The 124,759-nt window shown below is 58.8% G+C and overlaps 5 protein-coding genes across 9 annotated transcripts; 1 reads left to right on the top strand and 4 right to left on the bottom strand.

The window, feature by feature from the left end:
* Window positions 1-26,816: 26,816 nt before the first annotated feature.
* On the top strand, window positions 26,817-28,882 carry IL17B (interleukin 17B). The gene is made up of 3 exons (XM_063168388.1): window positions 26,817-26,860; window positions 27,711-27,997; window positions 28,118-28,882. Exons 1-3 carry the CDS (start codon window positions 26,840-26,842, stop codon window positions 28,365-28,367), a joined length of 558 nt encoding a protein of 185 aa, XP_063024458.1. The 5' UTR covers window positions 26,817-26,839; the 3' UTR covers window positions 28,368-28,882.
* A 578-nt stretch (window positions 28,883-29,460) lies between these two features.
* On the bottom strand, window positions 29,461-32,402 carry PCYOX1L (prenylcysteine oxidase 1 like). The gene is made up of 6 exons (XM_063168387.1): window positions 32,288-32,402; window positions 31,832-32,038; window positions 31,227-31,401; window positions 30,937-31,148; window positions 30,708-30,848; window positions 29,461-30,193 (listed from the first exon to the last, which is right to left on the bottom strand). Exons 1-6 carry the CDS (start codon window positions 32,400-32,402, stop codon window positions 29,535-29,537), a joined length of 1,509 nt encoding a protein of 502 aa, XP_063024457.1. The 3' UTR covers window positions 29,461-29,534.
* A 2,213-nt stretch (window positions 32,403-34,615) lies between these two features.
* GRPEL2 (GrpE like 2, mitochondrial) lies at window positions 34,616-45,712 on the bottom strand. Its single transcript, XM_063169062.1, has 4 exons — window positions 45,641-45,712; window positions 41,540-41,708; window positions 40,390-40,471; window positions 34,616-38,459 (listed from the first exon to the last, which is right to left on the bottom strand). Exons 1-4 carry the CDS (start codon window positions 45,706-45,708, stop codon window positions 38,101-38,103), a joined length of 678 nt encoding a protein of 225 aa, XP_063025132.1. The 5' UTR covers window positions 45,709-45,712; the 3' UTR covers window positions 34,616-38,100.
* Window positions 45,713-46,824: 1,112 nt separating this feature from the next.
* AFAP1L1 (actin filament associated protein 1 like 1) lies at window positions 46,825-68,922 on the bottom strand. Of its 2 annotated transcripts, none has more exons than XM_063169060.1 (19): window positions 68,879-68,922; window positions 55,699-55,827; window positions 55,233-55,316; window positions 54,794-54,891; window positions 54,557-54,668; window positions 53,731-53,829; window positions 53,156-53,367; window positions 52,645-52,824; window positions 51,937-52,023; window positions 51,629-51,722; window positions 51,357-51,509; window positions 50,692-50,903; window positions 50,307-50,452; window positions 49,936-50,014; window positions 49,200-49,317; window positions 48,914-49,078; window positions 48,574-48,752; window positions 48,169-48,297; window positions 46,825-47,951 (listed from the first exon to the last, which is right to left on the bottom strand). In XM_063169060.1, the coding sequence occupies exons 1-19, from the start codon at window positions 68,892-68,894 to the stop codon at window positions 47,928-47,930; spliced, it is 2,316 nt and encodes a 771-aa protein (XP_063025130.1). In that variant the 5' UTR covers window positions 68,895-68,922; the 3' UTR covers window positions 46,825-47,927. The 2 variants fall into 2 exon arrangements, with proteins under 2 accessions (XP_063025130.1, XP_063025131.1); XM_063169061.1 differs by having other exon boundaries at window positions 49,200-49,314.
* A 2,657-nt stretch (window positions 68,923-71,579) lies between these two features.
* Window positions 71,580-115,872, bottom strand: ABLIM3 (actin binding LIM protein family member 3). Of its 4 annotated transcripts, XM_063169059.1 has the most exons (23): window positions 115,634-115,870; window positions 88,854-88,991; window positions 85,455-85,638; window positions 85,257-85,369; window positions 83,015-83,141; window positions 82,835-82,928; window positions 81,924-82,011; window positions 81,411-81,469; window positions 81,091-81,162; window positions 80,602-80,757; window positions 79,863-79,892; window positions 79,289-79,418; window positions 78,516-78,614; window positions 77,042-77,092; window positions 75,706-75,840; window positions 75,400-75,464; window positions 74,986-75,133; window positions 74,135-74,164; window positions 73,714-73,772; window positions 72,838-72,898; window positions 72,662-72,669; window positions 72,133-72,213; window positions 71,580-71,834 (listed from the first exon to the last, which is right to left on the bottom strand). In XM_063169059.1, exons 1-23 carry the CDS (start codon window positions 115,644-115,646, stop codon window positions 71,721-71,723), a joined length of 2,055 nt encoding a protein of 684 aa, XP_063025129.1. In that variant the 5' UTR covers window positions 115,647-115,870; the 3' UTR covers window positions 71,580-71,720. The 4 variants fall into 4 exon arrangements, 1 of the variants encoding a protein (XP_063025129.1); XR_010029499.1 differs by having other exon boundaries at window positions 72,133-72,669; window positions 75,706-75,825; XR_010029500.1 differs by lacking the exon at window positions 78,516-78,614 and having other exon boundaries at window positions 72,133-72,669; window positions 75,706-75,825; window positions 115,634-115,867.
* Between the last annotated feature and the right edge of the window lie 8,887 nt (window positions 115,873-124,759).

Here is a 124,759-nt window from a genome sequence, read left to right as displayed (position 1 = left end):
GATTGTTCATCTGCTGGAGCCCAGCTGGGCACAGAGAACAGGGATTGTTCATCTGCTGGGCACCCAGATGGGCACAGAGAGCAGGGATTGTTCATCTGCTGGAGCCCAGCTGGGCACAGAGAACAGGGATTGTTCATCTGCTGGGCACCCAGATGGGCACAGAGAGCAGGGTTTTTTCTCTCTCAGTGTGTGTCCATTGGGCAGCTGCAGGCAGGCAGAGGGGGAGGAGAGCAGAGAGGTAAAGCCAGAAACTGGTGCAAGTCCTTTGAGCTGAGAAAAATCACTTAGGCAGCAAATAGAATCATTCTCATGTGCCGACAGCTTCCCCCAGGCACAGCCCTGCCTCGTGCTGAGCTCTGCCTTCCTCCTCCTCCTCCTCCTCCTCTCAGGCTGGACTTGGGCCAGGGCTGTTTGTGCCACTGGGTCGGGGCAGAGCCTGTCAGCAGCTCCAGGGGGGTGGGCACGGTGGGTGGGGGCGTTAATGCCCCTTCAGGCTGGCATTCATGGTGCCACCAAAGCCTTGGGCAGCTCCTGCTCCATGGAACAGCAGGCAGAGCCAGAAATCCCTGCTGAGCCAGACACACCCTGGGAGCGCCTGCCTTCCTTCCCAAACCCCCTTTTTATGGGGAGGAAAGGTGAGGAACAGGCTGTGGCCGTTCTTTCCTTCCCAAACCCCCTTTTACTAGGTTGGAAAGGTGAGGAACAGGCTGTGGCTTGCTCTCTTTCACAGACCCCCTTTTTTGGGGGATGAAAGGTGAGGAACAGGCCGTGGCTGTTCTCCTGGGCTGCCCAGGAGGTGTTTGCTGCTGTTTTTTATGTGCTGTTTGTCCTGGGGAGCTGGGGGGTTGCCAGCCCTGCCAGAGCAGCATCCCTGGGAAGGTGGAGCCGCGCTGACGCCATTCCCAGGGGCCTGAAGCTGCTCACAAATCCCATAAACTGATTATGGGTGTTAAGTCCCTGCTCAGTGACCTTTCTCCCTCTCACTGACAGCTTTTAACGTGGTGCCCTCCCGAGGTGCTGGCAGGGGCTGGGGACAGCGAGGTGGGTATGAGGCTGCCTCCCGTGCCAGCCGTGCCAGGAGATGCAGCCTGGCCCTGGCAGCTTGATGCTGATGGGAAGTGATTTGTTTTTGCTTCCCAACATGCAAACAGCTCCTGGGCTCCGAGCTGGCTCTGCTCAGTGAAAAGCCGCTGGCAGGGGGTGCCAGCCAGCTGTGCCCGCTGCTGTGGCACCTCCCAAAACCCCAGCTCTGGGCAGGGCAGGGCAGGGCGGGCAGGACCCCGTGGTGGCTCTCGGGGATGGGATGGTGCCCTGGGCACACTGGCTCAGCTGTGGCTGCCAGCTCTGCCCGGCCTGGCTGCTGCCAGGAGGAGCTGCTCCTGTGTGCCAGGGAGCACCTGGGCATCCCTGAGACACGGGGTGTGTGTCCATGTGTGTTCACGTGTGTGCATGTGTGTTTCCATGTATTTCCATGTATTTCTGTGTGTGTCCGTGTATTCCATGTGTGTGCATGTGTGTTTCCGTGTATTTCCATGTGTGTTTCCATGTATTTCCATGTGTGTTTCCCTGTTTCCATGTGTGTCCATGTGTTTCCATGTATTTCCATGCGTGTCCATGTGTATATCTGTGTTTCCATGTGTGTTCATGTGTATTTACATGTATTTCCCTGTGTTTATGGCCTTCCCTGTGTGTCCATATGTATTTCCATGTGCGTCCATGTATATTTCCATGTATTTCCATGTATTTCTATATGTGTCCATGTGTTTCCATGTGTATTTCCATGTATTTCCCTGTGTCTCCCTGTGTTTATGGCCTTCCCTGTGTGTCCATGTGTATTTCCATGTGTGTCCATGTGTATATCTGTGTTTCCATGTGTGTTCATGTGTATTTACATGTATTTCCCTGTGTTTATGGCCTTCCCTGTGTGTCCATGTGTGTTTCCATGTATTTCTCTGTGTTTCCCTGTGTTTATGGCCTTCCATGTGGGTCCATATGTATTTCCATGTGTGTCCATGTATATTTCCATGTATTTCCATGTGTTTCCCTGTGTTTCCATGTGTATTTCCATGTATTTCCATGTGTGTCCATGTGAATTTCCACGTGTTTCCGTGTGTTTATGGCCTTCCTGTGAGTGTTTGGTGTGTGTGGGGAGCACTGGGGCCGCCACCCCAGCCCTGGCAGGTTGTGGGACAGGAGAGCAGCTCTGGGAGCAGCCCTGCTCTGGAAATAACCTCGCAGCTGCTGGTGTTTGTTAAGGGGCCGAGCTGAGCTCCTGCAGGAATGTGGGATGTGAGGGCAGCCCCGTGGGACGGGGAGGAATCCCAAATGCCAGGATACACTTTCCAGGAAAGAAGCGTTTGTGCCCAAATCCCAAACGTCTGGAGGGTCAGGGCAGCCTCCTCTGGGCTCTGTGGCTGCTTTTATTTTGGCAGAGCTGAGGGCTGGCCCAGCCCCACAGCAGCTCTCAAACAGCTCTCAGCTGTGTTTCCCTGTGTGTCCACGTGTGTTCACGTGTATTTTCATGTATTTCCATGTGAACATCCGTGCACTGAGCTCAGTGCCAGCTGCCCCCGCTCCCCCTGCCCTGCCTGGCTCCTCTCCTTGGTGTGGGGGAGCATCAGGGAGCCCCCAGAGTGGGGACACTGGAGCTGGTGACGGCTCTGCCCGCCGCCAGCCTGCGGGGCAGCGTGCCAGGGCCTGGGACAGCTGGGGACAGCTCACCTTGGCCCTGCAGCTGTGTGCCAGCCAGCAGCTCTGGGAAAAGCCCTGATTGTGCTAAAGCCCAGCGTGGATGAGCTCAGGGGAGCTCAGGTGATCACAAAGCACCTCGAGGTCACCCCGGGCCCGTGACGGCCCCTGAGCCCAGGGCAGCTCCTCGGGGGCTGTCAGAGCCTTTGACCCCCATCAGAAATGTTCTGGGCAGGGCTCGGGGTGCGCAGGGGTTTGGAGGGGCAGCTGTGCCAGGCTGGGCTGGTGCTGGGGCTGCTGAAGGTGCCAGGAGGGCTCTGGCAGCACTGGCAGAGTGTGGCAGGGCCAGGCAGGGCTGGCATCTCCTGGGGTGTGCCAGCTGAGCTGGGAGCCTGCCTGCACCGCCTGGGAATAGAGTTTGGGGTGCAGAATTTGGGGTGCAAGCAAGTGCCTGTGGTGCTCTGCATGTCAGCTTTAAGTGAAGTGCTGGGAGTGTTTCCCAGGTGTATTTCCCTGTGTTTGTGGCCTTCCCTGTGTGTCCATGTGTGTCCATGTGTATTTTCATCTGTATTTCCATGTGTGCTCTGTGTGTCCATATGTATTTCCATGTATTTCCCTGTATTTCCCTGTGTTTATGGCCTTCCCTGTGTCTCCATGTGTATTTCCATGTGTCCATATGTATTTCTATGTATTTCCCTGTGTTTATGGCCTTCCCTCTGTGTGTGCATGTGTGTCCATGCGTGTCTCTGTGTGTCCATATGTATCTCCACGTGTTTCCCTGTATTTCCCTGTGTTTATGGCCTTCCATGTGTGTCTCCGTGTGTCCATGTGTATTTCCATGTGTGTTCATGAGTGTCCATATGTATTTCCATGTGTTTCCCTGTATTTCCCTGTGTTTATGGCCTTCCCTGTGTATCCATGTGTGTCCCTGCGTGTCCATGTATGTCCCTGTGCGTCCATGTGTATCTCCGTGTGTTTCCATATGTTTATTTCCCTGTGTCTATGGGAAATACAAGGAAATACATGGAAGCACATGTCTGCATAGCACAGCTCGGCCTGGCTGCCCTGTGCAGCCCCCCAGCCCCACACAGAGCAGCAGGGAGGGCCCGAGCTGCCATCAGGAGGGTGTGATAAACGCCCTGAGGCTGCTCTGGCCCTGCCCGATAGCCGAGGGGCCGCTGGTGGAGAGCTGAGCTGTGAGGAAGGCTCAAGGGAGCTGGGGGTGCTCAGCCTGGAGAAGAGGAGGCTCAGAGTGCCCTCATTGCTCTCTGCACCTTCCTGAAGGGAGCTGCACACAGGTGGGGTCGGTCTCTGACAGAACCAGGGACGCAGCCCGCAGCTACGGCAGGGAAGGGATAGGTTGGATATTAGGAAAAAATTTTCACTGAAATAATAATAAAGCACTGAAATGCTCTTCCCAGGGAGGTGGTGGAATCACCATCTCTGGATGTGTTAAAAAAGACTGGACATGGCACTTGGTGCTATGGTCTGGTTGAGGTGTTGGGGCACAGGTTGGACTGGATGATCTTAGAGCTCTCTTCCAACCTCGTTATTCTGTGATTGTGTGATTGTGTGACTCTGTGATTGTGTGATTGTATGGTTGTGATTCTGTGATTCCGTGATGATTCTGTGACTCTTGTGATTGTGTGAGTCTGTGATTCTGGGATTCTGGAATTGTGTGATTCTGTGATTCCGTGATTCTGTGTGTGATCCTGTGTGATTCTGTGTGTGATCCTGTGTGATTCTGTGTGTGATCCTGTGTGATTCTGTGTGTGATTCTGTGTGTGATCCTGTGTGATTCTGTGTGTGATCCTGTGTTTCTGTGACTCTGAACTGGCGGCGTTCCCAGGGATCTGTCCCATCCCAGGGCACTTCAGGAAGTGCTGTGCCCTGGCTGCTCTGTCCCGAGTGACAATGCAGCTGCAGGGCTCAGGCTGCTTTGTGCCACCCCCAAGCAGCCAGCTCCAGCTCCTTCATCCCACTTAGCCCAGATTTCCCTCTAAATAGGTCACTCATTAATTGAGGGCAGGCACAAAGTTGTTCTGTTTCTCTTGTTCTGGACAGACCCACTTGAGGAGCTGCCAGGGCCGGGCAGGGCAGGAGCTGAGCAGGGCAGGTTGGGGCTGGCTCTGCCCTGCAGGGCCGTGTGAGAGCCCAGCCCTGGCCCGTGTGCAGGAGGAGAGGCCAGCAGAGCCGGGCTGGTGCCTGCTGGCAGGCAGGGATGGAGGGATGGAGGGGGCAGGATGGGGATTTACCCTCCGTGGTGCAGGGGAACAGCCCACAGCGTGTTCCTGCCCTCAGGCTGGCTGCTGCTGCTGGGAGGTGACACCAGGGTGACCCCAGGGCACAGGGACAGTGTGGGCTCTGCTGTCCCCCCTGTGTTTCTGGGTGTCCCTGCTGGAAGGGGATCTGTCGCAGACATCTTTTATGGAAAACCCTTTCCTTAGGATTCTTCCTCCTGAGAAGCTGAGAGGCCTCAGGAACAAAATGCAAACATTGATTATCTGCTGCTGTGGAATGCAACAGGTGCATCTGGGATTGGCCCTTGTTGGATGTTTCTAATTAATGGCCAATCACAGCTGGCTTGCACAGAGAGCTGAGCCACAAACCTTTGTTATCATTCTTTGCTATTCTATTCTTAACCAGCCTTCTGATGAAATCTTTTCTTCTATTCTTTTAGTATAATTTTAATATAATATATATAATAAAATAATAAATCAGCCTTCTGAAACATGGAGTCAGATCCTCGTCTCTCCCCTCATCCTCAGACCCCTGTGAACACCTCACAGGGATCTCCCATCCCTCTCCTGCCCCGGGCAGGGCTGGCAGTGCCCAGCTGGCCCTGCTGCTTCCAGGCACAGCACTGGGGATGGAGGGGCAGCTGCAGCCTCTGCATCCCAGCAACGTGGGCAAAGTCCAGCTGGAGCTCAGCACAGCCCAGCACAGCCAGCTGTGCCCTCCTGCTGCCCAGGGAGGGTCTGCTGGGTGCCACCCTTGGTCTGGCACTGCCCTGCTCTGGTGCTCCCGTGCTGGTTTACCCTGCCCAGGGTGGGGTTGGTGGGGTTGGGGCAGCCTCAGGACCTGCTGGGAGGACTTGGAGGAGGAGATAAGGCTGGAGCCAGGCCCGTGCAGCTGTGCCTTGGGTCAATATTGGCTGTGGCAGCCCATGGGCACCGCTGGCAGGGCAGCAGGGCCCTCAGCTGTGCCCTGGGCTGAGCTCTGGGCCTGACTGTGGGCTCAGCTCTGGCACCCTGTGGCTGTGCTGGTGGCTCCCACTGCCACCCCTGGTGCCGGGTAGGTGCTGGCAGTGCCCGAACCGCCTCCCCTGTGCCAGCCAAGCGCTGGCAGCTGCGATTGGCACCGGGCTGGGTGTGCCAGGCGTGCCAGGCTGAGACACGGCAGCGCCCTGCCCGCTGCTGAGTCAGCAGGCACTGCCTGCCAGCCCAGCCTGGTGCAGGGAGCCGGGCAGGCTGAGCCCCTGGGCAGGGACAGCCCTGGCACGGTGCCACCCCTGCCTGCTCCTGGGGCCACCCCCTTCCCTTCCCTTCCCTTCCCTTCCCTTCCCTTCCCTTCCCTTCCCTTCCCTTCCCTTCCCTTCCCTTCCCTTCCCTTCCCTTCCCTTCCCTTCCCTTCCCTTCCCTTCCCTTCCCTTCCCTTCCCTTCCCTTCCCTTCCCTTCCCTTCCCTTCCCTTCCCTTCCCTTGGAGTTTAGTTGGAATTCTCCAATTCAAGAGTTTTTTCTGGTCTAAAATGACTGATATTGTCCAAACCTAACTCTCTCTCAGGGACGTGGAAAACCTTGGCAGATATTCTGGCTGGGAAAAAAGGGCAGAGGAGAGGAGAAGAGAGAAAGCAACTCTCCAAGCTCTCTGAGCTGGCATTTCCTGCAGTCCGTGCCACATTTTTTTACTTTGGGCGTGTGAGAGCAGCCGTGGCTTTCCCTCGTGCCCCGGCATGTCCCGCAGGCCCCCACCAACCCAAACCCAAACAAATGCTTGGCAAGTGCTGAGACAGAGAGGCTGAGCCTGGCAAGGCCGCAGGGCTGGCAGGGGAGCAGCAGGGCGGCATTTCAGCTCTCCATTCCTTGTGATTCCCACTGTGCTCTCTGCTGTGGGGCACGGAGGGCTCTGCCCATCGCTGCCTTCCCCTGGCGGCGTTTGGGGGTTCTCCTGGGGCTCTCCTTGCCCATCCCAGCGCCCCAAACCTCGCTGTGGCGTTTATCCCATTAAATCTCCTCAAATGAGTCCCCAGGTCCTGCATGGGGTGTGTGGGGAGTCCTGGCCCTGTGCCACCGTCCCCTTGGACAGCTCTGCTGCTGCTGCCAGGGCTGGGGAACCCCTGTGGGACAGCCCGGGGGCTCCATGGTGGCATCTGGGCAGTGTGGGATGGGATGGGATGGGATGGGATGGGATGGGATGGGATGGGATGGGATGGGATGGGATGGGATGGGATGGGATGGGATGGGATGGGATGGGATGGGATGCGGTGGGATGGGATGGGATGGGCAGGGCTGGGCTGTCCCTGCCTGCTGCCATCGAGCCACCAGTGCCACCTGCCGGCCTGCCCAGCCTGTATCTGCACCTGCACCTGCACCTGCCTGCTGGGCCAGGGCAGCTCAGGGTGGGCACGGCAGGAATTTCCCCATGGAAAGGGGGCTCAGGGCAGGCTCAGGGTGGGCACAGCAGGAATTTCCCCATGGAAAGGGGGCTCAGGCACTGGCACTGCCCAGGGAGGGTTGGATCCCCATCCCTGGAGGTGGCACTCGGTGCTCTGGGCTGGGGACAGGGTGGGGACGGGGCAGAGGTTGGATTCCATGGGCTGGGAGGGCTTTTCCAAGTGAAAGGGTTCTGGGATTCCTCTGTGCCATCCAGCACTGGGTGCAGCAGGGATCAATGCAGGCAGGGATCAATGCAGGGCGCCCGGGGGGCTGCAGGGAGAGCCCCCAGCCCCTGCCCAGGCAGCTGCAGTGCCCTCGGTGCCCCACAGGGTCACACATCAGTGCCCATCAGTGCCGGGCAGGGCTGGGAACGGGGGACATTGGGGGACACTGGGGGACATTGGGGGACAGCAGCCCCAGGCTGTGCCCCACAGGTGGCTCCTGTCCCCCACCCCGTGCTGGCACAGCCCGTCAGCCCCCACCCTGCTCCCGCCCCAAAGGACAGCCCAGGACAGTCACTGGGGACAGGAGACCTTTATTGAGCCCGGCCGGAGCCCCTGCCCATGAGGCACAGCCCTGGCAGGGGTGGTGACCCCCGGGCACACCCAACACCCCATGGGGCTCCCCTGTACCTCCACTCCTGGCTCCGTTCCTCCATCCGGGCTCCCTGGGGGCTGCAGGGCCGTGGCCCCAAGAACAGTATTTCCAGGAATCCCCATCCGAGTGCCCAAGGGATTCCTGGGAAAACTGGACCCTGAGGACACGGCGTGCCAGGCTCTGTGCCAGCCCTGCGTCCTCGCCGCTCTCCGGGTCCGTGGGTGGCTGATGAGGGCAGTCACCATCCTGGTGTGTCCCTGCTGTGCCCCCACCCTGCCATCCCTGTGGGACCCCTCCCACCGAGCCCAGCGCCGCCTGAGGGCCCTGAGCAATCACAGGAAAAGCAAGGAAAAGCCTCCCCGCCCTCCCACCCCTGCTCGGGAGCTCTGGGATGAGCCCTTGTCCTGCAGCCAGCTGTCCTTGTGTCACTCGTCCCCGCGCCTGGGGGTCCCCAGGGCGTGCAGCTCCTCCCTTCCCGAGCTACAGTGCTTCATCTCAGACTCCCAATTGACCAGAGATGCAGCACTGCACCTTGGGCTGGGAGACATGGACGTGTCTGTGACCCCCTCGCTGCAGGGCCGGGCCTGGGGACGGCCAAACGGGGGTCCCCAACCTCCAGGGACGGCCAAACGGGGGTCCCCAACCTCCAGGGACAGGCAAAGGGGGGACCTGGATCCATCCCCTGGGATCCAACCCTGGATCCAACCCTGGGATCCAGCCCTGGGATCCAACCCTGGATCCATCCCTGGATCCATCCCTGGGATCCATCCCTGGATCCAGCCCTGGGATCCAACCCTGGGATCCAGCCCTGGATCCATCCCTGGATCCATCCCTGGGATCCATCCCTGGATCCATCCCTGGATCCATCCCTGGGATCCACACCTGGATCCATCCCTGGGTCCATCCTCTCAGATAGCACTGCAGCTGCCCAGCACCTCACTTCCCCAGCCCAAACCATGTCCTGACCCGTTCCCAGGCTGGCAGAGCCCAGCCCGGCCCTTCCCCTGGGCTGTGGGACAGGAGCTCCGTGCATCTCCTCCCCTGGGTCTGGCCGGGCTTCAGCCCACCTGGCCTGGGAGCGAAGATCCGGGGGGAAGCAGAGGCCAGGGAGGATGGAGGGAGCAGCCAAGCCCAAAAACATCCTCCCCAGGCGAACACTAACATCCTGAGCAGGCCGAGGCTGATAAACAGCCCATCCATCACGGCCCAGCAGCCTGATGAGAAGCAGATGCTGCAGCTCTGCCCCGAGCCCCTGCATCCGGCCACGCTCACCCAGCTGGGACCTGGGACAGGAACCTCAGGGCTGGGGTCCCCTGCTGCCCCTGCCTCCCTGGGGGCACAGAGAGGGGAGAGCAGCCCTGGGCAGCCCCAGAATTGCAGCCCCCGTGCAGCCCCAGCATCGCAGCCCCAGCATCGCAGCCCCCATGCAGCCCCAGCACTGCAGCCCCAGCATTGCAGCCCCAGCATTGCAGCATCCCCTGTGCAGCCCCAGCATCGCAGCCCCTGTGCAGCCCCAGCATCGCAGCCCCTGTGCAGCCCCAGCATTGCAGCATCCCCTGCTCAGGAGCGAGGCTGGAGCAGCCCTGGCCAGCACGGGCTGTGTCTGTCCCAGCCACGGCCAGCGCGGGGCCCGGGCCAAGTGTGACAGCAGGCACAGGGACACGGAGCAGGGGAGGGGCTGCAGGGACCCTCCAGCCTGTGCAGAGCCTCTGCTGGGCCCTGCTCACCCCCAGTAGGGGCTGCTGTGGGTTCTGGGATCCAAACCATGGATCCATCCCCTGGGGTCCAAACCATGGATCCATCCCCTGGGGTCCAACCCCTGAGATCCATGCCCTGGGATCCATCCTGAGATCCATCCCTGGGATCCAACAGGGGATCCAATGCCTGAGATCCAGCCCCTGGGATCCATCCCCTGGGATTCAGCCCCTGGGATTCAGCCCCTGGGATCCATTCCTGGGATCCATCCCTGGGATCCATTCCTGGGATCCAGCCCTGGGCTCCATCCCCCTGGCATGGCTGGCAGCCTGTCCCTGCCTGTGCCCAGGCCAGGGCCCATGGTGGTGGCGGCCGTGTGGCAGCGTGGTGGCACATCAGCTCTGCCCTCTCTCCTGGTGGCCGTGTCGGGGCTGTGCCATCCTCTCCTGTGTCCAGCAGCTTCCAAAGCCCAGGGGCAGCCTCAGCTGGGCCTGTAAAACACAGAGCAGGGGGGTCAGCAGGGTGTGAGGGGCTCAGTGTGCAGCCACGAGCTTTGGGTCAGGGATGGCACGGGGGCCCGGGCATGGGGCACAGGGATGGCACTGGGCCAGGCCTGGGCAGCTGCTGCTGGGCTCCTTTGGGTGCTCAGCATCCCTGGGCCTGATAACAACAGTGCCAACAGCTCCGTGCCCACAGCAATGCCAGGACAGCTCTGTGCACGCATCAAACCCTACAACAGCCGCTCAAAATCCTCCTTTTGCTGCTCCCAGCCCTGTGTGCCCAAAGCCACCGGTGTGGGACACATCTCCTCTCCTGGCAGCGACTGCCAGGTCCCCCTGCCAGGGGTGTGGGAGCCCTGTCCTGGGCCTGGCCATGGCCCTGCCCTCCCCTGCCACCATCCCTGGTGGGACAGAGCCCTGTGTGCCCCTGGAGCAGGGCTGGCACAGCTCAGCTCCGTCCCTGTCCCCAGGGAGGGGAGGAATGCTGGGCTGTGCATCCCGCAGGGACGGAGGCAAAACATCTGCACAGCTCCCCCTGCCCTGCCCCGAGGCGCTCTCAGGACAGGCAGACAGACAGACAGACACCCCAGAACTCCCTTCAGTGTCCCCAAAGCAGGACAGAACCCCAGCCCTGCAGGGCCTGCTCTGTCCCCCTTGATTCCACTCGTGGCTTTCCCCCAAAGTCCCAAGGAAAGACGACTGCCACCAGCCCAGCACCGGTGCCCACACTCCCATTGCTGCTGGCACCTCCCGTGGGGACACCAGTGTCCCCTGGGGCAGGAGAGCCCAGCCCAGGCTGCCCATCCCACTGCTGAGGGCGTGAGTGTGACACGGGGGCTGGAATGATCCGGAATGACGAACGGCTGGGTGGTGCTGCCAGCACTGGGCACCCACCCGCCATGCCCATCCTCCTGGTCAGGGTGGCTTGAGAGTGCCCAGGGCATGGTCAGGACAGTCCCTGGCACCTCCCACGGCACATCCCCCTGCTCAGGATGGCCTGAGAGCACCCAGGGCACGGCCAGGACAGTCCCTGGCACCTCCCATGGCACAGCAGCTCAGCTGGCACTGCCCATGCCCCGACCCACCGCTCACCTCCAGCCTCGCCTGTCCCTTGTGTCCCTGGGTGTCCCCGGTGTCCCTGCTGCTGCCCCAGGAGGAGCAGGAGGAGCGGGTGAGGGCTCCCCGAGCCCCGTGGCCACCCCAGGAGCTGCTCCCGGCCGTGCTGGGCTGAGTCAGAGCTCGGCCCTCCCCGCGGTTACAACACTGCGCCCTTTCCCCTCTCCAGGCTGCAGGAAATGTCCTTTTTTAACAGCACTTGGGATTTGTTCCTCCTTGAAATTCCCCAGCCCTGCCAGGCCAGGCTGGGGCTCCTCAGGGATGTCTGAGCCCCCGGGCCAGGGGAGCTCTGCTGTGAGCAGCTCGCTGCTCTCAGGAGCATTGGGTGATGCTCAGCCCCATTCGGGTCCCTTTCCCCTCCTCCTGGCCCCCAAAATCCTGATCTGGGGCCCCACCCCTGCCCCAGACAGGCTGTGATCCATCAGCTTCCCAAACAGCCCTGATGGCAGCACCAAGGCAGCACCAGGCCAGGTAAATCCTGCCCAAGAACCCCCTGGGATGCCCCTCCTGGGTGCTGAGCACTGGCACCATGTAGGAGAGCAAGTCCTGGCTGCAGGGACTCACTCAGCTCCAGAGATTGCAGGGCCCTTGAGAGCAGGGTGTGCTGGGCGCCTGCAGGCAGCGATCACACAGCATGCTGCTCCCTGGCACTCTGCAGCACGGGCTGGTGGCAGCACAGCCCCAATGCCCCGTCCATCGCTCAGCATCCCCATCCGTCCCTCAGTGTCCCCATCCATCGCTCAGCATCCCCATCCGTCCCTCAGTGTCCCCATCCATCCCTCAGCATCCCCATCCACCCCTCAGTGTCCCTATCCGTCCCTCAGTGTCCCCATCCATCCCTCAGTGTCCCTATCCGTCCCTCAGTGTCCCCTGTGTCCCCATCCATCCCTCAGCATCCCCATCCATCCCTCAATGTCCCCATCCATCCCTCAGTGTCCCCATCCATCCCTCAGTGTCCCTCAGTGTCCCCATCCGTCCCTCAGCGTCCCCATCCATCCCTCAGTGTCCCCATCCGTCCATCAGTGTTCCCTGTGTCCCCATCCATCCCTCAGTGTCCCCATCCGTCCCTCAGCGTCCCCATCCATCCCTCAGCATCCCCTGTGTCCCCATCCATCCCTCAGTGTCCCCATCCATCCCTCAGTGTCCCCTGTGTCCCCATCCCGTCCCCCCAGCCCTCGGAGGCCTCTGCAGAGGAGAGGAGCCTCCCCTCTCCCTCCCTCCCTGCCTCCCTCCCCGCGCTGGTATTAAATCAAAGCTTTATGAGAAGATGGAGGGGCCAGGGGAGATCCTAATCTGGTGGCAGGCTGATTAACCCCGGGTTCAGGCCGAGGTCCCGGTGCTGGGCTATAAATAGCTCTGCCTTCCCTTTCCCATCCCGGCGGGGCTGCGTGCCTGCCCTTTTATGGTCAAAAAGGCACATTGGGAGTCCGAGCAGCCCCATCTCCCCCATCCCCTCCGAGCTGGGCACCGGCCAAGGGGGCCCAGGGGATGCTGCTGCGGCTCCCTGGGCTCTGGGGGATGGATTGCAGCGCCAGGAACAAAGGAGCAGGTCTGGGGGGCTGCAGCGGGGGCTGGGGGCACAGGGGACGCAGCATCTGCTTTGTGGGGCCGCAGCTGGGGAGGAATCACCGAATTTGGTGTCTCTGCACAGCCGGGATCCTGCACGCGCCGCTCTGCTCCGGTGGCACGGCACGGCACGGCACGGCACGGCACTGCAGGAGGGAGCCCGGGGACAAACAAGGCCTCTGCCCCCTCTCTGTTTGTCACCCCAGGACAGGGCAGTGTCCCCACCGTCCCTGCCTGGCCACCGCTGTGCCCGGCCGTGCCCCGCAGAACCCCCGATGCCAATGCTGTGGTGAGGGGCTGGAACCCTCCAGCTGCAGGCCCTGGCCTGGGCTGAGGAGGCTCCAGCAGGGCCAGGAGGAGCAGCAGAGCAGGGACTGGTGGCTGGAAGAAGCTGTGGCAGCTGCAGGAGAGCCCGGGCACACAGGAGCCTGGGCACTGCCATTCCCATGGCGTCAGCCCTGCCCTGCTGCTGCCAGCCCTTGGATCACCACTCCCCATCATCCCTGGCTGCTCTCCTCCCACAGAGCTGCCCCCCAGCCCCAGCCCTGTGCCTGCTGCCCAGACCAGCCCTGGAGGGCGTTTTGGGGCATGGGGATGGTACTGGGGCACAGGGATGGCACAGGGATGGCCCTGGGGTACAGGGATGGCACTGGGGCACACAGGGATGGCACTGGAACACAGGGATGGCACTGGGGCACACAGGGATGGCACTGGGGTACAGGGATGGCACTGGGGCACACAGGGATGGCACTGGAACACAGGGATGGCACTGGGGCACACAGGGATGGCACTGGGGCACACAGGGATGGCACTGGGATGGCCTTGGGGCACAGGGATGGCACAGGGATTGCACTGGGGCACACAGGGATTGCACTGGGGCACAGGGATGGCTCTGGAGCACACAGGGATGGCCCTGGGTCACAGGGATGGCACTGGGGCACAGGGATGGCACAGGGATGGCACAGGGATGGCCCTGGAGCACAGGGATGGCCCCAGAGCTCACGGAGCGTGGGAGCCCAGCCTGCAGCAGCCTCCCCGCTCTGTTTACCCGTCACATTCCCGGCTGCAGGAAGTGGTGCAGGGGTGAAGTCCCAGAGGGGCCAGGCCAGCACGTCACCAGGCAGGGCTGGTGGGAACCCAGAGCTGTGCAGGGACAGCTCCCCATGGACGCTGTTCCCATGCAGAGCGGGGAGATGCTCCAGCATCCTCCTGAGCCCGGGCTCTGCTCCTCACCCCGCTCCCGCAGGGCTCCTGGTGGCACCCCTGGCACGGTGGGCATGCAGGAGCTGCCCAGACCCTGGAGCTGGAGCTGCCTCCTGGGGCAGAGCCCCAGCCGTGCTGTGCTCCTTCAGCTGCACAGCTTTGGCTGCTTCTCCAGGTTCTATGGGCTTATCTCATGGCCAGGTTGGAATTCACATCCCTCCCACAGGCTCCCAGCTGCCCAGCCATCTCAACAATAAAATGCACTAAAATAAAATAAATAAAATGCCCTAAATGGCTCCAGTTCCCAGCACTTGGGAGACGAGATGTGGAAAAACAGGGAGCACAAATTTCCACCAGGATTGGTGCAACCGGCATTGCAGAGCCTCCAGCAGGAATTGTGGGGCTGCAGGTGGGGAAGAATCAAATTAAAAAATAAGATTGAAAAGGGAAAGGGAACAAACAAAAGACAAATTTGCAATGAGGGATGCCAGTTAAAAAGGCCAAGCTGCAGAGAGATACTGTCCTGGGTACCAGTGGCCACGAGCTGGTCCCACAGTGAGAGCAGGGTGACCACGGAGCATCTGCCCCACACGGGGCACACCAAACCCCACAGCCCCATCTGCCCCACACGGGGCACGGGGCACACCAGAGCCCACAGCCCCATCTGCCCCACACAGGGCACACCAAACCCCACAGCCCCATCTGCCCTGCACGGGGCACGGGGCACACCAGAGCCCACAGACCCATCTGCCCCACACGGGGCACACCAAACCCCACAGCCCCATCTGCCCCACACGGGGCACGGGGCACACCAGAGCCCACAGCCCCATCTGCCCCACACGGGGCACAGGGCACACCAAACCCCACAGCCCCATCTGCCCCACACGGGCACACCAAACCCCACAGCCCCATCTGCCCCACACGGGGCACACCAAACCCCACAGCCCCATCTGCCCCACACGGGGCACAGGGCACACCAAACCCCACAGCCCCATCTGCCCCACACGGGCACACCAAACCCCACAGCCCCATCTGCCCCACACGGGGCACACCAGAGCCCACAGCCCCTTCGCAGGCCCTGCTGCCATCCCTTGTGCAAGGGGAGCTGCTCATCCCAGCAGGGTCCAGCCCAAAGGGGCCGAGCCCCCCCGAGATGCACTGGGGTTGGTGGCACTGGTGCCACCCTGCAGGGCTGGCAGAGCCCTGGGCAGCCCCCAGCACCTCGGGCATGCCCTGCAGCTCCAGCCCTGCACACTGCAGGTTTAGTGAGGGTGGCACAGGGACAGTGCTGCTGCTCAGGAGCCCCTGCCTGGATGTGCCACCTCCAGCAGAGCCTGGGCAGGGTGAGCACGCACACACACATCTGTCACCTGCCCAGCTGCACACTGGGCACACGCTGGGGGCACAGGGCTGGCCATGGGCCTGCCAGAGCCCCCTCCCCACAGACAGCATGGCCATCCCCAGCTTGTCCACAAAGCAGCTCCAGCCTGACCTCAGCCAGAGCTGCAGCCCTGGCACTGCCCCTGCATGGAGCTGTGTCCATGCCAATGCCAGCCTCTGTCCCTGGGCTGGGGGAGCAGCAGCACCTCCCACCCAGGGACCCTTTGGGGACCACTACAGGAGGAGGAGACCCCACTGCCCTGTGCCCTCCCAGTGCCCAGCTGTGGGTGCTGTGCTGGGCACACGCTGCCCCAGCACTCCCAGAGCGGGCAGGCAGCACGTTCCCAGCAGGCAGGCATGGAGCCAGGGCCGGGATGAGCCCCGGGAGCACACACAGTCCTGGCAGGCAGCGGGTTTGGGGTTCAGGAGCACCCCCAGCACCGCCGGCCTTGAGGCACAGGACGTGACTGCGGCTGGAGCGGCTCTGCTCCCATGGCCTGCTCTGAGCTCCCAGCCAAGGTCAGGCCGTGCTGAAACAGCCCAGAGCTCGGATTTCAGCCTCTGGCCTCACTGCTGAGCTCTGCTGCCCCTGCCCTGCTCAGGCTCAGGTGCTGCGGCTGCCCTGGGACAGTGGGATCCCCAGCCTGGCACAGCCCCTGCGCTGCCCTGTGTGTGCCACACCACTGCCCAGCACTGCCAGGGCATGGCACAGCCCCTGCGCTGCCCTGTGTGTGCCACAGCACTGCCAGGGCATGGCACAGCCCCTGCACTGGTCTGTGTGTGCCACAGCACTGCCAGGGCATGGCACAGCCCCTGCGCTGCCCTGTGTGTGCCCAGCACTGCCAGGGCATGGCACAGCCGCTGCACTGCCCTGTGTGTGCCCAGCACTGCCAGGGCATGGCACAGCCCCTGCGCTGCCCTGTGTGTGCCACAGCACTGCCAGGGCATGGCACAGCCCCTGCGCTGCCCTGTGTGTGCCACAGCACTGCCCAGCACTGCCAGGGCATGGCACAGCCCCTGCGCTGCCCTGTGTGTGCCACAGCACTGCCAGGGCATGGCACAGCACCCACCATGGGCAGAGCTGTCACTGAGCAGGGGACAGAGATGCCATGGGCTGAGGGAAAAGCTCATCCCAGCCCTGCTCTCCAGAACCCCCTGCAGGATGATCCACCAGGCACCGAGCACTGGCTGTGCCCACCCAGCCCCAGATGCCAGGGAAGAGCAAAGGCAGGTTGTGGGAAATGGATTCATAGAAAATACCCGGGCACTGCAGAGGAACAAACCTCAAAAGAGCCAGATCAGGGACAGGGGAAGTTCTCGGACAGAAAAGGAGACCAAGAAGGAAGAAAGGGATCTTAATCATGTGCAGGCTGCCTCTTGACAAGCGTGGAGGGAAATGCCACTCCGTCCAGCAGCCACCCAGAGCTGCAGCCTGTCTAGACACAGCCTTTCCCCAGCTCCTGCTGGTAACTGCTTGGGAAATCTCTGCCTGTGTTTGCTGGAGTTGACTTCTCTCCCACCAGCAGGCAGTGAAGAGGCAGCTCCATTGTCCTTGGGAGGGCTCCTGGATGGTGCCCGGGCTCTGGGCAGCCAGGCTGGGCACAGGCAGGACAGCCCCGTGCCAGGGACATTGCCATGGGGATGGGGACACATTTCACGTCCCAGCAGTGGCTCCCCAGCCCCAGGTGCAGCATGCCAGGGCCAGGATGCTGCAGCCTCCCCAGGGACAGCCAGCAACAGTGAGAAACCCCTGAGGAACAGCAGAGTGGGGACAGACTGGGGCTGTGAGTGCCCTGGTCACTGTCACTGCCCATTGCAGAGGGACACAGAGCCCATACAGAGCCTCCTGTACCCCCAGGGATGGCACCGTGCCCTGGCTGGACCCGCTGTCCTTGTACCCAAATGACACCTGGCAGTTGTCCTGCAGAGAAGGAGGCAGGAGGACGTGGCACCTTGCAGTGCCCCCAGGTGACCCAGGGAGGGGACAGCCCCTGCCAGGGCTTGGGGAGCAGGGCAGGAGCACAGAGCCAGCCCCAAAGCCCACAGAGGCAGCCCTGAGGGACGAGGCACCACCCGGGGAGCCTCTGCAAGGCCACCAGCCCTGCTGGCCACCACCTGCTGCCCTGCCCTTCCTGCTGCTCTCCCCTGCACCAGGACAGGGCTCGGCTGCTGACCCTGCAGGGTCACTCACTGTGCAGCCACCACAGCAGCTCCGGGGGCTTGAGGATGCAGCCACCATTCCCCGGGAGAGCAGCGGAGCCGGGGAAGGGCCCCCGGCTGGGAAAATGCGATTTTTGGGGCTATTCCCGGGGGATAGAGAGAGGCAGGACAGGGCTGGGCGGCCCCTTGGTCCCAAAAGCCGTGGGCAGCAGGAGGATGCTCCCAAAGCCGCGGGCAGCAGCACCAGGATGCTCCCAAAAGCTGTGGGATGCTCCAAAAGCCGCGGGCAGCAGCACCAGGATGCTCCCAAAAGCTGTGGGATGCTCCAAAAGCCGCGGGCAGCAGCACCAGGATGCTCCCAAAAGCTGTGGGATGCTCCCAAAGCCGCGGGCAGCAGCACCAGGATGCTCCCAGGCGTGAGTGTGTGGGAACGGCGGCTCCAACGCCCTGCGAGCCTTGGGCTCTGAGCCCCAGCTCCATTCCCTCCCCAGCTCGTTTCCCCAAAAGGGGCAGCAGCACAGCAGCCAGGCAGGGGCTCCATGTCCCCGCTCTGTGAGGAGCCCACCTGCCCAGGCTCACCTCCACTTTCCTGGGTTTTCCATCCCAGACATCCACAGGGCAGGCAGCGAATCCTCCCCCAGCCCCAGAGGGTCCATCCCCACATCTGAAGAGCTGGGCGAGCCCCACCAAACCCAGCACCAGGCACCAGGACGGAGATATAGGGACAGATTTTGAGGAACCCCTTTGCCCAGGATCCCCTAACCCTGAGGAGGCTTTGGCCACTCAATGCCCAGCAGATTTCCCTGCTTATGGCTGGGCTCCACTCAGCTCTGGGGTGCAGCTCCCCAAAGCTGCTTCTGAGCATCCTGAACATCCACTCATCCTGGGGTACAGCCCAGCTCCCCAAAGCTGCTGCTGAGCACCCTGGGCTGTGCTCCACTCAGCTCCTGGTGTCCATAACCCTACCCCAGCTCCCCAGAGCTCTGCTGAGCATCCCACACTGACAGAGGGCATGCAGGACGAGCTGTGTTTCAGACACTTCTCCCACACCAACCTCCCCATCCCCAGTGCCCCACACACCCACCCGTGCCCTCTCCACCCACAGCCGCTTACCTGCGAGCCCACAGCCGCCCTGTGGCACCGCGGGGACACGGCCACGTGCCCGTCACCTCCTCGTGGCCATCGCCACCCGCCAGTGCCACCCCGGGCACGCCGCTCGGGCCTTTTTGAAGCGGCCGGCACGGGAGCCCGGGGTGCAGAACTGCTCGCAGGCTCCCGAGAAGCTGGAAAAAGCTTTTTGTTTTTACCTTATATGAGCTGGCGGGGGAGGCCAGGCCGCGGCGGGCAGCGCTGTCAGGGGCGCCGGGGGGATCCATTGGCTGGGGGGCCGTCACGTGGGGCCCGGCGCTGCTTTTACCCCCTAAGGAAGGGCCGCTTGACAATTTTCATATTTCTTCTAAATTTGGAGATTTCAGACAATGCTGGGAGGCTTGGCTCGGGCCGCCAGAGGCCCATGTGGAAGTCATTAAGGCGGAGAGGGGGAGAGGAGGGAAGGAGGGATGGGGGAAGCGAGGGGGAGGAGAGCGGCCTGGGCTGTGCCTGGGAACCGGGGCCATGCCGGCCGGAGAAAGTTGTTTGGAATAACTCAACTCACTTGGAATAACTCACTTGGAATAGCTCAACTCACTTGGAAGAACTCACTTGGAAGAGCTCTTTTAGAATAGCTCACTTGGAATAACTCGTTTGGAATACCTCACTTGGAATAGCTAACTCACTTCCTCCCGGTTTCATGTATGGACCCTGGTTACTCCATTCTAGCATTAATTCTCCTGTTTCAATACAGGTTAGCCTGTTCATGGGTAGGGAATCATAAAGTTCTTATAGGAATCATAAAGTTCTTATATTTTTGTAGTGTAGAGCTTTAACACACTCTTTGTTGATGGCTGCTTGAGGGCCCACAGCATAATTGGGAAATCAATGTTTATCCACTTGTAGAGATTGCGTTCTTTTTTAAATGAGCTGTACCCCCTTTAAATAGCCCTTAATTCACTTCATTTGGGTTCGTGGGTTTTCCTTGGAGGAGAATTGATTCAGAAGAATCCCCCAGCCCATGGGGAGGATGGCCATGGGGAGCTGGGGTGGTGTGCAGGCCAGCAGAGGAGGAGGAGACGCTCCCTGGCCTGCCTGGAGGCTCCCATGACTGCCCTGACTTTGAAAAGCTCCATCTGGCCTGGGAAAAGGCCGTGCAGCAGCCCTGGGAGGGCAGGGTGAGGCCCCTGGTTTCCCCAAAAGGGGCAGCAGCACAGCAGCCAGGCAGGGGCTCCATGTCCCCGCTCTGTGAGGAGCCCACCCGCCCGGGCTCACCTCCACCTTCCCGGATTTTCCACCCCAGACATCCACAGGGCAGGCAGCGAATCCTCCCCCAGCCCCAGAGGGTCCATCCCCACATCTGAAGAGCTGGGTGAGCCCACCAGGCCCAGCACCAGGACGGAGTTACAGGGACGGATTTTGGGGAACCCCTTTGCCCAGGATCCCACACCCCAGGGCTGGGACACTCATGAGGTGGTGGTGGTGAGGCTGGGGCTGCAGGGCTGCTGCCCATCCTGGTTCCAGGGTGTGGGAGCCTGGGTGGGAGCTCCATCACCAGCCCAGCCCCTCCTGGCCCGTGTGAGTCCATGTATGGCCTCCAGCCCCACCATGAGCAGAGGCTGGCGGCTGGGCAGGGAACAGCCAGCGCTGAGAGCCTTCATCCCCTGCTCCATCAGCCCCAGCAGGGCAGGATGGGGTTTGTGCCTGCTGCTCTGCTGGGTGACACTGGCAGCGAATCCAGCGCAGGGCTCAGCTCTGGAGCAGCAGGAGCAGCCTCTGCCCCGTGAAATTACTGAGGGAGACACTGCCAGCTTCAGCTCTGGTTCTCAAGGTGGTGACATTCCCTGAGCCGGGGTCTGTGTCCATCAGAGCATCCTGGCTGTGGGAAGGAGGCTGACCCTGAGCCATGCACAGGCACAGTGGTTGCTGTAACCTGGATGGGGACAAATGTGGAGTAGGAGTCAGGCAGGGCAGGACTTCCACCAGAAACACATCCCAGAGAGGCTCCCACCACCCTCAGACCCCTGAGCTGGTGGGGACAGCCCCAAAGGCAGGGCCAAGGCCTCTGAGCCATCATGCCAGGCTTTGCACAGGGATGGTGTGGAGTCCTTGCCATCCCTGAGGTTCTCCCCAGACTTAGGCACCAGCTCAGCACCAGAGCCAGTGCTGCAGGAGCTGGACATGCCCTCAGCACTTTGGGGAAATCCCTGATCCCAGAGGGAGCTGCAGGACAGGAGAAGCAGGGAACCAGCCTGTGCTGGACGAGGCACCAGGGAGCTGCCAGGAGAGCAGGGATGGAGCAGCAGGGCCTGGGTCTGCCAGCAGCATGCCCACACCTGGTGGCCTCTGAGGAGCCAGAGTCACCTGTGATGTACCTGCAATATGAAGCACTTCCCACGGGCTGCTTGGGGGGAAAAAAAAACAATTGTTTTTTGAATTGCTGCACACACAGAGGTGCGGTGGCCCTGGCAGCACAAGCCTTGGCTTTGCCAGGGCCCAGCCTGTTGTTAGCAGGGCAGAGATGGGCCCAGGCTGACTGGAATGCAATGGGAATTGCACCGAGCACAGCCACAGCAGCACACCCAGCACCCCCTGCCCCTGCTGCATGGCACTGAGCAGGGACAGCACCTGTGGGGTGTCCCCAGGGGCTCTCCCTGGGCACTGACCCTCCCTCACTGCCTCCAAGCCCCAAGCCCCTCTCTGTCCCCAGTTCAGTCCCCTGGGGGCCAGCAGGGAGATGTCCCAGCCCTCCCACTGCCCTCTCCCTGTGCTCTGGGCGGGCTGGCTAGCAGTGAGGCACAGCCATTAAACAAGCACTATAATTAGAAACCAGGTTCCCTAAATGAAGTGAAAAATGTAACGTTAGCCTCTGTTTGTTCGCTGGATGCTGCGCTCTTGTTCCATGACCCAGAGGGGTCGTGCCCTGCGGTTTCTGAGAAGCCTTAATAAGGTAATGTTTAGGAGGTTACTATCTTTACAGCTCTTGTCTTATTACAACTCCATAAGAAAAACATTTGGGGCAAAGCAGGATTCCTTGGCGCGGGTTTGTTTTTGTTACTCCTTCACTCAGATGCTGCCCAGCCATCCCTGCTCAGCACGGGCTCGGTTTCAGTATCTCCACTAAAGTGACATTTTTTCCTGACCTCCAGCCTCTCTGGGTGGGTGTAGGGGCAGGGTCAAGTGGCAGCTCTGTCCCAGGCAGGTGGGGAGGGGATCATTGCTGTGATGCTCCAGGACAGGGATGGAAAGGGAGCCCTGGGCTGCTCCCACCTTCCCAAGAGCCTGGGGCGTGCAAAGAGGAACCCTTCTCCTACAAGCCCTGCTAACATCCAAACACACCGAATTTAGAACCTTTTCATCTTCTGCCTGACACCAGAGGGGGCTGCTGGAGGGCAGGAGGGCATTTCTGAGCCCGTGTGGGCTCAGCCCCTGCTCCCTCAGCCCCTGCGGGGCCAGGGCAGTGATGAACGGGGAGCTGGGCTGCAGCAGCTCTCAAGGTGACCTTCAGGAGGGGCCAGGGCTGCCCTGCAAATCCCTTCCCTCCCTGACCGCAGCACACAGGAGCAGGGCATGGGGAGCAGGGCAGGGAACTGCCTGCTCTGACTCCAAGCCACCAATTCCCACCTGGGGATGATTCCCCTGCAGTTTGGGGGTCCCTGCATGGGATCCCTTGCCCAGGAGCACGGAGAGAAGTTTGGCTTGGTCACAGCCCTCCAGGACAGACGTCAGTGCCACTGCTGAGCTTTGCATTTACCTCCTCCTTCGCCTTGCCCTGGGAACTGGCAGCTTGGACTCCTGCCCGCCAGAAAAAGCCACCAAAGCCCTTCAAGCAAGAGGCTTGCTCCTCACAGACCCGGAGGGCACTGCTGCCCTGGCAGCGCGTCCCTGGGAGCATCCCCCAGCCCCTGGCCTGGCAGGGAAGGTGGTGGGGATGGCTCCAGGCTGCTCCATGTGTCCCACACGGGGCTGAAGGACCGGCCCTTCCCTCAGCCAGGAGCTGGGATGCACAGGGATCCCCTGGCCTGGCAGGGCTGTCTCACCTTTGCAATCCAGCACAAAATGAAGCCACCCTTCCAAAGCACTTGGGGTTTGGTGTCTGACTGCCTGGGGCTGCAGGGGGAAGGAAAACTGAATTATTTGAAAGCCAGCACTGCCCAGCCCATGCTCTGGGCTGGTGGGCAGGGGGCACAGCCGGGACAGGAGCTCAGAGGGCTGGAAAAGGTCAGAGAGAAAGCACGGGGGGATGGAGGGAGCAGGGCCAGGCTGGATGAGGGGACCCATGGCCAGGTCCTGGAGGACACCGTGGTTGTGCCCCATCGGTCCTACAGGAGCCTGAGACTGTCCCACACTGAGAGCGGGGTCTGTCCGTGCCCTGCAGAGCCAGCAGCGGGGCCGGGGCCGGCAGGGACGGAAGGAAGCGGCCCTTTCCAGAACAGGCTGTTTCCATCAGCTGCGCTGTCTCCAGCAGCAGGAGGCGAAAGCAAACAAAGGGCGCTGGAGGAGCGGGACAGGAGGAACCTGCGCGTCTGGATCGTGTAAAAGCAGCGACGTGCTGTAAACGCGGGCGGGTGATGGATGCGCCGGAGGGGCCGCGCAGGATGTGCCGGACAGACAGACGGACGGACAGACGGACGGACGCGCATCTTCCCCGGCCCCGGGCCCCCCAGGAGCCTCCTGTCCGGGTGCTGCTGTCCCCCCAGCTCAGCTCTGCCTCCCGACACCCGAATCTGCTGCTCGGGGATGTGAAGGGCGTGATTTACAGCAGCCCCGAGCACGGCCAGCTGCCCGCCCGGGGAGCTGGATCGGGGCTGTATAAATAATATTTATTAATAATATTGTGCAGCGATGCCGAGCCAGAGCTCGGGCTGCCAGCGTGCTCACCCCTCCTGCCCGCAGCGCTGGCACCACGGTGGGGCAATGCCCCTTCCCTCCCTCCTGCCAGCATGAGGGATTTTGGGGCACTGGGGGCACAGAAGAGGAGGGGTCCCTGTCCCACAGCCCATCCTGCTCGATGCCGGCAATAAATTCCTGTCCCCCCTGCCCAGCCGTGCCTGCCTCTGTGTTTATGCAATGGCAGGAGCCGGCAGAATGAAGCACTTTTTGTTTTTGCCTTTTTTGAGAACGGGGAGTTTAAATTCCCACCAAACAATGTTCTTTTTCCAGCAAGCTTAAAATAAGCTTTTTTGGCTCGGCTGTCTCTGGAGCCGTTGTGCAAATAAGGATGTGAGCTCCGTGCTGTGGCGGGGCCAGCAGCACCTGCCAGGGGGGTTCTGGGGGGCTGACCCCCCTCCCAGCACGGCACAGGGCTGCCTCTGGCCACGACAGCTGCCTGCAGCTTTGCTTTGATGAGTGGAAAATGTTGCTCACGCAGAGATAGGGATGAGGCCGTGCTGGAGCCTCCTGCCAGAGCCGCCTGTCTGGCTGGGCTGGTGTGTGCTGAGCTCAGGTGTGCACAAACCCCACGAGGAGCTCTGGGGCAGCCTGGTGCCCAGAGAAGTGGCCGTGCCCTGCAGAGTGGCACCAGCCATTGCCCAGTGCAGATGGAGGGGACGCAGCCCCCACTCCAGCAGCTCCCACCCCTGCAGGGACATTCCTGATGTGGGAAACTGCACAGAGCTGTTTTCTGCCAGCCTGGAGCTGTGGCCTGACCTCCCCCCGTTCCCTTACCTGCAGTCCCTGTGGTGTGCTCTGCCACACGATCCCTGCCAGCACATCCCTGCTGCCAAGCACGAGCACCACACAGATGCCCTGCATCTCTGGGGCTGGGGTGGGTTCCACGAGGCTTATCTGGCAAGTAAACACCTGGGTTTACTCAGGGCAGGTGGAGCTTGTCTTCACATCCACCCCTGCCCCATTTGGATCCCTGTTCCCCATCTCCAGGCCTTGCTCTCCACCCAAATTTCCCGTGGCAGTGTGGCAAAGTGGTGACAGCAGCAGAGATGAGCACAAACCAAACCTGAGAACACCTCTCCTGTCCCCTGTGGGTAACCCCAGCCCTGCTCTCTCAGGGAGGGCGCTGCAGCCAGGATGGGCACACGGAGCCCCCACACTGGCCATGGCCCAGCCTCCCCATCCCAGCCCCTTCCCTGGGCCAGGCCAGGGGGAAAAGCCTCCCACAGCCGCCCCCGCCTCCCCCAGCTTATCAAATTTGGCCATGTCTGACAAGGCCTGGTTTCCTTTTCACCAAAAAAGATCAAAACTGGGTAATTGGCTGCCGGCACAGATGCCTCTGCGCCTCTCTCATGTGTAAACAGCATTGCCGAGCGCTGACACAACGCTCGCCTGGCTCGGCACACGCAGGCGCCCGGGGCTGCCCCCGGCCCTGCCACAACCGGGTGAAGGCTCCGGGTGCAGCCAGGGGCTGGCTCTGCACCCCAGAATTGCTGCTGGCCAAAGGCCGGGTGCTGTCCTACCCCTAAGCACAGGAGGGTGGGTGCAGGGCTCCCCTGGCAGGGCCTGAGGTGACAAACGGGACCCTGTGCTCAGATCCCAGCCCAGGTGCTGAGGTGACAGTGGGACACTCCATGCTGAGATCCCAGCCCAGATCCTGAGGTGACAATGGGACACTCCATGCTGAGATCTCAGCCCAGGTGCTGAGGTGACAAACGGGACACTCCATGCTGAGATCCCAGCCCAGATCCTGAGGTGACAAACGGGACACTCCATGCTCAGATGCCAGTCCAGCGCACAGCAAAGCCTCTGGAGCTGTTCTGGGCTGTCCTTGGGGGTGCTAATGTGGGCTGGGCAGGGGGAGCAGCCAGGCGGGTCCCTGCTGCACCCCAGGGCTGCCAGGAGGAGGGGACAGCGTCAGCTGGGGGTGCAGAGACCTTTACCCATTTATGGGGTTTCCCAGAGGCACAGTCCATGGATGGGAAAAGGAGGTGGAAATTTCCCTCTGCCCTACAAAGCTCGGGGGCCTTGGGATCCCTGGGGATGCACAGGGAGGCGGGAGGAGGAGGAAACATCCCAGGGAGCAGGGCAGAGCGTGGGGAACTGCGGCGGCATCCGCCTGAGGCTGGGGCTGCAGGGGAGGAGACGGGAGGGAGGGAGAGGAGGGATGGAGAGGAGGAGGAGGGATGGAGGGCAGGATGGAGGGAGGGATGGAGGGCGGGATGGAGAGGAGGAGGAGGGATGGAGGGCAGGATGGAGGGCGGGATGGAGGGCGGGATGGAGGTGGAGGGATGTACCAAGGGATGGAGAGGAGGGACGGAGAGGAGGAGGAGGGATGCAGGGAGGGATGGAGGGCGGGACGGAGGGGCGGAGGGGCGGGATGCAGAGGCGGAGGGATGCACGGAGGGATGGAGGGCGGGACGGAGGGCGGAGGGATGTACGAAGGGATGGAGAGGAGGAGGAGGGATGCAGACGGGAAGGACTGGCAGCGGTTGGGTGGCGGACAGCACCATCGCGTGGCTCTTGACCGCACGGACAGCGACAGAGCAGGGAGAGCAATGCCAGCCCTTGTCCTCTGGACGGGGAGTTACAGCCAGCACCCCCGTGCCTCAGTTTCCCCCGCCGCAGCACCCTGCACGGCGGTGCCCGGCCCAGCAGAGCCAGCCCGCCGCAGCCCCAGGGCCAGCCGTGGCACAGCTGCTGTGTCCCCATGCAGGAGCTGCAGGACAGCACAAGGGAAGGGTTTGGGGACAGACGGACCGGGGCTGCAGGGAGGGATCAGTGCCACCACCTCACTGCTGGGCAGAGGGGCCCGGGGGCTCCTGGGGACATAGAGCTGTGCTGGGGTGGCTCACAGATGGCAGCAGGCCCTCAGCCCCAGGTTACCCACTCACCTTGCTGCCAGCACAGGGCACAGCCACCACGCTCCTGCCGTGAGCCCCTGCTCCGCCACCCAGCAGCCGTGTCCCTCCGGTCTGTCAGGGCTGTGACCGTGCTGGTGACACCGAGAGAGCCCAAACGCCCTCCCCAGAGCGTGTTACTGCCAGGAGAGCCCCTGGGGCTGCCTGCTCCACAGGGAACCCACCACTGACCACACTGACCGCGGGCAGCACGGCCAGCGCCGGGGCGGGCACGGGTGGCCGAGCCCCAGACCACGCTGGCCCCCTGCCCTGGCTGCTCCCAGGCTCCCTGGCACCTTGGGCGCCGGACACACCTCTGGCAGGGCACAGCCCGGGGCTGGGGCTTTCCCTTTTTAGCTGCCCGGCTGGCAGGGAGCGGCCACAGCGCAGAGAGCGGCCATGGAGCGGGCTCCGAACCTGGTAGGTGCCTCCCCAAATCTCGGGGCTTGCTCCTTGCTTTCCTTCCCTAACAGAATGGTTTGCATGCTTGTTTACCTGGGGTTGTTTGCTTTGGAGGTGCTGCTGTGGCCTGCCAGAGCCATTGCAGGGTGAGGATGCAGCAGCCTGGGAGAGCAGAGCCATGGACAGACAGACAGACAGACAGACAGGCGGACAGTGCGGCTCCGGCCACCGAGCCTCCCTGCCCCTGCACTGCACACCCACGGGCAGGGTGTGGGGCAGCCTGGGCCGCTGCAGGGACACGAGCAGCAGTGAGCAGGATTACAGAAAGGAACCTTGTTCCCTGCTGGGCAGCCTGCCGGCCAGTGGCAGCACACGGCTGCGAGGCTGGAGGGAGAAGGGAAGGAAAAAAGCATCTTTCCTCTCTCACCGTCCTCAGAGCACAGAGGGAGGGCTCGGATAAAGATCTCGTTATTGGCTGTGTCGTCTCTGTGAGGCTCCTTTCAAAGGTACAGCCTGAGCTGGGTCACTCCCCACTCAGCTGCCTCAGGGTGGGCAGGGAGGGGACAGGGCACGGCTCGGGCAGGACAGGCAGGGGCACTTTGGGGAACACCAATTGCCAGCTGCGAGCGGGGTGAGGGGCAGCCACACACATCAGCTCATCATGAGCGTGCCCACCACTCCTGCAAACTGCCCTCAGGTGCTTCTCACCTGCAGGCCAGCACTGCCTTTGGGCACTGAATGCGCCACCTCAAAGCCAATGTGGTCCTGCCATCACCCGGTGACCCCTGGGAGGAGGGAGGGCTCCCCTTCCATGCCAGTCCTGCAGCACAAGCAGCCTCTCACCATCCTCATCCTCCTTCTTCCTCAGCTTCTCCTCTGCATCTTCACCTTTGCCATGGTCCTGGTTCCCGCAGCCAAGGACCAGAGCAAGGCAGCCAGGGGCAGCAGAAGGGGCCTGGCACGGGCGCCCACAGCCCCCCCTGGCCTGGCCTGGGCCCCGGAGGAGCCCTACAGCAGCATGGCACAGTACGAGCACGGCATCCAGGACATGGTGCGCCAGCTGAGGAACGGCTCCGAGCCGGGGGACACCGAGTGCCAGGTGAACCTGAGGCTCTGGAGGTCCAACCGCAGGAGCCTGTCCCCCTGGGCCTACAGGTGAGCTGGGCACAGCCAAGTGGCTCTGTGCCAGCACGGGGGCTGTGGCAGGCTGTGATGCAAAACCCATTTCACCCCAGCACCATCTCTGCAGCCTCGTCCTGTCTCCCTCTCCTCCAGGATAAACCACGACGCCTCACGGATCCCAGCCGACATCCCCGAGGCGCGGTGCCTGTGCAGCGGCTGCATTAACCCCTTCAGCCGGCAGGAGGACCGCAGCATGGCCAGCGTCCCCATCTTCAGCCGCCTGCCCGTGCGCCGCCTGCTCTGCCCGGCCCCGCCGGGGCACGGGGCACGGGGCAAGAAGTGCCACAAGAAGTACCAGATGGTGATGGAGACCATCGCCGTGGGCTGCACCTGCATCTTCTGAGGCTGCAAAGCTCACACCCTGCAGCTCCCCCAGTGCTGGCCGTTCTACCCAGCTTGCTCTTGCTTCCCCAGCTTGCCCGGCCCTTTGGGAGAGGCAGCAGGGTGAGGGGAGCTCCCTGTGCAAGAACTCCTCAAAATCCCCCTGCAGAATCTGTCAGCCCCAGCCCCAGCCCCAGCAGCTGCTCTGGGGACACCCAGGGCAGAGACAGCCCCAGGATCAGGATCAGCATCAGGATCAGCATCAGGATCAGCATCAGGATCAGGCCTCCTCCCTTCCCAAAGTCCCCACTTCCCTTTGTTTGCTCCATTGCTGCAACAGCTCCTGGCAACACCCAGCCCTCCCGTCCTTCCCAGCCCTCCCGTCCTTCCCAGCCCTCCCCAGCCCTCCTGTCCATCCCAGTCCTCCCATTCCTTCCCAGACCTCTCCTGTCCTCTCCAGTCCTCCCACAGGTTCCTCTGTGCCAGGCTGGGCAGCCCAAGGAGCTGGGCAAGCTGCTGGTGCTTTGGGCAGCTTCTGAGGTCTCAATAAAGCGCATTGCTGGCCCTGGTCTGAGCTGCCCCTGCCCTGGCCCCTCACGCTGCCCCTCTGTCCTGCCCAGCTTCTCCCACAGAGGCTCTTCTGCCCCCCAAACACAAGCCTGGACACCCCCAGAAGCACAGAGCACTTGGCAGGAGCTGTGAGAGCCCTCCCTGCATCCCTGGGGCACAGGAGCAGGGTTGGTTGGGCTCCAGGCATGGGAGAGGCCCTGGCATCTCCAGCCCTCCCTGTGAGGCTCCCAAGGGCAAAGCCAGGAAGGCAGCAGAGACTGGTGGGAGCTGGGAAGCTCGGGGGGACCCATCTGCTGCCAATGCCAGACAGCCTCAACCCTGAAAGCCCCCCAAGATCTCTCCCAAAGCCCCCCAAGATCCCTCCCAAACACTGTGGCCCTTTCTCAGGAGAAGGCACAGGCTCCTTTCCAGCAGAGCCTGGGGTGAGGGAACAGGGAAACTGAGGCACACAGCACAGACACAGCAACACTGGGCAGGAACTGTATTCCTGAAGGCCTTCAAGTCATTGGGACACAGCCTGTCCCTTGTCCCCCAGCCCCCCCCGGCCTCCCCAAGGCAATAAATACTCCCCAAACTACCACACGCCCCAAAGCTCCCGCCCCAGCACCCCTCAGCGGCCTCACAGCTCCGTCTTCACCTTGTGCATCAAGTCCTTCTGGTCGATCTTGTCCAGCTGCTGGTGCCAGCGGTTGTAGGCCAGCAGGGCCACGTTCTTGGCGGCCACGGCCGTCATCTCCATGGAGCTGGCCACCCACTCCACGCCGCTGAGGTAGAAGAGGCTCTCGTGGAGCGCGACGGGCGGCAGCGCCTTGGCGGCGTCGTAGCGCGGGTACGTCGGCCACTCGGCCACCTGCACCGAGTAGTAGGACCTGAAGAGCGTCTTCAGCTGGGGCTTGTCCAGCGGCCGCGGGGACAGCACGCGCCACACGGCCGCCTCCTGCGGCTGCTTGCGCCGGAACGCCGCCGACACGTTGACGGGGCAGATGTTGTCCATGGCGTGGAAGAAGAGCTCGGGGGTGTCGGTGGTGAGGATGCTGGTGAAAGGGAACAGCTTGGGGTCGGGGAAGCCGAAGTAGGAGGAGTTGAGGTAGCCGTGCACCACGGAGGTGACGGAGGGCTGGAAGGATCCGGGCAGGTCGGCGATGGGCGGGTCGAAGTTGTCGAAGGTGAAGTTGCTCCTGCTGGGGTGCAGCGGAGTCGTCAGCACCACCAGGTCGTAGAAAGCCGAGCCCTGGCCTTCGGGGCTCTCGTAGTGGACCTGGTACAGGGCTCTCCCCTCTGAAGAGAGACAGGGGACAGTCAGGAGCAGCCCTGAGCCCCGGTGGTGCTGCCCTGACCCTCTTTTTCCCAGCCTGACCTCCATCCCCTGGTTTCCAGCACATACCACAGCACCTGATGGTTATGGATGAGTTTCTGATGCCTTAGGGTGGCAGAAAGGCTTCATTAAGACATAAAATGTTTCCAGAGAGGCCCAGCCTAGTGGGGCAAAGAGGACTGGGGGAACACAGGCCACATCCCAAGCCCCAGATATTTTTCTGCTGTGGTGGAAGGGGGAGCGAGCCTGCAACAAGGATGGTGCCACAAGAGAACCTGATGGACCTCAGGAGGGAGGGAGGGCAACCTCAGGGCTGAGGTTGGAGCTGCAGGGTCCCCACTGCAGAATCAGACAAAGGGAGAAGGACAGACCCTGAGGCCCTCTCCCAAATGCCTCACCAGGACCAGGATGCCCTCCAGTCACAGCACTCCCATGCTGCCACCACCAGCCTCCCACCACAGCCGTGCCCAGGCTCACCCGAGCCGTGCAGGGAGATGCCTGTCACCCTGGCTGAGATGACATTGGCTTTGGTCAGCTTCAGCAGCCCTGAACACACCAGCTTGTTCCCTCCTTCCACGGCCCAGGTGCTGCCCTGGGCTCCCGCCAGCGACATGGCCCCTGCAGAGAGGAAGACGAGGGTGACTCCACAGCGTGGCCGCAGAGGGGACACTGAGCAGTGTCACACAGCGAGGGGAGGTGGCTTCACCTGCAAAGGCGGGCACCAGCACGGACTGGCCGTAGCTGGAGCGCAGGACGGCGGCGATGACATCGTCCACGAAGCGCTGGGTGACACCGACCTCCAGCAGGGACTCGGCCACCGAGCGCTGGGTCATGTTCACAAAGGCCTCCCCGCCCAGCGAGCGCAGCAGCTCCTCCAGGCTGGAGAAGGCGTAGCCGTGGGCCTGGTACTTGTAGATCCTGGAGGGGACAGTAGCAGGGGGCACCGGTGATGCCCTGGTGCCAGGGACACCCCCCCAGCCCCATGGGCTGTCCTACCTCATGAACTTCTCCATCACCTCCTCCACCCACATCTGCAGGCGCAGGAAGCTGATGCCATAGTGCCACCAGAGGCGGAAGAGGTTGAGCAGGTACCAGTCGGTCTCCTCCAGGACGAAGTGCTCCCCGCTGAAGATGGCGCTTTTCCCGGCCACCTCCCGCCGGTGCTTGAGGCCTGCGGGAGCACAGGGAGCGTGTGGCTGGGTCCCACCCTGGGAAAGACCACCACTGGACACATCCCAGCAGGGATAGGGGCAAGGATGCTCTTGGAGGATCATCAGGAATGAGGGACCCCAAGGCACGGGTTCCCAGCCACATCATGTTGGGGCGTCCCATGGAGCTGCTGCTGCCAACTGGGACAGACTGGCAGGAGTTTGTGAACAACCACCCAACACTAATGCCAGCAGACCCCTGATGGTGACCACCCTGTCCCCTTCTCTCTCCTGGGCACAACAGGAGAGACAGCAAGGGGATCACCACATTCCCGGCTGCCAAGGGGGACTGGCACAAACCCTCCCCACTACCCCAAGCCCAGAGCCCGGGGGTGTCCAAACACCCCAGCCCAGCGAGGCAGGCCATGCAAGCGCTGGGATGCCCAATCTCACCCAGGATCTTGACGAAGTCCTGCATGTGGAGGCTGAGGGCGTGGATGGAGGCTCCGCGGCTCTCATACTGCTGCTTGTTGACGGTGACGGTGGCCAGGCGCCCTCCCACGCCCGCCTGCTCGTACACGTCCAGCTGCACCTGCGGCCCGAAGTGCTGCTGCAGGAAGTACGCGGAGGCCGAGCCCCCCAGCCCGGCGCCCACCACGGCTGCGGGCGAGAGCGGCCAGAGGCCGGGTCAGCAGCGCCCCGGGGCCGAGGGGGTCCCGCCGCTCCCCCGGCCGCGGCGGGGATGGGGATGGGGATGCGGGGATGCGCGGGGACGGGGATGCAGGCTGCGGAGGGGTACGGAAGGATGGGGATGCAGGAGGGGTACGGAACGCTCGGTGCCGGCCCCGGCGGGGCGGGGAGGCGGCCCGGTGCTGCCGGATGCCCACCCCACCCGGGCATCCCCCGTACCGATGGAGCGCGGCGCGGCGCGGGCGGCGGGCGCGGCCGGGAGCGCGGCCAGGAGCGCGGCCAGGGCCGGCAGCAGCGGCAGCGGCAGCGGCAGCGCGGCGGGCGGCGGGGCCATGGCGCGGAGAGCGGCGCCGGCAGCGCCCGCCCCGGCCCGCCCCTCTCGAGGCTCGGCCCCCGCGCCCCCCGCGCCCGCCCCGCCCCGAGCCCGGCACGGCCCGGGAGGCGGCACCGGGCAGGGCAGGGCGGGGAGTGGCGCTGGGGGGACACGGGGCACGGTGACACCCTGCGACAGCCCCTGCCGGCATCCCCCTGCCGGCATCCCCCTGCGAGGGTCCGGCCTGAGCTGCCCCGGCAGCACCGCGCTCCTGCGAGGGCCCCGGTGTTGCCTGAACACCCTAAGCACGTTTTCCATGAGCTCCATGTACTCCGGGTGATGCTCACACAGCTCGGGCCCTGGTGCTGCCAGGGGAGGTTTTCCATGAGCTCCATGTGCTCCGGGTGATGCTCACACAGCTCGGGCCCTGGTGCTGCCAGGGGAGGTTTTCCATGGCTCCATGTGCTCCGGGTGATGCTCACACAGCTCGGGTCCCGGCAGAGCAGAGCAGGCTGGGTCCTGCCCGCCTCATGCAGCAGCAAAGGCGTTTCCAGCTTTCGCTCGGACTTTCTGCCCTGGGCAAAACAAGGAGCCTGACAGCGAGCGGTTTGTGCCAAGGGCATCCCACGGGAGCCCTCTGCTCCTCGGATTACAAAGGATAGCAAAGGCTGAGTAAAAACTCTCGAACAGGTTGGACATGTAATTACAGACCCAGAGCCTGCTCCAGCCCAGGGCTGGCTCCTTACCAAGGGACAGAATTTTGTTGGAGAATTCATGACTTTGTCTCCAGGAAACACAACACGAGCACAGGCCCCTTCCTTTCCCCAGCCAGGAGCCACTCCAGACTTTCTGCATGGGGAGCACGTACAACCCTGAACCTCAAGGCTGAATATTGGGGTGGGCACAGACAAAAATTACTCCTGCTCAGCTTCCCCTCACAATGGGCAGGATCACACTGGGATGGAGACATGATGATTCCAAGCAGCTCAAAACACAGCACACAAATATCTTTGCAGCACATCTCGGGTTTTAACAAGCTCTTACTTAACCAGCCTCATTTCCCCAGGGCTGTGGGCGACAAGAAACGCGCTGTGCACACAGCAGGGCTCCCAGGCAGGTCAGCACTGCTCCCAGTCCCCACCCTGCTCGCAGGAGTTTGGATATTTTATCATGCCATAAGCAAAATGCTCTGCCCCAAGCCGTGAGGCTTTGCTGCACATGGTGGTTTGAGAGCTCCCAACTCTCACTGTTGCTGCAGAGAAGAACCAGCAGAGCCAGAAATTGCCTAATGGCAGCAGCAGGATTTCCTGGGCTGGATGAGGAAAAGCCCTGTAATGGGCCATCCCCTTTGCTGGCAGACCTTTAGCACGGAAATATTGATCTCACCCCCGTAAAGGCTATTTGTAAATGGTCTTTTGCAAATGCTTTTTATTGCAGGGAGAAGTGCCCGGGGGCATCCGGAGCTGTGGCAGAACAAGGCCCACCCACACCAAGTGCCACGGTGAAAGCAGGAATGGAGGCCCAGCTATTTTTGCAGAGAAGGAAATCTGTTACAAACACACCCTCACAGAGAAAGCCTCATCTTTCCTCCCACAAATCCCTGAAATCACAGCCTGCCTGTGGGTACCAGTGTGAAGGTACGCTGTAAATTAACCCACCCTTAACTGCAGTGCTGCACAATCCCTGGATTGCTGCAGCACAGCACACACAGGGGCAGTGCCAAGCAAAGATAAACCCAGAGATCCAGATTTCAGCTGCTGGCAGAGCTCTGCTGAACCAACCACCACCAGAGGCTGGCAGAAAACATTTCTCTCCACTCTCGTCCAGGAGCAGACACAGCAGAAGGTGTGGAAATGCCTGGGCAGGTTATCAGTGCAGGAATCACTGACACCATCCCTGGGTGTGTTATCAGTGCAGGAATCACTGTCACCATCCCTGGGTGTGTTATCAGTGCAGGAATCACTGACACCATCCCTGGGTGTGTTATCAGTGCAGGAATCACTGATACCATCCCTGTGTGTGTTATCAGTGCAGGAATCACTGACACCATCCCTGTGTGTGTGCATTTCTGGGAGTCCTCCTAAAACACCATTAATAAAATGCTCAGCCAAATGCTGCTGTGGCCCTGTCACAGACAATGGGACCAGAACAGCCCCAAACCTTCCCATGTGCAGCCCCAGCTGGCTGGAGTTGGAATGAGCAGCAGTTTGGGGCAGGGAAAAAGGCAAGAGAAGTCACTGCAATTCTTCTGTTTTATTAGCAAATTGACAGGATCTGGACAGCTAAAGGAAGTCAGACCTTTCCAACATCAACTCAAATGTTGTTGTCAATTTCTTGCACTGCTCCCACACATCTCTGTCTTTCATACAGCCAGAACCTTTGGGTAAACAAAGAGCACAGAAACACACAAAAATTACAATATATACACCTTTTCCTCCCACCTCAATGGCCTTGGGTTTTTGGACATTTTAGCAACGCTTTGCGCTTTGTTCGTTTGACTTTGCAAATAATAACAAAACACCTCAAGTTTTAAAATAAAAAAATACTACAATATTCACAAAATAAAACTTAAATACTTTTTTTTTTTTTTTTTTTTTTTAATTAAGGTACTGCTAGGAGCTATTGAGTGATCACAGCTCTCCCAACAGAAGCGCTGCTGCTGAAGCACTGGAAGTTCATGTTCACAAAGCAACATCCATTTCATTCTGCACTGCTCCTGGTCAGAGTTCAGATCTTGCCATGCTCATGACAGTGCCACTGGAGACTTGTCCAGGTGTGGAAATGACTAAAAGGTACATGACACTTCTCTCCTCTGCTGTTCCTGCCCTGTTCATGTATTCCTGTGTTTTACAGAACAGGCAGTGGATAAAGTGACTGCAGAGGAGCAGCTCAGTGCCCTCCCTGCAGGAGTTACAGAAACAGAGCAGAAAAGGCAGCAAGAACCAAGGAGAAATTCAACCCACCCTTCCACAATCTCATCCAGGACAAAAAAGCATCATTAAGTGTGCTTGAAAGGCAAAAGAATCAAATTTTACCTGTGAAATCTAGATTCTGTGATGGAATCCAGGTTTGGTTATTTCATTTTCACTTCACCTTTCAGAGGAAGCAGAAACTGGGACAAACAACAGCTAGAGGATTTATCTCTTTGGTAACATCTGTGAATGTCTCAGCGTTGCCTCAGTTTCACAGGAACCATAAAACCTGACAGGATCCTGGAGAAGTTTTGGAGGTTTCACTGGGAGAAGAACTTGCCCCAAATTAAACAGGGCCTCTGTGAGGGTGGGGAAGATTGCAGAGGAGCTGGATCCCTCAGAGCCCAGCTGCATGCAGCCACACTGCAGTGCCCCCAGACAGACAAACTGATAAATCATCTCTCAGTACAGACAGGAGGTCTGGAGTGCATTTGAGGGTATTTCCTTAAGGCAGAAGTGGGTGAACACTGGCTGAGGAGACAGGCAGAGTTGGCAAACCCAGGTTGGAGTGGCTGTAACATTTTTTTCACAGTCCAGTGGCTCCATGGGTGAGTTTAAAGAGGATTTGGATCCCATCACTCTTGGTCACACTCAGCTGCAGCCTCTCTGTGACAGAAAACTGTCTGTAGTGTAAAATGCCTGTGCTTCTGTTTGGGTCTTTACAACTAAAGTTTCACTTTCAAAGTTGGTTTCCAGCTCTCCCCTCATACTGCAAGACTCAGCTGATACAGCAGGGGCTGAAGAGGCAGCAGAGACCCCACTGTTCCAGCTGAGGACATGGGCTCCTCACTTTTGAGGAAGAACAGCCACATTTGTAGTGTCACATTTCATACTTTACCATTCTTCTCTGGAGAAACAGCGTACCCTGGTGACCTGCTCAGCACAACAATGGATAGGAAGTCCTGTTTATCTCTGAAACTTCCAAAAACATGGCAATAATACAAGACACTGAACAAGGTCTGCCCATGAGCTAAAGCTGCCAGAAGTGCTGTTTCAGGGCTGAAATCTCCAGAACCTGCTGCACACAGGCAGAAACCCACACTCCAAAAAGGATCCACTGCAGACTCACATCACATCTGCCACTAAAAAAGGTTGCACAGAGCAGGTTAGAAATGTGCAAGTTACTTAAATTTCTGGGGTGCCAACCCACTAAACTGCACACAGCCTCCCCAGGTGAAAGACTGGCAGTATTAAAGGCCGTGACAATCCTGAAGTCCACCACAAAAGGGTTTTTCAGCTGAAGCGCCTAAAGGAATAAAAGAATAACAAATTTTTTTCCAAATCAGGGATGGCATCCACTCTAAAAGTAAAGCACTTTTGGAAGTGCATTTGTCAGGTTATGGAACCAATTCCAGAAAGTAAAAAGGAAGGAATGAACAAATCAGTAAAAAAAGCTGAAAACCAACCACTCCTGGTTTTGTGGCTTAACTGTTCTTCTGTCATTTGACTGCTTGCTGCTCTGCAAAGGGTTAAATTCTGATCCTCCTCATGACTGCATCCTTTCAGCTGAGATAAATGAACTCCCAGGCAATAGGGCCAGTGGGAAATACATATGTGCTGTGACAACAACATGCCTCCAACCAGGAGGACAGCTCGAGGTCAGCTTTCACTTCCTCAGCCTTCTGCTTCTCTTGCTTTCTTGTCACTGCTGCTAAAATTGGTTCAAGGGCACTTGAGACTTTGGAGCAAAGAAGGTTTTTCTCCTTGCATCAAAACCCAAAAGGTTTCATATTTACTAGGATCGTTGAAAGTAGAATCAGAATATGGACTGGAAGTTGGTGTAATCTGAGGATCTCTACTGGAGAGCTGAGAAAATAGAACAGTGCAGATTTCCTGCTTAAGGGCACAGCTCCATTTTGCCAGCAGCTGCAACAAGAGCACATAGTTTATCATGCTTGAAAGCTGCACAAATACCCACCAGGGAAGAGAAATTACTCTCCTCTAAAACATACATTTGGGTTGGAGATTAAGAGATGTGAGGACAGTTTTCTGGCTCCACCACAAATCACCGTTCCCTGTTTTACCTTTGGGAACAAAGAGTCAAGCTGGAATTTTACCTGGAGAAGGAATATTAACATTAGTCTGACCTAACAAGTGAATTCTTTTTAAACCCTCATCTCTATTCAATTCTAGTACAACAGAGATGCCATGAATTCCAGATTGTTTTCCTGAAGCAACATAAGAAAAAGCTGCCCCTAAATGTTATTTCAAGTGATCATCTTCACCCCATCTGAGGGGTGTGGGGACAAGGGAAGACATCAAATCCAGGTGACAATAATACTCATCCCTCTGGACTTTTCCCAGTGCTTTGCACATGAAAAGCCTCACCACATCCCTGTGAGGTAGGTCAGTATTATTAACAGTCCCTTAATACAGCTGTGGAAAGTGAGGCAGAGAAGTTCCTTTCCTGGAGGCCACTGCAGGAGATGGAACAGGGAGACAAGAAGAGAATTTCCCTTTCTCTCCACATCTCCTGAAGAGAATTTCCCTTTCTCTCCACATCTCCCCTTTCCCCATACAAACCATGGAGAAATAAGCAGAGAAGGAGGAGGCTACAGCGCCCCAAATTTCTGACAAACAGCAGGACAAGCTTCAAGGAGGATCATTAAATACGCGAGTACCTCAGAAGGAACGGCGGCGACCCCGAAGCCATCCCACAACGCAAACGCAGGTCAATAAATAAGTAAATACACAATCTGCGACTGTCCCCAGCCCAGCAAGGTCCCAGTGGAGCAGCCGGAGCCCTGTCACTCGTGTGCCTCCACGGCCACGCCGACCAGAGCGTGGCGGATGGTGCGGCCGTGCAGTTTGTAGCCGTCCTGCGTGACCAGCGCCACGGTGCCCGGCCGCATGCCCTCGGCTGGCACGTGGCAGATGATCTCGTGCTCGTAGGGGTCGTACCTGCCCCCCACGGGGTTCATCTTCTGCAGGCCGTGCTTGGCAAAGACGCTCTGCAGCTTGGCCTCCAGGAGGGACAGCCCCTCGTAGATTTTCTGCAGGGCGGGGCTGGGGTCGCTGCGCTGCTCGGCGTGGCCCGCGGCGCTCTCGGCCGTCTTCTCCAGGATGTCTGCCACCTCCACCAGGTCCCTGCAGAAACTCTGGATGCCTGCAGGAAGGAAGTGAAGGACACCTTACAGAACATCCAGAGCTCCAGCACCAAGGGCACACAAAGGCACTGTGGTTTGAACGCAGCTTTACAGCTGCTCATTGATCTGAAGTTAATTTAGCAAGACCAGGAAGTGTCTTTTGATTGCTGGAACCAAAGCTTCAGCATTAAAAGTAATCTAAAGATTCCCCAAACCAAGGTATATGCAGGAAATACACATCTATCTATGACCATATATATATATTTGGTATTCCTGACAAAACAGAGCATTAATGTCTCACTCCAAACAGTATTTTGCAACTCAGATTTGTCATTTAGGACTCTGCTCCACATCCCCTGCTCCAGTCCCACTGACATAATTTTGTCACACAAATGCCCATTCCACAGGGAATAAACACAATGGGGGGAAGCAAAAACAATGCATGGCTATTCAGAAGTACAAAATCCCCAATTTATTCATAGCTTAAAACCATTGTGGAAGGACTGAACCAAAATGGTCCTTGGGTTGGTCATGAAAAGCCAGGCAGGTTCTGTCATTTGAAAATACTGACAAAAGGGTTAGACTGGCTGCATTTCCAGCAGTGGTTTCTTGCACAGTGCAGAAATTCCAGGAAAAGCTGCCTCCCTCAGTTACATAAATGTCATAACTCCCTGACTGGAATGACACATTAGGGAAACAGAGAAAATGAGGCAATAGTCAGGTGCTGTCTGCAGCTGTACATGTGAACAAAGGAGAGGAAGGAGATGCAGCAAAGCAGCAGACAGAAGCCCAGCAATTACCACTCACTTCATGGAATCAGAGTCATTCAGGCTGCTCAAGACCTTTAAGATCATCAAGTCAGCACTGCCAAGGCCACCACTAAACCTTTCACAGCCTTCCCAACACCTCCAGGGATGATGTCCCAACCTCTTCCCTGGGCAGCCTGTGCCAGTGCTTGGCAACACTCTCAGTGAAGAAATTTCTCCTAAAATCCAATCTAAACCTCCCCTGGCACAACTTGAGGCTGCTTCCTCTTGTCTTACCTCTCATCAATTGGGAAAAGAGACTAACCCCACCTTGCTATGATCTCCTTTCAGATTTTCCTCTTATCTATATATCTCCAAGTCTCACTCTGTGAGCAATTTCTAATAAAGAACTTATTTCTTCTTCATGCTACATATCAAATCCCAAAAGCTAAAAAAACCCTCTCAAAATCAATCATCCTGTTGTTGATTATCTCCAAACTCAGCAGCCATTTTATAGCACCATGGGTGGAAAGTAAGAAAATACAGCAGCTCTAATTTCAAGGCTGCTAGAATTAGCTAACAATAAACCTCTTGAGATTCATGCATTATGGAGAAAAACAGTTTTTCATTCTCAGAGATGGCTCTGGCACAGTGCAATGCCTGAACAGCACTTTCTTCCTCCCTCACCTGCTTCTGCTGCCAAAGCTACAAATCCAGCTCGTTTCACTGATGCTAAAATATTTCTCTTAAGACATTTTAAACATCTAATCTAGAGATTGACAACTACTGCCCCAGGCTGCATTTACCTCCAATGAACTGAAGCACAGGAGGCTGTTAATACAGAAAAGGAGATCACAACCTGATGACACAGCTGAGTATAAAATGCACCCTGCCAGAGCCAATCCTCAGCACACAGCAGAGCCTGCATTTTCAACCAAGTCAGCAGAACTAAACTCAGCTGCAATGGGACTATTTTAAAAAAATAGTCCCAATTCTGTGATTCTGTGGGTAAACCTGACAGGACAGGACGCAGCTGGACACAGAGAAAAAAACAGCGATTACGCCCAGATATCAAGAGTCCAGGCCAAGCATCACAGCAGGCTTTGAAATAAACGTGGGAGGGCAGGACAGGGGGACAGAAAGCTGCTGATCAGCATTTTCTGCTCAGGCAGGCCAGTGCAGTAAACACAGCTCTTCTGCTTACCAAAGAGTTTGGCATCTTCCACAAACTTCTGTGTTCTCCTCCGGACGTTTTCAGAATCTGCCAAAGCTCTGCGGTATCGCTCCTGTAAGCAGAGGGGACACATCAAACCTGCAGGTGAAACCCTCTCTGACACTGCAAATCCCTCAGGAAGGCTTTAAAGAGAGAAGATTGTACTGGGCTGCTGCGTTTTCATACAAAGACAAGTCTTTCCACTGATTAACCAAAAACTGCAACTCTTTCACAAGACTCAAGGCCAAAAAATATTCTGGGCACTGAATGGCTGAATTCAGCTGAACAGCCATGGTCAGGCTGCTGCTGAGATCCTGCTCTCTCCAGCAGGCAGCTCTGTGACAGCTGATTTCTCACTCAGGGCAGCATTCTCAGGGTGATTATCTCCAGAACAGCCCAGTGCTGTGGCATTTAATCCTCCCTCTGTCACGTGTGCTCTTCAATATAGAACCTGATTTCCATCACACACAGGCACTTAAAAGGGCTTCCCTTCTCGGATAATCTGGATCCAGTGTGACATAAAGCTGTTAAGGAGTGTCCAAAGGAGGGACACGGGGATGGGGAAGGGTCTGGAGAGGCCATGGAGGAGCAGCTGAGGGCACTGGGATTGTGCAGCTGGAGGAGGCTGAGGGGAGACTCCTCGGGGTCTGCAGCTCCGATCTCTGGGACAGCACCCAGGGAAGGGCTGGGGCTGGGCCAGGGCAGGGTCAGGGTGGATTTTGGGAAAGGTTCTTCCCCAGGGACGGGCACAGCCTGAGGCTGCCAGAGCTCCAGCAGGGCTTGGACACCACTCCAGGGATCCCAGGCTGGGATTCTGGGTCTGTGCAGGGCCAGGATGATCCTGTGGGAACTCAGGATATTCCATGATTCTATGCCAACATGTGACACTAATCAGCACGAAGCTACTGCCACAAGGCTGTGGAAGAAGTGACCAGCTCCAAGACACAGCTTTTCCTGCCAGGACCACATCATCAGTGCCCTGCTGACAGATGGTGTTTTGGGTGGAATTTCACCCTCTCACACGCAGGGCACAGCTGCTCTGCAGCTCTGTGTGTGTGTGTCACAGCATTTAGGGAAAAATCCAGGGCTGAAAAACAGACCAAGCCAAGGGGACTGAAGCAAAGGCACCCAGCACACTCACAGTTAAATCCCGGACTTGCTCTTCCAATTTGATGGCTTTGTGCTCCAAGGCACAGTCAGAGAGGGGGTGCTTGGGCTCCTCACTGGGCTCCTCTGGGCCACACTCGTCTCCTGTGCTCCTCTGCTGAGCTGCAGTGCTGAAAGCACAGGGGCACCCTCTGAAATACAAGCTAGGGACACAGAAACAAAGTTGAGTAACTTCAGGGTCCATGAGAATTCAAGATTAGTGTCAGCATTAAAAGCAGGCTCTCTTAAAAGAGGTACACAGGATTCTACACACAATTTTAGTTGTTGGAAAACACAGACAATCAGCAAAGAAACACAAAGAGGTGGTTTTAATTTCTTTTATTTTAGACTAACACGGCACACAGAGGCTTTACTCCACTTCTTTGGCATACCTTCAAAAGAGTCAGATTTTCACAGAAACACAGAATGAAGTTGGAAAACACCTTCAAGGCCACCAAGTCCAACCTGTACCCAATCCCCACCTTGTCACCTGCCCAGAGCTGTGTGTGTCACATCCAGTCATTCCTTGGACACTTCCACCACCTCCCTGGTCTGTTCCAACATAAATAATTCTGTGATTCCCTGACTGTGTTTCACTCCCCTCTTACTACACTTGCTTTTACAAACCAACCTAGACAGGGCTCATTCCTGCCAGTGTGAGCCTCAGCTCCACCTCCCTCACACCAGGAAGAATCTGCAGAACAAAAGAGAATTTACTTCAAACCAGCTCCACCCAGGAAACATTTCAGTGCACACCTAACAAGGGAGGGTGTATTCTCCTTTTTTGGGAATACCTGGGCTCTTCCTCTGAGCAAAGCTTTCAACACCCCCATCGTGCAATGTTTTATATCCCCTCTGTGCAATATTTTCCATTTATTAAGTGCATATCTACCTCGTGAAAGGGAGCAGAGCCCAGAAATCCCTGCGCTGGCAGCAGCTCCACTGCCTGTGCTTGTACAGAACAATTCCACTCTGCACAGAGACGCTAATTTAGACCCCAGAATCGATTGAGCTGAGTTCACATTACCAGGCCTGCACCACGAAGCATTCTTCCTCTCTAGCAAGGCTGCAGTGCCCAGGTTCAATGTCACACAAGTGCACAGAGTTTGTTCTGGGGTCTATCATGAAGCCTCAGTGCTCTTCAGCTGTTTTGCCCCCTTTACTCCAGTACTGGAGCTGACCAGAATTGAGTCTCAAGGAGTTAAATCAGCTGAAAAAAACCCTATAAAACAAGAGGACTTTTCTCTCAGTGTCCCTGAATTGGTCTGCTGATAGATCAGATCAGATCAGTGCAAGTGCCAGTACCAAAGAGAAGCCAAACATGTGAGGTGTGGGGCAGGAAGGAGGTGTCCCTGAGGGTTTAGACTGGCTCAACCCTCAAAGCCCAGCTCGAGAGATCTGTATCTGCCCCAAGACCACCAGGCATCTCCTCCCAGCCCTGTTTAACAGCCCAGATGTTTCCTCATTTAAATCCTTAATAGCAGGGTGCTAAATGTCCCACAGCACTAATGACAAACTTCCTCTCCCCACCTGAGGACATTTGCATGTACAGTTTTTATTAAGTGGGGACTTAAAGCATCACCTGTATGTCAAACCACTCATTTTCAACAAATTATGTGCCAGATACAAACCTCAAAGTGCTTTCTCTACTTACACTTGCTCTAGAGGAGGATGTTCCTCAGACTAATCTTTAAAGGGTTCCAGGAATGCCAATACAGGAGAAAAACCCCACATTTCATTCCTGGCCGCTGTTTGGGGCACAAGACCCCATCTTGAATGATTTATTTTGAATGATTTTTAAGATTCCTGTCATGTTCATTTTATTGACTGATTAACAGCACTTTTTCAAAGTTAGAGAAAGTACATTAAACTAGAGGGGAGGACAGAGCAGGACCCCTTCACCAAACCTTCAAAAATCAATCTGAGGCTTTGTTTGCACATAAAAACGTCCATGGGAGGCAGCAGCTCCAAGCTTTATCCTTTATCATCTCACATTTCATTTCAAAGAGCTGCAGGGATGCAAATCAGCCATGCTACAGCTGAACCAAAGAACCTGAACCGCAGCTGAGAAATCTCGCTGGGCCCCTCAGAGGTGAAACTCCAGCGTTTTAAAAATAGGCTGTGCAGCTCAGTTAACTCCTCTGCCCCCCAGATGCCAAAGCTGGGGAGGCTTTTCCCTCTGCCGGTGGTTGCTGGCAGGGATGGGTGTGTTCTGCGTGGGAGAGGGGCATGGAGCAGCCGGTCCCTGCTGCCTACGTGGAGCAGGGAGCTGCCTGCATGGACTCCTCTGTGCAGCCTCTGAACCCAAATCCCAAATCCCCGAGCAGGGACATGCCCCGGCAGTCACATGCTGCCTGCAAAAATCATGGCCAAGAAATCCCAGCCTGACTCCAAAGGGAATTCTTCAGGTTTGTTATGCGGGGTTGAAAATGCCGCTCGATTGACTCCTTGCTGCAGGATGAAAGGAATTCTCCCCAACAAGTGGCAGGAGCTATTTACAGGCTGTCCAGTGACTGGGCTCCATCTTCCAAAGTCTGATCACAGCTGCCCTAAGAATAGGCATGGATCCCACGGGAGGAAGCTGACACATCCCGAAGTGACAGACACGTGGAAGTCGCGGGGCGTGTGAAGGGAGTTACACAAGTTGGTGTTACAGAAAGATTTACAAAGCGATGTCACAGAAAGCCAAAGAGATAAAAGAGAGGAGAGAAGTTGATTGCAGCCATATGGCTTAAGCCAATTGTCCTTCAAGATTAATATTTCAGTGATGAGAGAGGGTTTCTGGTCGGAGCTACAATGGTATCATCACCCCTTTCTGGAGCACCCGACCATTCCGAAGTGACAATCAGCTCTCTCTAACTCAAGGGTCCTTCCCCACCCTCCTGGAACACTCCCTCCTCCTCCTCCCAAATCAGCATGACAAAGCTCTCGAGTGCCGAGACACACGGGAACATCTGCACTGGATTCAGCTCTGATGAGGCTGCTTTGGAAGGAAATGTAATTACTGCCAATTCCTCCGCGCTGTTTCATCAGGGAGTGCCTGCAGAGATAATGCAGCGCAAGGAGGGGACGGTCCCGCTCTGGGGTGGCCGCACCTCGAGAACCGGGGCAGTTTTGGGTGCCAGGATGTGAGAAAGACCTACAGCTCCTAGAGAAGGACACACAGGAGGGTGAAAGACGCATTGCACATTTTTCAGGGGGGCAAAGCAGTTTTCACTCACGTAAGAGGGAGAATTTCCTGACACGCATCTACATTTAATCCCAAACACAGCTGCCTTTACTATGTGCTGCAGATTTATTATATTACATTTAAACAGTATTTTAGTGATGCTTCTAGACAACAACAACAAAAAAATTAACAGGCATTTTGGCTTTTTTTCTTTTCACCTGCCCACACTTTACCCAAATAACCAAAGTATCTTTATGGATTTTTCTTTTCTAAGCTATATTCCATGATGTAAAAAAAAACCATGAGTGGACATTGTTCCTGTCTAAATATTGACACAATTAAATGGATTCTCTTTCCGCGACCCCCCAAAACACACTGATAGCACATGGGCTGCCTCACCACCTGAAACAAAACCCGAGGAGCACATTAAACCTGAATAATTAATGAATAAATTAAAGAATAAATGGTTCCGCCGGGCGAGACACAGAACCCACCCACAGCGGCAGGAAACCACCTCCCAACGTGACTTATCGCGCGCGGAAACGCTTTGCCTTAAGAATGAACATTAATTTCCAAAAAAATCACTATTTCGGGAAAAGAGCTCGATTGTGGGGGGTTATTTCTGCTCCAGGGCGTTCTGAGGAGCGCAGAACGGCAGCGCGGGGTTTCGGGGGTGAGATGGGGAGCGGCGGGGGATGATGGAGCCCGGCGGGGTCTGGCTGCGGGTTGGGGTCGGGGTCCAGATCGGGCCCGGGTCGTGCTTGGGCTCCGGGTGTGGATCCGCTCCCGCTGCCGCCCCCGGCGCGGCGCCCGCCCGGGCCCGGCCCCGCGGCGCTGCCACGTCTGTCCCCGACACCCCGCGGCTCCGGGCCACCCCTGTATCCCCATCCCATCCCGGCCCGGCCGGTCCCAGCCCGCCCGACGTACCTGCCGGTGCCGGCCTTGCCGGCCGCGGGCAGCAGGGCCCCGAGGCGCCGCAGGGAGCGGGCGGCCATGGCCCCGCACGGAGCGGCGGAGCAGGCGGCGGCGGTGCGCCCGCGGCAGCGCCGAACTACAGCTCCCACACGGCCCTGCGAGCGCGGGCGGGCCGGCCGAGGGGGGCGGTGTGAGGGGAAGGCGGGCATGAGAGGAAGGCAGGCGGGCATTAGGGGAAGGCGGGCGGGCATGAGAGGAAGGCGGGCATGAGGGAATGGGGGGCGGAGAGCGCTCCGCCCGCTGCCGCACATGCGGCTCCGGGAACCCGGGACTCTGCTCCGGGCACAGCGGGCCGGGACCTGGGGTTTGGCTCCGGACACGGCCGTTCTGCCCCTATACTCGGCTCTGGCACCGGCTCTGAGACCCAGACAGAGCTCCGGTGTGCCAAGGATCAGACCTGGACACGAAACACCGGGTCCCTGGAGCTCGGCCCCGGTCACCTCTCCATCCCCCGGTACTCTGATTCAGACCCGGCCCGAGGTCCTTCTCCCGGTGGAGTTCGGACCTGGATACGGGTACACAGCTCCGGGTCCCTGGGCTCGGACATGGGTACATGGCTCTGTCCCTTGGGGCTCGGACGTGGTCCCCATAGGGCTCAGACCTGAACACAGCTCCCGCTGCTGGCTGGACAAGTTTAAGGTGATAACAGGACCGGTTTCACCTCTAGTTCAGGAAAGGACTGGAAGAGACCGCGAGTGTTCCTTAACCGTGATGAATAAACGTTAACCAAAGCCCAAAGCCTTGGTCAAAGTTGCGAATAACTGCGTGGTGAAGGATGAGGGGAATGGCTTCAAACTGCCAAGAGTTAGATGGGATATTGGGAAGGAATTCTTCCCTGTGGAGATGCTGAGGCCATGACACAGGGTGCCCAGAGAAGCTGTGGCTGTCCCAGCTCTGGAAGTGTCCAAGGCCAGGGTGGATGGAGTAGATAGGAACCTGGGATAGTGGAAGGTGTCCCTGACCCTTGGAACAAGATGAGCTTTAAGGTCCCTTCCAACCCACTCCAGTCTGGGATTCTCAGGGAGCTGCTTGTCCCAGCAGCTGCTGCCACAGCGGTGCTGAGCCCAGCCCAGCCCCTTTCCCTGGGAGCAGGAGCAGCATTCCCACCCTGTTCCCTCAGCCACAGGACCGGGCAGGCCAGTGCCAGTGTTTTTATTAAAAGCTGCTTACCTAGGTGCTAACACAGGGCTGTGGAAGAGTGAGCCCCAGAGGTTAATTGTGGCAGTCCATAGCATGAGAGGCTGATGGTGACTCCCTTGTTCCCAGCACAAAAGCTGGGGCCTTTCCATTTCTGTCCTTTGTTTCTGCCTATGCTGAATGACCTTACTCTATTTCACTTTTCTGCTCCAACAGCCCTGCTGATTTTTTTTTTTTTTAATTTTTAGACTTCCCTTCACTCCATTTTGATCACATGCCTTACCAACCTGTGTCTGAGTGCAGCAGCCAGTGTGAATGTGTTGTTGGCCAGGAGACAGCCCTGTCCCCTTCCCTGCTCCCCCCAAAACCAGCATGGGACCAGGGCAGGAAGCTGGCCTGCCTCCATCCCCAGCCCTCTGCAGCACTTCTAAGCTGTTTAGCAAAGGTAAAAGGTGCCCACTGTTAATGCTGACACTTGAGCTTCCTTCATTCCAAGGGAAGGCAGCATGCCCTCACCCTTACTGCCTGGAGGATAAGAAGGAAATATTGGATAAAGGCACTTGGTTGAGGCACAGCAAGCTCGAGCCGTGAGGAACCCTGAGATGAGACCCTGCAGAGCTGGGAGCAGTGAGCAGGGTGAACAACTGGCATCTCCGAAGTGGCCGGTCCTGAGCAGCTCCTGAATCCCAGAACCGAAGGGGCCAAAAACCCCAACGAGTCCATGGTTGCTTTGGCAGATGTTAGCTGATCCCCAAAACTGGAACACCTGCTGGGCAGTGCTACCTGCCAGCCCAGGCTCTCCCCTCCTTGCTCCTGCACCCACAGTTTGTGTCACACTCCTGGCTCCGGGGCAGGCTCCCCCAAAGCTGGGTTTCCCAGTAGTTTGTGACCCTGATCCACAAGGAACTCCCTTCCCCACCCGCCTCCCCAGTCCCCTCCCATCCCCTTCCCCTGGTTTATGGTGGTGGTGGTGCCATGGTGGTGGGGCTGGCAGAGCGGCTCTCCCACCACGCCTTCCCAGCACCCTCCCAGTGTCTCGGAGAAAGGGGGCTGGCAGCTCCTCCGTGATCCCCACTGTGAGTTCAGGGCTTGGCAGGCTGACTTAAGTCTGCTTCTTTTCCCATTCCTGCAAAGAAAGGAAGAAAAAAAAAAAAAAGATGAGGGGACATCACTGGAAAAGGAACACTTTAAGGCATCCCTCCCTGCTGGGGGCTTTGGACCCAGCATCTTCCAAGCACTTCCCTCTCCCACCCAGCCCCGCACTGCCATGATTCCATGGTTAAACAAGGGGCAAAACCAGATTTCTCATGGGGCCAGGGAGGAGAGGGAGAGCTGAGCAGGACCTTGGCTTTCCGCAGCACGCTGCCTGTGTTGGCAGGGATGATGGAGGGGCTCCTCTTCCTCAGCTCTGCTGCACAGTTCACAGGGACCAAGTGCTCAGGGGGGCTCCCATTTGGCTTGTTTGTAGTTTCCTGTGGAAAAGGGGGAGAAAAGAAAAAGCTCAGGAAAGAAAGGCAAAGCTCAGGAAAGCCAGGAAGCATTGATAACCAGATTAAAAAAAAAAAAAAAAAAAGCGTGAACTGCAATGAGATAGAAGTTGAGGTGACCAAATTCAACTCACACACCTCTGACCTCAAAGGGACAAAGCCACAGGGATGTCCCCTCTCCCCTGTGCCGTTCCCCACAATACCCCAACCACTGCTTCTTGCAGAAGTTGGACTTCTGAGTAAGGAAAAAGGGATGCATACCCCATTCTCAGCCTTGCTGGTCACGGCCAGCCCCAGGGCCGGCCCTCCTGCCAGCGACTGCTTCAGCTGCTCCTTCACTTCGGTCAGCTTGAGCTCCAGATCCACCCGCGACTGCTCCTTCTGCCGGCAGCGCTCCTCCAGCTCCGCCACCCGCTGCTCCAGCTCCTGCAGCCGCGGCCCTGCTCGCACAACAGCCCGGCTCAGCGCTGGGGAACGCACCCATCCTCGCACAGCGACACTAGATGGGGCTGCCAGAGCGCCGCAGCCAGCCCAGCTCCCGGCCACCGTGTCCCTGTGCTCGGTACCCGAGCTCCTGGCAGCTCCCATGGCCCCAGCCTACCCGTGCTGCCCTTCAAGGCTTCCCGCAGCTCCCGCTTCTCCTTCCGCAGCAACATCAGCTCGCTGCGGATCGATGCCTTCTCCTTCTCCAGCTTCTCCTTCTCCGTCAGGAACCGCCTGGCGTCCTCCTCGGCCCGGTTCTTGCCGTACCTGTACTGGTTGGCACCTGCAGGCACGGGGAGAGCCTATGAAGGGCTGCGCTAATGGTACCCCCACATCCCTGTGGGGAGCAGCCCCTTCCAGCTCTGGCCAGGAGCCCTGGGGAGGTTTGTGGCCCGGGGACTCACTGGACGCGTGTCTCTTCACTTTGACTTGCGGGTCCACCCGCCGCGACTTCTCGCTGCAGGACGAGGCGTGGCGCTTCACCTGAGCAGCCCCCGGCCGCGCCGGCTCCTCCTCCGCCTGCTGGGAGGGGAGAGAGAGGGCTGAGACACCTGCAGGGCATCTCCCTGCTGGGACACCTGCAGGGCATCTCCCTGCTGAGACACCTGCAGGGCCATCTCCCTGCTGAGACACCTGCAGGGCATCTCCCTGATGGGACACCTGCAGGGCATCTCCCTGATGGGACACCTGCAGGGCCATCTCCCTGCTGAGACACCTGCAGGGCATCTCCCTGATGGGACACCTGCAGGGCCATCTCCCTGATGGGACACCTGCAGGGCCATCTCCCTGCTGAGACACCTGCAGGGCCATCTCCCTGCTGGGACACCTGCAGGGCATCTCCCTGCTGGGACACCTGCAGGGCATCTCCCTGATGGGACACCTGCAGGGCCATCTCCCTGCTGAGACACCTGCAGGGCATCTCCCTGATGGGACACCTGCAGGGCCATCTCCCTGCTGAGACACCTGCAGGGCCATCTCCCTGCTGGGATACCTGCAGGGCCATCTCCCTGCTGGGACACCTGCAGGGCATCTCCCTGCTGGGACACCTGCAGGGCCATCTCCCTGCTGGGACACCTGCAGGGCCATGCCAGCCCCCGGGCCACTGTGGTGGGAGAGGATGAGCCACAAAGTCGTGCTCACCTGAACCTTCTCATAGGGGACGTCATCGTAGACCACCCGAGAGGAGTCTGCTCGCTGATCCTGGGAGGAGCTGGCCCATCTGCAGAAGGAGGGGTGGGGTCTTCCTTTCCAGAACATCACTGCCAGCCCCTCAGGGAACCCTTCCAGCTCAGAAAGATTCCTGCATCTCACAACCCCATCCTAACACACCCTCCATCAGCACTGATGAAACTCTTTCAGTTTCCCATGCTGCCCTAGGGAACAACCCTGTCCCTGAGATCCCACCAACCACAGCCCAGCCTGCGCCCGTTCTAGGGACTCCACAGGGCCAAGGATCACCATGCCCAGCCCAGCAGCCAGCCCCTGGCACTGCAGGTGGCACACAGCCTTACAGGTAGGAGTGTCTCACGGCCGTCACGATATTGGCAATGGTCTCCACATCCACGTAGTCATAGTGCAAGGCCTCTGGGGCTGTCTGGGAGCCTGTTTCCACCAAGAGGAGACCCAGCCAGCGGCCCAGGTCTTCAGAGCAGCTTGCCTGGAGGACAGAGGAAGAGTTGGGGCACACACCCAGGTCCCAGCCCTCATGCTTGCTGCCTGCTGTGCACAATCCCCCTCTGTGCACCAAGTCCCCGTGCAGCTCCCCCAGCTCACCCAAGAGGTGCCCCGAGCTTTCCAGGGGAGGGCAAAACAAGGCACTGCTTACGTGCGGGTGCTGATCACCCCAAGGGCTGCTCCCCCAGCCTGGCAATGCTGTCCTGAGAGCCCCCTGCTCACCTCGAGCGCCGTCACCTCGTGGCCGTGGCGCAGGATGCGGAAGGCGAAGGGGTGCTTGGGGCCCAGGCCGGGCAGCACCTCGCAGCCCCGCAGCACGATGGCGTTGACGTGCGTGCGCAGGTCCCAGCGGTCCTTGTGGAAGTACAGCGTGTTCCCCTTGAGGCGGCACCAGCGCTCCTTCCAGCACTGGTTCACCAGCACGCTCAGGTAGCCTGGGGGTGCCAGGGCAGGGAAGGGCATCAGCGCCTGCCCGGCTGTGCCTCGGGCAGGCTTTGACAGGACACAGCTGACAGCATGGCTTCCTGCTCATCCAGCCCTTCTGGGCCTCAGTTTCCCCCCAGACAACCAGCTGGGCCCAGGGGAGCTGCCAGCTCCGTACCATTAAGTCCCTTCAAGCCTGTTTTTGGGGACATGGGTGATTCCTTGCCCACTCATCACTGGAATTTGCAGAGCCAGGCCTGGGCAGCATTTCCCCTCCAGTGAGCTCATCCCCACCCCAGACCCCTGCAGCCATGCTGGGGGAAGGATGTCACTCCCCACTGATCTCACTCCACTGCCAGCCCCATCTCTGCCCCCAGCTCTGACCCCTGCAGCAGCACTGGGGGATGTCACCCCACGGATCCCATCCACTCCCAGCCCCATCTCTGCCCCCAGCCCACACGAACCGCAGCAGGGGATCTCCTCCTCGGTGGAGGAGGTCTGGGTGTCCTCAGGGCACGGCTTCTTCTTGGAGAAGCTGATGATCCTGGTGATTTTCTTCCCCGCCGCCCGGCTCATCGAGCCCTTCAGGTCAGCCAGGCCGCTCTTTTTGCCTTTCCCTGGAAGGACAGGGTGGCTGTGTGACCCTGGTGCGTGTCCTGCCATCCCCCTTGGCTGCAGAGCATGCTGCCCAGCTGGGGGCACACAGCTGGGTGGGCAGTGGGGACAGGGATTGTACCGTGCTCGCCGTGCTCCCTGCGGCTGGCTGGGGACCCGGTGTCCCCCACGGCCACACTGTCTGAGTCTGAGGTGTGCTTCTCCTGAGACAGCCGCTGTGGGAGAGCAGAATCCCATCAGCACCACCCCAGCCCTTCATCCCCCTGCACAGGGTTGGGATTTCCAGCTCCCGTTCCCCTTCCCAGCCCTGCAGAGCTGCTGTGAGAACGGGAAAGGCTCCTTGTGCAGCCCCAGGAATTTGGGGTCCCCCGGCCCCATGTTCCCCAGTTTTGTCCACAGCCCCTGGAGAGGGACCCCAGAAACCATCACCTTGTCCAGCTCCATCTTGCACGGCATCACTGGGGAGGTGGGGGCTTCCATCCCGCCTGCTGCTGGACTGCTGGCTTCCTTTATCACCTGCACAGACAGCCCCAGCTGTCACCTCAAAATGCCCCGAGGGCCAGGGCTGCCCTCCTGGCTCAGCTCCTTCACTACCAGAGCCAGGCTGAGCCAGGGGGACACGTCCTGGTCCCCACAGCTCAGGGCAGCACACCCACATTGGGACTGCTCACACCTTGGCCCCTTCAAAACTTCAACCACTTCTGTGGATTTTGTCAGGGAGTTTGGACATCTCAGAACGGACAGACTTAGGTGCCAAGCATCACCCTGCCGGCACAGGACACCTTGTGACCCCCGTTTTAAGGCGTGGTGTGCCCTGGGTGTGTAAAACCCCCATTCTCCCACATTTGGGGTGACAGCTGTGTCAGAGCTGTGCTCAGAGGCTCCTTTCCCACCCGCCACCCCTTCCCCGCAGCCCCCACTTCCCGGCCCTGAACAAAGGCAGGAAAGGGCCCTGGGGAAGAGGAAGGGGAGAGCAAACATCCCCCAGCCGGGGCTATCAGCGCCGGAGCCGCCCAGCCCTGGGAAGCGGCCGATAAGGGACAGGAGCAAAGCCCCCTTCCCTTCCAGCAGGGCAAAGCCCCCTCCCCAGCCCGGGCAGGGAGGATGCCAAGGGGGCTCTGTGGATGCCCCTGGTACCTTGAGCCACTCCTCAGCCTGCTCCTTGCTCTGCACTGCCAGCACCAGCGCCTCGGCGCCCGGCAGCGAGAACCGCAGCTCGTGCTTCTTGCGCCGCCCGTCCTTGGGGACATAAATGACGTTGCAGGTGGGCAGGGGCACCTCCACGTGCGGCTGCCGGTCCTTGGAGCTTTTGTAGCACTGAGGGAAGCGGAGAGAACTGCTCAGGGCTCAGCCAAACCCGCCTGGCTGGCTGCTGTGCTGGGGGGTCCCACAGGTGACACGGGGTCTCAGGGTCCCTCGCTGGTGGCACAGATGGAGATGGCTCATCTGAGGGTTCCCTCTCATTCTGTGGTGTCCCAAAAACAGGGGAGCTGTCCGTTCCCTTGCAAGGTAAGCAAGGCCAGCTGCCGCTTGTGCGGCAGCCTTGGGGCACGGGTTTGTTTGGATGGTGCTGTTTTTCCCTCCAGCTTGGGCACAGCCACCCTCCTGACCCCCCAGGAGGTGTCTGTGCCCCCCAGGGCAGGCTCACCAGCAGTTTGCCATCCCGGATGATGGTGAGCTGCTTGGCCCACTGCCCAAAGCGCTTCTTGCGCAAGAGGAAGGCGCAGATCCGGCAATCCTTCACCAGGTTCATGGAGGCCTCCTCCGAGGGCCACTGGTGTGTCAGCTGCTGGCCCTTGCCCTCCTCCTCCTCCTCGTCGTAGGACTCGTAAGAGCTGCTCATGGCATCCGAGTCATTGTCTGCAAGGAAGCAGGGGAGTCACCCCAAAAGGTGCCACACGCCCTGCCAGGGTTCCCCGTGCCCAGCAGGCTCCAGACAGAGCTGGATGCCAGGAAAGGTGGATTCCCTGGCATCCTCTGCAAACAGCAGCGTTGGGCAGCAGCCACCTCCGCTTCCCTTGGAATGCCAGCAGGATGCCCGTGGGCTGAGTGCCAGCCCCAGGTGCCTCTACCCAGAGCCCTGGGCTGGTTTGTTTCTCTGCAAGGCTCACACATTGAAACCCTGGCTCTCCAGCCTCAACCCCAGCAGCCCCCAGCCCACTGCTCAAGCCCCAAACCTTGCCAAAGCTCTCCCCTCCCTGCTGAGGACACCCAGATACCTACAGGAACTTTTCTGCTCGCCATTTATCCTGGTGACAGGGTAGCTGCTGTCTGCATCCTCGTAATAGCCGTCCTCGATGGAGTTGGGGGGGCTGGAGCTGTCTGCAGGGGAAGCACAGGGGCTGGGGCTGGTACACCCTGCTTTCCCTCATGGGGCACAGCCAAGCACACCCTCCCAGGGCATCCCATGGCTCTGATCCCTCCCATCACCTCATTCCCAGTCTGTCTGGAGCAAACGACTCCTTGCAGCACCAAGTGGGATGGGAGGGAGTGGGACAGGAGTGCTGCTGGTGGGAGCAGCGACCATTCCTTCCCAGAAATATTTATTTCTGAGAGGTGCTGCTGGAAAGATCAAAGCAAGACCCTGATTTTGGTGGGTGGTGGGGGTGGCTGTGATGACACGTGGAAGATTTGTCCTTCCCTGGCATCTCCTGGGATGCAATCCCAGCTCAGTCCGGCTGGAATTCTCCCCTGGCAGGGTGGGCAGGCCCTGGAATGGATTTCCCAGAGCAGCTGTGGCTGCCCCTGGATCCCTGGAAGCGTCCAAGGCCAGGCTGGATGGGGCTTGGAGCAACCTGGCATGGTGGAAGGTGGCAGGGCTGGAACTGGATGATCTTTAAGGTCCCTTCCAACCCAAACCATTCCATAATTCTATGAGCCTGTGACCTCAGTGACAGCAATCATTTGGAATCCAGGCATCCAATGGATTGTATTTGCAGGGATGGCCCAACAGAGGCAGGGATGATGCATCTGACTGGATGAAGGGATGCGTGGGCAGCCCCTGGGGCTCCCCCCAGCCCGCTGCTGGCCCAGCTGGAGCAGGACTCACTGCGGGAGGTGATGTACTCGGGGGCCTTGCCAGGGCCCAGGGGCAGAGCTTCCTCGTAGTAATCCTCAGGAGGGGGAGTGGTGGGCAGAGGAGGAGCAGCATCCACGGGAACCTAGGGCAGAAACACCTCCAGCTTTAACCATGGCAGCAGCAGGGCAGGAGCCCCAGCAGGGCACAGGAAGGGTCCCACTGTCACCTCCCCATGCAGAGCTGGCTCGGGGACAGCCAGGCACTCACAGGTTTGGCTGTCTGGGCCCCTGCCAGCTCCAAGCCAGCAGTGTCACTGGTGTCCCCCTCCTCCTCCTGCATGTCCTGCAGGTCCCGCAGGTCACAGTCTGCACGGGGTGAACAGAGGGTGAGGGGAGCAGGAGAGCAGAGCTGGGCATCCCAGCTGTGCCCGGCAGGGATCTCCCTCCACGGCCTGCCCTGGGAGATGGGAATCACTGCTAAACACAGCTGGAGCGTGGCAGGGCAAAACAACAACTCAATGAATGATTTAGTGCAATACAACAGGTTCCCTCACGGCCAGCCCCCACTCAGCTCCAAGGCAGCAGGAACGAGCACCCAGAGCGATGATGCCCACTCTGGACACAAGGATGGAGCTGTCACCCTTCTTCCAAAGGACCCCAGGACCAGCACGACCCCCAGGGCACCCCTCCAGCTCAGCCACACGTACCAAACTCCTCAAAGAGGGACTCCACAAAGCTGGTGCCATTGCCCAGGGACGCCGTGTTGACGTACATGTAGTCCACATCCTTCCCTGCAATTGAGGGGGACACTCTGAGCCTGGGGCAGGCACTGCCTCCCTTTTCCCCACAACCCCAGGGACACGGAGCAGGGATGGAGGAGCCCCCAGGGCTGCTGTGGCTCCCCAGGAGGGCAGGAATGGGGGCTCTGTGAAGGCCCAGGTGCTCAGGGCTGGAGGAAACCCCTGTGCTCAGCACAAATCGGGCAGGAAGGGCTCTGGAAGCGGCGTTTCCTCCCTCCTGGCCCCGGGGCACCGCTGACGCCAGCCCTGCTCCGGGGCAGGGAGGGGCTCACAAGGGAAAGCAAAGTGCCCTGAGGGGGCTGAGCAGGTGCTGGGCTCATCCCTGCCCTGCTGGGGACACCCGGTGCCTTTGGGAACAGAGAGGGACACAGACCTGCAGGTGGCTGCAGCTTCTGCACGATGGTGGACACAGCCAGCTTCTTCTCCTGCGTGGTGGCACTCAGGTACTCGTGGTCCAGCAGCTTGAGCAGAACGCTGAGCTCGGGCAGGAGCTGGTCCAGCACTGAGGGGAGCAGGAAAAGTCCCATCAGCCAGGGAGTGTGGGGATGCTGGGGTTAAACAAGGCAAAACGGGCTGGAGCTCCAGCAAACTTGGAGCTCTGGATGGGGCAGAAAGAAAGAGCTGCAGTGCAGGATCCTCCCCTTGGCAGGCACCAAACACCCTCTGAGCACAGCTGGGGTGGCACACAGCTGGCTTTGGGTCCCCAGGGACAGCAACACAGGCCAAGGGTCACTGCAGAGGCAGCTCAGACGTGCTGACTGATGGGGATGGCTGCAAGGAGGGGACAGTGTGTGCCCAGAGCATGGGGACACCCTGGCTGGGCTGCAGCTGTCCCCACACTGCTCCTGGGCACAGCAGGGCAGCAGCAAGGGCTGGCACAGGGGATCTCCCAGAGGAAGGGCAGGATCCTGAGGCACTGATGGGATCCTCCTTCCTCGTGTAAGGAACGTGGGGCCAAAAGCAGCACAATGAAAGCAGCTGGTGTTTAAAGGTGAAGGGGAGCCCAGCAGGAGCAGGGCCAGCCAAGATGAGCCCCTGGGCACACAGACAACGTGCCAGCCCAAACTGCCACTGTCCCAGGACACAGGGCAGGATGTGGCTCACAGGGCTCTTCCTGCCTCCCTGCACTGCACAGAGCTCCTGCTTCCTCCTCCTCCCTGCCCAGTGCCAAGCTGAGCCCCAGATCAGCCCTTCTGGCCACAGCACCGGCAGTGCCCATCTCCCACGGGCAGCGCCCATCTCGCACGGGCAGTGCCCATCTCCCATCTCCCACAGGCAGCGCCCATCTCCCACGGGCAGTGCCCATCTCCCACGGGCAGCGCCCATCTCCCACAGGCAGCGCCCATCTCCCATCTCCCACGGGCAGTGCCCATCTCCCACGGGCAGTGCCCATCTCCCACAGGCAGCGCCCATCTCCCATCTCCCACGGGCAGCGCCCATCTCCCATGGGCAGTGCCCATCTCCCACAGGCAGTGCCCATCTCCCACAGGCAGCCAAGCCAGGTCAGGCAGCCCCAGCAGCAGCAGAAGCCTCAGCACTGCTCCAGCAGAACAGCCAAGCACCCCTCGGACCTTGGGGAAGGAGAAGGCAAGCACAGGAATGGATTCCTGCTCCTGGAGCTGCAGTGACACCCCAGAGCCAGCACACAGGACAGGCCCTGGCCATGCTCAGCTCGCTGGCCCTGCCAGCACACACCTGCCATGGTGGCACTGCTCAGCCTCGTGCGTGGGGTGAGCACCAGCCCCAAGGTCTCTCTGCCTTACAGGGAGGGAGGGAAGAGAGGGAAATGCTCCCTGGGATGTGTCAGAGTGCACAGGCAGGACAGGATCAGGCTCCTGCTGCTGATCTCCAGCAAGGTGAGACACCCTCCCTGCAGGGCTGGGCAGGCCAGGGGACTGCAAGGAAGCAGCTGGGACCAAAAGCCAGATTTCCCCTGTCCAGCGAGCAGCTGCAAACATCTGGGGAGTCATCTGGGGACTGTAGGGAGTCATCTAGCTCTCACAAGGGGGACAGGGACTGTGCAGGTTCACCAAACCCCACCCCATGGCGTCACCAGCATCCCCACTCTCCTACAACAGCCCAAACCCCAGGCCATGGGGTCACCAGCACTCCCCCACTCCCAGGTCACCCCAAACCCCAGGCTGAGGGGTCAGCAGCATCCTCACCACTCCTAGAACACCCCAAACCCCACCCCATGGGGTTAGCAGCATCACCCCACTCTCAGGAAACCCCAAAACCCGGGCTGAGGTGTCACCAGCATTCCCCCACTCCCAGGACACCCCAAACCACAGACCATGGGGTCAGGAGCATCCTCCACACTCAGGACACCCCAAACTGCACCCCATGGGGTCACCAGCATTCCCCCACTCCCAGGTCACCCCAAAGCCCAGGCCATGGTGTCACCACCATCCCCATCCCCTGCCATGTGCAGGACACGTCCCAGCTCGGTGCCAGGGCTCTGGGCCAGCCAGGGCCCAAAGGACAGCCTGGTTTCCATGAGCAGAGCCACAGCAGGCAGGGAGGGGGCACGGGGACCCCCCTGGGGTGCCCGATGTGCCAGGGCTGCTGGCAGGGCCGGGCTCAGCAGCAGTGCCCCGAGCTGGGCACACTCAGCACGGACACACGGCTCTGAAGGCGCCTTTGTTCCCCCAGCTGAGCTGTCCCCTCCGTCTCCCTTGTTAAACATCCTCCAAAATACAACGGGGGAGGGAGGGAGGGCAGTGAAAGGGGCCTGTGATCCCAGGAGGGCACGCTGAGCACAGCCTGGGGCAGCACAGCGAGGCAAGGACTCATTTCCTATGCTCGTTAGGCTGCCAGGCTGAAGGAAATTAATGGGGGGGCTGCAGGAAGTGAGGGGAGATTGCTGCAGGGGGGCAGCAGGGATGGGGGGACACCCAAGGTCACCTGGCAGGCAGGGACCAGCACAGACACCTCTGCAAGAGCTGGTGGGAATGAGCACAGAGCGCCAGGGCTGGCCCAGGGGACAGGGACACACCCCTGGTGCCACCCCTGGGGCTCTGAGCCCGGGCACAGGGACAGCAGGACAGCAAAGGGCTCTGGGGAGGAGGGCTGGGCTGTCACAGTGACCACAGGTGACACACAGACCCTGCGTCCCCTGCTCCGGACACCTCCAGATGGTGACACCTCCAGGACATGGGGACAGTGCTGCCACATCCTGCCCTGGCAGCAGCAGCAGGCACGGAGCTGCCAGGGAGCTGCATCCCCTGCATCCCCTGCAGCCCCCCACACCAGCCCAGCTCTATTTTTAGAGCCCACAAGTGCTCAGGGAGCCTCTTCCCAGCACACAGATAAGGGCTGGACACGGGCTGCAGCTGCACAGCCTCCCTGGCTCTGCCCCAGCACAGCAGCACAAACCGGCTCCTGCTCCAGCAGCCCGCAGGGAGGAGGAAGAGGAGGAGGAGGAGGAGGAGGAAGAGTCTCTGGCCAAGCCAAGGCAGGAGTTTCCTGGTGTAGAGAGACCCAGCTTTAGCGAGGGCAGAGATAAGACGAGCCCATGGAGGTCTCACCCCAAGAAAAGCTCAGCCTGAAGCTTGAGAGAGCTCCGGGGAGGGGAGAGGCTGAATCAGAGCCCTGAAACGTGGGGGGAGCTGCTCAGGGACCCCCATCCTGTGTCACCTGTCCCCTGGGGAGGGGAGAGGTTCAATCACAGCTCTGAGATGCGGTGGGAGCTGCTCAGGGACCCCAATCCCGTGTTCACAGCTCCCTGGGGAGGGGAGAGGCTGAATCACAGCTCTGAAATGCAGTGGGAGGTGTTCAGGGACCCCCATCCTGTGTTCACAGCTCTGAAATATGGTGGGAACTGCTCAGGGACCCCCATGCTGTGTTCACCTGTACCCTGGGGAGGGGAGAGGTTCAGTCACAGCCCTGAAATGCAGTGGGAGGTGCTCAGGGACCCCATCCTGTGTCACAGCTCCCCTGCCTCCGGCCACGCTTCCTCCCGCGCCAGGTGATGCCTGGGGCCGGGGGAAATCGGATGCTGGGAGTAACAGCCATTGTTTGTAGCTAAAATAAAACCCAGGCACAAATAAATCCTTCCTGTGGGCAGGGCAGGGCCCTCGGCTGCTGTGCCTGCCAGCTCAGGGCTCCTCACAGCTGCCAGCCCAGCACAAACCAACCTGGAGAGCTCCTGGGGTGCCCCAAACAGGAGGGGACAGCACCAGGGACACCCCAGCACAGGGACACCCCTGCAGGGAGGGGCCTGTGGGACAAACAGCCCCAGGGCTCTCTCTGCAGCACACCAGCCCTGCTCACCTGGGCACAGGTGGGTGTGGAGCCACCTGCAGGAGCCCTGCAGTGCTGGGACGTGTCCCCAAGCCTGGCTGGGTGCCCCAGGATGGCATCACCAGAGGGGTGAGATGCTGGCACCCCCTCCAGCCCCAGCAGTGCTGCTCTCTGAGGAAGCCCACGGCCTCTTTGCTCTGCTCCCAGGGCAGCTCCTGCTCCCATCCCCATCCCAAGGAGGTTTCTTCCCACCAGGGAGGAGGAAGTGCCTCTTGGTGCTCCCAGAATTGTTCCTTTGTGCAGGGGACAGCAGGACAGAGCTGCCTGCGCCCTGCCCACGGCCACTGCCCTGCCAAGGGGCAGGAGAGGGGCAGCACTGGGCCCTGGAGGGGGCAGGAGCCAGCCAGGCTCTGCTGCCATCCCTCAGCACCTGCTGGTGTGGGGCAAACTGGGATGGGCTGGGAGGGCCAGGAACAGCAGCCTGGAAAACACATCATCATCCTCCTCCTCCTCTTCCTCCTCCTGTCCTGCTCCAGGCCCCGGGGGTTCCAGGAAGAGCAAACCATCAATGCTCACCCTTGAGCCCTGGCAGCGTCCCCCGAGAGTGGAAGATTTGCTGAGGGGGTGCACATGAATCATCTCCTCCCTGCAAACAAGGGCCCCTTGAGAGGGGAGGATGGGGCAGCTCTGCCTCTGCACCCAGCAATTCCAGCAGCACTGAGCACCCAGGGCTGGCTCCTGCCACCCACCCAGCCGCCCCTCACTGGGGTAAATCCAGGATCTCACTCCCACTTTGGGGCTGCAGCAGCCCTGGGCGCTGGGGAGCACGAGGCAAGCTCAGATCTCCAATCTCAGCCCTGCCAGCATGCAGCAGAGCAGCCACGCACAGCCCCGGGGGCCTCACCATGGCCTGGCAGTAATTAATACCTGCATTTGATAGCCTTGGAAAATCAGTGCTGGGAGCTGAATGTGGAACCTGACTGCTTGAGGGGGCACAAGGACCCAGCTCTGCCCCCAGAGCAGCAGCTCTGAAATAAAGAAACTGCTTTAGTTTGCAGCTAAAGGCTGTTCCTCATTTCTACTATTTACTTACACATATACTCAAAAACAGACAATCAAAAAGCCATCTTTTTTTCTGAAACTCTGGAATAGAGTGTCACAGATAGATACCAGATAAAGGCTAATGAGATATGAAAAGTTCCTTTAATCATATCATTATGAAACTATCTGTACTGGGAAGCATTTTTCTTGGGTTTTTTTGTTTGCAAAAAAATTGTCATTGTAAGAGTTATATTCTTTCAACAAGAGGATTTCTCTCATTTTTTCACTTATTGGTCTCTCCCATCTGTCTGAATTATCTTTCTGAATCTCCAGTGAGTAATTTTCTGCCAGCTTAATGAACAACATTGTCTTGCCACTAGATAAGTAAAGAGTTAAAGGATGAGCTAGATCCCTACAACGAGCCACTAAAATAACACAAGGGCTTGGAGGGCTCCTCCATCCCGGCACAGGGGCAGATGAGCCACCAGAAGGGTTAAAAGCACTAAAGGTGCCCTGGCTGTGCCACCACAAGGGTTGGAAAGCACAAAGGGTGCCTGGCCGTGCCTGCTGTCTCTGCTCCATCAGTGCTGCAGACACCCAGCCCTGGCAGCAGCTCTGGGGATGCTGTCCCAGCTCAGCTCCAGTGGCACCAGTTCACTCCAGCAGTGGCACAGAGGGTCCCGCGCCTGTCCCAAGCCCCTGCCAGCTCAGGCTCCTCTCCCCATGATAAACACCCTGCACAGAGCCTTATCTAATGGCCTTACCACCAGCCCAGCCCAGAGCTGCTCCCCCACCCCAGCTCTCTGCAGAGAGGGGCTCTGAGCCCTCAGAACCTCCTCAAAGGGGAAGAGCCCCAGCTCTGCCCTGCACAGGGAGCTGGACACAAGCATTTCCCCCTGTGAGCACAGCCCTGCCCGCAGGACACAGCTCCTCACACCCTCCTCCCGTCCTGCAGGAGGAAACCGGAGCCCTGAATAGAGGGAAGTGCAGTTCCAGCAGATGGAGCGTGCGGAGGGCAGAGATTGTCACCGGCATCGGAGGGCAGAGATTGTCACCGGCATCGGAGGGCAGAGATTATCACCGGCACTGGAGGGCAGAGATTATCACTGGCACTGGAGGGCAGAGATTATCACCGGCACTGGAGGGCAGAGATTATCACCGCCACTGGAGGGCAGAGATTATCACCGGCATCGGAGGGCAGAGATTATCACCGGCATCGGAGGGCAGAGATTATCACCGGCACTGGAGGGCAGAGATTATCACCGGCATGGGAGGGCAGAGATTATCACCGGCACTGGAGGGCAGAGATTGTCACCGGCACCGGAGGGCAGAGATTATCACCGGCACTGGAGGGCAGAGATTATCACCGCCACTGGAGGGCAGAGATTGTCACCGGCATCGGAGGGCAGAGATTATCACTGGCACTGGAGGGCAGAGATTATCACTGGCACTGGAGGGCAGAGATTATCACTGGCACTGGAGGGCAGAGATTATCACTGGCACTGGAGGGCAGAGATTATCACCTGCACTGGAGGGCAGAGATTGTCACCGGCATCGGAGGGCAGAGATCATCACCGGCACTGGAGGGCAGAGATTGTCACGGGCATTGGAGGGCAGAGATTGTCACCGGCATCGGAGGGCAGAGATTGTCACCGGCACTGGAGGGCAGAGATTGTCACCGGCACTGGTGTCCGGGCAGCTGACACACTGCAGGAACCATCACTCACTCCGGGGGGCACAGAAACCTCTTCCCTGAGTAATTACATTTATGGGAACAAGGATTGAATGGCAACGAGGATTGAACGGGAGCGAGGATTAATTGGGATCCCACCCCGGCCCAAGGAGCGGTGCTGGGCTCACCCCAGGCTGGGTCGGGGCTCTCCTGGGGGTACCACACCCTGAGCACGGCTGTGGGTGGGAGATCCCCCCTCAGCCCCTCACCCTGGCCCCCCAGTGTGGGCAGTGCCCCCCAGCCCAGCCATGGGGCCCCACAGGGACAGAGGCTCCCTGCAGTGACACCACCCCTGGGACACCCCTTGTCCTCCCTCCCAGCAGCTCCTGAGCGCTGCAGGTAATGATTAACAGCTGATTAAATCACCAGTGGGCACCTCCCTGCGAGCCAGGCTGCCAATGACCCCCAGGGCTGGGGCAGCACCCCTTCTGCAGGGCTGTACCCCCTTTCTCTGCCTCCTGGAGAAGGTTTGGCTGTTTGCTTTAGCTCACCCAAAGCAAACCCCATCCCCCTGGCCCGGAGGAGCAGGGGTGGTTCCAGGGTCACCCCTCTCACAGAAAGATGCTGAGCAAACAAAACCACCCAGGTGAGAGATCTGAGTGACCCTGCTGTGTCCCCAGAGAGGCACAGGGAGCCTCCACACTGCTCCTAACCCCAGCCACGAGGGGTTTCCAGCTCCAGCTCAACACAATCAGCTCTGGAAAATCACAGGGAGCAGGTTTAGTACTCCTAGACTACATTTTAGAAGTCTGTGCCAGGCCCAGACTGCATTTCAGAACCTGGTACCAGGCCCAGACTACATTTCAGTGCCCAGTGCCAGGCCCAGACTACACTTTAGGACCCAGTGCCAGGCCCAGACCACATTTCAGAACCTGGTGCCAGGCCCAGACTATATTTCAGTGCCCAGTGCCAGCCCCAGACTACACTTCAGTGCTCAGTGCCAGGCTCAGCAGGCTCATGGCAGGATGCTCCAGCCTGGGAGCTGGGCTCAGAGGCTGCTGGCTGGAGAACACATGTAAATAATGAATGAAAAGGAGAGGTTTGAGATGCCCTTTAAAGGAATAGTCAGGCAGGGGCGAGACCTGCTGAGTAATGTATAAAAAACAAGCTTCAGGCAGAGGAGAGATGTTAGGATTACTCAGGACCCAGAGTAAACTGTGCTCCCTCCAACCAAAATTTTGGTGTCGGCCTTTTCCAAACAAACTCCAGCAACAGGTTGGCCTGGGCTGCTCTCCAGAGCTGGGAGAGGCCCTGGGATGGTGCTCCAGCCCTGTGCCCACCCTCTGTGGCGGGCAGAGCACGGGGAATCCTCCCTGGGTCACCTCCCTGCCTGTGGGGATCTGGAGCTGTCACCTCCCTGCAGCCCCTGGTGTTCTCTAAACCTCAGCCTCCAGGAGAGCTGGAATTCCAGCAAATTGTAGGAATTGCAGCTAAATGCAGGGATTCCAGCTAACTGCAGAAATTCCAGCTAACTGCAGAGATTCTACTGGGAAACCCCAGTTCCCACCACTCCATGCCACCACCCAGGGCTGGATGCAGCCCCCACATCCCCAAAATCTCCCGCGGTGGGGTGAAAGCTCTCTGCACCCCAAGAAACACTTCCCCACGTCCTGTGCATCCCCATTCCCCAAAGCCAAGGTCCAAAACGCCTTGGATGCAATTCCCAACGTGCATGGGTGAGATGTGGGGAGCCCACCAGAGCTGGCGCATCTTCTTGGGAGGAAAAGTCACCTGGGGGAGCTTGTGACAGGACCCTGGCCAGGAGAGCAGGATCCCAACCCTCACCTCATAGCAGGGCATGGCCAGGGATTTGCAGGATCAGCTTTCCCAAATCCCACTGCACTTTCCCAAATGCCTTCAGCAGCAGGATGGGATCCTTCTTTACAGAGCTGGGGGAGGAGAACCCACAGATGCCAGTGGGGAATATCCTGGCAGATAACCCACAGATGCCAGTGGGAATATCCTGGCAGATAACCCACAGATGCCAATGGAGGAATATCCTGGCAGATAACCCATAGATGCCAGTGGGGAATATCCTGGCAGATAACCCACAGATGCCAATGGAGGAATATCCTGGCAGATAACCCACAGATGCCAATGGAGGAATATCCTGGCAGATAACCCACAGATGCCAGTGGGGAATATCCTGGCAGATAACCCACAGATGCCAATGGAGGAATATCCTGGCAGATAACCCACAGATGCCAATGGAGGAATATCCTGGCAGATAACCCACAGATGCCAATGGAGGAATATCCTGGCAGATAACCCACAGATGCCAGTGGGGAATATCCTGGCAGATAACCCACAGATGGGGGTGAATATCCTGGCAGATAATCCACAGATGCCAGTGGGGAATATCCTGGCAGATAACCCACAGATGCCAGTGGGGAATATCCTGGCAGATAACCCACAGATGCCAATAGGGGAATATCCTGGCAGATAATCCACAGATACCAATGGAGGAATATCCTGGCAGATAACCCACAGATGCCAATGGAGGAATATCCTGGCAGATAACCCACAGATGCCAATGGAGGAATATCCTGGCAGATAACCCACAGATGCCAATAGGGGAATATCCTGGCAGATAATCCACAGATACCAACGGAGGAATATCCTGGCAGATAACCCACAGATGCCAATGGAGGAATATCCTGGCAGATAACCCACAGATGTGGGGGAATATCCTGGGGCTGGGGCAGGGAGATGTGCCCAGCCCTGGCATCCCTGCCCTGACCCCAGCAATGCCCAGGAGTTCAGAGCTGTGCTGGACACAGTTCCCCTCCCTGCTGGGGGGGCTGGGACCCTCTCAGGGCCACCCCAGCCCTGTCCCCAAGTCCCCAGGCCGGGGCACAGCAGAGGGTCCCCGTGTGCGGGGCTGGCCCAGCAGGATGAGCGTTATTTTCTCAGCCCTTCCCTTTCCTTCCCTTGCATCAGGTGCAGCGGCAAGGCCACCATGGAGAGCATTTCCTACCCGTTAACCCCTGCAGGGCCGGGCTGCAGGGGCAGGAGAACCGGGATGTCCCAGTGACAAAGTGTGCTCTGGTGGCTCCAGCAGTGCAGGGACTGCTTCACCTGCTTTTCACCCCGGGACACCACAACCAGCTCTCAGACTTAAATTCTATTCCTTGTTCTGTCCTTCACAACCTCGGTTTTCCAAAATTTTGGACCACGTAAAATGAGCAGCTGTTCCTCCATCACAAACTTGGGGGGTTTAATGCTCAAAAAGAAAAAAAACCCACCCAGAGAAAGCCAAAGCCATTCTTCAAAGTGCTCCTTACACATCAACCCTGCTAACTGGCAGCAATCACAGCATACCAGCGTCTCCCCCAGCTCCCTCTTATCACTTCCAGGATCAAATGCACACGAAAACCACTTCAAAAAAAAGAAAAAAAAAATATTTTGAGCATGGAAACCCCTTGCAGCAAAGCTGCTTTTGTTCCAAACCGTTACGAAATGTCAGTGTTTCCCCTGGCCTGCCAAAGAGCCGCCTTTGATGCCACGGCAGGCTTTATCAGGAGCAGCAAGGGAAGGAGCTGCAGCGGGGGGAGGCTCTCAGAGGTTATTTTATCCTTCCCCACGGTGATTTTATCCTTCCCCACTGCAGACTGTCAGCCCAGAATGCCCCTGGGAGCTGAGCTCCCCGAATGCCGCCGCTTTCAGCACCTCGGGGTGGTGACAGGCACTGCTGCCTGCCAGCGTGTCCTCCCTGCTCTGTCACCTCCTGGGTGCCCTGGCTGGGGTGCCAGCCCCTTGTTTGTGCACTGAAAGGTTTCCAGCCCCATTGTCTTGTCGCTGGACAGTGGCACTTAACCAATATTTTACAGGACACAGAGCTGTGTTAGTAATTTTAAGGTTCCTTACATGCAGGAGGAGATGTGTTCCTCAGGAGGGAGTGTGAGCTGTGCCAGACTAGATAATAGGAAGGGTTAAGGGGTTAGGACACGAGTCTGGGAAGCCAGAAACCACTTCAATCCCCCACTCTGCTCCACTGTTATCTCCTGTCCCCAGCAAGTGATTTGGGCACTGAACGGCAGAGCTCGGGTCGAGCCGTGTGCTCTGCTCTGAAAAGGCTTCCCACTGCTTGGGGTGGATGAGACAGCTCCTTCCAAACCTCAAACAAAGCTTTCCTGGGCAGGAGAGGAACCTCCTGCAGGCCCGAGGGAGCTCTGCTGCACGGCAAAGGGCACGGCGGCCTCGCAGCTCTGCACGTTTGCACAGGAAAAGAGCATTTCCAGGTCAAGAGTGGGAAACGGGCAGGTTTTCCAGGCAGGGCAGGCACACAGGACAGTCCCCAGGGCTCCGGGCTGGGGGACACTATCCCACAGTGTCCTTCCCCTCTCCAGAGCTGCCAGGGGGCTCCACAGGGATCCAGCCTTTCCCTGCTATGGCCAGCGCTGCACACAGCAGGAGATTGGAAAATGCAGAGGGACAAACAACCCCAGAGCTTCATCAGCACCAGCATCCTACCTCTTATCCTGTTTCAGCCACCTCAGGCCGTTCCCCACCTCCCCCGGGCCAGGAACAGGCGGTGGCGGATTTCCACGGAAGGAATGGCTGCAATGCAAGCAGGGCTGACAGCTGCCCCGGGCTGTGCTGCTCAGCACCCTGAGCCCTCCTCGCAGGCAGGATTCCTGCTGGAATATCCGGCCCGGAACGATCCCGGCTCCCTCCCACCCTCCTGCAGCCTCCCCATTCCTGTGGGCGAGCTGGAGCCAAGTTTATCCCCCACACATCTCCCCGGCTCTGCTGGATTTAGAGCCCTGATAAGTTTGGGGCAGGACCTGAATTGTGGTGGCTCAAAAGGTCAGAGAAGAGGCACTAATGAGGGAGGAGAAGCCACGTGTGAGCACAGGCGTGTTTGAGCAAGGGATCGCCTCCCAAATCACACTTTGGGAGCTGGGATCTCCATCAGGACAACCTGGAACAGCTCTGCCAACAGCACCAATCCCCCAGTCAGCCTCTGGTGCAGAGCTGGGCCATGCTCTGAGTGCTGCCCAGCCTGCTGGGCATGAGAAAAAAACAGCAGATGATAAAATCAGGATACAGCAGAGCTCCAGGTGAAGGAAGGGGCTGCCAGAGACTGGGAATGAGCACAGAGCCCTGCCTAACGCCATTCCCTCTTTCACTGGGGAAGGGAACCACGAGTCACAGCCCCTAGAGGGATCCAGCAGCTCTGGCTGATGAGCAGGAGGGGCTGGGGGGTTTCCATTAGCGAGGAGCCATCCAGGTGCCAACAGCAATTCATCACAAGCACTCAAAACAAAGCAGGCAGGCACCAACGAGGGGGATAAAACGGCTCTTCCCTGGCAGGGTCAACCTGTGGAGAGGCCAAACCATGGCCAGACACGGCTCCCTCAGCTGGGCATCCCCTCCTTCCCTGCCATGAGGTCCTAGCTTGGATTTTTGGGGTGCAAACAGGGAATTTTGTTGGCAAATTTTCCATCAGCTCACACAGTGAGAATGGGGAAGCTGAGACCCTCTGTCCCCCGTGTCCCCAGCAGGGATGTCCTCTGGAGGACAGCTCTGGCATCGAGTGTTACTGGACAGCATTCCCCGTCCTGCCACAGCTCCCTCCTTCCTCCAGAGCGGGCAAAGCCACCCTGGGCACAGCCACAGGGAACGCCAGTCCCTGTCCCCGTCCCTGTCCCCTCCCGGGCTGCTGACACCGTGCCTGTGTTCGCAGCGGTCCCAAACCCCTCGGAGCCGTTTCCAGCGCGGAAACGCCGCCCCATCCTTTTCCATGGGCAAGGGGAACGAACTCCTGCCCCCACCGCGGGTGTGTTTGCCGCCCCGGGGCTGCAGACCCAGCACCCCCGAGCTGTCCCGGCACCCCAGCGTGTCCCTGCAGCCAGAGACGGCCCTGGCCGCTCTCCCGTCGCTTCGGGCCCGTGTTTCTGCAGCACCTCCGAGGACAGGGCAAGGGCCAGCACCCCACGCTCCATCCATCGTGTCACCGCCTGCTCCTCCTGCAAACCTGCCCGTGCTCCCTGCAGGGACCCAGCACAGAGCCGGGACCTCCTCTCCCTGCAGAGCCGGCCCCGAGCCCCGGCAGGTTCACACAGGTCCCGGATCAAAGCCCCGGAGCTCGGCGGTGCCACGGCTGCGGGCAGCAGCCCCACACGTGTGGGCAGGAGCCGCTCCCACCCAGCAGGGCGGGGATCGAGCCCTCCGCGGCTCTGCGAGACTCCCGGACAGCGAAACCTCGGAACCCCATCGGGGAGCGTCACCTCCCTTTCCACCACCACAATTTCCCCTGACTAACGAGCGCTTACAGCCAGCAGGCTGCTGGTGGTTTACCCGTCCCACCAGCGAAGACAAACTGGTTCCAGTCGGTGCCCGGCCGGCCCTGCTGGGGCAGGGACCCACAATGGATGCGCCCGCTCGGCTGGCACGGGACGCGCGACTCGCGACTCGCTGCGCCTGGCACGGGCATCGCCGGTGCCCTCCGCGCCGTGCCCGGGCAGGGATGGCATGGGATAGGATGGGATGGGATTGGGTACGCGTCCCTCCCGTCCGTGTGTCCGTCCCTTACCGCTGAGCCGGTCCATGGTGCGGAGCCGCGGCCGCCCCGGGAGCTGCGGGCGGGCGAGTGCAGCGGGCAGCGGCCGCGGCGGGGCCGGCTCTGCCTGGGGGCGGCCAATCCCGGCAGCCGCCCCTCCCTCCTGCCCTCCTTCCCTCCTTCCCTCGCTGGGAGCCCGGCAGCGCCCAGCCCCGGCACGGCACGGCACGGCACGGCACGGCGCGGCACGGCAGCGAGGACGGCCCTGGGGTGGGGTCCCTGCCAGCCTGCATGCCCATGGGCACCCAGAGATGGGTGAGGGTCGTGAGGGGGTCACCTCCACCTGCCCGGTTTAGGGGGAAAATCCCGAAAATTCCCACAGCCCGTAGCACGAACAGCTCGCCCTGAGCCCTCACTGCTCGTTTCCCCCTGCCCAAAATCCCCTCCGTGGCTGCTCCTCCTGTCCCTGGCCATGCCACTGTCATTGTCCCTGCCCGGCACGGCCCTGCAGGGACACCTGGCCTTGGGCAGCCTGTGTGACAGTGTCCCAGGCGTGGCAGCAAGGACAGAGGGTGCTGGCACTGCCATTGTCCCCCTTGGGCAGCCTGTGGGATGTGTGACAGTGTCCCAGGCGTGGCAGCAAGGACAGAGGGTGCTGGCATTGCCAGGACAGTCCAGGCTGCAGCTGAGCCCTGTGGGGACAGCAGGGTGGGACAGAAATGTGGTGAGCTTTCACACGTACCCAATGATTATCACCTGGGAGAGCAATAATTGAAATATCAGCTGTGAATTAGCAACCAGCCTGGAGAAATTGCCCTTTTTGGGGCAATTTCAGCCCAGGAAACTCAGCCCCTCTCATCTCCCCAGGTCCAGCTGGGAACCAGCTCCTGCGTGGATGCTGTTTGATGCTCTCTCCATTCTGGATTGAGCCCCAGGGTTCTTCCTCAAGTCCTTTGGGGCAGGAATCTCAGCCCAGGGCTGCCAACGCTGCCAGGCTGCTTTGGGAATTGCAGAGCAGCCAGGGACAGCTGGTGACACCTGGGGTGTCCCCGCTCCCCCCAGGGCAATGGCACACCAGCAGGGACCCTTGGAGTGTCTGCTGCCCCAGAATGGAGCTGGAGATGCTGCCCCGGCTCAAAACAACCAAGCCCTGCCTCGGTTTCCCCACCTTGGCCATGCAGGTCCTTGTGGAGGAGAGTTACTGCCCATAAAATGCTTTGGAAATGAGAAGATGCTGCTGTTGTGTTATTACTGTCATTAAAAACATCCCCCAGGCTCCCTCACTGGAACTGCTGCTGGAGAGGGAGGATTCCTACAGCCACAAACAGTCGAGTTTGATTTGGAGAGCCCTGTTTGTATGAGTGAAACAATTACAAACCAGCTTGGCTCATTTACTGCTGCCCCGGAGCAGTGAGCAGCTCCCAGGGCAGCGGTGCCATCCTCACCTCAATGCCCAGCCCTCTCCTGGCTGGCACAAAGCTCCAGAGCTGGAGCTGCTGCTGGGGAAAACCCTGTCCTGAGTGAGCCTCTGGCAAAGGGAAACTCCTGAGGGGATTTTGGGCAACAAATTTGGCAGCTCTGGGTGGCAGGGATGGCACTGAACCCACTCCATGGGCACACAGAGGGTTTCAGAGGGGACCGGAATGTGGCTCAGGTCACGGTGGAGGTAAAACCTGTGCTGTCCCCTCACAGGAACTCTGCTGACACCCCACAGGTTCCTGGGCTGGTTTTGGGACTGTCCAACCCGGCAGTGTGCCTGAAAATCCTGCAGGGTGAGCAAACAGGAAAGCAGAGCACCACAGAGAGCAGGGAAGGTGTTTGTGTGGAAACAGCTTCATTCATTTTATGAGAAAAATAAGGCAAACCCCAAAGTTATCCCTGTATGCCTGGAAATCCTGCAAGAGCACCACAGATAGCAGGGAAGGTGTTTGTGTCGAGACAGCCTCATTCATTTTATGAAAAATAAGGCAAAACCCAAAGTGATCCCATAGAGTTTGGGATACAAAGCTGTAGAGTTTGCAGAGGAGGGAGTCGCCTGCATTCCCAGAGGAACTCATCAGGGCATGATGGCAGTTGTGGTGGGGAGTTCAGGAACAGCCAGGAGAGGTCCAGCAGGGACCTGCATTTCCCACTGCTCTCCTGTGTCCTTCCCAGCTCCCAGCTGGAATATCCTGGAACACCCAGCCCTGGACAAACCCGAAGAGCAGCAGCAAACTGCACAAGGCAGGAGGTGGCTTTGGCTGTGCCACTTGAGAAGGGCTGGGTTTGAGGATGGAAAGTGGCTGTCCTGGCACCTTGGGAGGATAAACTGGCTCTGGAGCAGCCCAGGCTTGGCAGGGAAAGGCACTCAGGGTCCCCAGCACTTCTATCCCCTGCCCCAAACTCTGCATTTCAGATCCTGAAGTGCCCCCAGTGCTGGCCATGTGAAGGCAGGGATGGATTTAAGGAGCCTGGAGTGAGATGCCACTTTCCTGCTCTTGTGCCCAGGCCTTTTCCACCCCAACTCCACAGCCCAGCTGAGCAGGAGGGGATGGGACACCCCAGTGCAGCCCCCATCCCAAACCCTTGCTCTCTGGAAAATCCTCCCCTTATGTCCCTGTGAAAGTTGAAATATCAGGTGTGAATCCTCACCCTCCCCTCGTGTCCCTGTGGGCAGCAGTGACAGACACCAAAGGGAGAGCCCAGGGATCCCTACAGAACTGGAAAAGGAAAGGAAACACAGAGCACCGAAGGATCTGCAAGACTCCAATTCACTCTCAGGGGTGCAGGGAGGGCCCCAGCGGCCCGTGCAGCCCCCAGAATCATACAGAGCTGCCATATAGAGATCTCTCTATGTATATATTTATAGGTATGTATATATTTATAGTGCCCTGGCTCAGAACAGCCGGGCCTGCTTCTTCAGCTCGTTCCTCTTCCACAGCGCCAGGCGGTCGAATTCGGCCATGGTCATGCCGAAGATCTGGTAGAATTCCTCCTGGGACAGGTGTCTCTGGGGAGAAACAGGGGGCTGGGCCAGAGCTGGGCACCTGCCAGGGGCTCTGAGGGCATCCCCTGCCCGCTGGCACAAGGGGTGACAGGAACCCAGCGCTGCTCCCCTGGGAATGGGGGCACCTGCCTCCCTCCTGGCCCTGCCAGGGGCACAGGGGACAGCAGGAGCCCTGTGACAGTGCCCTGCCCCTGAGCACACAGGGAGATGCTGCTCACACAGCCCCACACACCACGTGCCAGGGCCACCCCCATGGGATCAGCTCCCTCTGTGCCCTGGCTGTGCCCAGGGCTCCTCTCACCTCTAACCGAGTCCTGTCCACGTCTTTGGGCAGCTGGTTCCTCCCCCTCGTCTTCACCAGGAGCAGCTCGTAGGGGTAAATCTGCACAGGGACAGGGACAGGGACACTGGGGCACCCTTGGGAACAAGGGCAAGGCCTCCTGCCCCCTGCATTTAACAGGGCTTGGGTGGCACAGCTGCCTGCAGAGCCCGGGTGGGACAAGGAGAGGTGGGAGCTGCTCTCAGGGTGACTCTGATCCACCCCGGAGCTCTGTGGTGGCTCTGGAACAACCAGCAGGAGTGACCCAGGCAGGGTGTGAGCAGCACAGCCCCTGCTCTGCTCCTCACCCAGGGGACAATTGTGCTCAGCAGCACCTGGGCAGGGAAGGGGCTCTGGTGTGAGCCCCACGGCGCTGGGATGGGGCTGCCAGGTCCAGGATGGAGCAGAACAAAGGCAGAGGGCTGAGTTTCCCTCTGCAGAGCCTGGGGACACACGGACACATCCCTGGGGCTCTGGCTGGTGGCCTCTCCTCGCAGCAGAAGGCTCTTACCTTGTACTCTGTGGGGAGAGCAGACAGACAGACAGACAGACAGACGTGAGCCCCAGCTCTGCTGCCACCACCCTGCCCCGGGGCTGCCTGGGCGGACCCCATCGTCCTGCAGAGCTGCCTGGGGGGGTTGGCAGCCCCTCAGGGTGTCCCCAAGGTGTCCCGGTGCCCCCCCTCACCTCGCATGCCCCAGTTGACGGCGTTGGTGCTGTCGTAGTGGAACAGCTCCGCGCTGGGAGGCTGCAGAGGGAAGGACAGACGGACAGAGAGAGAGGGGCTGAGAGAGGGAGGGAGGCTCCTCCAGACAGCCCAGGGGCACCTCCCACGTCCCCAGGGGGGACACCCGGGTTCCCACCCTGCAGCAGGGAAACTGAGGCACAGGGAGGTGAAGTGAGCGGCCCGGAGCTCCTGATCCCAAACAACCCCAGGACACAAAGCAAAGCTCTTCTGGGGGAAAGCAACACCAGCATCCCTCTGGATTTGCTCTGTGGGAGTTTCAGGGCAGACACTGCCTGGACAGGGCTCTTTGGACACCAATAAATAATGATTATTAATGATAATAAGAATTTTGGATTGGCACAGGGCAGCAGTGACAGCAGGGATGCAGAGGAGGGGGAAACAGGAGATCCCAGTGATGGAAAGGGAGCACTGGGGGCTTGGAGGAGCCTGGGACAATGGGGAATGCGTGGGAGAAGAGATTTGGGAAAGCCTGGAAGAGGGAGGAATGCCTGTGAGATTGAGGAATGCCTTGGAGATTAGGAATGCCTGGGAGAAGGGGGAATGCCTGGGAGAAGGGGGAAGGCCTGGCACAATGGGGAAGGCCTGGCACAATGGGGAAGGCCTGGCACAATAGGGAAAGCCTGGCACAATGGGGAATGGCTGGCACAATGGGGAAGGCCTGGCACAATGGGGAATGGCTGGCACAACAGGGAAAGCCTGGCACAATGGGGAATGGCTGGCACAATGGGGAATGGCTGGCACAAGGGGGAAGGCCTGGCACAATGGGGAATGGCTGGCACAAGGGGGAAGGCCTGGCAGCAGCAGGAGGCACTCACCCTGTGCAGCCCGTTCCTCCTGTAGGCAGGGAGCGAGGCCGATTTAGAAATGAGGGGATCTGCAAAGAAGGCACCAATTCCATCAGGGAAAAGCAGCAATGACAGCCCAGGACAGCGCCCACCCTCTGCCCCTGTGCTCCCAGCTCTGTCTCCTCCCAGCTCCAGCTCATTTCCAGCCCGTGCTGATATTTCTGTCCCCAAAATCCCCTTCCCATGGCACCCTCCCACCTCACCCTCCAGAGAACCCATTCTCCTCTCCCAGCTCCCCCTCTCATCCTCTCTGCCCTGCACCAGCTCTGTCCTAACCCAGCTTTCGAGGGCTCCTTTCGGCTTCCCTTCTCCCCTCCCAGGGCCCAGCAGCTCCTCCCGCTCAGCTCAGGATCCCCGGAGGGGCTGGGGAGGGCTGGGCTCAGGCACTCACCGCTGTCAGCCAGGTAATGGGTGCGGGGAGCTGCAGGGAGAGCAGAGCTCTGTCAGGGCCCCATCCATGCACAGCACCAGCCCCAGCCCCACAGACCCTCCCTGGGGCTCCCGGGGCTCCCTGAGCACCCCCAGCCAGCTCCACCAGGGCAGCTGTGCCACGAGGAGGGAGGGCATGGAACGGGCATGGCCAGCTGTGCTGCCAGGAGGGCAGGGAATGGGCATGGCCAGCTGTGCTGCCAGGAGAGCAGGGAACGGGCAGGGCCAGCTGTGCTGCCAGGAGAGCATGGAACGGGCAGGGCCAGCTGTGCCACGAGGAGGGAGGGCATGGAACGGGCAGGGCCAGCTGTGCTGCCAGGAGAGCACAGAATGGGCAGGGCCAGCTGTGCTGCCAGGAGGGCAGGGAACGGGCAGGGCCAGCTGTGCTGCCAGGAGAGCATGGAACGGGCATGGCCAGCTGTGCTGCCAGGCTCTCAAGTGCCCCCCAAGGGCAGGGCTGGGGGCCCGGGGGGCTCTGTGAGAAGAGCAAGGTGAGCGAGGCAGCCCTGGGGGGCCATCCCAGACCAGGTGACAGCACCTGGGCATGGCTGTGCTGCCAGACCCCCAAGGGACCCCTCAGGCACTCCAGGCTGCCCCCTGGGCAATGCCCCATCCCAGCTGGGGCACAGGGGGTGGATGGGGCCCTCCAGAGAGGCAAAGAGCCCAGCTCCATGCCCAGTTCCATGCCCAGCTCCATGCCCAGCATCTTCATCAGCCCTTTCCTCATCCCATTCCTCCCCCTCCACCCCTCCCGAGGGGCTGGGGCTGTGGTGGGTGGGACGGAGGGACAGAAGGACAGAGGGACAGCCTTACAGCCATTGAGGGAGCCCTCGTAGCCCACGGTGTGCAGGGCCTCCCTGCTGCTGGCCGAGCTGCGGGGGGGGGTCCAGGGGTCTGCGTAGGAGTTGGAGCGAGCCTTCATCTCCTCCCTCAGGATCAGCCTCCCGATGCCACTCTGGATCTGCCAGGGGGGAAAAGCCACCTGCCACCCTTCCTGTGCCTGCCCAGCCCTCCCTGGCACCCGCAGGAGGGCACAGCATCCCCTGGCATGGGCCGGGCATCTCCTGGGCAGGGGGATGCTGTCCCCTCCTTCAGAGCCTCTGACGGGGGTGGCCAGGAGGGGACAGATGGCCCAGGGCCATGGGGATGGTGGTGGCACCCTCTGGGGTGGCTGGGCCAGCTGGGGACAGTTTGGTGCTGGCTGTGCCCAGCAGGGCTGGCACTCACCTTGTGCATGCCCCGGTCGTACCCGTCCTCCTCCCCACCTGAGGAGAACCTCCGGGCCCGGGGAGCTGCAGGGAGACACACAGGGCTCAGGTGGGGACAAAGGGGGACAGGCAGGGAGAGGGGAGTCCCCAGCTCCGTGGGGACAGTTGGCTCCTGGACACTCCTTGGGTTTTGGGGTCACCTTGGCAGGTATCTCAGCCCAACCCCAGTTTTGTGTCCAGACCCAACTCAAAGCGGGGTTTCCTCCCAGAAAACGTGGAGCAGGAATGGGTTTCCCTTCGTCCCAGCCCAAGGGGGATTTGTTACCTTTGGGTGAGCCCTGGAAGGACCAGTACTCAGACTCAGAGTGGTAGTAGGGGTCAGGGGAGTAGGCAGGGCTGTACTTGGATGACTGAGCGATGTCCTCGCTGGTTTTGCTCTTGGTGGCTGCAGAGGGGGTGTCTGCAGAAGGAGGGGACAGAGCCAGGGTGAGGATCTGCAGAGATCCCCCCCAAACCAAGGCAGATCCTCTTCCCTCCCCAGGACTGCCAGGGATTTGTGGCTGGGCACGGACAGAGCTGGGAATAATCAGTTCAACTGCTGAGGCAGACAGAGGGGACGGTGACAAGCAGGGGATGTCACTGGGGTGGCTGGGAAGGGACCCAAATGGCTGAGAGCCCACGGCACCACAAGGGCTGTGTCCTGCACCGTGCTCATCCAGGGCCAGCAGCGCCACCAGGCTGTGCTGTGCTGTCCCCGGGAGGTGACAGAGGGGATGGAGGAAGGCTCAGCCCCAGCAGGGACGGGGCTCTCTGGGCTCTGCCAGGGACAGATGGCGGCAGAGGGGCTCCGGCAGGGGTGGCTCCTCATGGCAGGGACACACAGGCTGCTCGGGCTGGGGACAGAGCCTCGATAGCGCACGGGGGAGCCCGGGGGGAGCTCGGCTGCACCAGAGGCCGGGAGGGTGACAGGGGAAGGAGCAGCGGGGCCAGGAGGTGGCAGAGCCTGGCAGGCACAGGGCACCCAGCAGTACTTACAGCAGCAGGAGCAGGCAGCAGCAGGCAGTGGGAGACGGGCAGGAGGGAGGGGAGAGCAGGGAGAGAGAGGAGACAGACACAGTTACCGCCCAGGGGAGCTGCTGTCCCTCCGTGAGCAGGAGCAGGAGGGGACAGAGCCAGCCAGCCCCTCTGAGAGCCACCAAACACTGAGAGCCACCAAGCCCCGAGGGCCACCCAAACACCAAGAGCCACCCAACACCGAGGGTCACCAAGCACCCTCCCCATCCTGCAACACCCCCAGGCCTGTTACACGCTGGAGCAGCCGCCCACGACGGGCTGCATTTTCTCCAGGGCTGCATTTTCAACTGCAAATTGCTTTTTTCATCCCTTTTCCGAGGCTGCTCCGACTCCCTTACCCACCAAGGCCCCGCTCCCCCTGCCACAGCCATCCCTGGTGTCCCTGCCAGCCTTTGCTGCATCCCTCACCACAGGGATGCTCCAAAGTCACAGCTGTGATCCCTCCCTGCTGCCCAGAGCAGGAACACCCCACCAGAGCCCAGCCCACACCCTGCTGCCTGCCCCATCTCCCACCCAGCCCCTGGGCACAGGGCACGCTCAGGGGTGACAGGGGGACAGGGACGGACAGACAGACAGACAGACCGTACCGTGCCGCTTGTAGATGGGCGGTTTCCTGTAGATGTTGCTCTCGCCAGCAGCTGATGGGACAAGAGAGAGAGAAAGGGAAGGAAGAAGGGAGAGAGGGAGGTGAGTGCGGGCGTGCTGGGAGAGCACAGGACACGGGTCCTGCCGGTGCCACCACCCTCAGGTCACAGTTCCATCACAGAGACACCCCCGGGCCCTCCAGTGCACCGGGAGTGACCCGGGAGGGCCAGAGAGGGATCCAGGGAGGCTCCCTGAGGGATCCTGGAGTGCCCCGGCAGGGATCCGGGCTGGCATCTCCGGGAGGGCCCCGGGAGGGCCCAAGGAGGGATCCGGGAAGGCCCCGGAAGGCTCCGGGAGGGATCCGGGAGTGTCCGGGAGTGCCCCGGGCCGGCAGCCCTGGCACGGAGCGCGGTCCCGGCTGCCCAGCAGTGCCAGGACATGCAGCGAGCACCCAGCGACAGCATGCACCGGGGGCAGGGGCACAGCCTGGCAGCCGGGCACCGTTCTGGGGGTGCCAGCACCGCCTGCGAGCTACCTGGGGCGAGCCAGCGTCAGCCAAAGCCTCTTTGCACAGCACAGAGAGAGAAAAGAGCGAGTCGGGAGGGAAAGCGAGCTGGAGCAGGGAGGGGGCCATCCATAAACACCGCAGGGATGGGCAGGGATGGACAGGGCAGGGATGGGATGGGCAGGGAAGGGATGGGATGGGCAGGGAAGGGATGGGATGGGCAGGGATGGGATGGACAGGGCAGGGAAGGGATGGGATGGGCAGGGATGGGGTGGGAGCGGAGCTGGAGGAGCCTCCGGGTGTGCTCAGAGCACTGGCGATGCCCCGGGGAGGGTGCCAGGCTCTCGGGGCACGGGGAGATGCCCCAGCTGGGTGGGCGCTGCGGGGTCTGACCCTGCCGAGGGGTGACAATGGGCAGCTCTGCCTGCTCCCCAGCCCCCTGTCCCTTCCTGCCCCGTCCCCGGGGGCTGTGCGTGGCCGGGGCGGGGTGGCCCTTACCTGGTGGCCCCCTGCAATCCCTGCAGAAGGGGAGCAGGCATCTGGCAAGCCCAGCGCACGCTGGGGGGAGGGAGCGGCGGGCCCTAGGGGGGTATAAAATAGTCATCTGTAGCGGAGGGCTGCGCAAAGGCCTCTGGCAGACAGGCTGTGACCCTGGGGGAGGCAGGGATGGGGACAGGATCTCACCAGGACACTCATCTCGGTGTGGGGAGCAGTGGAGGGAGGGCAGGGCGGAGGAGGAAGAAGAGGGATGCTGCAAGGACCGAGCGGGCTCCGGGAGGCTCCGGGACCTCCGGGTGGTGATGGGGAGGAGGAGGAGGAGGGTTCAAGGTCCTGTTTATGGATGGCCTCTCCCAGGGGTCGATCCTGGCTCTAGGCAGGCGGCGGAGCTGGGCATGCGACACAGCGGGCACGGCACATGCGGGCATGCCACGGACACGGCTCCCCGGGCAGCGGCGCGCTCCGGAGCCTACCTGGGATGTGGAAATGCTTGGGCGCTTGGTATGAGGTTGGAGTGGAGGACCTCACATCTAACTGGCTATAGTAGGGGGAGCTGCGCCCGCTCTCGGTGCCTGCGCGGGGCCCAGCAGAAGCAGCCGTGAGTGACCGAGAGAGAGAACAAGAGGCAGAAGAAAATGGGTGTTAAATGCGGCGGTGTTAGAGCAGCGGCGGTGAGCCGGGCGAGCGGCAGTGACGGGGATGTGCGGGCCGGGAGCGGCGCTGATGGAGCGGGGCACGTCCCGCATCCCCGGGGTGCAGAGCACGGCCCGGAGCGGGGCTGGGAAAAGCCGAGCGTGCTGCAGAGGCACTGAGGAGCCCCTGGCCGTGCAGGGGGCTCTCGGTGAGCTCAGAGGGTTCCAGTCCTTCCTCCGCAGCTCCAGAGGACGGGAGACACGGCCCAGGCATGCTCTGCTCCCCGCCGTGCTCCGTGCGCAAGGAGCTCCCCGGGCACAAACATCGGCTGCGTGCCCCTCGCAGAGCCGCCAGGGCAGCCGAGGGGTCTGCACCAGAGCTGGAGGCCACTGCCTCCCATCCCATCCTGCCCGAGCCCCAAATCCCCCTTGGCCTCTCCTTGCTGCTCACAGGAGTGTGGAGAACAGAGGATGGGCAGAGCTGGCACTGCTGCCATCACGGGCCACCCCAGGCCGCCTGCCCTGGCCGGATGAGAAAGCGCAGAAATAAATGGCAGCGATGTTTTTGTGATCCTCTCTCCCCCTGGCGGTGGGGCCGCAGCCCAGATCCTCACCTGAGCGGTAGAAGTGGTGGGGGGACCTGGGCATGGTGGGGGACATGCCCTGGCGGCTGTAGGTGGGGGAGTCGATGTAGCCGGGGCTGGAGGCTCGCCTCTGCCGCGGGTCGAAGCTCTCGTAGATGTCCTGGCGTGGGGAGGGTGTGGAGAGCGGGGTTAGGCTGGCACGGGGGGTGTCCCGTGGTGGGTCCCTGCCTGGGGGTGCCCCGTGTGTGACACTGGCACTGGCTCCGAGTGTCCCCTGAGGCTGCACGGGTCCCCAGCCTGCCCTGCCAAGGCGCGGGCAGCACAGCCCAGGGTTTGGAGCCGGTGACAGAGGTTTGTGCCTGGAGATTGTCCCCTTCCCTTGAACTTGTCCCCAGTCACTGGGGCTCCCTCCATGGGGCCATTCTGCCAGGAAGGGCTTTCACCCTGCTCTCTGTGGGGCCAGACAGACACAACAGCCCCCCTCCCCTGTCACCCCACACCCTGGGACAGCCTCCAGCCCAGGGCACGGACAGCAGAGGCTCTGGGCAGGGGGACACGCTGGGGCAGCAGCAGGTGACAGACCCAGTGCCCACAGGGACATTACCTGTGAGTATGGGGAGAGGGTCCCCAGGGACTGCAGGCAGCAGGAGGCAAAGTGAGGAGGAAAACACAGAGAGAGAGAGAGAGAGACAGCACATGGTTAGGAGGACAGGGACAGACTGGGCTCCCACAGCAGCTGGATTGCCTGGGGTACACTGGGGGCGCAGCCAGAGCTGAGCTGGCCAGGAGAGGAACTGGCGGGAGCAATCAGCAGCTCTCAGACACCTCTGTGGAGAGGGGGAGGCACACAGGGCCATGGCCACGCTGCCTGCACACTCCTGGTGGGCTGCAGGACACCAGGCTTGTGGCAGAACATCGGGGTGGGCATGGGAGAGGGGCTGCTGCCAAATCCTCTGCAGGTGCTGCCCCCAAATCCTCTTCAGGTGCTGCTGCCACCAAATCCTCTTCCAGCACCACTTTGGGTGCCCCAGAGGTGCCCCAGAGGTGCTGCAGGCAGGACTGCCTGCCAGGGCCATGGCCAGGGCTGTGAGGGTGCATTCCCTGCCCATCACTCCTCTCACACAGCCCTGAGCCCACTGGGATCTCTCTGACTACAGCAGCATCCCTTCAGCTCCATCACCGACCCTCCCCAAGCCCTGGGCAGGCCCTGCCCCACTCCTGCCTCCCTGCACGGCTCCCCCTGGCATGGAGGAGCCCCCCAGAGCTGTGCCCAGCCTGGGGCCGTTCCTGCCCCCCAGCAGGGCTCCTGCAGCCTCGGCTCCTCCCCACAGCTCTGTCAGTACCTCCCCATAGCTATATCTCTCCAGCGTCTCGTCCGACGTGTATCTGTGATAGGGCTCGTAGGAAATGAGGTCGGGACGCTGCACCTCATAGATGGCTTTAATCTTGGGAAGAGCTGCCAGGTCTTTGTAATTAAGGATCTCATTATCCACTTTAGCCTGGGGAGAGGGAGAGACAGACACGGAGATGGAAAGGAAGAGGAGGAGAGAAGGGAGGGGAGGCTGGAGCGCAGTGTGGAGCCAGCACAGGGCAGACAGAGCTCAGTGCCACCCCAGCAGCAGGGACAGGGCAGAGGAGAGGCCCGGGAGGCAGCAGGGGAGGGCAGAGGAGCTGGGAGGGCAGGGCTGTGCCCCTCCTATGCCCCTGAGCTGTGCCATGGCACTGGGGGCACAGCGTGCTGCAGGGACAGGGGGATTTGTCCGTGCTGTCCCCAAATTCTGGGCTTGTCCCACGGAAGAGCAGCTGCTCTGGGGAGGGCAGGCTGCACTTACACAGATGACACGGTTTGGGGAGCCAATGCTGGAGCCAGGGGGCGAGATGGAGGTTTCTGACGTCCTTCTGTGCTGTGGAGGCACAAACGGGGAGGGCAGGTGAGGGCAGGGCAAGGAGGGACCCCTGAGCAGGCAGATTGATGGCTTGGGGCTGAATGTCACTGTCACAGCCCCAGCCACCATCCTCTGGGCAGCCTCAGGAAGCCACCCCAGCTGTGGGCACTGCCAGAACAGTTCAGCTCCAGCAGGGCCACAGGACAATGGCACCTGGGACGTGCCACCCCTCACCCTGGTGACATGCCCGTCACCCTGGTGCCTACCTTCAGCTTCTTCTCTGCTCTGGCTGCCTGCTTGCAGATGGGGTGCCACACCTCAGAGCCTGCAGGGCAGCAAAGGGACAGTGCTCACACACTGCCACCCCCTGCCAGGGCACAGCCAGGTCCCCCTGCCACCTCCAGCAGTGCCACAGGAGCGTGCAGGGCAGTGAGGACTGAGTGTCTGTGACAGGGAATGGAGCAGGGCAGGGCCAAGCCTCAGCTGGGACAGCAAACTCAGGTGGATTTGGGGCGGCCCAACCAGTTGCTGCTGGTTAAACTGGGGTGACACCGAGCTGGGGACACCACAACAGCCCCATGTTTGGGCTCAGTGAGCAGAGGTTGGGCTGTGCCCAGGTGTGCAGGGAGAGGAGGAGTTCCCAGCTCAGGGGCAGGGCTCATGGCGAGCAGGGATTTGTGCACACAGCAGCTGGAGAGCTGTGGGAGAGGATCCCTGGCACTGCACACACCAAGACCCTTGTCAGGAGGTGCCAGGAGAACCCAAACCCCCCATGTTACCTGTCAGGTACATCTCCTCTCCCTCTGTGAACATCTGGTGGCAGCGCACACATCTGGCACAGGTGGGGTGGTAGTGCTTCCCTCCTGCCTGCGAGGGGAGCAGAGAGGAGCCTGAGCCAGGCAGGACACGCTGGCCTGGCCCTGTCCCCTGTCCCTGAGTGACCCTGCCACCCTCACAGTGACCAGTGAGCAAACTGGGGTGTCCCCAGAGGCCTCCACGTCCCATGGAGAAACCAGAGACAGCTTCATCCCCACTTGCAGGACATTCTGCTCTCCTCAAAACCTCCCACAGCAAGCAGAGCCAGGGGTGCCAGAGCAGCAGGGCACTCACCTCCAGGACCTGGCACTCACCTCCAGGGCCTGGCACTCACTCACCTCCAGGACCTGGCACTCACCTCCAGGGCCTGGCACTCACTCACCTCCAGGACCGGGCACTCACTCACCTCCAGGGCCTGGCACTCGCTCACCTCCAGGGCCTGGCACTCACTCACCTCCAGGGCCTGGCACTCACTCACCTCCAGGGCCTGGCACTCACTCACCTCCAGGGCCTGGCACTCACCTCCAGGACTTGGCACTCACTCACCTCCAGTGCCTGGCACTCACTCACCTCCAGGACCGGGCACTCACTCACCTCCAGGACCGGGCACTCACTCACCTCCAGGACCGGGCACTCACTCACCTCCAGTGCCTGGCACTCACTCACCTCCAGGGCCTGGCACTCACCTCCAGGGCCTGGCACTCACTCACCTCCAGGGCCTGGCACTCACTCACCTCCAGGGCCTGGCACTCACTCACCTCCAGGGCCTGGCACTCACTCACCTCCAGTGCCTGGCACTCACTCACCTCCAGTGCCTGGCACTCACTCACCTCCAGGGCCTGGCACTCACCTCCAGGGCCTGGCACTCACTCACCTCCAGGACACGGCCGCTGATGTAGCGGTCGCAGGTCTCGCACTTGATGCCGAACTGGGCGTGGTAGTCGGACTCGCAGTAGGGGATGCCATCCCTGGGGAGAGGCACAGAGGGGTGGGTGGGTGCCAGGGGAGTGCCAGCCCTGCCCCAGCCCCGCCCCAGCCCCCAGGTGGCACTCACTTGCTGATGTACTCGCCGGTGAGGATGACCCCGCACGTTTGGCACTTGAAGCAGCTGACGTGCCACTGCTTCTCCAGGGCCAGCAGGGACTGGCCCTGCTTGATCTCCTCCTTGCAGCCAGCGCAGTCTGGGGGGACAGGAGGGGATGTGGGCACTGCAAGGACACCCCTGTGACAGCCCTGGCAGTGCCCTCACCCCCAGGGGAAAGCCCTGCCCTGGAGGATGAGCCGGGGATGATGCTGTGTCACCATCATATTTTCTCAAAAACCCCCTCACCCAGGATTTTCTCCTGGGAAGCTGAGAAGCCTCAGAGAAAAATGAAAACAATAATTATCTGATTTGCTTCTCCTGTGTTTTGCTGGTCCAGCTGTGTTGGGACTCTGGAAGGAGTCATGAGTTTTCATTAGTATCTCAGCCTTCTGTGTGTATCCTTTCTCTATTCTTTAGTATAGTTTAATAACACAATAAATTATAATAAATTATAAATTATAATAAATTTGCCTTCTAAGAACATGGAGTCAGATTCATTCCTTCCTCCTCCCTCTGGGGAACCCGGAAATCCCACAATGCTGTTACAAACACCCTGCTCCTGAGGCAGCCTCGTGGGAATCATTTCACCGTGGATTTCTGTCACCTCTGCTTGTCCCCAGCGCAGGAAATTTGGGACCTCAGAGGTACCTCTGGCACCCAGCCACAGCCCTGGGCTTCCCTCGGAGTGCCCAGTCCGAGCCAGGCCAGCTGGACACCGGGAACAAGCTCTTATCTGAAGCAGTGCCTGGGCACTGACTGGTCAGGAGGGGCTGGGTCACCGTCCCTGCTGGGTTTCACAGCCTGGACCTGGCACCCAGTGCCAGCGTTGAGCTGAGGAGGAGCTGCCGTGTCACAGTTTGGACTCGATGACCTCAGGGTGTTTTCCAGGCTGTTTCACTCTGTGCTGGGCTGTGGGAGGGCCCCGAGGGCTGGCAGGTGCCCAAGGGTGAAGCGTCCAGCAGAGGAAGGGCCGTGCTGTCCACCCGCGTCCGGCCCTGCTCCGGCCTCCCTTCCCTTCCTCCCCTGGCTCCCGGCAGGAAGCACACGGGCCCGGAGCCCTGACCTTGATTCCTCCTTGTCCTCCCCTCCCCTGGGCTCCAGCGCTGCCTGGAGGGGGTTTTGTTTAACCCCATCCCTGCCACGGGGGAAGCAGCAGCAGCCGGCCCAGCCCAGCCCAGCCCAGCCCGCTCTGTCCCAAATCCCCGCCTGGAACATTTCTGAGCCCTGCACAAAGGCAGGATCTGCTCCCTCCTTCGGGTCCTGCAGGGCTGGGGCTGCAGGGAGAGGCTGCTCCTAGGGATGCCTTCCCTGTGGAATGCAGCACAGCTCCCTGCCACCCTGCTGGTGGCACTGCCAGGGCCACCAGGGACAGTCTCTGTGTGCCTGAAGCTGCTGTGAATAGGGCACGGTGTCCTCAGGTGACCCCAAGGCGTGGTGTCCTCAGGTGACCCCGCGGCAGCTCGGGAAGGGGATGGGGAGGGAGAGGAAGGCGGGAGGGAGGCAGAGCCTGGCCTGAAGATGAGGGAATTCCTGTCCTTTGGCTCAGTCCAACCCTGCCACGTCCCCTCCATCCAGGGCTGGGGCAGGGAGGCAGATTGGGGGGCTCACAGGGGTCCATCAGCACCAATCCCACCACCAGAAGTGTCACCGTGGTGACTGGGTGACAAGGAGCACAGGTGACACCCAGCCTTGGCTGCAGGACTCTGTGTCGGGCACTGACCCCCAGGGCAGGAAGGGAAGGTCCTCCCAACCTGGGGTCAAAAGCAAGGCCAAACCCACCCTAAAGAGCTTGTCCATCGCTCCAGCTGACTTTTAGGAGATCTCTGGGGTTCACCAGGGCAAGGGCATGAGCAGAATAAACCTTTCAGTGCTGGCAGACCCAGCAAGGAACGCCAGTGCTGTGACAGCCCCAGGAGCATTCGCAGGGCAGCCACTTGGAGCAGCTTGGACACAGCTCCAGAACCTCCCCATGGGCTCTGCCAGCGTGGTGGCACCTGCCCAGGTCACCAGCAGGCCAGGGGAGTTCCCAAAACCGCTGCAATCCTGGCTGGAGCTGCAGGACTGCCCCGTCCCTCCTCCCACCCCTCGGCGATACCCTGGCTCCGCAGGGCTGCAGGGTGACCCCAAACCTGTCCTGTCACCCCAAACCCGCCCTGTCACCCCTGCAGGGACACGCGGCCCCTCTGTGCGCACCCAGCGCAGCACAACTTACGGCTGGGCCCGTGGATCTTGATGGGCTTGGTGCTGAGCAGGGCGTGGGAGCAGTTCTGGCACACGCAGTCCTTCCCGCTGAACGTCACCTTGTCCCCGATGGGGAACGGCTTCCTGCGTCCAGGGACACGTGGGGAGGGGTCAGCAGGGACCCCCGGGGCTGCTCCTGCCTCTCAGAGGGGCGGCAGCCGGCACTGACCTGCAGGTGCTGCAGACAAAGCACTTGGGGTGGTAGGTCCTGCCCAGGGCAGAGATGACCTCGCCGGTGATGAAGTCCCCACAGCTGTCACAGCGGGTCCCGTACAGCTGCTGGTAGTCCTGGGTGCAGATGTACTCCTGGTTCTTGAAGAAGAAACCTGACTGGGCCAGGTCACAGCCACACACTGGGGAGAGGACGTGCAGCCGTCAGGGTGGGTCCTTTTCCAGCCTCCTGCAGGCATCTGTCTCCCAGGGCTTCCCTCACCTCCTGCAGGCATCTCTGAGGCTTTCCTATGTCCCAGGGTTTCTCCAGCCTCCTGCAGGCATCTCTGAGGGTTTCCCTTGCCTCCTTCAGGTATCTATTTCCACGGGTTTCTCTAGCCTCCTGAAGGCATCTCTGGGGGTTTCCCTCTCCTCCTGAAGGCATCTCCCAGGGTTTCCTATCTCCAAGGGTTTCTCCAGCCTCCTGAAGGCATCTCCCAGGGTTTCCCTCTCCTCCTGCAGGCATCTCCCAGGGTTTCCTATCTCCAAGGGTTTCTCCAGCCACCTGCAGGCATCTCCCAGGGTTTCCCTCTCCTCCTGCAGGCATCTCCCAGGGTTTCCTATCTCCCAAGGTTTCCCCTCTCCTGCAGGTGTCTGTCTCCCAGGGTTTCCCTGGCCTGCAGGTATTTATCTCCGAGGGTTTCCCTGGCCAGCCGGGCTCTGGGCTCTCCCAGCAGATGTCAGTGTCGGGCTGCGGGACGGGGCCGCTCCCGCAGGGATCCCGCAGCCGGCAGAGCCCCCGCACTGCAGCGCTCCTGCAGCACGGAGGGGCACGGGCACGGCCCGGGCATCCCCGCCCGGACCCGCTGCCCTGCCCGGGCTCAGCCGCTCCGCGGGGTGAGGAAGATGAGGGCAGGGCTGGGGACAGCTGGGGAGGGGTGATGTCCCTGCCAGCCCCGTGCCGCAGTGCCACCGAGCCCTGCCCTGACGGGAGCGGCTCCTGGCAGCACTCGGAGCTCTCCCTGCTCGTTTCTCCTCGTGTCCAGCCCTGCTGCGGGGAGCGTGGGCGGTGCACAGCCCATCACAGGAATCCGAGCAGACGTGGCCAGCCCTGGCCTCAGCATCATCTCCCTCCCTCCCTCCCTCCCACGGCCTCTGCAGCCAGAGGGACCTGCAGGGCAGCACAGCCTGGCACTGGGCTGGCACAGGGTGGGCACCGTGCCCAGCCCATCCTGCAGGGTGACAGGGTGGGGAGGGGACACCAGAGTGACCAGGCACCGCTGGCACAGCCCACCTTGGTCTGGGCTTGTCCCCTTGGGGTGGGGAGGGGACACCAGAGTGACTGGGCACCGCTGGCACAGCCCACCTTGGTCTGGGCTTGTCCCCTTGGGGTGGGGAGGGGACACCAGAGTGACCGGGCACCGCTGGCACAGCCCACCTTGGTCTGTGCTTGTCCCTCAGCCCCTCTGTGCTGTCCCTGGGTGGCAGGGGACAGCTGGAGCTGCAGGGCACAGGGAGCAGCTCCTGCCCTGGGCATCTCCGGGCCCAGCTGCTCCGCGGGGCTGGGTGTCACAGACATCTGTTATGGAAAATCCTTTCTTTAAGATTTTTCTTCCTGAGAAGCTGGGAGGCCTCAGGAACAAAATGTAAACATTGATTATCTGCTGCTGTGGAATGCAACAGGTGAATCTTTGATTAGCTCATGCTAGATGTTTCTAATTAATGGCCAATCACAGTCAGCTGGCTTGAACAGAGAGTCCAAGACAGAGCCTTTGTTATCATTCTTTGCTATTCTATTCTTAGCCAGCCTTCTGATGAAATCCTTTCTTCTATTCTTTTAGTGTAGTTTTAATGTAATATATATCATAAAATAATAAATTAAACCTTCTGAACCATGCAGTCAGATCCTCATCTCTCCCCTCAACCTGAGACCCCTGTGAACACGGTCACATTTGGGGTACCCAGCAGGGAATTTGGGTCCCCCAAACAGCCTGTCAGCAACGAGGGACAGGCCAGCAACGCAGGGACAGGCCAGCAGCTGGGGACAGCACCAGGAAGGAAATGCAATGTAAAATGAGGCTGCTGTGTGCCCTGTTTGCTGTGGAACAGCACATCCCTCACTCACTCCTGTGCCAGCTCAGCGCGGCTGGAGCCAGCCAGAGGTGGCAGGAGGTGAGAGCTGCAAGGGAAGGTGAGACAGGAGGATTTCCTCTCATTATTTATTCCCTTTCACTTGGAAATCGGGCAGTGAGCTCTGCCAGGCTCTCCTTGATGGCTCCTGCTCCCTTTGAAGCTGTCTGAGCTCTTTGTCTGGATGCTCAGCTCCTGCTGCAGCCTCCAGGCCGGGCTGGGGCAGGGCAGTGAGCTCAGCACGGGGCCCTGCAGGTGCAAGGCAGCCCTGAGGGCATCCCAGGACAGATCCCAGTCCCAAAAACCCGGGGCTGCCCCCATGGGGGACGGGGCTGCAGCAGGGTGGGGACAGGGTCACCTGCAGCCAACCCCTCTGTTCTGGCAAGAGGGGGACCAGGGGGATGGGGATCGTGCTTGGCACAGGGAGCTTGGAAGAGGCTTTTAAAGAGCCCTGGAATGGGGAATTTTACAGCCTGCAGGAGCTGGCTGAGAGCAGCTGCTGCCATAAAGGAGCTGAGCAGCAGCAGCAGCTCTGCACCACGAGCTTTACAGCCCTGCAGCTCTCTCCTGCTGCTCAGCAGCATCCAGAGAACCTCTGCTGCACTCCTGCCAGCCCTGGGGGCACCAGCTCCAGCTGCAGGCCGTGGGCAGGTGGCAGGGATGTCACAGGGGTGTCACAGGGATGTGTCACCCAGCCCCAGCTCTGTCAGGAGCTGCTCTGGGCATCTCCCCCACTGGCACTGCCTCCTCCCCCTGCTCCTCCTCTGTCGCAGACATCTTTTCACAAAAAATCTTTTCTTTGAGATTTTTCCTCCTGAGAAGCTGAGAGGCCTCAGGAACAAAATGTAAACAATGATTATCTGCTGCTGTGGGATGCAACAGGTGGATGGATCTGTGATCGGTCTCATAGGGTTGTTTCTAATTAATGGCCAATCACAGCCAGCTGGCTTAGACTCTGTCTGGGACAGAAGCTTTTGTTATCATTCTTTTCTATTCTTAGCTTAGCTAGCTTTCTGATGAAACCTTTTCTTCTATTCTTTTAGTACAGTTTTAATGTAATACATATCATAAAATAATAAATCAAGCCTTCTGGAACATGGAGTCAGATCTCAGTCTCTCCCTTCAACATAAGACCCCTGCGAACACCGTGACACTCCTCCTGCTCTGGGAGCAGCTGAAGGGGACAATGACCACTCCAGACACAGATGGGCGTGTTTGGGACCTACAGGTCTGTCCCCAGGGCTGTGGGACAGCCTGGCCAGGAGCCTTTTGGGGAGCCTGGTCCTACCTTGGCAGGTGAAGCAGCGGATGTGGAAGTGGTTGCTCTGCACGCGCACGACCTCGCCCTTGCAGGTGTCCCCACAGCGGTAGCACTGGATGGCAGAGGAGCTGCTCCCGGAGCTGTAGGGGCTCTGCTGGTAGGGAACTGCAACGGGGGAGAGCAGGAGACAGAGGAGAGGGCTCTGTTAGGGTGGGGCACATGGCCGGGTGTCACTGCACTGAGCTCAGCCTGGCTGTGACAGGGCCAGCGCTGAGGGACAGCACCCGGCGATGTCACTGTCACATTTTCTGAAAAATCCCTTTGCCAGGATTTTCTCCTGTGGAACTCAGAAACCTCAAAGATAAATGAAAACAATTTCTTCTGAAAAATCCCTTTGCCAGGATTTTCTCCTGGGAAGCTGAGAAACCTCAAAGAAAAAGGAAAACAATAATTATCTCATTTGCTTCTCCTGTGTTTTGCTGCTTTGGAATGTGTTTGGACGTTGTTTACCAACAGGTGATTGCTTCATTGGTTTCATGTGAATTGTTTTGACTTAATGACCAATCACTGTCAAGCTCTGGAGGGATAATGAGTTTTTCATTATTATCTTTTAGCCTTCTGTCTGTATCCTTTCTCAATTCTTTCTCAATTGTTTTGCATTCCTTTATAAAAGAGAAGTTGATGGGCTGTTGGTTTGACCAGTGTCATTGGAGAGGTGGCACTGTCACCCTCCAATCCACTGTCCCTCTTGGAAAACTATAAATGTTAGATCAGAAAATAAACTTCCCTTTTTTCTTCACCTTGAGAACAGCGGTGTGAGCTCGTGTTCTTTCGTGTCCTGCAGTGACACTGCTGGGCTTCACCTGCACTCCTCACCCCTCTGGGACACACAGGGGATGCCCAGCAACCTCACCCCACGCTCCACATGAAACCCTCCTGCTCTGTGGGAGGGTTTGATTTTTACTTTTTTAATCAAATAATCAAACCATATATCCCTACATTATCCAAATCACTTGTCGTCAATACACTTTCAATTAACCTTCCTCTATATTTCCTACTAACAAAAATGACAATCAACCATCACTCTACAACCACCCCTAAACAAACATAAAATTAGCCCCAGAACTGGTCCTCCTCCAAAAACCAAACAAAAATACAAACTATGATGATAAATCATTGACTGACCAATCACCCACCAAATTTTACATTCTTGTAGCTTAAGTGTCTGAAAGCAATTCCCAAACCCATGGAGCAAACAGAGCAATCCCTGCTCTCCCTCCCAAACACTCGGAGCAAACAGAGCAATCCCTGCTCTCCCTCCCAGACCCATGGAGCAAACAGAGCCATTCCTGCTCTCCCTCCCAGACCCATGGAGCAAACAGAGCAATCCCTGCTCTCCCTCCCAATCCCATGGAGCAAACAGAGCAATCCCTGCTCTCCCTTCCAATCCCATGGAGCAAACAGAGCAATCCCTGCTCTCCCTCCCAGACCCATGGAGCAAACAGAGCAATCCCTGCTCTCCCTCCCAATCCCATGGAGCAAACAGAGCAATTCCTGCTCTCCCTCCCAATCCCATGGAGCAAACAGAGCAATTCCTGCTCTCCCTCCCAGACCCATGGAGCAAACAGAGCCATTCCTGCTCTCCCTTCCAATCCCATGGAGCAAACAGAGCAATCCCTGCTCTCCCTGCCCCTCCCAGGAGTGCTGGGCAGGGCAGGAGCCCCAGCCAGGCTGACACCACGCCAAGCACCACAGGATTTATTTGCTGCAAGATTTCCGACAGGGAGTCACAACCTGGGCAGGTCAAGCAGCAAAAAGGAGGATTTCAATGGGCCAGAGCTCTTCTGACCCAGGGCTGAACTGCATTCCCAGGAACAGGAGAAGCAGCTGATTGAAAGGCAGCCTGTGAAGTGCCTGCAGAGCAGGGACAGGGGGCACAGGACAGAGGAGATCACTCATCAGAGGCTCCTCGCTCACCCAGGGGCAGATCAAGTGACAGGGAACAGAAACAGCCCATTATCAGCTTCAAAAGCCAGGCAGGAAAAGTCAAAATGACATTGAGACTGTGGCACAGTAAAATCCCATTCCCTGCGCCAAGAGCCCAGAGCCACAGGGGCTGAACCTCCTGGAGCAGAGCTCCATCCCTGGAACTGATGGGAATGGGCTGGGAGGAAGTTCCTGCACAGCTCAGACCCAGTTTTGGCTTCCAGGAGCTGCTGGGAATGGGCTGTGAGGGAGCTCCCAGTGCCTCCTGCACTGCTCAGACCCAGCCCTGACCTCCAGGAGCTGCTGGGATTTCCCTTCCCTGCAAGCCCAGAGCTCTCAGAGGTACCTAAAGGACACCAAGTGCCAGCAGAGGAGGGACAAGGCCTGGAGCAAGCCCAGCAGAGACTAATCAGTCCAGACCTAAATCACTCTGAGGTCCCACACAAAAGGAAGGGAGCAGGGAACCCCCACCCCAGAGCAGGAATGCAGCACCTCCTGTGATGGTTACTGGTGTAATGGGTGCCCAGGAGCTCTGCAGCTGCCTGAGGGGACCAGGAGGATTTCCCAAGGCTGGAATAAATCAGGGATGTTCCCTGCAGGGGTCTCCAGGAGAGCAAGAGTTACAGAGCTGAGCCTTCCTCCCACGCACCCGCTGCTCACACCCTGGCCCAGAAGGAGCCAAGCCCTGGGACACAGCCATGGAAATCCACAAAGCTGGGAGGGGAAAAGAGGACAGAGGCAGGGGGGGAAGCCAGGAATTCGTCCACAGTGAAACATTCACCACAAAGAAAGGGGGGAGACCAAGATAATAATAATAATAATAATAATAATAATAATAATAATAATAATAATAATAATAATAATAATAATAATAATAATAATCTGTGTCAGAACACACAGATATAATAATAACAATAAAATAATAATAATAATAGTAGTCGTCTGTGTCAGAACACACAGACATAATAATAATAATAATAATCTGTGTCGGAACACACAGACATAATAATAATAACAATAATAATCTGTGTCAGAACACACAGATATAATAATAACAATAAAATAATAATAATAATAGTAGTCGTCTGTGTCGGAACACGCAGGCATCGCTTGGTGAGGGCTCCCGGTCTCCAGGGAAAACTTCCTGGTGTCCATAGCAACACATGCCAAGCCCTGGCTGCTGTGATGGAGAGGAGCTGGGGATGGCAGAGATGCTTTTAGCTGTGCTCCAGAGCTGGCTCTGAGCCACCCCTGCTGGCTGTGCCCGTGGGGACGGGTCAGGAGCCGGCTCGGGGCACCTCCTGCTCTGCTCAGCGCTGCCCAAAGCTCCCTGGTTTGTGCTGAATCCCGGGCCAGGCTGGGGTTGTGTGCAGGAACATTGGGGCATTGTGTGCAGGCGGCAGCTGCCCGCCTGGTGGCCCCGTGCAGGAAGTATTACACAGCCCAGAGCCCCCAGCACAGGGCCAGCTGAGCGGGGCAAAGCTCATTACACCCCATAATCCCCTAATAACGTAAATAGCATTAGAGGCCTGGCGGGCTGGGACACAGCAGCCCTGCAGAGGGGGTGGGAGCTGCCCAAGGAATGCCATGATCTGCCCCCACTCTGCCCAGAGCTGGTTTGGGACAACAATTCAGGGGTTTGTGCTGCACTCTCAGTGCAAAACATGCCCAGGGCAGGCTCCTGTGGGGCTGTGCCCGTGTCCTGCTGGGCTCTGGGTGCAGCCAGGCAGGGAGTGCCATGGGGCTGCTGCGTGGGCACTGGGCAGATTTGCCAATGATCCGGATTAAGGTGGCACCTCCGGTCAGGGATTGCTGCCCTGGGCAGCGGTGCCCGTGCCCAGGCAAGGGGTGAGCTGGGCAGGGGACAGACCCCAAACACCCCCAGGGCACAGGGGACAGCCCCAAACACCCCCAGGGGACAGTCTCCAAACAACCCACAGGGGACAGTCTCCAAACAACCCCCAATGCACAGGGGACAGACCCCAAACACCCCCAATGCACAGGGGACAGCCCCAAACACACCAGGGCACAGGGGACAGCCCCAAATACCCACAGGGCACAGGGGACAGCCCCAAACACCCCAGGGCACAGGGGACAGCCCCAAACACCCCCAATGCACAGGGGACAGCCCCAAACACCCCCAGGGCACAGGGGACAGCCCCCAAACACCCCCAGGGCACAGGGGACAGCCCCCAAACACCCCCAGGGCACAGGGGACAGATCCCAAACACCCCCAGGGCACAGGGGACAGCCCCAAACACCCCAGGGCACAGGGGACAGATCCCAAACACCCCCAGGGCACAGGGGACAGCCCCAAACACCCCCAGGGCACAGCCCCCAAACAACCCCCAATGCACAGGGGACAGATCCCAAACACCCCCAATGCACAGGGGACAGCCCCAAACACCCCCAGGGCACAGGGGACAGACCCCAAACACCCCCAATGCACAGGGGACAGCCCCAAACACCCCCAGGGCACAGGGGACAGATCCCAAACACCCCCAGGGCACAGGGGACAGCTCCAAACACCCCAGGGCACAGGGGACAGCCCCCAAACACCCCCAATGCACAGGGGACAGATCCCAAACACCCCCAGGGCACAGGGGACAGCCCCAAATACCCCCAGGGGACAGGGGACAGCCCCAAACACCCCCAGGGGACAGGGGACAGCGCCCAAACACCCCCGAATGCACAGGCACCATTCAGTGTGTGACCCTGGCAGGGGACAGCCCCCAACAGCCCCAGGAGGGCACAGGGACCCTGCCCAAGGGCTGCTGCAGGCTCACAGTCTGCAGTTCCCCTCTGCAATGCCCTCCTTGGCTTCTGGAGGGTCAAGGACCTTGTTTGGTTTCCTGTGCTCTTCCTGCCCCCGTCCAGCCTCCAGCAGGATGGGGAAATGCTGAACCTCTGGAACACTCTGAGCACTTCAGGAGTGCAAGGATAAAGGGGATAATTTCCATTTGCAGGGGCTGCTGCTCACCACCAACACAAACAGCAGGGCACAACAAGCCCAGAACAAGCTCCTCCAGCAGCTTGGGTCCCCCCAGGCAGCCCCAAAGCCCACAGCTCCACATACCCGAGCACAGCAAACCAGGAGCAGCTTTCCCTGAGCACCCAGAGGCATTTTTAGAGCTCCATCCCTCCTTCCTTGCTGGGACCAGAGCAGGTGATGCTCCTTTCCCACCCATTTCCCTCTTCCAGGAGGGTCTATCAGGGATGAGCTGCTCCAGGTGGGGTTTGGATCATTATCCACAGGGAGCTGGAAATTCCTGCCCAGCCCTGCTGCCAGCAGGATTATCACACTGCATCTCCACAGGAAGATGGGCATGCCTGGCTTAATTAGCAGTAATTAACATTCACACAATGCTGGCAGAGCCACAGGTGAAGGGGACTGTGGCAAAGCAAAGCATTCACCCTGAAATTAATAAGGAGAGGCAGTGCCACCATGGGGAACTGAGGTTGGTGGGTGCCAGGGGGGATGCAGGGACTGAGAGCTGGCACCTGCAGCAAAGGGTGCCAGCATGGGATGGATCCAGCCCTGGGGTGCTGAGGGAGGTGTGGGTGTCACTGTGGGATGGATCCAGCCCCTGGAGTGTTTAGGGACATGTGGGTGTCACCGTGGGATGGATCCAGCCCTGCAATGCTGGATGTCAGTGGATGCTGACAGGTGATGGTGGCAGGAATCTCCACAGCTCCGTGGGGCTGAACTCCCCTGTGAACACCCCCCCATGCTCCAGGGTGAGGATTTCCCCTCGGGCAGAGCTGAGCTGTGTCCCAGGGGTGCAGGGAGGAAGGGTGGGAGCTCCAGGCCACGGGATGTGGGTTTTTCTCATCAGCAGCAGGGCCAGAGGCTCCTGCCTGCTGTCCAGGGCTTGGCTGCAGCCCCAAGAACGCCCTGGGAAGGAAGGGCAGGATGGGCTGGCAGGCGATGGTGCTGCTCCTTCAGCGGGCAGGGAGAGCCTGGGCTGGGCCCTGTGGGGGTGCCCTGAGCCTGGAATGTGCCTGCTCCAGCACAAATCCCAATTAACCAGGCTGGAAAACACCTCTGAGTCCAAACCAGGTCCCTGTGAGGAGGGGACAGCAGCACAGAGCTGGGTGAGGGACACAGGAAAGGCTCAGCAAAACCCCCTGAGATAAAGGAGGGGACAGCAACACAGAGCTGGGTGAGAGAACCAGGAAAGGCTCAGCAAAACCCTCTGAGGTAAAGGAAGGGCCCAGGGAGCAGTTGGGATGCTCAGCTCTGGAGGTGAACTGAGCCCTGCACAACCATCTCAGTGCTCATCCCCTGCTTCCATGGAGCTCCCTCAGATAAAATCCATTTCCAGCAAGGAGAAAATGCCAGATTCACCTCTGGACAGAAGATTTTTTTCTCCTGTTCCTTCCCCCACAGTAAAATGCAGAAGCATCACGTGGTTCCTTATTTAATATTTACATTTTTACGCTGGGGAGGGCTGAGTGCCCCTGATGGGCTGGGCACAGGTACCAGGGTCTGCAGTGGGACAGCCTGAGCCTGCAGCAGCCCCAGCTGCTCCTGCAGTGCTGGCACTGAACCCCCGAGGCTGGCACAGTGCCTGGGGGCGCTGGGAGCACCCAGAGCAGCCCCTGGGCTGTTCCCAATCCCACCAGCCAGCCCAGGGTGTATTCCAGGCAGGATTAGAACCCCCCCAGCCCACGGCAGCCTCTCCTGGCTCCCAGCACAGCCATCTGTGGCTTACAGCTAAAACCCCTCCCCTGTCACAGCTCCTAATCCAGCCCTCGGCTCGCCTAATTAGATCAGCACCAATTATTGCCCCACCTGGCCCACAGTGGCCCCTTGGCCCCACTGCCTGGGTGGGACAGAGGGCACAGAGGAGCCCTGGGTGACGTGAGGGTGCCACCATGGCAGGGCGGCAGGGGCAGTGCCACCGTGGCAGAGGGCACAGGGCTGGGCCAGCACTGCCACCACACCAGGGAGGGAAGCAGGGAACCCCCTTGAGCTGGAGCAGGGCTGCAGGCAGTGAGGCTGGATGCCACAGGTGCCCAAAAAGGTGCCAGAGCATGGTGAGGGCACGGCAGCACACCGAGCCGGGGTGGGAGCTGGGTCACACGGGGACATGCTGGAAAAACAGACAGGAGGGAGGTGGGAAACACCCAGAGGAGACAAAGGAGGGAAAGAGACAAGGAGAAAAAACAAGGGGATAGAAGGAAAATAAATTAAAAACCTACCCCCCCAAAAAAACAAACAAAAAAAAACCCCACCAAAAAACAAACAAAAACCACCAAAAAAAACCCCCAGAAAAACCCCAAACAAACAAAAAACCAAATAAAAAACCCACACAAAAAAAACCCAAAAACCCAAAACAAAACAAAAAACAAACCAACCAAACCAAACACCAAAAAAACCAACAAAAAAAAAAACCCCAAAACCCACCAAAAAACCCCCGAAAAATACCCAAAACAAAACAAAATAAAACAAAATTAAAAAAAAATCCCAAAAAATAAAGCCAGGCCCTGCCTGCAGAGCAGAATTTGCTGCTGGCTGCGTTTGTGGAAATTATTCTCCAAATGAGCGTGGAGGAAGCTGTGATTGTCTCCCGGGCTGACCTGGCTGCTGCAGGATGTTTACTCCCCACACAGGCAGGGCTGGAACGTGCCAGGGACACCCCAACCCGCCCTGGGGCTCAGAGCTGGCACCTCCTGCCTGCAGGAGCCCCCAGCCCCATCCCAGCGGCGTCTCGGGGGATTTGGGGTCAGATGGAAGCGCTGGGGGCTGCTGGCATCTTCACAGATCCCCAGGAAAAAGAGGGAAAAGTTGCTTTTCCTGTTCTCAGAGCTGCAGGGAGATTGGATGCTCTGAGTGCAGACAGGAAGGCACAGCAGGGCTGAGAGCTTCCCCAGAGTGACACCCGGGCTGGGCAGGGCCAGCAACACGCTGGATCCTGGGAATCCCACTGCATCCCAGGAGTTCTACTGGATCCCAGGAGTTCCTCTAAATCCCAGGAGTTCCACTGCATCACAGGAATTTTCCTGTACCCCAGGAATTCTACTGCATCCCAGGAGTTCCACTGTGTCCCAGGAATTCCACTGTACCCCAAGAATTTGCCTATATCCCAGGAATTCCAATGTATCCCAGGAGTTCCGCTGCATCCCAGATATATCCCAGGAATTGCAGTGCATCACAAGAATTCCGCTGCATCCCGAGAGCTCCACTGTATCCCAGGAATTCCCCGTGTATCCCAATAATTCCAATGCATCCCAAGAACTCTGCTGTATCCCAGGAATTTCACTGAATCCCAAGAATTTGCCCGTATCCCAGGAATTGCAATGTATCCCAAGAACTCCACTGCATCCCAGGAATTCCAATTTATCCCAAGAATTCCCCTATCCCAAGAGTTCCACTGCATCCCAAGAATTTGCCAGTATCCCAGCACATCCCCTGTGTCCCAGGAGTTCCCTGCAGGGAGGTCTGGAGGGACAGAACCCCTTGGATTTGGATTTCCATCCCCTGCCCTGGATTTGGTTCCTGAGGCAGCTGAGCCAGGCAGAGCAGGAGGGGTGGCTTTGCACCCATCCCCATCCCACAGCACTTCAGCTCTTTGCAGCTCCAGCTGGGCTGGACAGGTTTTGGGGGGTCCCCACAAGGGGCTGCACTTGGCTCCTGAAGCTGAGGGATGTGCAGAGTAAAGAATCCAGACTGGAGGTGCTGGCCAAAAGCTGCAAAGCCTGAGCTCATCCCTTTGCTGGGGCCAGGTTTCTGCAGAGAAAAAAGGAGCAGGGGCTGTGCTCAGGGCTGGGACACGGCCCTGGCTGGGTGAGCGTCGTGGTTTGAGGGGAAATAAGTGCTCTGGGATGTGCTGTGGTCAGCTCTGCCTCGAGTACAGACAAACCCATTCGTGGGGCTGCCTTTGCTCAGGGACCAGGTGGATAATGCAAAGAGATGGAAGAACGCGATGTGTAACTCAGGGAGATCTGATTGTGGGGTGAGAATGATAAGCAGTATCACTGTTTGTTGGATGTTACTGCCATTGTCTGTACATTAAACCACACAGACAGGAGATGGAAGGAAATGTGTAAGCGCTGAAGGTCTGGGCAAGTGATAGATGGAGCTTTGAGCGAGTAAAGTGAAAATCCTGCGGCTGGAAAGGGGCTGTCCCTGGTGCCAAAGCCACCCCCAGCCAGGCCAGCAGCAGCACCAGGGACCCAGATTCACCTCTGGACAGAAGATTTTCTCTCCTGATCCTTCCCCCCAGTAAAATCCAATAGCATCACGTGTTTCCTTATTTAATATTTACATTTTTAAGCTGGGGAGGGCTGAGTGCTCCTGATGGGCTGAGGACAGGTACCAGGGATCTGCAGTGGGACAGCCTGAGCCTGCAGCAGCTCCAGCAGGAACCATTCTGGCTGAAATCCCCCCCAAAACCCCCCCAAAAACCCCAAAGAGAAAGCAGCAAAGGGGATTTCTGAGGAAGGGAAAAGGCAAAGGAGCTGTCAGATGTGGCACGTCCTGCTGGGCAGTGCCAGGGTGGCCGGGACAGGAGGTGACACAATGGAAACATTCATTGCTGCTCACATGGGACAGGCAGGACAGAAAGGAGATTATTGCTGGCTGCTGCAGCAGGGATTTGCTGTTTGCTGCTGCTGTGTTTTTGTGTTTGCAGCTTCCCGTGTGGAAATGCTCTTTCCCTTTCACCTCCACCCACCAGCCCGGTGCATTTTGGGGCCGTTTCCCAAACATATGGTGCATCCATCACAGACATAAAGGCTGCTATATTTAAAATATTACAAAAGAAAAGCCAGGAGCTGACTTTTTTTTTTTTTTTTTTTTTTTTTTAAACTAGGCCAGCCTGTGAGAGAGGGAGAAACGTGGGGATTTAGGATTTTCTGTGCCAGATCAGAGCAGCAGCCCCGTGGGACGAGGCAGAGCCAGGCTGGCACCTCGCCACCCTGCAGCAGACTGTTGCTTCCAGAGTCTGGGAACAATTTTGGGAGAAGGATCTGCCTGCTCTGTCCCTGCCTGCACCTCCAGGAGGCTGAGACCAGCCCTGCTGAGCCCTGGGGAGCTGCAGAGCTCCAGAGCAGAGTGCTCTGAGCTCCTTCCTCCATGGTTCCCTTGGGGTTGAGAACCTCCTGAATTCCCTCTCACTGATCTCTGTGTGTGCCCAGTGTGATATAAGTTACAATATAATGTTATTATATACCATATTATAATATATAATATATAATATATAATATATAATATATAATATATAATATATAATATATAATATATAATATATAATATATAGCATATAATATATAATATATAGCATATAACATATAACATGAGATATATACTATATAATATATAGCATATAACATGATATATGATATATGATATATGATTTTTATATATGATATATGATATATTATTATATTATATATGTGACATATGTTACAATATATATTATTATACTACATTTTATTATATTATATATACAACAATTCATGCTAAAAGAAATTAAAACCACACCATTTTGCGTACCAAGCCAATGTCGGGCAACAAGCAGTAACAGTGATAGAGAATGGAGATCCCAGCACCAGGAGGGCACTGGCTCCAGGGATGGATATTTCAAGGGATTTTTTCCATCTGACAAGGCCCCAGCAGGAGGTATTTGATAGGCATCATAAGAAGTTTATCCTGGGAAGTTTTCACCCGCCAGGATTCCAGGAATTATCCACTGGGAAACATGGCAGCAAGAAAGAAACAACTACAATATGCTAAAGAATATGCTAAAAACTACAATAATATGCTAAAGAAGAGCCCCCTTCCATTGCCCAAAAGACTGTATAAAACAGAAGACCCCTTAGAAATGACATTTTGGAGACACACAGGGACTTTGGTGCAATAGAGGCCAAATCCTGGGTATCCCCAACCCTGATTGCCTGGCTCAGAGTCGAAAAGACTTGTGGCTTTTCCCAAATTTATACTTTGATAATTTAATAAATTTCCTTAATTTATAAAGTGGAGTATTCATTTCTAACACCCAGCACCATTTACCTGCCAGGCAGACAAACTCCTGCCTGTTTTACAGAACCAGGGGCTCCTCCAGGTCCTTTCTCCCTCTGCAGAGTGCAGAGCACTCCCATTTTTTTAAAGGGTTTTATTTTAAACCCTATTCCTGTCGGCATTGTAGCTCCAACCTGGGAGTCTGCGTCAGAGCCAGGGAATGAGGGGTGGTGGATTTGCTATTTTTAACCCTTTCTGCTCCGGGGAGCCAGCTGAAACCAAATCCCCATCCAGAGGCACTGCACGGGTGTTAATGCAATAGGAATTCGGGCTGGGGGTGACAGCTGGCAGAGCGAGCCCTGGCGTCACCGAGGGGACAATGTCCCCAGAAATAGGCTGCAGGGCTGGGGTGTTTGTCACAGAGCCCTCTCCATGCCACCAGCACCCAGCAGCCCCATTCCAGGGGATGGGTTACAGCTCGGCATGGGGGCAGGACCGCAGCAGGAGCTTCCCAGGCTGGTCCAGATTGCTCCAAGGGCTCCCAGAGCCTGGGAGGAGCTCACTGGGACAACTGGGAGCTCTGTGAGACACAGGGAGGGCACTGCCACATCCCCTGGAGCCCTCCTGCACTGACACTAACCCTGACCCTGACCCTGACCCTGACCCCAACCTCTCGGAGCCCTCCTGAGCCAAACTCCTGCAAATTATGGGGCTGGAAGAGGTGAAATCCACTCCTGCAGTTCCCTACCACAGAGTGACCCCAAAAACCCTGCAGAGCCCTCAGAGGGGAGCTGAGAGAGCCCCAGGGGCCCTGCAAACACCTGGATCCTCATCTGCTGTGATCCCCTCCCTAGTGCCAGGGACGGACTCAGCAGTGCCAGGGACACAGCAGCATGGAGTGGTCACTCGGGGCAAAAACAAGGAGATGAAATCAATCAGTAAATATATAATACATACATTAAAAAAACACAATTAAAAAATAAAATACAATTTAAAAATAAATGCAATTTAAATAAAGTTGTAATTGAATAAATGGAATTTTTAAAAATAATAAAATAAATAAAAAATAAATAAAAATTAAATAAAAATAGATAAAATAATAAAAGTAACAAAAGAAAGTAAAAATTAAAATAAATAAAATAAAAGCAAAATAAACAAAAGAAAGTAAAAATTAAAATAAATAAAATAAAATAAAAAACAAAAGTAATAAAATAAAATAAATTAAATTAAAATAAATAATTAAAAATTAAAATAAAATAAAATAAAATAAAATAAAATAAAATAAAATAAAATAAAATAAAATAAAATAAAATAAAATAAAATGCCCCAACAGCAAGCAGAGCCCAATTAAAGGCTGGAATCTCCTTCCAGCTCCAAAGCAAGCTGGTGGCACCTTGTCCTGCTGGTCGCCTCTCCCTGCAGGGTGTCCCCACCCTCTGCGCCCTGCACCTGCACCAAGGCTGCACAAGGCACCACAGTGGCCCAGGGGGGCCAGGACTGGCTCAGTTTCTCAATTTCCATCCCAAGCAAGCGCTGCTGAAATCCCCAGGTGGATTTTGGCATCCCCATGGCGGGGATGGCCCAGGGAGGAGCTCCTGCTCCAGGATGCTCTGCCTTGGCAAACCCCTCTCTGCTGTCAGGCTGTGGGAAAAGCAGAGCAGAGCTTGCCCAGCCCTGACATCTGCCCCAGGCAAGCAGCAGCACACAGGCACAAGCAAATTTGGCACCTTGATGCCTGTTAAATGTGCATTTAATTGAGATTTATAGGGGAACTCGCAATAGCAATTGATTATCAAAATCAGATTATTTATGGGGGTTTAGCAGCCATACAGGAGATTAATGCTGGTTGCAGGATAAATCCTCAGTAAATGTATGTTTCCCCAGTAATCAGCTAATAACACATCAACCTAATTATCTCCTGAAAGGGGCCCAGCAATTCTGACACACGCTGCAAGGAGATATTGCCATCTGCAAATCGCCACCAGAAGGCCACGAGCAGCTCTGCCTCCTCACCCCAGGGACTCCCTGGGCTGCAGCAGCTCCTCTGCTCTCCTCAACTGGTGTTTGCTCATTAAAAAAATATTTACTGAAGGTTTTCTTGGCACGTTTGTGGCAGCAGTGAGGCGGTGCCACGCAGCCAGCCCTGCCTGAGCTGCTCAGGGCCACCCCACGCTGTCCCCAGATGTGCCCAGGGATGTGCCCAGGGAACGGCACCCCTGGGAGGGGCAGGAGGGGGTGCCCTGTCCCTGCCATGGCCAGGCCGGGCACAGAGCACGGCTGGGGATGCAGGGATGCTCTGGCAGTCGCCATGGCAACCCCAGTACACAGCCAGGAGAACAAAGCTGCCAGCAGAGAAACGGCAGAGGGAAGAGAAGAGGAAGGTGGGGAAAGAAAAAGCAGGGAAGGCAAAAAGCCATGGGGCAAAAATGGGGCAGGAGGGAGCCGTGGGGAGGGAAATCAGCTGTGGTGGAGGGTGGAGGCTGCTCCCCGTGGGATGACCCTGACACAGGCACCCTCTGAGTGCACCAGTGGGACATGCCCGGTGTCCTGACACTGTCCCAGCACAGGATCCCTCCAGGACACGGCCTGTCCCCTGCCAGGGGGATGGGACAGGAGGGGACAGTGCCAGAGAGCCTGGGGGATGGAAGGATGGAAGGATGGATGGAAGGATGGATGGATGGATGGATGGATGGATGGATGGATGATGGATGATGGATGATGGATGATGGATGGATGATGGATGGATGGATGATGGATGGATGATGGATGGATGGATGGATGATGGATGGATGGATGATGGATGGATGGATGGATGGATGGATGGATGGATGATGGATGGAGGGATGGAGGGATGGATGATGGATGGATGGATGGATGGATGGATGGATGGATGATGGATGGATGGATGATGGATGGATGATGGATGGATGGATGGATGGATGATGGATGGAGGGATGGAGGGATGGATGGATGGATGATGGATGGATGGATGGATGGATGATGGATGGATGATGGATGGATGGATGGATGGATGGAGGGATGGATGATGGATGGATGAGGGATGGATGGATGGATGGATGGATGGATGGATGGATGGATGGATGGATGGATGAGGGATGGATGGATGGATGATGGATGGATGATGGATGGATGGATGGATGGATGATGGATGATGGATGGATGGATGGATGATGGATGGATGGATGGATGATGGATGGATGGATGGACCAGGTGATCCAGCACTTCTCCCGGTCCCAGCACAGATGCTGGCTCAGTTTTTGGGCACAGCACAGCTCACACATCCCAGCAGCTCTGGCCTCTCCCACTCTGCCCCAGTTCTGGCCCCAGGCACATCTGTCAGCCCAGCTGTGCCAGCTCCTTGTCCTGCTGCTTCCCAAGTGGAGCAGGGCTGCCTGAGCCCCCTAAAAGGCATTTTAGGGGCCAGAACAAAACAATAACCAGTCCCAAATCCACAGCAGTGGCTGGCTGTGAAAGGAGCCTGGAAACAGGGCAAAAACAAAGTCCAGAACAATTCATGCACGGCTCAGGGCTCCCCTGAACCCCAGAGCAGGGCCAGGGTGGGAGGCAGAGGTGCAGCCACCCATCCCTGGTACAGCAAGAACACATCCACATTCTCCACTCCTGCTTCTCCTCCCCACTTCAGAGGCAGAGAATCCAAAACCAGATGTCAGGGATGGGTAAGAAAGCAGCAGCTCCAACCTCTCTCAGCAGGAATGGAAAATAACATCCCACTTGGCTGTTTATCCTAAAGAAATAACAAATCCAGAGGGAAGATCCCCTCTGCAGAGCAGCCCTGCCTGCAGCTGAGCAGGAATCAGACACAGCCTCTTGCTGTGAGAACAAGAACAGGCACACAGGTCCATGGAAACCTGGCAGGAGTGGCAGAAAAACAGAGAAAGCACCCAGAAAAGGGCCTGGTGAGGCAGCTCAGCCATTTTAGCACAGAGGAGATAAAAGGAGCCACTGAGGTGAGTGGCACAGGTGCCAAGGAGCTGCTGGGGCAGGGATGGGCACCCAGGAAGATCCTGCAGTGGGAGAGGAATCTCCACAGGTAAAACCACAGCTCTGCACCAGTGTGACCCTCCCAGGGGGCTCCACAGCCCCAGACCCATCCTGAGCCTCACCTGGGGAACCTGGGGGTGCCCAGCAAGAGGGGCCAGCAGGGCAGGGCCACACCTGGCTGGGGAGGGCAGGCATGGGGCAGGACAGGCACACCTGGAACTGTGAAACCCCCATGGCTCACCAGGGGCTTGGAATAGATGGGATTACAGAATTCACACAGAAATCACAGAATTCCCAGAATCACTGGGTTGGAAGGGGCCTTCAAGACCATCGAGTCCAGCCCAGCCCCAACAGCTTGACTAAACCCTGGCACCCAGTGCCACATCCAGGCTTTGTTAAACACACCCAGGGATGGTGACTCCACCACCTCCCCGGGCAGCCATTCCAGAACTTTATCACCCTTTCTGTAAAAAAAATTTTCCTGATATCCAACCTGTATTTCCCTTGAGGCTGTGTGCTCTGGCTGTGTCAGTGCTGCTGCAGACAGAGCCCAGCCCCAGCTGAGCACAGGCACCTTTCAGGAGCTGTGAGAGTGATGGGGGCACCCCTGAGCCTCCTTTTCTGCAGGCTGAGCACCCCCAGCTCCCTCCTCTCCTCCTGCCCACACCGGGGCTCCCCCGTTCAGAATCCCGGAGGGACTCTGGGCAGCCAGGCAGGGCTGGGGGAGCAGGCAGGGCTGGCTCTGCTGAGAGCCTCTGGTGCCTTTCATGGGGCTGGGGAACAACAGCCCTCCTTCCATGGGCAGGCTGCAGGCGAGGGGCCAAGCCCTGGCACAGCTCCTGGGCACAGACCGAGTCCTGCTGGTGCCTTCAGAACGGAGGCTGGACTGGTAAAGGAATAAATTTGGGATTTGTTAACAGCCCTTCACAGGACACACCTTGGGCAGTGCCAGAGCCCGGCCGTGGCTCCACCCCAGATGGATCCTGGCCACGAGTTCTCACACTTTGATAAGTTTGGGTCCATTTCCATGCTGGGGTGTCCAATCCCAGCTCCAGGTGATGCAGTCCCACCCTCCCAGGTTGCTCCCCTCCATTCCCTGTTGTTTGCACTTCTGGGGCTGAAGCTGCAGCGGTGCCCTTGGTTGTGGGGCTGGAAAAGGATTGTTCTGTGGGACTGAGCTGGGAGCAGAACTGCTGACACTTTATGTGGAGTGCAGAGTTATAACTCACACAGTACCGAGTCTGGGAAATAGGAAAGCTCAAATTGAAAGCATCACTTAAAACATGGGTGGGTTTAGCCCTCTCCATCCCACTCTCCACGTGGAAATAAATCCATCAGGGGACAGGGCAGCACCAAGACCCTCTGAAGCGAGCTGCCGGCACGGAACTGGAGCATTCCTCGTTAACAAAGCCATTCATGCAGCTCAGCTCAGCTCAGCTCACCCACGCAGGGCACGGCTGCCTTCCCCGCTGAGCTGTCCCTCCCAAGCCGAAGCGACAGTCTGTCCCCAAGAGCCTCTGGATGCCACTTCACCAGCTCCTCATTAGCGACAATTAACGGGCAATCAATGGGCCCGGCAGCGCTGGCACTTTCCGGGAACAAGTCCCCTTTCAGCAGGGGGAAAATGAGCGTGGCCTTTGATGTGCTTTTGGTTAGGAGAGCCAAAACCTGCCTGCCCAAATTGTGAATTGTGTCCCAAACTGGAGCCTTGCTGCCACCTGAGAGTCACAGACATCTTTTATGGAAAATCCTTTCCTTAGGATTTTTCCTCCTGAGAATCTGAGAGGCCTCAGGAACAAAATGTAAACATTGATTATCTGCTGCTGAGGAATGCAACAGGTGCATCTGGGATTGGTCTCATGTGATTGTTTCTAATTAAAGGTCAATCACAGTCAGCTGGCTCGGACAGAGAGCTGAGCCACAAACCTTTGTGATCATTCTTTGCTATTCTATTCTTAGCCAGCCTTCTGATGAAATCCTCTCTTCTATTCTTTTAGTATAATTTGAATGTAATATCTATCATAAAATAATAAATCAGCCTTCTGAAACATGGAGTCAGATCCTCGTCTCTCCCCTCATCCAAGAACCCCTGTGAGCACTGTCACATCTGGGGCACCCAGCAGGCAGAGAGGGCTGGGACTGCTGCAGTGTCCCCATCCTGGCCAGCTGCAGTGTCCCCACCCTTACCAGCTGCAGTGTCCCCATCCTGGGCCAGCTCTCCCTCTGGACACCCAGGGGATGCTCCCAGCCAAGGTGGGAGCAGGGACCAGGGGCAGAATCATGGAATGGTTTGGGTTGGATGGGACCTTAAAGATCCTCTAATCCCACCCCCAGCCATGGGCAGGGACACCTGGCACTGTCCCAGGTGTCACCAAGCCCATCCAGCCTGGCCTTGGGCACTGCCAGGGATCCAGGGCCTGCCCACCCTCCCAGGGAACAATTCCATGCCAATATCCCATCTGACCTCACTCCCTGGCAGTGCGCAGCCCTGCCCTGTGTGCTGCCACTCCATCCCTGGCGAATTCCCTCTCCACATCTCCTCAGGCACTGGAAGGTCACAGCTGGGCGATCCCAGAGCTCCTCTCTCTCTCCCCAGGCTGGACACTGCCAGTGCTGGAGCCCAGAGCAGGCTGCAGCCCTGCAGGTGAGGAGGAGGAGGATGGACACCCCAGCCAGGAGGTGCTGCTGCCTCAGAGCCACCCCCAGCACCAGGCAGGGGCTCTGCAGCTCCACTGCTCCCTGCAGATGGGCACTGCCAACCCTCCACAGCCTCTGCTTCCCTGGGTTCCTGTCTAGCTGAGAGGGATAAAAAAAGGATAAAAAAGGCAAGAAAGCAAAGGGAGATGGCCTGGATGCGACAGGCTGGTGGCTGTGACACTGGAGCCTCGGTAGCAGCATTTTTCCCTGCAGTTGGAGAGGGGCAAAGCCAGGGAGAGTTTCCAGCTGCCTGCACCAAACCAAGGCTCCTGCACGGAGCTTTCCCTGCTAAGGGCAGAGCTGGGCTGGGCTGTGGCACCCCAGGGTTCAGCTGATGGCTCCTGACACATCCCCAGGATGGGAAACTCCTGTCACCCCTCCAGCCACCCTTCCCACAGCTCAAGGGGAGCATCTGAGCCCTCTGTGCCTGCCAGGGGCCGAGTCTGGGGGGTTTCACACCCCAAAGAGAGCTCACAGTGCCTCATGCCACCCGAAATTGGGGACAAGAGGGGATGTGGGGATCAGCATGGCCACAGCAGAGCCCAGCAGCTCTCCAGGAGATCCAGAGCAAGGATCTGGCAGATCTCTGAGCTGACTGAGAGCCCTTTGTGCCCAGTGGCTGTGCTGTACCCAGGGAAGCCAAAGCAATTAGCATTTCTTGGAGACACCCTGGGAAATGCTCCCTGAGTGCTGGGGAGAGCTGCCACAAGCTCAGCACAGGGACCTCAGGGTCCTTCCCAGGGCACAGCCCAGATGGGGAATGGCACCTCAGGGGCCCAGCACCATCCCCAGGGCACAACCCAGAGGGGAAAGGGCACCTGAGGGAGATCCAGGGGTGATCCCATCCCTCAGCTGCAGCCCGTGGGGAGGGGACGAGCAGGGATGAGCAGTTTTTGGGGATGAGCAGTTTTTTGGGGATGGGGTGAGCCCTTTTTTGGGGATGGGGATGAGCAGTTTGGGGATGAGCCCTTTTTTGGGGATGAGCCCCTTTTTGGGGATGGGGCTCAGCACTTTTTTGGGGATGAGCAGTTTGGGGATGAGCCCTTTTTGGGAACCTCAGGGTCCCAGCACTTTTTGGGGATGGGATGAGCAGTTTGGGGATGAGCACTTTTTTTGGGAGGGGATGGGCACTTTTTGGGGATGGCCCAGGAGCAGCAGCTGCATGGCCAAGGCAGGGATTATTTTCAACAGCCACTTGTAGAATGCAGGGGGAGCCTGGGGGAGGCACAGCCCGAGCTGCTGCTCAGCCCAGCCCTGTCCCCAGCACGTGCGAGGCACAGATCCCCCAGACAGGCTTTTTATAGGGTTCCCTGCCCCTGTGCGAGGCACAGATCCCCCAGACAGGCTTTTTATAGGGTTCCCTGCCCCTGCTGGGCACAGCTCAGCGCGGCCACCCCGTCCCCTCCCTGAGCAGCCACTCACATGCCGTGCACCAGAGTCTTTCCATTCCCTCCCGAGCCGTTTCCTCTCCTCTCCTTATTAGGGATCCACCTACCTATCCGTCTTCTCATTCTCTCCCCCCCTCTGGGGCTATTTTTAAGATGCCATAAAAGCTTTCAACGGGGAGCATCCTCAGGGAGGCAGGGATTTTATGTGGAGCCCATCAGGAGGAGTCATCAGCAATAACTCAGCACACAGGCACTGCCTTTTCTTGTTTTTTTTTCAGAAGCAGGGGAGGGAGAACATCCACACATCCACGCTCCATCCCTCAGCCAGCTCATCCAGCACCTCCTTTTGCAGAGGGGAAGGATCAGCCCAGCCCACTGCCCTCCTGGTGGGACAGACAGAAGGACCAAGGGCTCCCTGCTCCCACAGGCACAGCCTGGACAGACAGACAGACAGAGAGAACCAAGGGCTCCCTGCTCCCACAGGCACAGCCTGGACAGACAGACAGAAGGACCAAGGGCTTCCCATACCCACAGGCACAGCCTGGACAGACAGACAGAAGGACCAAGGGCTCCCTGATGGCCACATGCACAGCCTGGACAGACAGACAGAGAGAACCAAGGGCTCCCTGCTCCCACAGGCACAGCCTGGACAGACAGACAGACAGAGAGAACCGAGGGCTCCCTGATGCCCACAGGCACAGCAGCAGCCCCAGAATCCCCTCTTTGCCCCCCTAAACCTGGTTATTCCCTGTGGAACAGCTGCCACCCCCTTCTGTCCCAAAGTCTGGACACAAACCCCAAGGACACCCCCCGGTGCCACCTGCACCCTGGCACAGCCTGGCACGAGCCTAAAGCAGGCTGGCACATCTGGAGAAGGATACTCACAGTGCCAGCCAGGTGTGGGCACATCAGTGCCAGCTGTCAGTGCCAGCCAGATGTGGGCACAGTGACCCCAGTGCCAGCCAGGTGTGGGCACATCAGTGCCAGCTGTCAGTGCCAGCCAGGTGTGGGCACAGGGGGCCCTGCAGGGCCTGCAGCTCCTGCTGTGCCTCAGGAAGGGGCTCCTCACTCAGCTTTGCTCCTCTGCAGCTCTGAGGGCTTTGCTCAGGGGGTGCAGCAGAGCCACCCTGGGCCACCCCCTGCCCTGTGCCCTCTGTGGCCGCCCTGGCAGCAGCTGGCACTGGGAGAGCCCCACATGTCCCCACAGGAGCCTCTGGGCCAGGCCCAGACCCACCCAGTCCCCAGGGGGGTTCAGAAATAGCTCCCGTTCTGCAGCAGGAGCAATCCCTGGAAGTGTCCAAGGCCAGCTTGGGCAGGGCCTGGAGCGCCCTGCTCTGTGCAAGGTGCCCCTGCCATGCCAGGGGTGCTACGAGAGCTTGGAGGGCCCTTCCAGCCCCGGCCATCCTGAAATGCCACAAAAAATTCCACAAAAAATTCCACAAAAAATTCCACAAAAAATTCCACAAAAAAATCCACAAAAAAATCCCCCCCCCCCAAAAAAAAAATCAAAAAAAGAAAAAAAAACCAGAAAAAAATCCATAAAAAATTTTTAAAAAAAATTCCAAAAATAAATAAAAAATATTCCAAAAATAATTAAAAAAATTATTCCAAAAATAAATAAAAAAATTCAAAAATTCAAAATATATTTAAAAAATAAATTAAAAAATCAAAATACATTCCAAAAATAAATTTAAAAAATCAAAATATATTCCAAAAATAAGTTAAAAAAATCAAAATATCCCCAAAAAGGGCTGGCAGCCCAGCACAGCAGGGGTGTTGGGAAGGACAGGCCAGGGGCTCCCACAAGGGAGGTGTTTCTGAGGGGGGCTGTTCCACAGGGCCTGGAAGGGGATTTGGGAGCCCCCAGCGAGTCCTGCTCTGCATTTGGCTGTGTGATCCTGCTGGGAAACACTCACACAGCTCCCTGCTCCCAGTCAAACCGTGGGGCTCAAACTCAGCCTGGGTTCAGGAAGGGTTTCTGAGACTGGCATTGGCACCAGCAAAGCTTCTCCTGCTCCCCAGCTCTCCAAACGCGCCACTTGATGCCAAGAAAATCCAGAAGCCAAGGGGATGGCTCCAAACCTCGAGCACCTGCTCCCCAGAGAAACCTCCCCACAAAATTCCCCAGCTCTGGGCCTTTCCCAGGGCTCGGGGAGAAGCTGATTCAAAATGGAAGTGCAGTCAAACGTCCATGAACAGAAAACCAATGATCCTTGGGCTCTGCAGCCCTTGCCCGGCCAGCAAGGGTAAGAAGAAAGGAAGGTCAGACAGGCTGGCTCAGGAAAGCACAGCAGCAGCTCCAGCTCCTTCTCCTTGCTGCTCCCGCCCCAGGCAGCGCTCAGAGCTCATCCATCCCCAGGCCAGGGCTCATGGCTGATACTGATAAAGCACCCACAGAAATGCACCTGAGCTGAAAAATGCACCCACAAACAGGGTCCTGTCAAACACCTGAGCCACCAGCAGATAAACGGCACCTGTGAGCTGAGTGTGCTCCTGGGGGAGATCACCTTGGGCCTGATAAACCTTTCCTGAGCCTTCCCTGAGTGCCCACAGGCTGTGGGGCTCAGGGCATGCCAGCTGCTCTGCTCCCCAAAGGATGCACCGAGCCCCCGACCCCAGAGGTGCTGGGCACAGGAGGACTTGGCAGCCAAAATCCCTGCTCCAGACCCTGCCATCCCTATCCACAGCCAAAATCCCTGCTCCAGACCCTCCATCCCTATCCACAACAAAAATCCCTGCTCCAGACCCTGCCATCCCTATCCACAACAAAAATCCCTGCTCCAGACCCTCCATCCCTATCCACAACAAAAATCCCTGCTCCAGACCCTGCCAGCCTTGCCCACAGTCAAAATCTCTGCTCCAGTGCCCTGCCAGCCTTGCCACAGCCAAAATCCCCTGATCCAGCTTCCAGACCCCTGCCAGCCTTGCCACAGCTAAAATCCCCGCTCCAGTCCCTGCCAGCCTTGCCCACAGCCTCAGTCCCTGCTCCAGGCTTCCAATGCCCTGCCAGCCTTGCCCACAGCCACAATCCCCAAGCCTGAGGCACCTGTTCCTTCCCTCCCCATCATTCCTCAGCCCAGCTCCTGCCATGACCACTCCACCCCCAGATGCTTTCTGGAGGTTCTGCAGCGCTCCCAGCTCAGGCTCTGACGAATTTCACAACTAAAAATACCCAACGAGGTGTTCCCAGCGCTTCGTGATGGCCCCAGCCCGACGGGGCTGCAGGGTCTGCCAGGAGCCGGGTGGGATTTTCCTCCCTCCCTCCTTCCCAGCACAGGCAGCAGCACGTGGGCCCCTGTCCCCATCCCAAAGCTGCTATCCTGCTCGAGCAGGGCCAGTTGATGATTAGAAAATGTGCTTTTTTTTCGAGAAGAGCAGGCCAGGCCCTCAGAAGAATTCAGTGCTTCCATTGACCTTCCAGCACGCGCTCCCCGAGCCTGCAGGGCTCCGTGGCTCCTGCTCTCCCAAGGGCCAGCTGCCAGGAAAGAGGGTTTGAAAGAGCCCGGGTGAGAGGACAGGGCCCATCCACCAGCCCAGGGACAGAGCTGCTGCCTGGCATTGGAATTCTCTGGCAGCAAATTGAATGCAATGGGTGACTGTGCCTCTGCTGGGCCGCCCAGGAAAACAGGGAGTGATTTGTGTCTGCTTGTTTGTCAGGGCGCTGAGAGGACTGAAATGCAGGCAGGCAGTCTGGGAGTGCCCAAATTGTGGAAAACTCCCTGCTCATGGCATCAACAGGCTGATCCCTTGGGTTCCCTGCATCTCTGACCATGGGAAACCCTCCCAGCTGGGTGGGGACAATCACCTGCCCCAGGAGCAGAGCTGCAGCTCCCAGAGATTCCTCTTTAATTACACAGCCCTTAATGGAGTTTGCTGGTAAACACCTTGTAGCCACATGTGCCTGCAGATTACGGGGTAATCACGCTTAGAGGATCACGATCTGAGAGAAGCATGATTGAGGGAGGACAAAAATAACCAGGCAAACATGCTGCGTGCACAGGGTCTGTCAGGAAACCTCATTCCCAAATCCTTCACTGCCCAGCCTTCCCTCTCTGAGCAGGGACAGGAATCTGAGGGGTGCCAGGGATGGGGATGGCACTCTGCACTTGGCATCCCAAACCTGCTTTGGGATCTCTCTGTGCTCCACCAGGCTCCCACTGCTCCAAGGATGGGGGAAAATGGCTCAGCCTGCCCTCAGCTGCTTTGCCATCACATTCTGGCCATTTGTCCCACCTTGGGGACAGGAGGGAGTCTGGAAGATGCCAGGTGTGTGAGCCAGCCCCATCACCCAGTGCCACACTGATCCAGACCTGCCCAACCCAGAGCTGGCCAGGGTGGCACCCCCAGGGGCTGGCATGTCCTGGGTGGGAGCCAGAACAAGCAGGGGCACCTTGGTGCTGCCCAGAGCAGTGCCCAGGCTGGCACAGCCCCTCACCCAGAACAAGCAGGGGCACCTTGGTGCTGCCCAGAGCAGTGCCCAGGCTGGCACAGCCCTCTCCTCCCACCCAGAACAAGCAGTGCCCAGGCTGGCACAGCCCCGGTGCCACCCCAGCAGGGATGGATGATGTGCAGATGCCACGGGTGACTCACAGCAGCACTCCAGGGACCTGCAGCACCCAGCCCTGCTGGCTCCCTCAGAGCAGCAGAAGGATCCTTCCCACTCACTCCAGGGGCTGAGATCCTGGGGGCAGGGGCAGCTTTAACCCTTTCAGCACAAACACAGCATCAGTCATGCCAGGGAGGTGCTGGCTGCACGCAGAGCACATTCCACATTCCAGGGGCTGATTTTTAGGGATGTTCTCTTGGCCAAGGGTTTGTCCTACAGGCTGCCATGGGAATGCCAAGCAGCAGCACAGAGCTGTTTGCTAAGGTAGGGATCCATTTGTAAGCAATTAGCGAGAGGCACTGATAGCATAATGAGTGTAAATCCCAGCACTGTGCCCTCCAAACCCTCACTGCCAGCCCAGGAGCAGAGGCCACATTCCCACCTTGCACCCTCTGCAGCCCCAGGACAGGAATTTACACCTGGCATCAAGTGGTTTTATCACCCCAAATACACAATTTCTATCTGGCTTTGCCTTCCTCATGGGACAGACGGCGACACCGAAATCCAGGGTGCAAACCCCCCGTCCCCTCAGCAAGGCTCCTGTGCATGGAGCATCTCCGGGGATGAAGCCACAAATCCTGCCCAGAGCTCCTGGAGGCCTCTCAGATCTGCTCAGCAGCGTGGCCCAGGGCCAGCCATGGCCCACAGCCACAGGTTTCCTGCCTCACATCAGCCTCAGGCAGGGGAGGAGCGCGAACAAAACGCACCCAGAGCGGTGGGAAGCAGTGGTGGGAGCTCACAGATCAGATGGTGCCATTCTGTCCTCAGCTGTGCCTCTCCTTGCTTTGCCAGCCCCAAAATTTCAGCCCTGCAGGCACAGGAACACCTGGGCATCATAAATTTGTGCGCAATCTGGCTTCTTCAGCCCTTGTCCTGGGGGGAAAAACAGCCAAAAAAAATCAAAGCAGCAGTTCTGCCCATGCTGGGAGGGCTGGGAAGGGGCACCAAACTCCAGTGAGGCACCAGCAGAGGGGTGAAATGCCAGGGTAGGGCAGTGCCAGGGGCATCACAGGGGGTGAAACAGAGATGGCACTGGCACAAGGCATCCAGGATTGGGGTTTTGTGCCTCGTGGATGGACTGGAGGGTAGAAGTGGCACTGGCACAAGGCTGCCAGGATTTGGGGTTTGTGCCTCGTGGATGGATTGGAGGGCTACAGGCTGGGGAGGGATGCCCAGAGCTGGGTGAGGCAGCTCTTGGCAGTGCCCACAGCAGCTCCAGAAGGAGCTGATGGCAGAGACAGCCCCACAGCCCAGCCTGGCTCACAGAGTGAGCTGGAACAGAGGGGAAGCAGCGTTTGGGCATCCCCGCCCTGCTCAGAGCACTCCACTGTGGGAGAGCAGTGGGAGCCCAGGAGGGCAGAGCCAGCACCCAGCAGGGTTTGCACAGCCCTGGGGTGCTCCCAAGGACCCTCCAGGGACCCAAAACCACCAACCAGGACATGTCACAGAGCTGCTACTTCAAATGGGGGAATGGCAATTTGGGCACAGACTGCAAAGCCCCCAGAAGGCTGGGCAAGAGCCTTGGCACTGCTGAGTGATGTGCCCAGGGCCGCAGAGCCGGGCAGGGGCAGAGGAGCAGCTCCCAAGGACTCCTGGCTGTGCCCAGGGGCCTCCCCTGTGTGGCAGGGCAGAAAAGGGGGCATAGCAGGGGGGTTTGGATCCCTGGCACCTCCATGGGCAGAGTAGCAGGGTTTGGCTCCCTGGCACCTCCATGGACAGGGTTTGGCTCCCTGGCACCTCCATGGGCGTGGGAGGCCACAGCTGAGGGAGTTTTGCAGCACCATCAGATAGCTGGAACACAGCAGTGCCATGAGCAGCCCTTATCTCCAGCAGCAGCCCGGGCTGCCGTTAAGAGCTGGGAAGGAATCCCAAAAGGAACCAACAGGCGTTCGCCAAAAGCGGCCCGGAGGAAGCTCAGCAGTCCCACCTGAACAGGGAGACCCCGGCAGGGCTGAGCACAGAGCCGGGCTGCTCCCCCCGAGGAGCAGAGGGAGGCCCCTTTGTTACCAGGCATCCTGCGGGCTCGAAAGGATCAGTCCCTATTGTTTCCCACCCGGGAGGAGGGGGCTCCTCACCGCTGCCCCAGGTGTGGCTCGGGCACAGGACACCTGCGAAGTTTCCTCGCCTCTGACACAGCCCAACAGAGCTGGAATCACCTGTTCTGTTGGCTCGCAGCGTGCCAAGGCATTTTTCACGGTGTTTTGCTCGGGAACCACCCCAAGCCCTCGGATTGAGAAACCTCAGCACGCCAGTGCAATGGAGAAGTTGCTGCTCTGCTGTTCCGTGCCTGGGGGAGGGCTCTGCTCCCCAAACAGCTCCAGCACCCGCGGAGGGCCAGGGGGGCTGCCCTGGAGGGGCCAGGCCTGCAGGAAGCCCCTCAGGTGGCCACCAGCACCAACTCCTTCAGCAGGGACTCACGGACGGGGATCAAAGCCGTGCCAGCGAGGTGGGCACAGCTGTCACACAGCACGTCAGGCAGGAAAAAGAAATTGATTGTGACTTGCTCGGCCCTGATCAATCCTCCCAGACTTTCCAGCAAGGGCACAGAATCCAAAGTGAGCAGCCTGGTGCCAGTTCTCATCTTATGCAGCACATTTCCGAGCTCTGCTTCTTTAGAAATCCATCCACAGCGCATGAGTGCCTCCGTCCCTGTCTCACACGCACAATAGCAACACCCACAACCCCAGCTGCAGAAGCTTTGGGGGCTTTTATTTTTTTCCCCCAGGACTGCACCTGTGCTTCGCTCAGGTTTCTGGGTGTCTCCTCACCTTTCTCCTCCTCCCCTCACATCCATTTCTGCCCAGGCAGAGGCAGCAGCAAGTGAGGCTGTGCCTGTCAGAGCGCTCCTGGCTGCCTCTCACCATGTTGCGTATCGACATTTCAGTCGATGCTCTGCCCTCCAAAACCCCAGAAATCCAAGCCAAGAAAAGTACTCCGTGGAGATAAGCACCGCGGCTCAGCCCACATCAAACACGGCCGAGCCAGAGCCTGTCAGAGAGCAGGCGAGCAGGAAAATAACCCAAAATCCATCCCACTGGGCTTGTCAGCGCTGCTATGACATTTTCTTTCCAATTGCTCCCAGCCAGCTCGGTGCGGTATCAGCCCCACTCCCTCAGCCAAGGCGAGAGGACGCCGTACTCACTGCTGGTGCTCATCCTGCCGCTCCTTGCCGTCCTTCTCACCCAACAAAGGGGCCAAGATGCTCCTTAAATCCGCCTCTCGTGCCGCTCCCCGGCCGCGGGAGGAGGCTGCCGCTCTCGCTCTCCCCGGAGAATATTCCCGTGCGATCCGCCGCTATCGCATCCCCCGGCGCTGTCCCCGGCGCCGTCCCCGCGGCCGGCGGATGCCAAGGTCACGGCCGGCGGGGAGGGGACGGCACCGGCCCGGGGGAGGGTCCCGGCCCGGGGGAGGGTCCCGGCGGAGCGGCGGGGGCCGGCCGGGGCTCGGCCATGCACTGCGGAGCGCGGCCGCGGCCGCCCGCTTATAGCGGCTGGGAGCGGCGGCGGGGCCGCGCAGCACCGGGACCGCCCCGGCAGCACCGCCCCGGCCCAGCGACACCGCCCTGGCACCGCCCCGGCCCAGCGACACCGCCCCGGCCCGGCGACACCGCCCCGGCACCGCCCCGGCCCAGCGACACCGCCCCGGCACCGCCCCAGCCCAGCGACACCGCCCCGGCCCAGCGGCACCGCCCCGGCACCTTCTCGGTACCCCCCGGTACCACCCGGTACCGCCCGCGGGCAGCGACAGTCCCGGGAGACACGGGCGGGGCCGGGCGGGGCCGGTGGGAGCGGGCGGGGCGGGCACGGATCCCTGTATGGACCCGGAGGCGGCCGAAGGATGCTCAGCCTTGGCAGTGCCCTGCCCTGCTCTGCTTTGCTCCGCCCGATGCCCTCTTGTGCCCACTGCCCTGCCCTGCCCTGTCCTGCCTGCAGTCGTGCCCACAGCCCAGCCCGGCTTTGCCCCGCCCTGCCCTGCCCTGGTTGCGATTCTGCCCGCTGCCCTGCCCTGGCTGCAGTCGGTGCCCGCAGCCCAGCCCTGCCCACTGCCCTGCCCTGGCTGCAGTCGGTGCCCGCAGCCCAGCCCTGCCCGCTGCCCTGCCCTGGCTGCAGTCGGTGCCCACAGCCCAGCCCTGCCCGCTGCCCTGCCCTGGCTGCAGTCGGTGCCCGCAGCCCAGCCCTGCCCACTGCCCTGCCCTGCCCTTCCAGCTGCCCTGTGTTCAGCCCCTGCCCTGCCCACAGCCCCTGACCCCTCTGGCTGGTCCTTCCATGCCACAGGGCTCCTGCCCAGCCCTGGGCGCCGCCGCTGCCCTGAGCTGTTCGCTGTCCAGCTGAGCATCCCAGAAATGCTGTCCTGGGACAGAGGGATGTGATTTGTGCTGGATTTCCTCCCGTGCCAAGATTCCCTCCTGCAGCTGTCCAGGCTGGCACCCCGGCTCTCCTGGCAGCCTGGGCGTCTGTCCCATGCCAGGATCAGGAAGCTGAGGGTGTCTGCAGGGCTGTGGGACAGAGAGGGGCCCTTCCCTCGGGATCGGAGCAGCCTGCTCTGCTGGCAACACCTCAGGATCCCTGCAGGGCTCCCTGAGCCCCTTGTTTTGTGCTGAAACGCCGTTAGTCAGAACAAAGCCATGCCCAGGCTGCTCCCCGGGCGCCTGCAGAGCTGGGCTGTGCCCCTGCCCGCCGTGCTGCCCTCCTTGGGTGCCCACAGAGCCAGGCTCTGCCCCCTGCCCGCCGTGCTGCCCTCCCAGGCTGTGATCCTCGCTGTGACTGCAGGATGTGAGCTCAGCCCTGCCACAATGACAGAGGTTTGTCACGCAGCGTGGCAGCCACCGTGTCCCTGCACTGCTGGGGCTGCAGAGCTGCTCAGAGCCCCTCTGCCTTCCCTGCCTCTGCTGCTTCATCTGCAGCAGCTGCTGGCGCTGACGTGACAAGACAGGTAGCAGGGAGCTGTGCTGGTGCTGCCAGCTCCCTGCCAGCCCTGCCGCCTGTCCCCTCTGGCTGTGCCCTCCCCTGAGGTGGCAGGGAAGAGCAGCACGAGCAGTGGGAGTGGGAGCCTGCAGGTTCCTGCAGGGCTGGGGGGAGCAGAGCTGCTGATACAGGAAAGATTGGGAGACGCTGTTTACAGGAGCGTGTAGCGACAGGACAGGAGGGAGTGGCCTTAGAGGAGGGTTAGATTAGATATTGGGGAGAAATTCCTCTCTGTGAGGGTGGGGAGGCCCTGGCACAGGGTGCCCAGAGCAGCTGTGGCTGCCCCATCCCTGAAGTGTCCAAGGCCAGGCTGGATGGAGCTCAGAGCCACCTGGGCCATGGATGATCTTTGAGATCCCTTCCAGCCCAGGCCATTCTATAATTCTGCGGTGATTCTATGGGACAGCACGGTGGGATGGCTCAGGCTGCACTGAGTTTGGCCTTCTGTAAAGTTTCCTGTCCAGGTGTGCCCTCCTCAGGGAAGATCCCCATCCCAGCCAGACTGACATGAATGGTGTCAATGACCCCCATCAGAGGAGTCCATGAAGCAGCCAGGACCTGAGCTGGTCCCCACGGTTCAGCAGCTAATTGAGCTCCTTCCGCTGACCTGGTTTCCAAATCTTGTTAACTTGCTGCCTTTGGAACAACTTGAAATCTCCAGCACAGACAGGCTGGGGATGCAGAGGGCTGCACAGGAGGATGGGGTGGATCTGGTGAATCTCAGGAGGCACCAGTGCAGAACCTCAGCCCTTGGGTGGTGCCAGAGCTGCTCTGTGGGGAAGGGGACAGGGAACTGCCAGGTGGGCAGGGTGCTCCCTGCAGTGGGATCTGGGAGTGCTGGTGCTGGGGAGGTGGCACAAGGAGCTGTGACACTCGGTCACCTCCCCAGCTCAGCCAGCAGCTCCTGGGCGCTGCTCCGAGCCCCTCAGCACCATCCCAGGGCCTTTTGGAAATCCCATTTCCTTTCCTTTGTCTGAGGGAGCTGCCTGCAAAAGCTGCCGCGAGAGGATGTTGGGGATGCCTGAGACAGGAGTCAGAGAGGAGGAAATGTCAGGATGTTGAAGCAGCCTCCTTTCATCCCTTTGTGTCTGTGCGCTGCAACATGAATTTTCACAGCAATTATTGGATGTGTTTTTCCCACAAGGCTCCTGCTCCGTTCAGCACCCGCAGGTCCCACAGAGCTCAGGCTGTGCAGAGGAAGGGGAACCCTGCACCCTCCAGTGAGAAGGGACACGGGAGTGATGGACGTAAAAGGACAGAGGACAAAAAGGTGCTAATTTCATTTAATTTTCCTTCTCAGGACACTGGGATTTTTATCCTTCCTCCATAAGATGCTGAGAGTCACCTGAACCAGACCTCCCCCACCTGCTCAGTCACTGTGTTCCTGCCTGATGCCAGCTGAAGAGCTGGGAATTTCTGGTTGTACCTGGAACCACCGGGAGCTGGGCTCAGACACATCCTGTGCCACGCCTGCAGCAGGAATGGTGAGAAATCAGGCTCAGTACCTCTCCATGTATCTGTGTGGCGTGTTTCCATGTGAGGCTGTGCTCAGCTGCTGTCCCTGGGAAGGGATTTTGGGCAGTTCCCAGGGAAGGGGATCCCTCCTCGCTGCCAGGGGATTTGGGGACAGATGAGGAATGGCGAGGCTGCAAGGGGAATTTCGCAGAGCAGAGCTGGGAGAGAGTCAGGAGAGTAAAAGGATCGCACAAATCCTGGCGGCACAGGGCACGGTCCATCAGCAGCCTCTGGCGTTTCTGCTTTATTCGGAGCTGGATCGTCCCTTCCATCACACCTGGACACTTCCCTCTCATTCATCCCTGCTTGCAGCACAGCTCCCAGCGCTCTCCCCGCGCTGCCCCGGCCCCTTCCCTTCCACCGGGAGTCATTTGGGAGCGCAGCCTTTGCTGCGGGCTGGAGATGCCTCTGCCGGGGATGGCAGCTGCAGCGCCCATGTGTCCGTCTGTCCCCGCGGCTCCAGCCGGCCAAACACGGCCCTGGCAGCCCAGCCCCCGGCTCAGCCCCTGCCCGGCACAGCCTCTCGTGTCCCCGGGATGATCTGAGTGCAAAGAGCAGCGGGAATGGCCTTGGGGACAGCCCCACGCCCCGCACGGAGCGCTGGGCAGGCTGCGCAGGGCCGCGGCTGACTCATCACAAGCTGGTGACATTTTCCAAAAAAAGCCTCAAAGTCCGGGGCTGTGATGTTCCCAAAAGGCAGCAGAGGAGCCTAAGGGGGCTGCAGACCCCATTCTACCATGGCACATGGGCTGTGGCATGGCAGGGAGCAAATTCTGCCTCGCTGGGCAGTTCCCATCCGTTCTCCTTGTCCCTGGGTCCCCTGGGAGGTGGCATCTGGCAGGGGCAGGGTCAAGGGTGGGCAGATGCTGCTGCCCGCTGCCCAGTGCAAAGCCTGGCACTCCCAGTGATGGCAGAATTATTTCCCACGTGACGGAGATGAACATTTTAATTTCTGAGTCCCTGGACCACAGAGCAACTGGGAGCAGAGGCAGTGAACTGGGCAGTGGGGCCTCGTCCAGCAAAGGTCCCCTCTCATCCTCCTCCTCCTCCTCATCCTCCTCCTCCTCCTCACAGCCACCATTTGCCAGTGGTTTGGCTTTCTTCCAGTTTCCCCAGCAGCCCTTCCCAGCAATTCCCCACATCAGCAGGAGGAGACACAGCCTGGCAGAGGCAGATGTTCCCGGGCCTGCCTGCATTAAAGTGATAATCAAATGATAGATTATTTTCAAGCAAACTCTCATTTTCAGCATTAATTTTAGTGCTGTGCAAAGAGAGGCAGTGAAAAGAGCACCCAGGCAGTGGAGGATGGGTGGGATCTGGATGTGCTCCAGGGAAAGCTGATGCACCACAGCCCATCTGTACCTGCAGCCATCCTGCAAAGCCACCGAGGGAGGGCTCCATCCTTTGGCTCCATCCTTTGGCTCCATCCTTGGTTCCATCCTTGGCTCCATCCTTTGGCTCCATCCTTGGCTCCATCCTTGGCTCCATCCTTTGGCTCCATCCTTTGGCTCCATCCTTGGCTCCATCCTTGGCTCCATCCTCTGGCTCCATCCTTTGGCTCCATCCTTGGCTCCATCCTCTGGCTCCATCCTCTGGCTCCATCCTTGGCTCCATCCTCTGGCTCCATCCTTTGGCTCCATCCTTGGCTCCATCCTCTGGCTCCATCCTCTGGCTCCATCCTTTGGCTCCATCCTTGGCTCCATCCTTTGGCTCCATCCTTGGCTCCATCCTTTGGCTCCATCCTCTGGCTCCATCCTTGGCTCCATCCTCTGGCTCCATCCTTGGCTCCATCCTTTGGCTCCATCCTTGGCTCCTTCCTCTGGCTCCATCCTCTGGCTCCATCCTCTGGCTCCATCCTTGGCTCCATCCTCTGGCTCCATCCTTGGCTCCTTCCTCTGGCTCCATCCTCTGGCTCCATCCTCTGGCTTCTGCATCCTCCTTCCTTCTTATCCTCACCAAGGCTGCCTCTGGGTCAAATGCAACAAATATTCCCCAACCAGCAGCAGGTGAGTCAAGGCAAGTCCTGCAGAAGCTCTGCACATCAGGAATGTCCACATTCCCCCCTGAAAAACCTGGACACCAAGGGAGAGGAGACGTGTCCAGGTTTCAGTGCCCTGAAACCTTTGCCATCACTCCTGCATGGCCCGGACTGATGCAGGAATGATGGCAAAGGTGTCAGGGCATTGTAAATCAGTGTTTTTCCTAAAACCTGTGAATCTTTCACCCTGGAAGCCCTCTGGAAAAGGAGGAGCAGTTGTTGTGTCCCACAGCAGGGCTGTGTCAGGAATTGTTGCCCGTTTCCCTGTCCCATTTGCCCGTGTGTGCCACACAGGGACCCTTTGTGGGCACAGCCGCCCTGCTGAGCCCAGCTGGCAGCTCCTCCTGGCACGGGGAGCTCGGTTCCAGCTGCAGCCCCAGGTCCCTGCCCTGCTCTCACCCCTCTGGAGGGCAGGGGACGTCGGGGTTCATTTTGGTTTTCTCTTTGAGTTGCCCTGGAGCATTGAGGGCTGCTGGCAGAAGGAATTCCTCCCCTTGGGCTGGCATCAGGAGATGTTCATGGACAGCCTTGCCCAGCATGAGCCGTCTGTGGGAAGCCCAGGCCTGGGATCTGTGCACTCCTGCAATTCCTTCCACCTTCCAGAGCTCCTCAGGGAGCACCCCTGCTCAGGATGACCTGGGAAATGCTGCTGATTTCTGATTTCTGCAGTGGGATTGTCACGATAATTCGCTTTTCCTTTTCTTCCTCAAATTATTCCATGAGAAAACCAGGAATCAGGGCGGTTCTGGGGGAATTTAGGGCACCTCCAGGAACTGGAGCTCAGGCCAGGTCTCCAATCCTCAGGAGGAGGCCAAATGCTGTAATTAAGGAGAGCTAATTTCTTTTTCCACTTCTAAGCTGCAGAATGGCTCGCCCCAGGTAAGCAGCAGGTTATCTCTTTTCTAGGAAATCTCACTCTTTTTTTTCTATTCCTCAGTCTAAAAATGGAATGCAGACCCTGAAAATAAATTCCCAGAGAACACCACTGTGCAAACATCCCAGGCTTTGATTCAAAGTGTTTGGATTAATTAGCTTAAACTGAAAGCTTTCATTCTGATTTCAGCTCGGCTTTATGGACAAAAAATTAAAGCAGCAAAGCTTTGGAACTTGAAAAATCAAAATGTTCCAGCCTGGAAATATCAAAACAAGATGCTGAGCCTCGCTGAGCTGCTTTGTTGCTTTCTAAAAGGAAATGGCATAGAGACCAACACCTTTACAAGAAGCTTGGATCATTAAGCACTTCAAAAAAAAAAACCCTAGTTCAGCATAAGCAATTAATTTCTTAATTAGATTTTCTCTTTTTCTTCCAGAGGGAAGTCTAAAAATATTGATTTTCTCCATTCTATCCAAAGATTTCTTTAAATATGATCCCCTCGCTGGATGGTTAAGCTGGAGCTTGAGCTGTGGGAATTACATGGAGTGATTCATTTAAATTCACTTTGTCATCTTTCCTTCTCCTTGTCCTGTTTATTTCTGTTCCAGTGGCAAAACAACACCAGGGTTGAGCAGAGGATAATACAGAAAATAGAGACTGAAAGGGAAATTGAATATTAAATATTTTGGAAGTCTCCTTTTCTAGAGGTGAACCACATTTCCTTGGGAAGCCTCTCGCAGGAGAACATCCTTGATGTTTGGAGCAGTTTTCCTGCTGGTTTTCAGTCAGCTCCATCCAAAGCAGCACTGGATGAAGCTCAGCTGGACATTTCCATCAGCATTACCTGACCTGGGCTGTCTTTAACTCAGGAACCATAAAATCCCTGCTGGAATTTCATGTGCTGACCACTGAGGCACACCCAGCTGGGAGCTCCCAAAATCCCTGGGAGAAGCTTCCAGAGGGTTATTTTCTCTGGATATGCCCTCCAGACCCAGCTCCTGTGTCCCTGCTGCTGCTCAGGGTGCTGCTCCCCTATTTTCGAGCTTTGCCTTGTTTTTCCAATTCTGCAGCCCCACAGGGCTTGGGGGGTTTTTTGCCAGCCTGAGGAGCTGCTGGAGCTGGGGACAGCAGGGTTGGGACAGCAAGGATGGGAGAGCAGGGATGGGACAGCAGGGATGGGACAGCAGGGATGGGACAGCAGGGCCAGGGACAGCAGGATTGGGGACAGCAGGGATGGGGACAGCAGGGCCAGGGACAGCAGGATTGGGGACAGCAGGGTTGGGGACAGCAGGGATGGGACAGCAGGGATGGGGATAGCAGGGCTGGGACAGCAGGGGTGGGGACAGCAGGGATGGGACAGCAGGGATGGGGACAGCAGAGTTGGGACAGAAGGGTTGGGACGGCAGAGTTGGGGACAGCAGGGCTGGGACGGCAGGGGTGGGGACAGCAGGGATGGGGACGGCAGGGATGGGGACGGCAGGGTTGGGGACAGCAGGGTTGGGACGGCAGAGCTGGGGACAGCAGGGCTGGGACAGCAGGGGTGGGGACAGCAGGGATGGGACAGCAGAGTTGGGGACAGCAGGGTTGGGACAGCAGAGCTGGGGACAGCAGGGATGGGACAGCAGGGGTGGGGACAGCAGGGATGGGACAGCAGGATTGGGGACAGCAGAGCTGGGGACAGCAGGGATGGGACAGGGTAGCTGGGACAGCAGGATTGGGGACAGCAGAGCTGGGGACAGCAGGGATGGGGACAGGGTAGCTGGGACAGCAGGGTTGGGGACAGCAGGGCTGCAGTCGCGTTTCCCGTGCTGGATGCAGCGGAGCGGTTCCTGCTGCCATCTAACGGCTCTGGCGATGAACACCCAGCAGGGAGGGCCCGGCTCAGGCGGCGCCGCTGCCTGGGAGTCCCCGAGCTCTCCCGAGGGCTGCAGGAGGCCACACCGAGCCCACAACACCGCACGATGTCCCTGAGGGGACACTGGGCACGGGGAGGAGGGCAGGGACAGACATTCCTATTGCAAAGCTCAGGACAAGCTCCTTTGGGATGATATGTCTGGTGCCAGCAGCTCTGCCCTTCCTGGGGCAGGGTGAATGCCCCTCACACCCTCAAATGCAGGGAAATGGGAATATCCTGAGCTTCCAGGACCTGTAGGATCAGCAGTGCAACTCCTCACCCAAAATCCCACCCTGGGCATCCCTGGAGCTCTGTCCAAACCCTCCTGGAGCTCTGGCAGCTTCAGGCTGTGCCCATCCCTCGGGAGCCTGGGCAGTGCCAGCACCCTCCTCTGCTCCTCCCTTCCTCCTTCCATGTCCCATGCACGGCCTCACTTCCCTGGCTGTGTCTGGGACAGTCTGAGGCTCCCTGGCTGTGGCACTGAGCTGCTGCCCTGCAGTGACAGTGACAGGAGCAGGGAGGGCTCCTGGATTCCCACCCCAGTGCCAGGGAGGAGACCTCAAACCACAGCTCCTGGTGTGGCAGAGGCTCCAGACCCACACGGATCCATCCAACACACACTGAGCCAGTTTTCCCATTTGCCAGTTTTGCCATTTTCCACTTTTCCAGTTTTGCCACTTTCCCAGTTTTCCCATTTTCCACTTTCCCAGTTTTCCTATTTTCCTGTTTTCCCATTTTCCCCTTTCCCAGTTTGGCCATTTTCCACTTTCCCAGTTTTCCCATTTTCCACTTTCCCAGTTTTCCCCTTTCCCAGTTTTGCCATTTTCCACTTTCCCAGTTTGCCCATTTTCCACTTTCCCAGTTTCCCCTTTCCCAGTTTTCCCATTTTCCACTTTCCCAGTTTTCCCATTTTCCACTTTCCCAGTTTCCCCTTTCCCAGTTTTCCCATTTTCCACTTTCCCAGTTTTCCCATTTCCCTGTTT

Source organism: Melospiza melodia, chromosome 14 (assembly GCF_035770615.1).
Source record: "Melospiza melodia melodia isolate bMelMel2 chromosome 14, bMelMel2.pri, whole genome shotgun sequence".
Taxonomy (NCBI): domain Eukaryota; kingdom Metazoa; phylum Chordata; class Aves; order Passeriformes; family Passerellidae; genus Melospiza; species Melospiza melodia.
This window is presented reverse-complemented; position numbering and strand designations above follow the sequence as displayed.

Bases quoted from the DNA above. Each gene is read 5' to 3' on its own strand.
- GRPEL2 (XM_063169062.1), bottom strand. From the start codon at position 45,708: ATGGCCGCCCGCTCCCTGCGGCGCCTCGGGGCCCTGCTGCCCGCGGCC. The intron at 41,709-45,640 runs GTACGTCGGGCG...CTGTGTCCCTAG, and splicing joins GGCAAGGCCGGCACCGGCAG to CTTGTATTTCAGAGGGTGCC. The intron at 38,460-40,389 runs GTAAGCAGAAGA...TCCTTCCTGCAG, and splicing joins GGAAGATGCCAAACTCTTTG to GCATCCAGAGTTTCTGCAGG.
- IL17B (XM_063168388.1), top strand. From the start codon at position 26,840: ATGGAGCGGGCTCCGAACCTG. The intron at 26,861-27,710 runs GTAGGTGCCTCC...CTTCTTCCTCAG, and splicing joins TGGAGCGGGCTCCGAACCTG to CTTCTCCTCTGCATCTTCAC. The intron at 27,998-28,117 runs GTGAGCTGGGCA...CCTCTCCTCCAG, and splicing joins CTGTCCCCCTGGGCCTACAG to GATAAACCACGACGCCTCAC.
- PCYOX1L (XM_063168387.1), bottom strand. From the start codon at position 32,402: ATGGCCCCGCCGCCCGCCGCGCTGCCGCTGCCGCTGCCGCTGCTGCCG. The intron at 32,039-32,287 runs GTACGGGGGATG...TCTCGCCCGCAG, and splicing joins CGCCGCGCCGCGCTCCATCG to CCGTGGTGGGCGCCGGGCTG. The intron at 30,849-30,936 runs GTGAAGCCACCT...TCCTCTCTGCAG, and splicing joins GCTGGTGCCCGCCTTTGCAG to GGGCCATGTCGCTGGCGGGA.
- AFAP1L1 (XM_063169060.1), bottom strand. The intron at 53,368-53,730 runs GTAGGTATCTGG...GCTTCCTTGCAG, and splicing joins TGGCGAGCAGAAAAGTTCCT to ACAATGACTCGGATGCCATG. The intron at 49,079-49,199 runs GTGAGTCCCCGG...CCGTGCCTGCAG, and splicing joins AGTGAAGAGACACGCGTCCA to GTGCCAACCAGTACAGGTAC.
- ABLIM3 (XM_063169059.1), bottom strand. The intron at 85,639-88,853 runs GTAGGACCAGGC...TCCTCTCCCCAG, and splicing joins CCGCTGCTTCACCTGCCAAG to TGTGTGGCTGTGACCTGGCC. The intron at 75,465-75,705 runs GTAACAAATCCC...GTCTCCCTGCAG, and splicing joins CTTCCAGGGCTCACCCAAAG to CTCCCCGGGCCCGGAGGTTC.